General features: G+C 44.1%; 1 protein-coding gene across 3 annotated transcripts; it reads right to left on the reverse strand.

The window, feature by feature from the left end:
- Window positions 1–15,893: 15,893 nt before the first annotated feature.
- RLF (RLF zinc finger) lies at window positions 15,894–116,428 on the reverse strand. Of its 3 annotated transcripts, XM_038377486.2 has the most exons (9): window positions 116,425–116,428; window positions 103,720–103,727; window positions 100,570–100,574; window positions 93,639–93,720; window positions 88,048–88,180; window positions 77,567–77,769; window positions 64,513–64,649; window positions 29,159–29,300; window positions 15,894–21,072 (listed from the first exon to the last, which is right to left on the reverse strand). In XM_038377486.2, coding segments are annotated over exons 3-9 (5,460 nt in total). In that variant the 5' UTR covers window positions 100,572–100,574; window positions 103,720–103,727; window positions 116,425–116,428; the 3' UTR covers window positions 15,894–16,311. The 3 variants fall into 3 exon arrangements, with proteins under 3 accessions (XP_038233414.2, XP_043362172.1, XP_043362171.1); XM_043506237.1 differs by lacking the exons at window positions 64,513–64,649; window positions 88,048–88,180; window positions 93,639–93,720; ... (1 more) ...; window positions 103,720–103,727; window positions 116,425–116,428 and having other exon boundaries at window positions 77,567–77,689; XM_043506236.1 differs by lacking the exons at window positions 64,513–64,649; window positions 77,567–77,769; window positions 88,048–88,180; ... (2 more) ...; window positions 103,720–103,727; window positions 116,425–116,428 and adding an exon at window positions 30,398–31,506.
- Window positions 116,429–126,505: the final 10,077 nt, after the last annotated feature.

Genomic DNA, 126,505 nt, shown 5'->3' on the forward strand with positions numbered 1-126,505 from the left:
TTTCTGGGCTTCTCCACATAAAAAGGGAGCAAGGCTACTGGTCCCGGGGCCATGCCTCTCACAAGGCGATCCTCTCAAAGGAAAGGAGATATCTCTCTATGTCATCATCGGCTGTCATCTTCGGTAGACAACTGCAGCCCTCCATCCTCGCAGCCCTCCATCGTCGCAACCCTTCAGTTTTTGCAGTGAGGGCTTTCAACTGGTCTACCACCTCCTGCAAGAGGGCTCAATCTTAGGAGGCCTGTCCTAGCAATAATTTGTTAGTCTCTTGTTGTAGCCACATGGATTCTTGTTGCGCCATCACCTGGAGTTGGGTGGCCTTCTGCTGGGCTGTAGTGGCTTGTATCAGTGCTTTTATTACATCTTCCATCATGGTGAGGATACTCAACCCAGTGCACTTTAAAACAAAACAAAACAAAACAACTCTCCCCTTCTTCCACCAAGTCAATCGGTTCCCACCCCCATCACCAGTAGAGCTCAGTGGGCTCAGTTCAGCCTCCTGCCTGGACCGAGTCCTGCTTCCCCTCTCAAGGGGAGCTCTGTAGAGCACAGGGGGAGAGGGGAACCCGGGCCCACCCTCTACTCTGTGTTCCGCCCCAGGGACCCTAATGGTAGCAGCTGTTGGTGGCTTTCCCTTCACCACTGACACCTCTTTGATTCCCTGGGCCACTTCTCCATGGTGCCCTTTTCCCAGCTTCACCATTACCTCAAGATTCAGCAATGCTTCTGCTCCAGCTCAAGAGAGAGAGAACTGGAAAGGAGAGCTTTATGAGTGGGACCTTCATTGGTTCCAGCTGTCTCCATTAGCCTAACAGCCTTAACTGACACTTCGCCAGTGAATTAGTGTCAGGTGCTGGCATTAGCCTAACAACCATAACTGGTTAATTGGCGTCAGGTGTCTTGATTGGCCTGGAGTAGCATTTGGCTATCCAGGAAACAGGGACCTGCTCATTCTGAGGCTGAAATACCTGCCTTCCACTACTCTCTTATATCCTTCTGGTCTGAATCCATCACATAATAAGTAATTTTTATATGGGAAGTTCATTTTCTTTTTAATATAAAGTTTCCATACATTAACACCAAACAAGAAATATAAAGCGAATATTGCTCTGCCATATTGCTTCTGACTAGCAAGTAGATGAGCCAAGCAGGATTCAATTTAACGGCCTTGCATCAAGTCAGTTTCCATTGTTGGTAACAAATAGGCGTCACAGTTAGGTATTGATGTAATTTGTTTATTTAAACAATATACATGACTCCTGTTGTGCTTGCACAAAGATAGACTCAGTTGAACAAAGGCAACTCTATCACCCTTCACTCAGGAGGCAGAAGAGCAGCAAATGCACCACAAAAATGACCATACTGGGTCAGACCAATGGTCCATCCAGCTCAGTATCCTATCGTCCAACAGCGATCAGTGCCAGATGCTTCAGAGGGTGTGAACAGATCAGGGCATTTATCTGGTGATGCATCCTGTCATCCAGGCCCAACGTCTGTCAGTCAGAGGTTTAAGGACTCTCAAAGCAGGGAGTTGTGTCCATGCCTGCCTTGGCTAGTACCTATTGGTGAACCTATCTTCCAGGAACTTATCTAATTCTTTTTTGAACCCCATTATACTTTTGGCCTTCACAACATCCCGTGGCAACGAGTTCCATAGGTTGACTGTGCAATGTGTGAAGAAGTGCCTATTAATTTCATTGGGTGATCCCCAACTTCCTTATTCATTTCCCCCCACACCATTCATAACTTTATAGACCCCCCCCTTCAATCATCTTTTCTAAGCTGAACGGTCCCCATGTTTATAATCTCACCTTCCATGCCTCGTACTTTTCCCCAATTCTAATATCTTTTTTGAGACAGGGCAACCAGAACTGCAGGCACTATTCAAGATGTGGGTGTACCATAGAGCTAGAAAGATGTATTATGATAGTTGTTGTCATTTTATCCATCCTTTTACACACTGCCCTCTCCTGATGTATTGCTGCTTATCCACTCCATCGCCATATGAAACATCAACCTTAAGTTTTATTTTTATTTCCACCACAGCAGGCACAAACTTCTTACCTTCAAAGCCCTTCACATGTCCCTGCCCTTGCTATCATCTTATTACAAGGTTGGCACGTGACTGTTCTGCCAATCATGCAGCCTTAAATACCCAAGTCTTTGCTTCTCCCACACGTACTTCTGTGTTTCCTCACAAACCACTCCTCAGGGTGGGGAAAGGTAAGAAGTACAGTAACTCCTCAGTTAAAGTTGTCCCAGTTAACAATGATTTGTTGTTGATCAATTAGAGAACATGCTCATTTAAAGTTGCGCAATACTCCCGTATAAGGTTGTTTGGCAACTGTCTGCTTTGTCCACTGCTTGCAGAAAGAGCATCCCATTGGAGCTGCTGGTGGGGGCTTGGAACCAGGGTGGGCCGGCAGCCCCACTATCAGCTCCCCACTCAAGTTTCCTGTGCTGCAGCTGCCCAGCAGGTTATCAATGGCCAGGCAGTTCCGCTGTCCCTCCCTCAACTGCTGTGGGCTGCTCCTGCCCTCTGCCTTGGAGTTGCTCCCAGGAGCCTCCTGCTTGCTGTGAAAAGGGGGGGAGAAGAGGGGTGCCAATGTCAGGGTGTCCCTCTCCCCCCTACTCCTGCCCCCCATCTCACAGAATGGGCAGAGGACACGACAGGGCTCAGGACCATGGGAACATGGTGGCTGCAGCTGCTGTCTCAACTTGCTGATCTACTTAAAAAGGCAATGTACTTAGAGTGCGGTCAGCATACTTAAAGGGGCAATGCGCATTTCTCTCCTCTCTCTCACACACACCATGGGTGTGTCTGTCTCTCTCTGCCATGCTGTCTCCCCTCCCTCCATTCCTGCAGCCTTGTAGCGTACGAGGCTACATTAACACGTTAACACTACACACAGGGACATCATCTTCTTAAAGAGCTCCAATTACTACAAGGTGAATAACTACTCCCCCTTCAAGTGCTTGTCACAATGTGTGGTGCACCTCAGGTAACTCACAAGCAGTACCCCTCCCCCACCCCCCCGAGACAGTGGGTGTTTGGACCCTTGTTCCACTAATGGTTGAAGTGGCAGCTTCCAGTAGGAAGGCAGCTGAACCAGCAATCTGTGTCAAAATAGTGCTTTGCGAAGGTGTATACTGAGCCCCATGTAGCCATTCTGCAGATGTCTGTGACAGGGACATCCATGAATGAGGCTACTGGTTCTCTCGTCGAGTGTGCATTCAAGTGCTCTCAAGAGGGATCTTATTCATCTTATAACACAGCATTAAGCAGCCTCAGGTCCATTTTGACAGCCTCTGAGTAGAAATGGCCTCAGCCTTTTTTGCAAAGTAGTCAAACAGAACTTCCACCATCCCTTAGTCTTCTGCAGGTAAAAGGCCAGGGCCCCAAGCACATCCAAAGGTGCGTAAACTCAGCCTGCCTGCAAATGTGCAACTTAGCATAGAACACAGGTTAATATGCAAGTTCAATACCACTTTAGAAATCAATCTTGGGTGTAACCTCATAGATACTTTGTCCTCGTGGGACATGCTAGAGGGGATCTTCCATAGGCATCCCAGCTAACATGATCAGAGCCAGAAATGCCAACAGCATGGAAAAATGCCAGCAGGGAGTATGACAACTGTTCAAATGGCACCCCCTCGGGCAATAAGACCAAATTTAGGTTCCAAGCTGGCACAGAGAAGCCAAAAGAGGCACTGTAAACACTTGTGTGATCTGTCTTGGACCACAAGTGGTGCAAAGGAATTGAGATGGCAGTGGTCCAGCACAACTACTTACATAGTGTGCATGGAGCATGAGGAGAGCAGGGGTATTGGCCCACAGTGAGCGGATGCTCCCAGGAAGAATTCTTCGGTCTCAGGTGCATGCACAACTTGAAATACAGTATACCTAGGGACAAGCACTTGAACAACAACATTTAAAAAAAAACAAAAAACAACACCGTACAGAGACAGTCATTTTATTATAGGAAAAAAACCAAACTATCAATCCCATGCGTGCTTTGGGTATATGACAGGTGCATTTTTCATCCTTTTGCATTCAATCACTCAATAGCTGCAGCAACAGCCAATGAATGCACACTCTGGAGTGGAGTGTTGCTATTAGAGTAACAATCTTCTTTGTTAAAAAGCCCCTTTAAAAGCCAGTGATGGGATTTACACAACCATATTCTTAGACTATGAAAAGAAGTTCCCACTAAAAATGAAAGCGACAGTGCAGAAAAGACTATCTTTTTCCGTAACTGGTGTTCTTCCACGCGTGTTGCTCATGTCCATTCAACTTAGGTGTGTGTGTTTGCCACATGCACGAGTGCCGGAAGTTTTTCCCTCAGCAGTATCCGTAGGGGACTGGCTCTGGCACCCCTTGGAGTGGCGAGCGTATGCTGCAGCATATAGGGCGCCACCAGCCCCCTCCACCCTCAGTTTCTTCTTGCCAGAAACTCAGCCAGTGGGGAAGGAGGGTGGGTTGTGGAATGGACATGAGCAACATCTCGAAGAACATCAGTTATGGAAAAAGGGAACTGTCTTTTCTTCTTTGAGTGATTGCTCATGTCCATTCAACTTAGGTGATTCCCAGCAGTACCCCTGGAGGCGGGTAAGGAGTTCACAGAGATGTAGATTGCAACACAGCTCTGCCAAACCCAGCATCATCCCTGGCCTGCTGTGTGATGGCATAGTGGGCCATGAACGTGTGTACTGAGGACCATGTCACAGCTTTACAGATGTCCTGGATAGGAATGTGTGCCAGGAAGGCCGCTGAGGATGCCTGCGCTCTAGTTGAGTGGGCTATGATGATCAGTGGCAGAGGGACTCCCACTAACTCATACCAGATCCAAATGCAAGAAGTGATCCCATTAGAAATCCTGTGTGTGGACACTGGGAAGCCCTTCATCCTATTGGCTGTAGAGAGGAAAAGCTGAGTCAACTTACAGAAAAGTTTTGTCCGATCTAGGCAGAAAGCCAGAGCCCTTCTTATGTCCAAAGTGTGAAGACGCCTTTCTTCATTAGTCTCATGGGGCAGAAGACCGGAAAAAAGATGTCCTGGCTCATGGAAAAAGTGGACACCACCTTGGGAAGGAAAGCAGGATGGGGCTGGAGCTGGACCATGTCCTTATAGAAAACCATGTATGGTGATTCTGATGTCAGGGCTTGCAGCTCGGAGACTCGCCTTGCCAACATCACTGCCACCAGCAAAGCTACCTTCCAAGATAGGGAGCATGTGGCCAAAGGCTCAAATGGTGGACTCGTAAGCCTGGACAGAACCAAGTTGGGAGCCCACTCAGGGGTCAGGGACTGGACTTGAGGGAAGACCCCCTCAGGCCTCCAAGGAACCTAACCATCATGTCACGGGAGAATACAATCTTCCCCTGGATTGGTGGATGAAAGGCCAAAATGGCCACCAGGTGCACCCTGATAGAGGAGTGTGCCAGGCCCTGGTTCCTTAAATGAAGCAGGTAGTCCAAGATTGACTGCACCAAAGAATGTGAAGGAGAGATGCCCCGTTCGGCCGCCCAGCGGGAGAACCTTGTCCACTTTGTCAGGTAGGTCTGCCTAGTCGAGGGCTTTCTACTCTTGAGGGGACCTTCTGGACCCCCTCCGAACAGGCCTGTTCCTCAGGGTCCAGCCACACAACATCCATGCTGTGAGGTGGAAGGATATGAGGTTGGGGTACAAGAGTTGGCCGTGATCCTGACAGCAGGTCTGGTTGGTTTGGCAGGGGCCACGGAGGGATCACTGACAAACTTGATAGCATCCTGAATCAGTGCTGGCGAGACCATGCTGGGGCAATCATGATAATCTGCGCCTTGTCCCTCTTGATTTTCGCTAGGACCTTGCTGATGAGCGGAATCAGAGGGAATGCATACATCAGGCCTCCTGCCCATGGCAGGAGGAAGGCATCAGAAACGGAGCCCTTGCCCAGACCCCATCTGGAGCAAAATCTGTGGCACCTCCTGTTCCGCCTGGTGGCGAACAAATCCACTTGGGGAGTTCCCCACCTCTGGAAGATTGTGCCGGCTACCTGCAGGTAGAGCACCCACTCATGATGAGAGAAGAAGTCCCTGCTCAGGTGATCTGCTAGTGTGTTCCTGGCACCTGGAAGGTGACACACTTCCAGATGGATTCCATGGTCGATGAAGTCCCAGAGATGGTCCCAGAGACAGAAGTCCCAAGTGCCTCTTGGCGAAGGGTCAAGGGTCGCACTCCACCTTGCCTGTTGATGTAGAACATCAAGCCTGTATTGTCCGTGAGGATTCTGATCACTCTGCACCTCCCTGAGCTCTTTGACATTTATTTGTAGGGTCAACTCCTCTGTAGACCACATACCTTGGGTCTGGAGGGTGTCGAGATGCGCCCCCCAAGCCAAAGCATTGAAAACCGAGTGAGGAGTGCTGATGAAGGGAATTCCTTCCAGGACTTCCCAGGTAAATACCATTACGGGGATGATGATGGCCTGGATTAAGTTTAGAAGTGTGTGCAACAAGAGTGATGTCATGGTGGGAGTCTGCTATAGACCACCGGACCAGGGGGATGAGGTGGATGAGGCTTTCTTCCGGCAACTCACGGAAGCTACTAGATCGCATGCCCTGATTCTCATGGGTGACTTTAATTTTCCTGATATCTGCTGGGAGAGCAATACAGCGGTGCATAGACAATCCAGGAAGTTTTTGGAAAGCGTAGGGGACAATTTCCTGGTGCAAGTGCTAGGGGAGCCAACTAGGGGGAGCGCTTTTCTTGACCTGCTGCTCACAAACCGGGTAGAATTAGTGGGGGAAGCAAAAGTGGATGGGAATCTGGGAGGCAGTGACCATGAGTTGGTTGAGTTCAGGATCCTGACGCAGGGAAGAAAGGTAAGCAGCAGGATACGGACCCTGGACTTCAGGAAAGCAGACTTTGACTCCCTCAGGGAACAGATGGCCAGGATCCCCTGGGGGACTAACATGAAAGGGAAGGGAGTCCAGGAGAGCTGGCTGTATTTCAAGGAATCCCTGTTGAGGTTACAGGGACAAACCATCCCGATGAGTCGAAAGAATAGTAAATATGGCAGGCGACCAGCTTGGCTTAATGGTGAAATCCTAGCGGATCTTAAACATAAAAAAGAAGCTTACAAGAAGTGGAAGGTTGGACATATGACCAGGGAAGAGTATAAAAATGTTGCTCGGGCATGTAGGAAAGATATCAGGAGGGCCAAATCGCACCTGGAGCTGCAGCTAGCAAGAGATGTCAAGAGTAACAAGAAGGGTTTCTTCAGGTATGTTGGCAACAAGAAGAAAGCCAAGGAAAGTGTGGGCCCCTTACTGAATGAGGGAGGCAAGCTAGTGACAGAGGATGTGGAAAAAGCTAATGTACTCAATGCTTTTTTTGCCTCTGTTTTCACTAACAAGGTCAGCTCCCAGACTGCTGTGCTGGGCAACACAAAACGGGGAAGAGATGGCCAGCCCTCTGTAGAGATAGAGGTGGTTAGGGACTATTTAGAAAAGCTGGACGTGCACAAGTCCATGGGGCCGGACGAATTGCATCCGAGAGTGCTGAAGGAATTGGCGGCTGTGATTGCAGAGCCCTTGGCCATTATCTTTGAAAACTCGTGGCGAACGGGGGAAGTCCCGGATGACTGGAAAAAGGCTAATGTAGTGCCCATCTTTAAAAAAGGGAAGAAGGAGGATCCTGGGAACTACAGGCCGGTCAGCCTCACCTCAGTCCCTGGAAAAATCATGGAGCAGGTCCTCAAAGAATCAATCCTGAAGCACTTAGAGGAGAGGAAAGTGATCAGGAACAGTCAGCATGGATTCACCAAGGGAAGGTCATGCCTGACTAATCTAATCGCCTTTTATGATGAGATTACTGGTTCTGTGGATGAAGGGAAAGCAGTGGATGTATTGTTTCTTGACTTTAGCAAAGCTTTTGACACGGTCTCCCACAGCATTCTTGTCAGCAAGTTAAGGAAGTATGGGCTGGATGAATGCACTATAAGGTGGGTAGAAAGCTGGCTAGATTGTCGGGCTCAACGGGTAGTGATCAATGGCTCCATGTCTAGTTGGCAGCCGGTGTCAAGTGGAGTGCCCCAGGGGTCGGTCCTGGGGCCCGTTTTGTTCAATATCTTCATAAATGACCTGGAGGATGGTGTGGATTGCACTCTCAGCAAATTTGCGGATGATACTAAACTGGGAGGAGTGGTAGATACGCTGGAGGGGAGGGATAGGATACAGAAGGACCTAGACAAATTGGAGGATTGGGCCAAAAGAAATCTAATGAGGTTCAATAAGGATAAATGCAGGGTCCTGCACTTAGGATGGAAGAATCCAATGCACCGCTACAGACTAGGGACCGAATGGCTCGGCAGCAGTTCTGCGGAAAAGGACCTAGGGGTGACAGTGGACGAGAAGCTGGATATGAGTCAGCAGTGTGCCCTTGTTGCCAAGAAGGCCAATGGCATTTTGGGATGTATAAGTAGGGGCATAGCGAGCAGATCGAGGGACGTGATCGTTCCCCTCTATTCGACACTGGTGAGGCCTCATCTGGAGTACTGTGTCCAGTTTTGGGCCCCACACTACAGGAAGGATGTGGATAAATTGGAAAGAGTACAGCGAAGGGCAACAAAAATGATTAGGGGTCTAGAGCACATGACTTATGAGGAGAGGCTGAGGGAGCTGGGATTGTTTAGTCTGCAGAAGAGAAGAATGAGGGGGGATTTGATAGCTGCTTTCAACTACCTGAAAGGGGGTTTCAAAGAGGATGGCTCTAGACTGTTCTCAATGGTAGCAGATGACAGAACGAGGAGTAATGGTCTCAAGTTGCAATGGGGGAGGTTTAGATTGGATATTAGGAAAAACTTTTTCACTAAGAGGGTGGTGAAACACTGGAATGCGTTACCTAGGGAGGTGGTAGAATCTCCTTCCTTAGAGGTTTTTAAGGTCAGGCTTGACAAAGCCCTGGCTGGGATGATTTAACTGGGACTTGGTCCTGCTTTGAGCAGGGGGTTGGACTAGATGACCTTCTGGGGTCCCTTCCAACCCTGATATTCTATGATTCTATGATTCTCTTGGTGGTCCCTGGACTGGGAGTAGACCATCACCAGCCATTGCTGCAGGGGTCGCATCCAGAGCCTGGCGTAGCACACCACATATGTACATGCTACTATGTGATCTAGAAAACACAGACAAACCCTGACTGTGGCCAGGGCGAAATGCGGAGACTTCCGCCATGAGGTCCATCAGTGCCCTGAATCTCTCCAGTGGCAGGAATTACTTGGCGCAGGTCGAGTCGAGCACTGCTCCGATTGACTCTATCCACTAACGTGGATTTTGTGTGATTCACAAACAGGCCAAGGCGACAGCACGTGGCTAGCAGCACCGCAATGTCCCCTTGAACCTGGAGTTGCCCTTGACAAGCCAGTTGACAAGGTACAGGTAGATGTAGATACCCCGAGGTCTGAAGTAAGCTGCCACCACCGATGTGCACTTGGTAAATACTTGCAGTGCTGTTGCTAGGCCAAATGGAAGGACCGCAAACTGATAGCGGTCAGGACCTACAGTGAACCAGAGGAAGTGTGTGTCCCTTGAAGATGGTGATGTGGAAGTACACACCTTTCAGATTGAGGGCGGCGTACCAATCTCCTGGATCCAGGGAAGGGATGATGGAAGCCAGGGAGACCATGCTGAGCTTCAGTTTTGCTAGGCAGTGGTTCAAGCCCTGCAGGTCTAATATGGGCCGCAAACCACCCTTGGCTTTAGGGATTAAAAAGTATCGGGAATAGAACCCCTTGTTTCTGTACTCCACAGGAACTACCTCCACCACACCCAGCTGTAGTAGACCCTCTGCCTCCTGTACAAGAAGATTCTTGTGAGATGGGTCTCTGAAGAGGGATAAGGGGGGGGCAGAAAGTAACAGAAGGGTGTAACCCTGCGCCACTGTATTGAGGACCCATCAATCTGATGTTATAGATACCCATGCAAGCAGAAAGGAAGAAAGGTGGCTGGCAAACAGAGGGAAGAAAGGATCCAGGGACCAGTCTTGTAGATCATCCTCAGGCATACTCTCAAAACAGGCGCTTTCCTGTTTGCTTACTGTGAGTCAAGCCTGCCTGGGATGTAGACAGGGGTTGGTGGCCAGGGCGCCTCTTGTAGCCCCTGGATCTTTTGTGGGAAAGCTCCTGGTGAGGGTGGCTCCCCTGGCTCTGAGGCTGCTGCGGCTTAAACCGCTTGCGGGCAGAGCCAGGGACATACAGGCCCAGTGTTTTTAGGGTCATACAGGAATCTTTCAGGTCATGGAGCTTAATGTCCGTGGGTCCAGCATAATGGCCTGCCCGTCAAAAAGGAGGTCTTGCATTGACTGCTAAGCTTCCAAAGACAGACCAGAGAGGAGCAGCCACGAAGCCCCACGCAATGAGATGGCCAATGCAATGGTACAGGCAGCAGTGTCCGCAGCACCCGATGCTGCTTGGAGAGCTGCTCTGGCAGCAGTCAAGCCCTCATCCAGGATTACCCAGAACTTCTTCCTAGAAGCCTCAGGAAGGGCGCTCTTGAACTTGGTCATGGCCTGCCACATAAGGCCTGATGGTTGGCCACCTGCAACTGTAGACTGGAGGACGAATAACCTTCAGGCCCAAACAAAGCTAGTCTCCTTGAGTATTTATTCTTATAGATAGCTTCTGGTTGACCATCTCTCCCTGTGGTTGACTGCTTGTACCACTAGGGAACTGGGAGAAGGGTGGGTATAAAGGTACTCATGGCCCTTGGATGGCACAAAGTACTTGCACTCCACCCCCTTGGAGATGGGAGGCAAGGAGGAAAGGGTTTGCCACAGGGCATTTGTAATTTTAGCAACCCCCTCATGAAGGGGCAAAGCTACCCTGGCCGGGGCCACGGGGCAGAAAATGTTAAAGAGGAAGTCTGCAGATTCCTCTGCCTCCTGCACCTGGAGGCCCAGGTTGGTGGAAACCCTCTTTAACAGCTCCTGATGCGCTTTAAAATCATCCTGAGGCACCGGTGGAGGGGACCCCACTATGGCTTTGTTTGATGACAATGAAGAGGAAGCCGGCACTAAAGGGTCCTCTGCAACCATAGGTGGTCTGGCAGCTTGCTCGCCCACTTCCTCCTGTGCCTGCAGCCAAGGCCTCTTGGGCTGGAGAGGGGTGGGAGAGACAGTAGCCCATCCCTCCGAAGCTCTGGATACCGAACAGAGACGGCCTGAGTGAACCCCTATGGGTACCACTGTGATGGCCATAGAGTCTGAGGCCATGGGCCCGGCTGTGGTGCCACTGACTTAGTCTGCACAGGAGGTGCCTGAGCCTGTCCCACCACTAGGTAACCTTGCTCCGAACCTGAGCCCAACTGGGCTCAGGTGCCTGAGCTCTGTCCCGATCGGTACTGGTCACCTCGAAGTTGGCTGAGCTCAATGAGCATCTGGATCAGGACCTCATCGTTCAGTGGCGCTCGGCAGATCTGCGATAGTCCCGGGCCAGTGATCTATGCCTCAAGCTTAACGAGCAGTACCGGGATGTGGTGCAGGATCAGAAACTAGAGCAGGCTTGGCGTCATGAAGTAGCCACTGCACATGGTGACCCCACCTTAAGGATTGATGATGGTCCAGGGAATGGTACCATTGGTCTCTCAACCTGTCCCTGGAATGGTACTGGTGCCACGGAGATTCTGGGTACTGACTCCGAAAATTCTGCGGGGGGGGGCACGTACCTCCAGAGGTCTGTGCCTGGCTACTGGAGAGCCACGCCTTGAGCCTCTCTGCCCTTGTCCTATTGTAGACCAGATGGGGCTATGAAGCTTCTGCCTATCACGGTCAGAAGCGTGTCGGCTGTGAGAGGGCAACCATTGCTGGGATGTCCCTGTGACGGGGAGCGCTGCCGGAAAGATGGAGACTGTGGTGGTCCCAGCGCAGGTTTACCCTCGAACCCTGCGGGGGCCAGAGTGGGCAGCATCGGGAGGGACATCTTGTGCCACTTGGAGGGCCTCTGTCATGAATGGCACCCTGAGTGGATGAGGATCTCTGCTGCTATCCGGGGTAGCTGTCAGGGAATGGGCTGGGCCACACTGCTCAACCTGAGCTGAGGCCCAGGATCCCTGAAGGGGTGAAGAAGTACCCGAGACCAGGCCTTGGTTCACTCCAGACTTTTCCTTTCCCTTGCGGGAAGCTGGAGTCCTTCCTCACCCCATCTTCCTGGGCTTCTTGGCTGGAGCCATGGAAGGAGATTGGTGTTGGCTTGTAGATCGTACCAACGGGGCGCTGCGCACCGAGGTCATGGTGCTCAGAGTCAAATCGGAGCACTGCTCCGGCATTGGAGTAAGGGCAGACTCCATAAGGAGCACCTTCAAATGAGTGTCACACTCCTCCTTCATCCTGGGCTTGAAGGACTTGCAGATTTTGCACTTATCACTAATGTGATCTTTGCCCAAGAACCATAAACAACTATTATGTGACTCGCTAATGGGCATGGGCCTTTTACAGTGATCGCTTGACCCATCCTGAGGTGAAGTCCTACTAAGTCTCTAACTTAACAAATAGGTTGAATTAAACAAAAGGGAATCTATATACAGTAATATTTGCAAGAGGCAAATGAGTTCAAATGAATGAAAAGCAACAGCTCTAGTCGAAGCAGCACCAGTTCCATGCACCGTCATTGGCAGCAAGAAGGAACTGAGGGTGGAGGAGGCCGGTGGTGCCCTATATTCCATGGCATACACACGCCACTCCGCGGGGCCAGAGATGGTCCCCTGCAGATACTGCTGAGGGAAAAACTTCCGGCACCAGTGCATGTGGCAAGCACACACACCTAAGTTGAATGGACATGAGCAATCACTCAGAGAAATTAGAATACATTTTTCTACTTTGAATACAGTTGCTTATTACTTACTTTAAACTTCTTTCTCAAGCTTTTGTATTTTAAATACAACCTTAATTTTTTTTCTAGTATGTTCACTTTTTTAGAATCATGGTCCATGAGACCCCACTTCCACATTATTTTTGTCAGAACTCACTGTCAGAATTTTTAAAAGTAAAAATCGTGGCTCTGACCTTCCATTCATGGGGGTGGGGAAGTGAGGGACTAGCTCCCAAGTCCTGCTGCCATCTCCGCTGTTTGGATGCAAACAGAATTAGCACCTCTCAACCTCACACACTCTGATTATATGATCTTAGTTAGAACTGCAATATTGACTTGTTTGAAGCCATTTCGTTTCTTTCAGCATGGAAGTATCAGAAGGGAACGCACATTCACTAGGGAAAGTTTTCATTATGTTTTTCTCTAACTTGTCCATGATGTTTGTGATGTCACTAATTCATAAAACAAAGTAGCATGAACTGTTAAGGTCACAGGTTGTATCCCAAGACAACCCTCAAAGAATAAAAGATAGAAAAAGGTGCAGTTTAAATTATTAGAACATAAAACCTTCCATGCTAACACGATGGTCCTTCTTCCTCATGCTCCCAGTTCCAGGAGTTGGAACAATTAGTTTTAAATTCTCTTTAAAGCTAGATTTGGAATACAGCATACTACTGATTATCCCAATAGCACAGGAGAACATGGATTTTAGTCTGATAACTGCAAGTTCGGATAATTGAGAGGGCAAGAGACATTCAGCAGTGGGGTGGCCTCCCCTGTGGCCGGGAGCTCCTCCTCCTTGCAGTCTTGGCCAGGGGGCTCTGCTCTGCCCCCCTCACTCACATGACAGCAGTGCTGCAGAGGGCTCCCTGATCCCTGAAGGTGCAGGCTACTGCCCTGGCTGGGAAGAGCAGAGACCCAGGGCAGGATTCTGCTGTACCCTGTCAAGACTGCAGCCTTTCCCCTACATCCTGCTTCTGCAGGGATAGGGTGTCACCAGCCTGGCAGGAATGGAAGTAGCCCTCTGTAGCTCTGCTCACTCACTCCTATGACAGCAGATTGTAGAGACTCCCTGTACTGCTGCAGGAGCCATTCAGCTGCAGAGTAGCCTCCCCGATGACCAGGGGTCTGTCCTGCTCCTCCTTGCAGTCTTAGCCCAGAATCTTTGCTCTATTATTTGAACATTCGTATTAGCTGAATCCCTTCCTTGTCCCCCAGGATGAGATACATGCAGAGGTTCAGATAATAGTGTTTTGGGTAAACAGAAGTATACTGTACTGAACACCTCATTTTAGTGTTTCACTAGCAATACAACAGAAGTGCCCGGCTTACTAAAAATGAACTCACTTTCTCCTCTAGCTCCCATATACCTGCAGAGGCCCTTATTATCTTGTCCTCCCCAGCCATGTTTCCCTCACCCATTTACCTTAATAACAAAGTAATTTTCTGCATGCATGGGCTTGTTGATACACATTGCACTTTTAATTTAAAATAGATTTAAAACATGATTTGTTATTCCAGTGTAAACATCAAGATGGATTCTTATCAGTTTAAAAACTGGTTATATTGGCTTAGAGTGCATTGGCTAATTAACAGGGGCAATCTAGGCAGATGTAAGGCAAGTTTAAATGACTCCGGATGTCCACCAAAAAAGCTGGACTTCTAACTGAAATGACTTAAAATATCACGTTTAGTAAAACCAGTGTAGCTTTTTGTGTAGACCAGCACAATTCAGAGATAAGGCCCCAGATGTGAACTGTTGGGAATTGGTGCCCAGCTATGATAATAAATATCCAACCAGCTAATCAAAATGCAGCTTTGAACAGCCACTCAGCATTTTTTCTCTCTCATTAATTAAACCAATCTATTATCTGTCCCTATCTATTTATAACAGTCTTTATTCTCTCAATTACTTTGCCTAGCACCTACTCTACTTCCCTGCAGACCATTTTTTTTTTTTTTTTGAAAGCCTCATGTGACATAGTTCTTGTTTGGGTGTCTTTTCCAAACAGTTTTTTTGCTTAAGCCTCAGATTTCTGAAAATTTCATCTTGGAATTAACCACTTGTTTCTTGAGTTCTTTTGTCAAAGAAATTGTAAATTTGATAAATCTACTAGATTTCACTTTGAATTTGAATTCTAATTCCTCATGCCGCAGTACTATCTGGGTTTCATTCCCTTCAGTGAGCAGTCTTGAGGTGTAAAATGGGGCTATAGTTCATACTATTGTTGATTAACAACTTCATTTGCTGGTGATCTCATTTTCTTATACTCAGATGTTTGGACAATTTCAACCCTGTCAGGCAGAAACAGATCTAATGTGGCTTATCACTATTGTTCAACGTAAGAACTTTTGTGAATCTTCTGGCTAAGCTGTATTCATTACCCACAAGATCACTAGAGAAGTTAGAATCCCTCCACATATTGTTTCTTGTGGCCAAAGTAGTTGGAAAGCTGGTCAATGAATTCCTCCAGTCATGGTATATGTAGCTTTTAAAAATTATTTCTTGTGTTCTTACCTTATGTATATAAACATCCCCCTTTAAAAACAAAACGAAGCAAAAAAAAAAAAAGCTCAATGGTTTTCTATTTGACAGTACCATCCCCCCATTTCCTATATCTATATATAGAACCTTATAGAATTACAGTAATAAAGATTATGCCATCAGGTTTCAGTTATGTTCACTAAGTGACAAATTCTATCATATTTTAAAAACAGTATTTGTTTGGTGCAAAAATCTGAAAATGGCCAGTGTTATCCCATTTTAAAATTTATGTGTTCTTAGGCTGTATGCTCTTCTCTTAGTCCTAACATTTTAATGCTTTCAGAAGAGAATTAATGAATTTTTTTTAATCTATGTATTTTAATAGCAAAATGTACAAAATCATTTGTTTTAGGTTTTTGAACTATTTGCAGTAACTTCATATGTAACACCACTACCAATGCATGTAATAAACAATGGCCCTTAATTCACTTACCACAAACAAACAAACCAAATTAAAACTCCTGTAATAAAAAACTATGAAGATTTACTGTAGAGTAAATCAAATACGGGTGAAAAATTGTAGTTTATTGAAACTCATAACTCAAAAAATATAAGATGCTGTAGTGTACAATATGTTACACAACGCACCCTTAGGTGCACATTCAAGTCAAGTAAGAACTCCATCTTTCCCCAAACCCTGGTACCCTAGTATTTGTTTCATATACAATCATGCACACTTACTTTGCAAGAGGAAGCCCCCAGTATTCTGAGGTGTTAATTAGCACCAAAAACAGCACATTTCATTTAAAAAAAATGAAACTGGGGAGCTAAATTAACTTAGCTAATACTTTTTGACAGACACATTCATGGAATTAAACAGCCTAATCTAACCTAAACAGTGTGTGTACTGTACCAGTTTCTGTTATAGTTTGCAATTCTCCCCATATAGCAGTAGTGGAGAAGCAGTTTCTAAACAAACTACTTATGTACTTCCTACACAAAGTTCATCTGACTTTTTTGTTGGAAATAAGCCTATAAGGGGTGCGGAAAATCTGGATCTTTCAAGGACAACTACTGGTCGTAAGTAATGAAGTTGTTTTAAGGCAAGGTCTCCACAGTCTGTTAGTGCCTTGTCCAATATGGCCCTCAAGTTTTCTAAAGAAGGGACAGATGTCGACTCAGTTGATAATAAAGGCTGTATTTCTGTTAACTGCCCATGCACTGCAGGACCATGATTTTGGGGTATGTTTACTTCTGTGTTTTCACACACAAAGTTGTCTACTATCACACTCCTTTGTAAGTCTCTATCTTTTTGTAAGACACCACCTATTTGAAATTGTTCTGGGGACTCCCATTCATCATCATCATCATCATCTTTTTCCTCACTTTCCTGAATAAATTTTAGAAATGAAGATTCAAATCCCATTGGTTTATATGTCTTTAAATCAAATGGTCTGGACAAAGAATGCTTCTGAAACTTGTTTCTTGTGGGGTTGAGTGAATTTTTTTTAGCATTCTGATTGCTGTGTTGCCAGCCTTCTGTCTCTTTCTCCTTTGGTAACTGCAAAGGTAAACTGTTAAAATAAGAACTGTTTTCTCTACTTTCAGGTAAACCTTCAGTTTTACACAAAGGCTCTGTTATACTACATTCTTCAAAACAACTGGTTTTTGAACTATGGTTATATTTTAAAGTGCCTGAATACAAAAAAGCACCCGTGTCAAAAACCACACTATTTGCTGCACTCCTATTTTGATTTTCATTGCCGATATCTTGATGATCATAAGAAGTGTTTGGTACACAATGTTTTCCATTTTCATGCAGGTTGTCTGTGTGCATTGTATTTTCCTTTTTAAACTCTCTGGGTTCCTCTTTATTTAACAATAGTTCTGTTTCTGAAGAGGGTTCCTTTTTAACCATTGTACCACTTTTAACACAAACTACCAGTTTCTCAGTCTGTTGTTCTATATAAATATTGGTCATCTGATGTGTGCGTTTATAATGCCTCACAATACTGCTTTCCAATTTTACTACAGACAGACACCCTTGAACCATGCAAGGGTACTGAGTCTGGTTAGATTTCTCTCTGCACATTTTCAGGGCTTCCTCCTTTGTTTTAAAATGAATCAAATGTTTTTCTTTATTTTTGCCAATTTTCTTAGATTTTTCTTTTATCTGCTTCTCATTCTCATTCATATCATACTGATCTTTCAAACAGTCTTGTTCATTTTTATCATTAAGCAGATTATCCTGCTCCTTTTTATGTTTTCCAAGGAGACTACCATAATATTCACTATGGCGGAAATATACATGTTGAGAGTAATGGCTGTAATTTGTGAAAATCCTATCACAGCCATTAAGGTCACAATGAATTTCAAAGTCTTTGTTTAGTTCTTCTTCATTAGCATGCTGTTCTATCAAGTGATGCTTTAGCTTGTTAAAAGTATGAAATACAGCAGGGCATTGAGGCTGGTTACATCGAAATCTTGCAGATTCCATTTCAGAAAGCACTTTTTGATCCTCTAACTGATCAAGGTTATGAAAGTCACTGCAATGCTTAGCAAGAGCCTTAGAACATAAAAAACGTTTACTACATTCTTTGTATTTGCATGCAAATATTTTTTTACATTTGACAAGTTCCCTTTTTGTTCTTGCTTTGTCTTTTTCTAAACAGAGCTGCTCTTTGTTATACTGATGTACAGTTCTATAGTGACGAATCAAGCCTTTCTGATTGGTAAAGGCAGAGTTGCAACTTTTATGAATACAATGGAATGGTTTGTGGTACTTATGCAATATATAACATAAATTTCCTTTGGCAACTGTTCTTTTACTTCCTCTCCCCTCTCTTGCTTCCAATTCTTCTCTGTGGCTGTTTAGTGAGGATATTTTAGAGGGTTTTCCAGTTACATTACTATCTGTGTCTTCACTGGACTCCAAATCAGTTTCAGAACTACACTCTTCCTTCTTCGGGTGACACAGCTGCTCAGCAGATTGCTCAGTTTGTTCAGTATGCTCTTCATCTCTATTAGTACAGAAACCAGGCATTGAAACTGCATTATTTTTTAGCTTGCCCTCTGCACATGCACCTATGTGCTCACATTTTTCATTAGCAAACAGCTTGTGAGTTATCTTCTCAATGCCAATTTGATGTTTGTTTCTATAATGAATTCTAAGGTGTGTTTTTCTTGTAAATGATCTTTGACAAATATGGCATTTAAATGGTGAATACCGATGTTGAAACATATTTAACTGAAGAACTTTTTCCTTGGAATAATTATGTTTTTTAACATAATGCATTAAGAGAGCTTCTCTGGTCACAAACTCATATTTACAGCCTTGACGTTCACAGAAAAATGGTTTAGCTGCCAGTTGAGTGAGATACTGTGTAGGTAAGGTGTCTTGTTGCTCTTGAAAATGAAGTTCTGAGGTAGTTTCATTGACAACTGATTGAGGACACTTGGCATCATTTGATGGATATAACTGTAATGACCCTAAAAAAGGCTTGTGTGTTAAAGTGGAAGAATTTGCAGTAAAGTTAGACTTTAAACTTAAATGTTTCAAGCCCAACAGAAGTTCCAACATGGCATCTTCAGTATTTGGCACCTTAGAACCTTCATAAAAGGAAGTTTCTGGGGAAGAACAAATTTCTTCCTTGAGACAATTTTTCCCTTTAGAATCTGTATTACAATACAGACTTTCTGGAGAGTCAGTATTTGTATCCGAATTATGCCTAAGATCTGCACTAAGATCTCCAGTAGTTTTGCCGTTTTGACTATCATTGATTAGATTAAAAATATCTTTAGCTTTGATCCCCATCTTTTTATGTTTGAAATGGTATGGATGAACCCTTCGAAGATGTTTTTGCATACCTCTGGCATTTTTGTATGTTGAACTACATCCTTCAAAACCACAGGTAATTTTTTTCCCATCAAAACAAACTGCCACATGGGAGCATTGCTGTTTTAAACCAGAAGGGTGAAAGACTCCCTGTTGGGATATTAGGCTACCAGGAATTGTTTGATTCTGAGTTATTGTTTCTATCAAAGGGGATGCCTGCTTTTTGGTTACTACAGTAGAGGTTCTGTGGCTCCCAAAATAAACACTACAGTTGCTTTCACTATCAGTTTCGTCATTGTCAGAGACAGCTTCTTCCTTAATCTGTAGGATTTCTTGAGAACTTGTTGAGCCCACAGACAAAGTAAGATTTTCATATGGACTGAAATTATCTGCTTGATCAACCAGTTGAGACTCAGGAAGATAACTGTATCTGTCTTTTGAAATAGGCTCTTCAAGTTTAACTGATGTCTCCACTTCTCCATTTGATATTGCAATATTATGCATTGCAAGGTGATTCTGAAATTCTGTTTTTGAATAATAGAACTTTTTGCAACCAAGAAAGTTACATGTGTATGATGCATCCCTAAAATGCTGAGCTTCATGGTGGTAAAGCTGCCCCAAGTCACTGAAAACTATGTTGCAGCCATTTAATTCACACTTATAACGTAGATCTTCATGCATTTGTTTGTGATTTAATAATTCATTAACAGACCCAAATCTAGCATAACAATCCATAGACACACACATGTAAGGCTGAGGACCACAATGCACTCGTTCGTGCTCCTGCAGATGAAAGGATGTCATGAAGTGACGTCGGCAAAAAGCACACTTCTCTCTTCTGTTTTTCATATCCAAGTAGTGTTTTGCATTTTCATCATTGTTTTGATGTTCAGCCTTTAGATGTACACTTAAATATTTAAATTGCTTAAATACTCTAGAGCAGTCTGTGCCAGGACATGGATATATGTCTCTGTCTTGCAGATGGTAATTTTCTAATTGGCTAAATGTGACATATTCATGTCCGTCACTTTTGTTTTTTTCAGATGGTTGTAGTTGCTGCTGCTTTTCCTCTGGTGATGTAGAAGGGTTTCTGGATGTACTGGTCTTTTGTGGTGATCTCTCTTTTTTCAACAGTATTTTCTTTTTTGGTCTACATGTTCTACTAGATGGCATTTTAACATGCTCCATTACATGTGGTACAAAAAATTCCTTTCTCTTGAACTTTTTTGTACACACTGGGCATGTATAAATACCATCTTCCATATGCATCTTAGAATGATGTAGTATTCTAGCCTCTATACATTCCCTTTTGCATAACACACAGAAGAATTTGTATTGGAGCCATCTCTGGTATCTTTCAGAAGATCCGATTGGCTTTTTCACTCTTGTTTTCTCCTTATGTTGACTTGTTGCCTCTTTTCCTCCTTCGTAGTATTTATGTTCTTTAGTCTCGTCACAATCACTCAAAAGAGTTTCTAACAAGTCAGTTTCATTGACTGACATATCATTACAACTTCCATCATCTTCAGAATCAGAAGCGTCTTTCCCTAAGAGTTTAAGACAATTCCGTTTTAAAGTCTTCCAGTCCCAAAATTCAGGATCAAATGGCCAATACGCTTTTAAAGCTAACAGAAGCTCACAACGGAGTGAGTTTGGAACCAGTGCATTTTCTTCATCAAATTTCTGATCTGGTTGCAAATGCAATTCTTCCAGCACATTGTATCCATCCAAACTTGGCTCAAGCAAGAACTCAGTGAGCTGACATGCTCTTCTAACTTCAAGATCCACTGGTAAAAGGCATGCAATTGTTTTACATACAGATATCTTCATTTCATCATTTCCATTTGATCTGATCTGAAGCGCTCTCACACATAACAAAATAGACACCGCAAGACCTGCTTCTTCTGCCTATGTGGAAAAATACAAACAAAAGTTATTTTTCATTTTTTTGATAGATGCATTCTTCCTTGAATCACACATTGGAACAACTGTATCTACATCTTGAAGTCTGCCTACAGCTAGAAGTGATGTTTAGAATAGCTATAATAAAACTCTTAGCAAAACAGGCAATTTGGCAGAAGAAAAAATTCCAAATGGAGAAATTTGGGAGAACAAAGACAGTGGTACATTGCACACTAAATTCTACAAAATCAAAAATTAAATATTGAAAAGAACTATTAGGCACTTTTAAAATAAATACTGATGGGTTTTCAAGTATAATCTTGTATGTTGTGCTCTTATAAATTCTAACTTACTTAGCTGTTGAGCTTCTACCATTTCTCTTGGCAAACTCTCTCGCTGGCTCCCACCTCCACTGTTGTTTTCTTTTAATAATCTAATTTTCCTTTGGCGAATTTTATTCCATCATTCTTAGTAATACACAACGATTCCCCTTTGTCCTTAGAATTCATTCTAATATTTGTAAAATTGTAGTTTGGTCAAATTATATACATTTCTTTTATTTTCTCTCCTTATAAGTTAACTCCTTAATCATTTTAGTTGGTTTTCTTTGAATTTCCTCCAAGTATTTTTCAAGCTTTGTCAACTACCTACACCCCCGGACAAGTAACTGGGATCCACTTCTCCTGTGGATAGTGGTGATTTCTTTTTTTTTTTTTGGGGGGGGGGGGATATCAGAGGATAATAGACACCTGAAGTTCACCCTCCATTCCATATGGTATTATGTTGTGACAAAGTTCCTTCCCTACCTTGGTGGGTCTTGCGCTTATTGGTGGATTTACTTGCCTTGGAGCTTCACAGCAGCCTTCAGCTTGGCCGATTTTCTGAATTCACAGTCCAGGTTGATGACTCCTGTTTCTGACCAGGAGTTGGGAGGATTTGGGGGGAACCCGGGCCCGATCTCTACTCTGGGTTCCTGCCCAGGGCCCTGTGGAATGCAGCTGTCTAGAGTGCCTCCTGGAACAGCTGTATGACAGCTGCAACTCCCTGGGCTACTTCCCTATGGTCTCCTCCCAACACCTTCTTTATCCTCACCATAGGACCTTTCTCCTGGTGTCTGTTAATACTTGTACACCTCAGTCCTCCAACAGTCTGCGTTGTCACTCTCAGCTCCTCACACACACACACACACACACACACCACAAACTGAAGTGAGCTCCTTTTTAAAACCCAGGTGCCCTGATTAGCCTGCCTTAATTGATTCTAGCAGCTTCTTGATCAGCTATAGGCTGATTAGAACACCTATCTTAATTGTCTCCAGAAGGTTCCTGATTCTTCTGGAACCTTCCCTGTTACCTTACCCAGGGAAAAGGGACCTACTTAGCCTGGGGCTAATATATCTGCCTTCTATTACTCTCCTATAGCCATCTGGCCCAACCCTGTCACAATGTATAGTCCCATATGCAAAGTCAATTTTGTTTGGCTATACAGCAAAGAATCATTTTACTAACTCTCCCCAAAATCTGTAATCAGGCTGGCTCTGTGAACCAGAGTTTGATCCTGGTACACAGAAACTGGTAATGTTGGTGCCCTTCCACCCCCCAATTCCTTTTAAGAGAGACATTGAGGAGTGGTGATCTACTAAGATCAGCGGGCATCCTCTGACTACATCAGTATAAACTTTTAAGAAAGACTGCAGTCCATCCCAAGTCCTTTCATGGCTTACATCCTCCAGTCTGTGAATCACTTGTTTGTTTTTCCTCTCAAGAGGATGCACTCCCTTAATACTCAAATTAACAGTCACAGAGTTCAACGCCAGCAGGAACCATTAGATCATTTCATCTGACCTCCAGCATGTTATAGCCCATTACATTTTACCCAGTTACTCCTATATTAAGCCCAATAAATTGCACTGGGCTAAAACATAACTTGTGTTTGACTGCAGCATGTTTTCCAGAAAGGCATCCAGTCTTGATCTGAAGACATCAGAGATGGAGAATCCACCACTTCCCTTGGTAGTTACTTCCATTGGATAATCACCTCACTGTTAAAATATGTGCCTCTTTTCCAATGCGAATGTGTCTGGCTTCAGCTTCCAGTCATTGATTCTTGTTATGCCCTTCTCCACTAGATTAAAGAGCCCTTTAGTAGCTGGTGTTTTCTACCCATTACAATGCTTGTACACTGTAGTCAAGTCATTTCAATTTCCTTTTTGATAAGCTGAACAGACTGAGCTCTAAGTCTCATACTGTAAGGCATTTTCTTCAGCCCTTGAATAGTTTTTGTCTGCAACCTCTCCAAGTATTCAACATCCTTTTTAAAATGGGGGTCTCACCAATGCCAGATACAGAAATAAAATAATGGCCCTAACTCTTACTCTTGTTTATATATCTAAGGGCCATATTAACCCTTTTTTCCACTGACTCACAACAGGCGCTCTTGATGAGTGCCTTGTCTACTTTGACCCCCTAAATCCTTTTCGTTGTCACTGCTTTCCAGGATACATTCCCCTTCTCTGTAGGTATGACCTACGTTCCTTGTTACTAGATGCGTAACTTTGCATTTGGATGTGTTAAAACCCGCTTGACTAGGCCTAGTTTACCAAGTGATCCAGCTGGCTGTGTGTGACTGCTCAGTCCTCGTCATCATTATTTACCATTACACCAAACTGTCATCTGTATCAGAAGTGATTTCATATTTACTTCCAGTTCACCAGTGAAATTGTTGAATAGCATTGTGCCTACTACTGATCCCTTCAAACCCCAACTATAAACACTCCACTGATTACTTGAGATGTCAACCAGTTCATAATCCAAATAATGTGTGCTTTACTGATAGTGTACAGTGCTAACTTTTTAATCAGAATATTCTGCAGTACTAACTCAAATGCCTTACCAAAGTCTAAATATATTACACATATGCAGTTACCTTTATCAACCAAACTAGTAATCTCCCCAAAGAATGAAATCAGCTTTGACAAGATTCGCTCCCCCCTTCCGCCATAAAACCATGTTTACTGGTATTATCCTATTTTTTAATTCTTTATTAACTGAATCCCATATCAGCTTTTTCCATTATTTTATCCAGGACTTATAGCAGGTTAACTGGTCTATAGTTACACAGGTCATCCCGCTTGCCCTTCTTGAATAATGGCACAACATTAGCACTCCTCCAGTCTTCTGGAATTTCCTCAGTAATCCAAGATTTATTAAAAATGTGTTTAGTTACAGGTTACCTAGTGCTTTGTTTAATTAAGGATAACAGAAAAATGAATGCAAACGTACATTTAGTTGTAGGTGTAGATGTAGGAAATAGTTTCCTGGTGTGGTAGGCCAATTAAATACAAAGAGCAGCCTCTGGGGTCGTAGGTCTCATAGCTGGGATGTAGCATTTCCCTTGCCTTCTTTAAGGTGACTAGGTGTGGCACAGTTCATAGGGCAAAGGGTTTGTAGGTAAGAACTAAGCACCCTTCTTGTAAATAAGGCATTGACCTCCCTCTCCCATCAAAGGGGCAGACCTTGATTTGCAGGGATTCCCAAGCACTTTTATGAGGCTTGGTGGTAATTCCTGGGTAGCGGCATACTAAGGATCTTGGCCTTGGAATGAAGGCTCACATCAGGTGTGATTAAATGGGTTGGTTATGCCCTGGAATTTTTGAGAGGGTTTTCATATAAGCCAATAGGAAAGAGGATCTGGAACAGCCCCTCACAAGCCATCTTCCCTCTTAGCTGTTGTCGGGGTAGGTGGTGTCTGAGGTTATTTTGTTAGTTTCTAAGGTGCCACAAGTACTCTTTTTTTTTTTTGCGAATACAGACTAACACGGCTGCTACTCTGAAACCTGTTATTTTGTTGGAATTACCGTTCCTAATTGTGCTTTTGAATAAAGTTGTGGCCATTTAGCCAAAAATTCCAGGTATCTGCATCTTCACTGGCCCATTTCTCTTTGCAAATAATAATTATGCTAGTAATCACAGTTGTTTCTCAGATAAACATGTGGCAAACAGCCGTAAAACGGTATTTTTTTATGACCGTGGCTGATGTTTGTCTGTCCTTTATGTAGCAGTGAAAATATTTTCTATTTTTGCTGTGACACCCACAAATGTTAGCAAATCAATATCTTCTGAGCAATTAATGTACTTTAAAATATTGTTAAAAATGTAGTGAGAATGTGTAAACAATTTATCTGTATGCAGATTTTAAAATTTGGTACATTTCCAGTTCAACAAAGACAAAAATAGAAAACAATGTTTCGATAAACTGACATAAGAATGTGTTTTAGGTACAAAGTACTTAACTGCACTTATTGTAAATATGGTAACTAAATAAATATCTAACTAAGATGTATTAAAGCAAAATACTGATAGCAAGTAACTGATAATGTTAATGATGTGATTTAATTCTATTGTTGTATCGCAGTATTGTTGTAGCCATGCTGATCTCAGAATATTAGCGAGACATGGTGGATGAGGTAATGTATTTTATTGGACCAACTTCTGTTGGTGAGAGAGACCAGCTTTTTAGCTTACAGAGAGAGTCTGGAAGAAGCTTGAAAGCATGTCTCTCACCAACAGAAGTTGGTTCAATAAAAGATATTACCTCACCCACCTTCTCTCTAATTCTAAGCACATACAAACACACTTGTACATATATACACACACATATATATGTATGCTAAAATATTTAAATGGTTCTTGTGTCATACTTGATCTCTATACTATTTCCTACAAAACCTTATTAGAAGATTATTAACGTCTTGACGCAAAGTCAAGAACTCAAAAGTTGGGAAATATCCAGATGAAGACTGCCTGTGTGAAATTCATTCTCCCCGATTTGTGTCTAACTACATGATCATATTCTATTTTTTCCCCCCATGAGGACCCTATAATGCTCAGTGAATGAGGCAGCTGTTCATTATTTCTTTTCAAACACAAACCAATCTGTGGCCTTATTTGCTGCCTATTCAAACCCTGCAATGAAAAAGGAATTTTTAGATTTCTTCATGGACTTTTCTGCACTGCACTTACCCTCTGTATTATCTGAGCCTCCACAAACGTTAATTTACCTTCACAACACACCTGCTAACCCTTGACTACACTGGAAAGTTTTTGCTATAAACTAAGGTGTGAATTTAAAGACTGCTATAGTTATACCAGTATCAACCCTCGCATGGCCACTCCTATCCTAATATGGAGTGGCTTTTTTCAGCTTAGTTTAAACCACTTCCCAAGCGATATAAACTAATTTAATTTTTTTTAAAGCCTCTCTTATACTGAAATAGGAGTGTCTACAAAGGTGGCTATATCATTACATCTGGTAAAACTTTTCCAGGCAGATAAGACTTCAGATACAGAAATATTAGTCCCATTTTACAGCTGAGGAACTCAATAAAAGAGACAGAGACCAAAATTTATGGAATGGTCCATGAATTTTGGGTGCTCAACTTGAGACACCTACCCTTATTCTGAGGTGCCAAGTACCTCCAGCTCCCACTGTCTTCAGTAGGAGCGCTGAATGTTCATCTATTCTGAAAATCAGACTCTCTGGTATCTCAAGCTGGGCACCAAGAAAATGAGGCATACGCTATTAGCAGTCACATCTGAAAATTCTTGTGTAAGTTACTTGCTTAGTAAAACAAAGGAAGTCTGTGGCAATTCCAAGAATAGAATACAGTACCCTTATGTCCCAGACCAGTACCTTAACCACGAGACCATCCATTTTCCTCTTGCAACCCACTGCCTTTTTCATTACACATCGTATGAAGTTAATGAGGCAGGGTCCTTGAGACAACAATCTCAACACTATACATCCCTGTCTTATTCCCTGAGTACATCCTGTGCACTGAATAAAGCAGGGTTCAGTGTAAAAAAATAGTATGTAACCATGTAATTAAAGACTAATATAATGCATAGATAGATAAGTGAGCAGAATGAAGGTTGTACAGGCTATACACAGGCCCCTAACTGTGGCATTTCTTAACTTCTGAGTACTTCCCTTTGCAACCTTTATTGTGTCTTTTTGTATGGAATGTCCTAGTTTTATTTAAATGAATAAACCACCAACCACATACTTTACCATGATTTGAACCTAGAGCCTCCACATTAACGTCAAGCCTCTACCACTTAAGATGGAAGAGTAACTATTAGTTACTAGTGTTTAGGAGGCTGTTATCCTCTATCTGCACCAGTTGTTTCCTGTGGATTGTACAAGTGTTTTCTAGACAGCTACAGGAATTGGTATTCCTAACTCTGGGAAAGGAATGTGGTCTATCAGTTAGGGCAGAGAACAGAGAGAGGACTCCTGGGTGCACGTTGTTTGTTAATGATGTATTATATTTACATAGTACTTATAGAACTGTGGTTCTCTAAGGTGGCCATTACAGAAAATGGAGACAAGCCATAGCATATTCATTCAGAGAAGTGTTGTGGTTAAGTAGATGAAGCTTGGGTGTGCCATATCAGAGACCTCAGTTTTATTCTTAGCTCTGTCAGAAGATATCTTGTGCAACCCTTCAGATTGTCACTTTCCCCTCGTTTGTAAAATGATGGGAATGATACTTCCCTTCCTCCTCTTAGGCCTACTCAATAGGTTGTGATGTGCACAGAATTTACTTTAGTCAGAAGAAGAGATAAGGCTAAAATTTATGGTCTCCTGGCTCCCGGCAAGTGCACACTTAGGCCACAGGATATCTCAATGAGGAAAAGCAGCAGCACTTTTGTGTGTCCCATTTTGAGCTCTAGCTCTGTGCTAGATATCCACATGATACAGGAAACTCAGTGGAATCTGGTACACACAGTGAGTTGGAACATTCAGAAAATTAAGATACATGTATCTAGTTCTACTTTGCATGTGCAAACGATTGCTTTTCAGGATCTAAATCAATGAAAACTGGATGGCACATCTCTAACCTCAGGACAACCCTCAGACCTAATTTCAATTTTCTACTCCAATATACAAAGATGTTAGAGCAATTCAAAAAATGGTCAGAAAATGTTACCTTTAGCAATCAGCCTATTTTTTGTACCCGTGTCCTCAAAAATGTTTAATTTATTCTTTGCTAATTCCTTCCCTCACAAAAGATCCAGTCTGAGGCAAAGAACAAGCATGGAAAATTTCAGTCCAAACAGCTGAAATATGTCAAAAGTTATAAGCATTTGGAAACAAAGGATTATAATAGAAAGTATTAAGATACCTTAACTATAGGCATAACTATTGCTTTGCCTATTAATAGTGTCCCACCATATTTGTCACCTTTAAACTATACAATTCCAATCTTCCATCTCCCCTCATACAGAAATCTTCCCGGGCCTGTAAATTTTTTGTTGCCCATCTCTAGCATCCTTCTATTACTTTTTACAGTTATAGTGAAGGGAGGGGGGATTTACAATTAATTTAGAACCCAGCAAAATACATAGCTCAAATGCATTACCTTGCATTTATCATCCGTGAAATCCATCTGCCATCATGCTGCCTGGCTTTAACTCAAAGCCTGTCTGAAATTCCTCAGTCTTCTTTAATCTTGACTAACCTAAATGACTCGTCTGCAAATTTTACCACCTCATTGTTTACCACCTTTTCCAACTCTTTATTGCAGTATAAATCAGTATACAGTATACATCTTGGGCCCATGCCATTAAGCTTTTGGGAAAAAAGGGAACAATGCTCATTTTAAAAATTATATTATTACAACTATACTTCAAAGCAGAGCTGCATTTTAAGATTAGTGAGTATGGCACTGTGGTGTATTTGCTCTTGTTTGAAGAAATGTTAGTTGAGCAATCTATGAGAAATGTGCCCAGGTACTACATTGATAGGTGCATTACAAATGTATGTAATAATTATAAAGTATGATTATGACTTTGGTTGGAATTATGTTTTTTAAAAATTTTCAGTTATTCAATTTGTTAGTCTCTAAGGTGCCACAAGTCCTCCTTTTCTTTTTGCGGATACAGACTAACATGGCTGCTACTCTGAAACCTGTCAAATATTATTGTTATAGCAAAGCAACGAATTAAATTATGTTCTATGGTGCAATTTGTACATGGACGCAATAATAAAATGAAATTAACTGCAGCAGACTGCAACATAAATTACTTACTTCAGATTGTATGACTCTAATAAGGAAGAATAAGTGTTGTAGCGTTTTAGCTATTATGCCAAACTGCCGACATCTCTCCAAAAAAGAATCTAAAGAAGGATCAATTCTTCTTTGCAACTTGCTCCAGAATAGAGTCAGCTCCCTGTGAAAAAGAGTTCAAAGCAGATTGCAAACATAATGCAAAGTGAGGAAACTCTGAGATTTGTCTAAAATCTGCACAATGTAGCTTTAAGGGTTAATACAATATTAACTATTAGGGAAAAATCCATATTGCCTGATATTAATCAGGCCCCTTCCTCTTAAACAGCTAACATAAGGTTAGTACTGTTAAGGTTACTCTTACTAAACAGAAACCAGAACAAAACCTATGAGCTTGCTATTCTCTCTTCAAGCATGAAAGACAGTGGGTTCTTTAAAGATAGTTTGCTCTCCCAAAGCACCTTCCCAGATGCATGCTCCAATCATTAGGCTACAGAGTTATTCTCATGCGTGTGCACTCTCTCTAGCCCAAATGACTCAGAAAGCATGCACAAGCATGAGAATGACTCTGTAGCCTAGTGGTTAGAGGACATGGGAGACCCAGGATCCAGTCCCCCTGCTCTGATGACTAATTATTTATGTAAAGTAGAACAGCTTCAACTGGAGAAACAGAGGGAACCTCACATCAGAATATTCTATATCCCAGCTGTTAGGGCAGTCACCTGAGAGGTGGCAGATCTTCATTCAAATTCCTTCTCCCCTCAGGTGGAGAAGGGACTTGAATTGGGGGTCTCCCACATCCTAGGTAAGCGCCAAGTTAAAAGTTATGAGGGAGGTCCTCCTCCTCCTCCACCCCATTTGTGTGAACTCACCTGAGGGCTCAATCCTGTACCTGACCTTTGAGAATACCTATTGGATCAAGCCCCACACGCAACTAAGGTGTTCAGCCACCCTGGTTTCTGAATCGCTCTGGGACTCAGGCAGAAGATAAGTATTTGGATTTGAAAGAACTTTTACTGCAAAACTTTAGGCACCTAGTGAATTTAGGAGCCTACAGTGTTTAGTTGGTTGGGAAGTGCAGTGATGCCAAACACCAGGATGTAGGCACCTAACACCTTTTGTGTATTCAGGCCTATATTGTTTGCTCCAGCTGACATTAGGTATCCTGGATCCGGGCAGGGCCAGGAAAGACTTGTTTCAATTCTGAAGCCCGCTTCAGAGGGCTAAACTAAAGAAACCTGTGCCAAAATCAGTGCTCACCACCACATCCACAGCAAGGGGCCTGTCAGAGGAGAGTTCTTCAGTGTTGATGGACCTTCAGTGCTGGAAAACAGCCTCATGCTTCCTCCATCAATGAAAAGATCTTAAAGAATCTTTGCCATGTTGGCTCCTTGGAAGTGGTTGATTCATTTGATCCCTCCCCAGCCTTTGACGCCAAGCCTTCTTCAGACACCAGGAGGCCTCCTCTTTCCCCTGACCCGAAGCATAAAGCCAAGAGCACGTTTCGAGTTCCCCCAGCACTGAATGTGTTTATTCCCAGAAAGCAGCAGCAGCACCCATTCAGGGACACAGGAAGCTATGTTGCTGATCCAGATTCACCCCGTCAGCCCATTTTTGTGCCACTGGATATCCCCAGATGTCAGCTTTGAGACTAAAACCATTCCCTGTACCAGTGCCGTCTTGTTTCAAATCAGCTCCATTCAAATTCTTCCCGGAACCAGACAAGGAGGATTCTTCTTCTGGGTCTTAGTTATGTACAGTTGGCTTGCCACCATACGAGGTGGCTTATGGAACAGGAATTCTCTCATTTCCATGGGATCTGCTTCCTCTACAGTCTCTCTCAGGTTTGTTGTGGGAGATTACAACATGCACTAATGTAATTGGGCTGACATCCCCTTGGATGATGGATGCCCTAGAGAGCCTTCAAATTGTAAATACAGAAAGGCCAAGTCTATTTTTTTGCCCATCAGACTCTCCCAGACCTGCATCTCCTCTTTTTACAGTTTCTCTAATCCTTATGGAGCTACCAAATCCACCTGGATCACTGGGTAATAGTAAAGACTAGCTGCCATGGAATGTTGACATGAAACCAGGTAAGGAGGGTGCTTTTGGTCATACAGATAGTCAGCTTCTGAGGAGCTTCATCCTAAGAGAGAATGGGTGCATTTATCTTCCACATCTGCAACAGTTAATCTCAAGCAGTTTGAGCAACTTCTTAGCAAGATGGCTGGAGCTCTGAACCTGGAAGCTATGTCAATATTAGAGAACACCACTTTTTGTTGTTGTTGTTTTTTGGGATAGGTAGCATTGTATCCATGTTGGTCCCAGGATATTAGAGAGACAAGGTGGGTAAGATCTTTTATATTTTATTGGACCAGCATCTGCTGACAACAGAGACATTGTTTCAAGCTTACACAGAGCTCAAAAGTGTTTCTCGCATCAAAAGTTGGTCCAATAAAAAGATATTACCTCATTCACTCTCTCTCTCTTTTTTAAAATAGCTTCAGATCAAGAGAGTGGTGAAGTCATCTTGCCAGTGAATGAGGGTGTCCTAGAGCTTGCTAGAGACAATGCCTAACTCCATACCTTTCACACCTCTACCCTGATATAACGTGGTCCTCCGGAAACAAAAAAATCTCATCGCATTATAGGTGAGACCACGTTATATTCAACTTGCTTTAGCCCCCCATTCTTTGTTCCCTGACTGCCCCCTTCAGACACCCCCGACCCGAATCACCCCCAGGACCTCACCCCCTACCCAACCCTCCTGCTCCCTGTCCCCTGACTGCTCCGACCCCAACCACACCCCCCGCCACCCTAACAGGTGCTCACCGGTAGCAGCGGGAAGCCGAGCAACACAACTCTAGCCTGCTCCGCTTTGCCACCTCCCAGCCGTGGCGCTCCACTTCCTGCTGCTGATGAGCGTGGGGAGGTTGGGGAAAAGACGCCTCGGCACATACCTGTGGTGGGAAGCAGAGCGCTGCGGCTTGGAGCTGGCGGAGTGGAGCGGGCTGGGGCCGGGCTGCTCCGCTTCCGCTGCTGCCGGTGAGTGCAGGGGGATCCCTTCCCCACAAGTCCCCTCCCCCGAGCAACACAGCTGGGGCCAGAGAAGCGGAGCAGGCTGCTCCCAGCCCCCCGCTAATCCCCCGGGCCACTCTGGGACTGCAGGGCCCCAAAAGTGCCCTCCCACAGCTCCTGCCTCCCAGACCCTGGGGGTGGGGAGGAGCCCCTAACCACCCCCGAGACCCTCTGCCCCTTATCCAACCCCTTGGACCCGGCCCGGTCCCCTTAACACGCTGCTCAGAGCAGCGTGTCGGAGCTTTACCACGTTGTATGTGAATCCGCGTTGTATCGGGGTAGAGGTATATCTCCAAGAAAGATAGGCTGTAGTAAGCACTTCAATATTTTAGGGTACTTTTTCACCACCCTATTCTGAAATTCAGCTGTGCTGCCAAGTAGTCCTTGCATTCTGTACTTTTTGATAAAGGGAAGACTCTGAACACAGTTAGCCAGAAGATCATTTTGGGGACACATTAGGTATCTGAACATCCAATTATCAAGCTAAAATGGCATGTAATCACTACAACCTCTGGGAAAAAATACCAGTCATTACTTTTGTATCTCCATTAGGAGAAAAAGACTACTTATTTAGTTATTATTGTGTGTGTATGTGTGTGGTGACGCATGTACTCAAAGCAGCTTTTGAAAGGTCAGTGGCTCAGGCACGTAACTCCAACACTACTGTTGGCTTTGCTAATTAGGGATAATGTGTGGATTCACAGGGTTATGCAGAAGAATTTACTTTTAATGGGATGGGTCTGTTCACCTCAGACTGACAATATGCTGGAGAAACCGAAAGGCACTAAATAAGGAGCTTGTTGTTTTGGGACTGTTAAAATCACCTCAAAATAAGAAATGTTGACTTCATTTCAGATTCCAGCAGAAATACTTGTTGTTCTACTATTCTTAGTGTCAAATTTAGCCCTCAGCTATGCCTCCTGCCCAACATTCTGCTGGTCCACTAAATTCAATATTTTGGTCAAGCTAAAAATGTGATGGTACATGTAAGCACCTAGAACCAGTTATGTTCTCCTTTACTTCCTCACCTTCTGTTCTGGGCAGTTTCTCTCAATACCTTGTGGAGTTACAGGGAGTCCTTCGACTTATGACACAATTCGTTCCTCAGAATGGCATTGTAAGTCTAAACCACTTTTCCCATAGGAATCAATGATATGAAGAGGAGATTGGCTCCTGAACCAAAGTTTGATACACTATTTTCAAAATAACCCAGGTTTGTGTACTAAATGAATTACAGATGACTAATTATTTATTTGGTAAACAGCATTCAAATCAACATAAAAATCACATATGCTTTGACTTTCCAGAACTTTTTGAAGGGCTCTTGGCTGGGGGCTTCTCTGAAATCTAGGCTGCAGGTTTCTCTGGAGTCTTCTCTGCCATCTTAAACAGAGTGTCCAAGAAAGTTTGGACAGATGTTCTCTTCTCCTTGTAAATTTCTCTGCAGCATCTATACATGTTGGATATGTCCCTACTCACAGATGCACTGGGGCATGGCAGCTTCCAAATGTTGAAATGCCTCAACCAACACTTTTGTTGTCAAAACTTTACAGGCAGGAGTCTCAGCAGTGGGTGCATCTTCTTCCTCTGCCACCTTCTGCTTTTCCAATTCAGTGAGGTCCTCATTAGTTAATTCCTCACAATGTGATGCCAGCAACTCATCAACATCCTCTGGTGCAACATCTAAGTTGAGTTCTTTGCCCATCTCAACAACTACTTGGCTCACCTCTTCAACAGTGCCTGTGAATCCTTGGAAATCAGACACAAAGTCAGGACACAATTTTTTCCAAACACCATTCAAATTGGATTGTTTCACCTCATTCCATGCCTCACCAACGTTCTTAACTGCATGGTAAACGTTGAAGCCCTTCCAGAATTTCTTCAGAGTTGGTTCACCTTCCTTCTCAGTTGCCCTGATAGCCTGAGCAATTGTACTCCTGACATAGTAGGCCTTGAAGGATGCAATTACCCTCTGATCCATGGGTTGCAACAATGAGGTGGTGTTTGGGGGCAGAAACACCACTTTGATGTCAGGATGCACGTCATCAAGTGTGGTTGGATGACCAGGAGCATTGTCAAGGATTAACAGCACTCTAAATGCAAGATTGTTGTTGCTGCAATAGCTCCCGACACTTGACACAAAATGATGATTAAACCAATTCTCAAAAATGTTCTTATTGACTCATGCCTTAGGATTGGATTTCCATATCACTGGGAGAAATGCCTTGGAATATCCCTTGAAAGCCCTGGGTTTTTCCGACCGGTAAACAAGCAAGGGTTTGAGTTTAAAGTCACCTTCAGCATTTGCACTGAGCAAAAGAGTGAGCCTTTCCTTAGCAGCTTTGAACCCTGGCATGGATTTCTCCTCTTTGCCTATGTAGGTTCTTGGTGGCATTTTTTTTTTTCCCCAAAAGAGAGCAGTTTGTCAACATTAAAAACTTGACAAGCACAATAGCCACCCTCCTCAATGATTTTAGCCAATGTGTCAGGAAAAGCACGAGCTGCCTCCTCATCAGCACTGGCAGCTTTGCCTGAGACCCTGATGTTGTGCAAATTGGCCCTGGATTTAAAACACATAAACCAGCCCCTGCTTGCATTAAAGGGCTCATGAGTAGAACTCTCCCACTGTTGTTTTTTTAAGCTTTTCATAAAGACTCCTAGCCTTTTCCTGAATTATGCCTAAACTCACAGGAGCAACACACTGCTTAGTTATCACAGTTGACTGCACAGGAGCCAAACCCTTGACATGTTCCTGAATTCTGACCTTGTCTTTCAGGATGGTCATGAAAATTGTTCAGGGGATATCCAAAACTCTGCTGATTTCAGTTGCTGTCTCCGGTTTTCCAGATCTCTTAGTGACGTCCATTTTTGTTTCCATAGTAATTGTTCTGTGCTTCTTAGAAGAAGAATCACCACCTGCACCAGATTTATGCTTTTCTGCCATTTAAAAAAAAAAAAAAAAAAAGAACCACAAAGAACAGCAACAGGGCGTCTTAAGTCAGGCTGAGCAGAAAGGCATGATGGGCAGAATGCCAGCAACTCAGTTGCTCAGAATGCCAGCAACATACTATGCAGAATTGGGCTTGCTTTTTACAGAGTTGCTTGTAAATAACTTTGTGGTTGCGTTATAATGAATGGAGCTGGAAGGGGTCCCTTGTATTCACTTGTCTGATTGGCTTCCACGGCCAGGGTAGCTTGTTGCCCGGTAACCTTGCCGCTTGTTTTTGATTGGCTGAACCCAGGGCCGGGAGCCAATCAGAAAACTTGAACAATGAAATCAGTGATTGGCCGAAGCTCAGCATGTGATGTGTGCTGTTCTCCCTGCCGGCTTTCACTGTAAGGGCGAAACAAGTGTCGTAGGGGCAAAAAGAGCAGTCAATTGAAAAGCGTCATATGTGGCATCCAACACAAGTTGGGCATTGCAAGTCCAAGGACTCCCTTTGTTTGTTGGGTATAAACAGTCATTGAATAGTTACACAATGCATTTTCACCCCCACTTCATGCTACTTCTCAACCTACTTCACTCATCTTTCAGGGATCAGTCTCACAAAACAGTAATGAAGATGAAGAAAACTCTTGTTGACAGTGGGAACAACAGAAAAGGATCCAGAAGAGCAGTGAGAGAAGGGTTTCTACCCTAGATACTTCTTCATTCCAAAGAGAGACTGTAGACTTTGCCCAGTCAGAACTCAAGAAACAGTAGATTATCAAGAAGTTCAAAATTTTGAGTAACTGCCCATTCTTCCACCATTTTCTCAGTTTCCAAACAGAACCGGTTCGGGGCTGTCAAACTGAAGAATGCCTATTTCCTCGTCAGCATCAAGTGGTTCCATTAAAGATCTTGGATTATACTAGCAATACAAGTTCCTAGCTTTCAGTCTCTGCTCAGCACCCAAATTCTTCAAGTGTGTAATTGTGGATGACACTCGTATGAGATAAAGAATTTATGTTCATCAGTAGTTAGATAACTCTCTGATTCAATACTTGTCTTAGTCTTTGGACATTTTGGAAAAAACGTACAACTTATTTCAGAATGCAGGCCTTTTCATTAACTGGAAGAAGCGAAATCCAAAGGATTTTGTTCCTTTTAGCTATTTTGGACTCTGTTCACACAAAAGCTTTCTTGCCAGAGACAAGATATTTGAAACTGCATCAAGCCATAGGGACCTGAAGGTCAACTTGAGTAAGTTAGTAACATTTTGTCTCAGAGATCAAGGGCTGATGACTTAACTATCTGCACATTTGAGAATAAGGCCTTTAGATAACTGCCTGGCTCAAAACTACAGGCTAAATGAGAACGAGTGTAGCTCCAAATGTACCCTGGTCATTTCAAATTATGGCAGCAATGTCCAAATGTTCTAGGAGTGGAATTATTCACAACTCCATCACCAGATGCATTAACAGTTTTAGATGTCTCTAACTTGGGTTGGGGAGCTCACTGTCAGGACCTCAGGATTCAGCGATGGTGGAACATACTGGAGGTGAAGCTTATATATTCTATATGTGAGTGTTGCGGCTTCTGCATACCTGATGTCAGCTGCCCTAGCAGGGAATGCAGCTTTCTGATTCAGCCAACCATGATGATGTTCATAAAGAAAGACCACAGCCTCGGTTCGGTGGCAAAGGCGCTTGGCCCCATAAGAGCTACTGGTACACTAACACATGTATGCCCATGACAACGGTATAGGTTCAGTCAGGACACCAAATTTTGTCCCCAATGCTAGCAAAAACATGCCCCTCCTATGGCTTTTTCTTTTATACACTGCTGCAAACAAGTTAGGTATTAACTTCATATGTTTTTCGTTAGTATTATGTACCTTTTATTTATTAGTTCGAACAAAACAACTGCATCCATTATTTTATTTCCTCCTTATTTTATGAGGAATCTGCATCTTTGTACCACCTTCTAGAAATGACTTTACGCAGTAATTTGAAAACTCTGGGTATTTCAGTACTGTCTGTGGTGTGACACTCCATATTCTTCATAGAAATATTGTTATGATATGAATATGACCCAAGATGTATTTTTTTGCAAGATGGGTCTTGTAAGGTATTAGTGGAAAGGTTATAATTTACTGAATGTGATTATCCATTTGTATGCATATATCATTTCTGTATCTGAAGTTAGGAATATTGACTATGTAATAATTACAACTGTGTGTGTACTTGGGGGGGAACGCCTACCAGACAGTGAGCATTCATCCTACATAAGCCATTAAGGAGAAAAATAGAACTTTGAAAATGCTAATCTCACTCCTTCCTGAGAAGTTTACTGGGATGCTGCACTGACACCACAAGAGATCAGGTGATAATATCACCTGATGCAAAATACTATCTTCGATACTGCTGGTACTTTTCCACTGGAAACAAAGGCTTCCTGGCTTATGTAAATTCTATTAAAGGCTGGGGGGGCAAGGCCATCAGGACTCTTCTCTCCCTTCACTGCCTTCCCACCCAAGAAGTGAGACTGCTAAAAGTACCTGAAGAGACAAAGGAACTAAGCTGAGGGAAAGGAAAGGGCTGAGTCCAGACTGAGACAGAGGAATCTAGTCTGTAAAGAGAAATAACTGGAAATCTAAGCTACAGAAACTCTGCATCCTGCCCAACTCAACATTTAGGGTGAGAAATTACATTTTGTAACCTATTTCTTAAGTGAATCAAACTTAGTTTGCGTGTTTTGTTTTATTTGCTTAGTAATCTGCTTTATTCTGTTTGCTATCCCTTATAATCACTTAAAATTTGCCTTTTATAGTTAATAAACTTATTTCTTGTTTATACCATAACCCTGTTTGTGCAATTTTTAACTGGGTAGGAAAGAAGTTGTCCATATCTCACTGCACATTGAGGGAGAGGGTGAATTTTTATGAGCTCGTGCTGCACACATCTTTCTATACAGCGCAAGACAATATCATCTTGGGTGTACTTTCCAGAGGGAAGCTGCACTTGATTGTTGGGCAATTTCCTACCTGAACTTTCCCATAGAGAGCTGTTTGCAGCCTCTGTGTGATTCTACAGCTGGTGCTCCCTACGTGTGTGTGTTTTGCTGCCTGAGGTCAGAGAGCCTAATTCAGCAAAACAGGGAGAGGGAGCCCAGGCTAATGCAGCAGGCAGGCTCAGTGAAATCCCAGTACATCAGGTGGTATCCCAGAAGGGGGGTCCAACCCATCACACTATCCTTTCAAAAATGTTCTTAATGTTAGCTAATACATGGTGCGTTGCTATTTTCCCAAGGCCAGGCATACTCTGGTTCACAGCCTTACTGTCACTTATACTTACGGCCCCAACAAAGTCTACATTATATACTAGAATAACTTGTCAAAAGTGGATCTCCAAACCTTTCTCCTGCAAATATGAATCATTAGGTCTAGGTCACCACAGAAATAAACCCACAATGTACTACATCAACAAGCAGGGAGGAGCTCACTTCAGACAAACTCTGCAGGAAACTGTTACATAACTTGCGTATAGAACAAATCTAGCCCATGACTATTCATTTATCTGCCCAAGGGTTGCTCTTTCATGCTCCAGACCCACATTAATGGTCCCTGAAAAAAAATCAAGGTAAACTGGATATTTTGGACGGTGACCTTGTGGCAAACGGTACCCAAGGTTCTGCTCTCAGGTGGGAATGACTGTCTCTAGAACTTTTCTTATACATTGGAGCAGGGTGACGTTCTAAGCTTTCTCAGACAACTCTCCTGATTTCCACATATCTAGAAGACAAGACAGGGCTAGAGTCATCTTAGTGGCTCCAACACGAGCCAGACTGATCTGCTGGATATAGCTCAAATCTTCTCTCCATCCACTGCTTTCTCCAAAACTGCTAACTCAAGACAATGGCAAGATCCAATATCTCAACCCAGAATATGATAGTATGGATTGTGGGACTTTAACTGTGTAAGATTTAAAAGTTTTGTTCAAGTGCAGGAGACATTACAGCAGTCCAGAAAGTCATTCACTCTACAATGTTATTCTCACAAGTGGAAGAAATTCTGCATTTGGGTGGCAATAATTTTGGAGAATCCCTGCACCTAAAGTCTGTGTCTGAGAACAAAGAGGCTTTTGAAGAGTTAATGTTCTAGTTAAGTATTTTTTCACTAAAGACTTATAAGTCTCTCTATGGAATTTGTATCTGGTGCTCATTAAACTGATAGAGGAACCATCTTATCCTCCTGAAAGGTGCTAATTATTTCAGGTATCCTTAAAAAAAACGCACATTTTAAATAGTGAGGGTAAATTAAACATTGGAAAATCTCACATATGGATGTGGTGGATTCTCCATCACTTGAAGTTTTTATATCTCAGAAGACTGGATATCTTTCTAAAAGATATATTATAGCTCAAACAGATGTAACAGGTTTGAAGCAGAAGCCATGAGATAAAAGTCTAAGTACACTACTGCCTTCTGCACCTTTGATCAAATATTTCTCATAGCAGCGTCCTTGCAGTCCACACATGTATATTAGTCAGTCTAGTGTTCCTAGCTGTTATATGGCATTGCATAGGTGGACCACCTACCTTCTCGACTGTAAAGCCCCATGGCAGAGAACGCTGAAGCAAACGGGAAGGACTCCAGGTAGTAGAGCACCCATAGGGGGACATATCTTGAAGAACCACAGTTACTTTGCAGGGTAAGTAACCATTTCTTCTTCGAGTGGTGTCCCTGTGGGGGTTCCACTCTAGGCGATTATAGAGCAGTGCCCTCTAAGGTGGAGAGGGGCTTTGGAGTTGATTCCAGTATGGAGGAAAATACAGCCAATCCAAACACAGTATCAGAGGCAGAGTCGTGAGTCATTGCATACTGATAAGTAAACATATGTATAGATGCCCAAAATAGTGGCTTTAGAGATTTCGATAACTGGCACGTTTTTGAGGAAGGCGGTAAAGGAAAAATAGACCTTGCAGAATGACCACACATAATCTAAAGTGGTTGAATGTTGCAAGACTGGTAATAAAAAGAGTTAATGCAGCCTGATATCCACTTGAAAAATCTCCGATTAGAGATTGCTGACCCTTTTGATCTATTGCTAGTGAGATGAAAAACTTGTCAGTCTATCTGACAGGTTTTTTTCTGTCTAGATAGAAAGCCAGGGTTCTCCTGACATCCAGGGCGTCCTGGCAATGAAGATGCAGTTTGGGGTGGAAGACAGGCAAGTGAATGGGTTGTCTGAGATGGAACTTGGAAGAAACCTTAGGTGAGAATTTGAGGTGGGGCCACAGCATGACCCTGTCCTTAAAAAATGCGGTGTGTGGGGGGGGTATGCCATCAGGGCCCCCATTTCTCCTACACACTGCACTGATGTGATGGCTATCAGATATGCCATCTTCACAGACGAATGGAGCGGTGAGCAGGTAGTCAAAGGTTCAAAAGGTGGTCTTGTGAGGCAGATGGAGAGTCTGCCAAGAATGACCTTGAGTGGATCATTGCAAACTATGTGGCTCTGGTAAGAAGGATAAAAGAGTTTGGCGCACAAGTGGTATTCTCGTCCATCCTCCCCGTCGAAGGAAAAAGCCCGAGCAGGGACCATTGAATAATGTAAGTAAATGCATGGCTACACAAGTGGTGTTAGCAAGAAGGCTTTTGGCTTCTTTGACAATGAGCTGATGTTCCTGAAAAGAAGATTACTGTACTGGGATGGGCTCCATTGTCTGGCTAACTTGATAAGGAGAGCTTTAAACTAGGCCCTATGGGGGATGGTGACAAACATCCAGCCAATGCGCATCCAGATCAAGTAATGACGACAAGATAAGTTCATGGAGAATACATTCATCAATCAATGCCCAGGATGGGCAGGATGCAAAGTCATGCTCTGAAGTGTCCCTAGCCTGTTTACCAGAAGCTGTGAATGGGTGATAGGGGATAGATCACTTGATTACCCAAGTGCTGTGGGAGCTCGTGGGAGGGGTAACCTGGGGGGTATCATGGGTGCTCATGGGGGGAGGGAAGCAGCCCAGGGGACACCACAGGTGCTCATGGGGGAGCAACCCAGGACTGGGTGGCAGGCTCTATACCAGTCTCCTTGGAAGCAGCAACATGTACCTCCCTCATCTTCTAGTTCCACACGCTGCCTCTGCCTGCAGGCACTGCCCCCACAGGCCACAGTTCCCAGCCAATGGGAGCCGCAGAGCTGGCACTTGAGGCAGCGCGCGGAGATAGGAGCTGAGGGAGGGACATGTCGCTTCTGGGGCAGCATGCGGAGATAAGCACTGCCCAGAGCCCTCACCCCTTCTTACACCCAAACTCCTGCTGCTGGGGGGGGGAAGGGGGCAAGACTACCCAGCAGCAGCCAAAGCAACTGGCCCAGGGGCCAAGTGAGCCAGCCACACCAGACACTGCAGAAGTCATGTAGGTCCTGGAAAGCCACGGAATCCGTGACTTCAAACTCGCAGCCTTACTCATGGTATAGGAAAAAAAATATGAATTAGTTAGCATTACAGAGATTTGGTGGGACAATTCCCATGTTTGGAGTACCAGCACTGAGGGATACAGCTTGTTCTGAAAGGATAGGTATGGGAAAAAAGGAGGCGGTGTTGCACTGTACGTCAAGAGGTACAGCAGAACTTCAAAGATACGAACTCCAGAGTTACAGACTGACCAGTCAACTAGACACCATATGAAACCAGAAGTAACCAATCACGCAGAAGCAGAGGACTCCCCCCCCCCAAAAGGAAATATTGTACTGTGCCTGTATTATATCTTAAAGGTAGGAACATCTGGGCTGCCTGTCCCCATCCCCACCCTCACTCGCGGGGCAGTCACTTACAGCTACAGTAAGAGGTGAAGACACTGGGACTGCCAGCCCAAGGCAGCTGGAGCCAGCAGAGCAGGAGCAATGCTGGGGTCTGCACTGCTTTCACCTCCCTCCCCCTGGAGGGGGACCATGCTGTTTTCATCTCTCCCCGACCTCGAGGGGGATGCGCTGTTTACACCCCCCCCACATCCCCCGACGGGAGGGAGACAAGTTTGAAAGAAGCTGTCTGCTGGAGCTGAGGAGGGAGCTCAGGGGCTGCTGAAACCTAGCTTGGAGTGTCAGCTGCTGGATCTGGTGTCCAAACTGTGCTTTGTTCAGAGTTACGAACAACCTCCATTCCTGAGGTGTCCGTAATTCAGAGGTTCTACTGTACCTTGCTCCGAGGTACAAGGGGAAGTGAGCAACAGACCTACTAAGAGTTTCTGGATGTGGATAAAAAGGGGAAAAAAAGGAAGTGATGTTATGGTGGGGGTTTAATAGAGACCACCAAATCAGAAAGAGGAAGTGGATGAGGCATTCTATAAGCAGGTATCAAGATTAGCTAATACACAAGCTAGTAATGGGAAATTGTAACTTCCCCAATATCTGTTGGAAGATTATTACAGCAAAAAATAGTATGTCCTGCAAATTCTTACCATATGTAGAGGACAACTTTCTGATTCAGAAAGTTGAGGAAACAACAAGGCTATCATCCATTTTTTATATGGTTTTGACCAATAGGGATGTATTAGTTGTGAACATGAAGGTGGTGAGGAACTGCTCATGATCTGATACAATTCAAGATCCTATGGAAAGGAGAACATGAGAACACCAAAACAAGGATACTGGACTTCAACTGACTCAGAGAAAGAGCAGGCAAGGTCCCATGGAAAGAGTTCAAGAGGGCTGTTCCTAAACTATGTAATACTAGTGGCTCCATATCAAGCTATTCTGGTGCAGAGAAAAAGATGAGACACAGGAGGCCAATGTGGCTGCACAAGGAGCTTTTTAGCTATCTAAAAACTAAAAGGGATACATACAGAATATGGAGGAATTTTATAGACAAGGAGTTCTTCAAATATGTTAGACAAAAAAGAAAGATCAAGGACGGTGTGGGTCTGCTGCTCAATGGAGAAGAGCTGGTAATGGAAGACAATATCAAAGCAGAATATCAGAGTAAGTAAAAGACATGTCAGAGACCTTCTGACCAATTTGAATGAATTCAAATCAGCAGGGCTCTATGCTATTCATGTGACAGAACTGAAGGAATTAAATGAAGAAATCTCAGAGCCATTGGCAATAATATTTACAAATTCATGGACAGCAGGAGAGGTCCCAGGAAGGTTTGGGTTGGGCATTAGGAAAAGCTTCCTAACTGTCAGGATGGTTAAGTATTGGCATAAATTGCCTAGGGAGGTTGCAGAATCTCCATCATTGGAAATTTTTAAGAGCAGGTTGGACAAACACCTGTCAGGAATGGTCTAGATAATACTTAGTCCTGCCATAAGTGCAGGGAACTGGACTCTCAAGGTCCCTTCCAGTCCTATGATTCTATGATTAGAGAAGAGCTAAACATGCCCATCTTTAAAAAGGAGTAGCTGGGGAATTATAGTCAAGTCAGCCCGATTTCAATACCTGGGAAGTACTAAACCAATTAATAAAACATTCAAATTGCACATACTTGGAGGATGAAGAGGTAACCACGTAGCAGGCAGCATTGATTTACTAAGAATCAATCACGCCAAACCAGTCTGATTTTGTTCTTTGACAGGATAACTGGTTTGATGTATGAGGGAGTATGGACGACAAAATATACCTGAATTTCAGCAAGGCTTTTGACACAGTCCCACATGACATTCTAATCGGTAAGCTGGAGAAATGCAGGCTTGGCCAAACTACCCTTAAGTGAATACATAACTGGTTAAACAACCACAAAGAAAGAATAACTATTAATGGAATGTTTCAGAGTAGCAGCCGTGTTAGTCTGTATTTGCAAAATGAAAAGGAGTACTTGTGGCACTTGAGAGTAACAAATGCCACTGAATGCATCCGATGAAGTGAGCTGTAGCTCACGAAAGCTTATGCGCTAGTAAATTTGTTAGTCTCTAAGGTGCCACAAGTACTCCTTTTCTTTTTATTAATGGAATGATATCGGATTGGAGGGAGGTCTCAAGTGGCGAATCCACAGGGATCTGTTCTGGTATTGTTTCACATCTTTATTAATGACCTCAATGTAGGAATAAAAAGCATACTGATCAAGTTTACAGATTACACAAAACTAGGGGGTTGCCAACATCTTGGAAAAGAGAACTAAATTCAGAGGGACCTTGATAAATTGGAGGACTAGGCTATAGACAACAAAACGAAATTCAACAGAGACAAATGTAAGGCGCTATACTTAGGGAAGAAAAACCAAATGCACAAATACAAAATGCTGGATAACTGGCTTAGCAGTAGCCCTGCTGAGAAGGATCTGGGAGTTATGGTGCATCATAACTTCAAAATGAGTCAGCAATGTGATGCTGTTGCAAAAAAAAAAAAATCAAACAATTTTAGGCTGCATTAACAGAGGCATAGCATGCAAGTCACAGGAGAAAAGGAGTACTTGTGGCACCTTAGAGACTAAAATTTATTTGAGCATTAGCTTTCGTGAGCTACAGCTCACTTCATCGGATGCATTTGGTGGAAAATACAGTGGGGAGATTTATATACACACATAGAGAACATGAAACAATGGGTTTTATCATACACACTGTAAGGAGAGTGATATGATGTCCATCTGTTTGCATTTGGAGAGGAAGATGATGTCTGTCTGTATCTGTCCGAGTTTTTTCATGAAGTTGACAGATTTCCACTCTATACGGCTAAATTCAGTGCCTTGCATAATGACAGGTTTCAGAGTAGCAGCCGTGTTAGTCTGTATTCGCAAAAAGAAAAGGAGTACTTGTGGCACCTTAGAGACTAACCAATTTATTTGAGCATAAGCTTTCGTGAGCTACAGCTACTTCATCGGATGCATCCCACTGTATTTTCCATCAAATGCATCCGATGAAGTGAGCTGTAGCTCACAAAAGCTTATGCTCAAATAAATTTGTTAGTCTCTAAGGTGCCACAAGTACTCCTTTTCTTTTTGCGAATACAGACTAACACGGCTGCTGCTCTGAAAAAAGTCACAGGAGGTGATAGTACTGCTCTGCTCTATTGGAAAAGGGAAAATATAGTGCCCATATTTAAAAAAGAGAAGAGAAACTGGGGAACTACAGACGGGTCAGCCTCACTTCAGTCCCTTGCAAATTCATGGAGCAGGTCCTCAAGGAATCCATTTTGGAGCACGTGGAGGAGAGGAAGGTGATAAGGAACAGTCAACAACCTGATTGCCTTCTATGGTGAGATAACTGGCTCTATGGATATGGGAAAAGTGGTGGATGTGATATATCTTGACTTTAACAAAGCTTTTGATATGGTCTCCCACAGTATTCCCTCCACCAAGTTAAAGAAGTATGGATTGAATGAATGGACTATAAGGTGGATAGAAAGCTGGCTAGATTGTCAGGCTCAACAGGTAGCAATCAACAGCTCAATGTCTAGTTGGCAGCCGGTATCAAGCTGAGTGCTCCAGGGGTCGGTCCTGGGGCCAGTTTTGTTCAACATCTTTATTAATGATCTTGATGGTGGAATGAATTGCACCCTCAGCAAATTTGCAGACGACACTAAGCTCAGGGGAGAGGAAGATAAGCTGGAGGGTAGGGATAGGGTCCAGAGTGACCTAGACAAATTGGAGAATTGGGCCAAAAGAAATCTGATAAGGTTCAACAAGGCCAAGTGCAGAATCCTGCATTTAGGAAGGAAGAATCCCATGAGCAGCTACAAGCTGGGGACCAATTGGCTAAATGGCAGTTCTGCAGAAAAGGACCTTGGGATTACACTGAACGAGAAGCTGGATATGAGTCAGCAATGTGCTCTTGTTGCCAAGAAGGCCAACGGAATATTGGGCAGCATTAGTAGGAGCATTGCCAGCAGATCGAGGGAAGTGATTATTTCCCTCTATTTGGCACTGGTGAGGCCACATCTGGAGTACTGTGTCCAGTTTTGGTCCCCCCATTACAGAAAGGATGTGGACAAATTTGAGAGAGTCCAGCAGATGGCAACGAAAATGATTAGGGGGCTGGGGCACATGACTTACGAGGAGAGGCTGAGGGAACTGGGGTTATTTAGTCTGCAGAAGAGAAGAGTGAGGGGGGATTTGATAACAGTCTTCAATTACCTGAAGGGGGGGTTCCAAAGAGGATGGAGCTAGGCTGTTCTCAGTGGTGGCAAATGACGAACAAGCAGGAATGGTCTCAAGTGGCAATCAGGGAGGTTCTCGGTTGGATATTAGGAAACACTATTTCACTAAGAGGGTGGTGAAGTACTGGAATGGGTTACCTAGTGAGGTGGTGGAATATCCATCCTTAGAGGTTTTTAAGGCCTGGCTTGACAAAGCCTTGGCTGGGATGATTTAGTTGGTGCTGGTCCTGCTTTGAGCAGGGGATTGGACTAGATGAGCTCCTGAGGTCTCTTCCAAACCTAATATTCTATGATTCTATGTTCAGTGCTGGTTAGGCCTCCACTGGAATACTTTTTCTAATTTTGGTCACCAATGTATAGAAAGGATGTAAAGGAACTGGAAAGGATCCACAGGCGAGCAATAAAGATGATCAAAGGAATGGAATGCAAGCCATCTGAGCAAAGGCTGAAGGAACTGAGTACATTTAGTTTGAAGAAGAGGAGATTAAGGGGGAGAAATAATAGTCTTCAAAATACTTAAAAGGCTGCCATAAAAAAAGACAGAGAAAAGTTATTCTCTTTTGCCAAAGAAGGCAGGATACGAGGCAATAGGTTCAAACTACAGAATAGCCGATTTAAATTAAATCTCAGGAAAAACTTCTTAACTGTAAGACCAGTAGGACAATGGAAGAGACTGCCTAGGGAGGTTGTGGAAGCTCCTTCACTGGAGATTTTCAAAAAGAGGCTGAATAGCCAGCTGTCTTGGATGACTGAGACACTACAAATCCTGCATCTTGGCGGGGGTTAAAATAGATGACACTTGCAGTCCTTTCTAACTCTATGATTCTATGATTTAAAGACCAGACTGAGGTCCCGTACAGCTTGAATGGATCACTGCAGACTATGTGGCTCTGGGAAGAAGGATAAAGGAGTTTGAGGCAGAAGTGGTGTTCTCGTCCATCCTCCCTGTGGAACGAAAAGACCCGGGTAGAGACCGTCGAATTGTGGAAGTCAACAAATGGCTACGCAGGTGGTGTCGGAGAGAAGGCTTTGGATTCTTTGACCATGGGATGGTGTTCCAAAAAGGATGAGTGCTAGGCAGAAACGGGCTCCACCTAACGAAGAGAGGGAAGAGCATCTTTGCAAGCAGGCTGACTAACCTAGTGAGGAGGGCTTTAAACCAGGTTCACCGGGGGAAGGAGACCAAAGCCCTGAGGTAAGTGAGGACATGGGATACTGGGAGGAAGCACAAGCAGGAGAGCACAAGAGGGGAGGGCTCCTGCCTCATATTGAGAAAGCAGAACAATCAGCGAGTTATCTTAAGTGCCTATACACAAATGCAAGAAGGCTGGGAAAGAAGCAGGAAGGACTGGAAGTCCTGGCACAGTCAAGAAATTATGATGTGACTGGAATAACAGAGACTTGGGGGGATAACTCACATGACTGGAATACTGTCATGGATGGATATAAACTGTTCAGGAAGGACAGGCAGGGCAGAAAACGTGGGGGAGTTGCATTGTATGTAAGAGAGCAGTATGACTGCTCAGAGCTCCAGTATGAAACTGCAGAAAAACCTGAGCGTCTCTGGATTAAGTTTAGAAGTGTGAGCAAGAAGGGTGAGGTTGTGGTGGGAGTCTGCTACAGACTACCAGACAGGGAGATGAGGTGGACGAGGCTTTCTTCTGGCAACTAACGGAATTTACTAAATTGCAGGCCTGATTCCCATGGGAGACTTCAATCACCCTGATATCTGCTGGGAGAGGAATACAGCAGTGCACAGACAATCCAGGAAGTTTTTGGAAAGCGTAGGGGACAATTTCCTGGTGCAAGTGCTGGAGGAACCAACTAGGGGCAGAGCTCTTCTTGACCTGCTGCTCACAAACAGGGAAGAATTAGTAGGGGAAGTAAAAGTGGAGGGGAACCTGGGAGGTAGTGACCATGAGATGGTCGAGTTCAGGATTCTGACAAAAGGAAGAAAGGAAAGCAGCAGAATATGGACCCTGGACTTCAGAAAAGCAGACTTTGACTCCCGCAGGGAACTGATGGGCAGGATCCCTGGGAGAATAACATGAAGGGGAAAGGAGTCCAGGAGAGCTGGCTGTATTTTAAAGAATCCTTATTGAGGTTTTCGGAACAAACCATCCTGATGTGTAGAAAGAATAGTAAATATAGCAGGCGACCAGCTTGGCTTAACAGTGAAATCCTTGCTGATCTTAAACACAAAAAAGAAGCTTACAAGAAGTGGAAAATTGGACAAATGACCAGGGAGGAGTATAAAAATATTGCTCAGGCGTTTAGGAGTGAAATCAGGAAGGCCAAATCACACTTGGAGTTGCAGCCAGCAAGAGATGTTAAGAGTAACAAGAAGGGTTTCTTCAGGTATGTTAGCAACAAGAAGAAAGTCAAGGAAAGTGTGGGTCTCTTACTGAATGAGGGATTTCAGAGTAGCAGCCGTGTTAGTCTGTATTTGCAAAAAGAAAAGGAGTACTTGTAGCACCTTAGAGAATAAAATTTATTTGAGCATTAGCTTTCATGAGCTACAGCTCACTTCATCGGATGCATTCAGTGGAATGAGGGAGGCAACTTAGTGACAGAGGATGTGGAAAAAGCTAATGTACTCAGTGCTTTTTTTGCCTCTGTCTTCACGAACAAGGTCAGCTCCCAGACTGCTGCACTGGGCAGCACAACATGGGGAGGATGTGACCAGCCCCGAGTGGAGAAAGAAGCGGTTCGGGACTATTTAGAAAAGCTGGACAAGCACAAGTCCATGGGGCCAGATGCGCTGCATCTGAGAGTGCTAAAGGAGTTGGTGGATGTGATTGCAGAGCCATTGGCCATTATCTTTGAAAACTCATGGTGATCGGGGGAGGTCCCAAATGACTGGAAAAAGGCTAATGTAGTATCCATCTTTAAAAAAGGGAAGGAGGAGGATCCAGGGAACTACAGGCCAGTCAGCCTCACCTCAATCCCTGGAAAAATCATGAAGCAGGTCCTCAAGAAATCAATTCTGAAGCACTTAGAGGAGAGGAAACAGTATGCATGGATTCACCAAGGGCAAGTCAAGTCATGCCTGACTAATCTAATTGCCTTCTATGACGAGATAACTGGCTCTGTGGATGAGTGGAAAGCAGTGGACATGTTATTCCTTCACTTTAGCAAAGCTTTTGATATTGTCTTTTACAATATTCTTGCCAGCAAATTAAAGGAGTATGGGCTAGATGAATGAACTATAAGGTGGATAGAAAGCTGGCTAGATCGTTGGGCTCAATGGGTAGTGGATCAATGGCTCCATGTCTAGTTGGCAGCAAGTATCAAGCGGAGTGCCCCAAAGGTTGGTCCTGGGGCCGGTTTTGTTCAATGTCTTTATTAATGATCTGGAGGATGATGTGGACTGCACCATCCGCAAGTTTGCAGATGACACTAAACTAGGAGGAGTGGTAGATATGCTGGAGGGTAGGGATAAGATACAGAGGGACCTAGACAAATTAGAGGATTGGGCCAAAAGAAATCTGATGAGGTTCAACAAGGACAAATGCAGAGGGTTACAGTAGACGAGAAGCTGGGTAGGAGTCAACAGCGTGCCCTTGTTGCCAAGAAGGCTAAAGGCATTTTGAGATGTATAAGTAGGGGCACTGCCAGCATATCGAGGGGCGTGATTGTTCCCCTCTATTCGACATTGGTGAGGCCTCATCTGGAGTACTGTGTCCAGTTTTGGGCCCCACACTACAAGAAGGATGTGGAAAAATTGAAAAGCGTCCAGCAGAGGGCAACAAAAATGATTAGGGGACTGGAACAAATAACTTATGAGGAGAGGCTGGGGGAACTGGAATTGTTTAGTCTGCAGAAGAGAAGGATGAGGGGAGATTTGATAGCTGCTTTCAATTATCTGAAAGGGGGTTCCAAAGAGGATGGATCTAGACTGTTCTCTGTGGTAGCAGATGACAGAACAAGGACTAATGGTCTCAAGTTGCAGTGAGGGAAGTTTAGGTTGGACATTAGGAAAAACTTTTTCACTAGGAGGGTGGTGAAGCACCTGAATGTGTTACCTAGGCAGGTGGTGGTGGTGGAATCTCCTTTCTTTGAGATTTTTAAGGTCAGGCTTGACAAAGCCTGGCTGGGATGATTTAGTTGGGGATTGGTCCTGCTTTGAGCAGGGGGTTGGACTAGATGACCTGCTGAGGTCCCCTCCAACCCTGATATTCTATGATTCTATGGTGTAGGACATAGGACCAGCAGATAGAGGTTACCCAGTCTGCTCAGGAATCTCAGTGTGGTTGAATAGGTAAAGATGGAATAACCCTCTATTGGGGAGGGTGGCTGCCAGGTTGACTATTATTGAGCTCATCGACAGACCCAAGGTTTTCAGAGTTAGTGTATATTCCAATATATCCGAAGTGATATGGTCATTAGTAGAATCTCTCTGTGATCACATCAGCTAGCAAACTGCATCCATTTTTGAGAATACATGTAGTGAACGGACCGTTTCCTGCGCTGTAATAGCACTCTTTTTATGTCTTCTCATCAGGCTCTCTCTAATCCCATGAGCCATCAACCAACCATGCTTTAAAGGTGGAGCATTGTGAGACTAGGATGAAAAATCCTATCACCTCCCATGATTTGAAAGCTATGCCTCTGTTAATGCAACCTCAAATTCCATTTGCCTTTTTTTTTTTTTCCCCCAACAGCATCACATTGCTGACTCATGTCGAGGTTGTGATCCACCACAACTCCCAGATCCTTCTCAGCCAGGCTACTGCCAAGCCATTTATCCCCCATTTTGTATTTGTGCATTTGTTTTTTCTTCCCTAAGCTTAGCACCTTACATTTGTCTTTGTTGAATTTCATTTTGTTGGGAGAGAAGGTGGGGAAAGGTGTGCAGAGTAATTACAGAGCAAACAGACAGCTGTATCAGGTAAAGAAACCACATTTGCCCGGACCAGGTCAGAACTCTTAGAATGACTCTTGCTCCGTCTTCCTTTATTCTTAGCATAACTTTGGTTATTAGGGGAGTCCGCAGGAATATATATAGTAGAGCTGATGACCACTGACGGATACCCTAAGGAATGGTGACTGAGATAGCCCCTCAAGCAGAAGTAGGTGCATTTCTTGTTTGACTCTGAAGTGAATAAGTCTGAGGGATGCCCAGTGATGGAACGTGTTGTGTAAGGTGAAAAGGAGTACTTGTATCCGATGAAGTGAGCTGTAGCTCACGAAAGCTTATGCTCAAATAAATTTGTTAGTCTCTAAGGCGCCACAAGTACTCCTTTTCTTTTTGTGAATACAGACTAACACAGCTGCTGCTCTGAAACCTGTTGTGTAATGTGTTGAAGTTCATTTCCCACTCGTAGTCTTAGAAGAAGTGTCTGCTGAGTGCATCTGCAGTCACTTTCTGAATCTCTGAGAGATAGGTCACTGTGATGGTCATTTCGTTGCATATGCACCAGTTCCAAAGCCTGAACACCTCGGTGCAAAGGGAGTGGGATTTTGCTCCTCCTTGGAAATTAATGTAAAACATCCATGATATATTGTCCATCATGATCTTTGTGTGTTTGTCCCTAATTAGTGGTAGGAATTGGAGACAGGGTATCTGACTACTTGGATTTCTAGCAGACTGACGTGTAGCATCACCTCTTGTGACATCCACTTGCCCTGGATCGTTAAAGTTTCTACATACACTCCCCATCCTAGCAGAAAGAGGTCTGTTGCTATAATGACCATAGGGGGAGGACATGCAACATGTGCACATGTTGTGATGGTCTTTCCACCAGTCGAGGGATTGTTTTATGAAGGCAGGTATGGAAAGAAGCATATTTAGACTGTCTGATGAGTGACCAGACCATTCTTAGCCACCCTTAAAGGCAGTGCATTTGAAGTCTGGCATGTTCTGTAACAAAGTTGGTGGCTGCCATAGAATCATAGGACTGGAAGGGACCTTGAGAGGTCATCTAGTCTGGTCCCCTGCACTCATGGTAGGACTAAGTATTATCTAGACTAGACCATTCCTGACAGGTGTTTGTCTAACCTGCTCTTAAAAATATCCAATCATGAAGATTCCACAACCTCCCTAGGCAATTTATTCCAGTGCTTAACCACTCTGACAGTTATGAAGTTTTTCCTAATGTTCAACCTAAACCTCCCTTGCTGCAATTTAAGCCCATTGCTTCTTGTCTATCCTCAGAGGTTAAGAAAAACAATTTTTCTCCCTCCAACTTTTAACAACCTTTTATGTACTTGAAAACTTATGTCCCCTCTCAGTTGTCTCTTTTCCAGACTAAAGAAACCCAATTTTCTCAATCTTCTCTGATAGGTCAGGTTTTCTAGACCTTTAATCTTATTTGTTGCTCTGCTATGGACTCTCGCCATTTGTCCACATCTTTCCTGAAATGTGGTGCCCAGAACTGGACACAATACTCCACCTGAGGCCTAATCAATTCAGAGTAGAGCAGAATTATTACTTCTCGTGTCTTCCTTACAATGCTCCTGCTAATACATCCCAGAAGAATGTTGGCTTTTTTTGCAACAGCGTTACCCTGTTGACTCATATTTAGCTTGTGGTCCACTATGACCCCCAGATCCCTTTCCGCAGTACTCATTCTCAGGCAGTCATTTCCCATTTTGTGTGTGTAACTAACTGTTCCTTCGTAAATGGAGTACTTTGCATTTGACCTTACTGAATTTCATTGTTTTTACTTCAGCCCATTTCTCCAGTTTGTCTAGTTCATTTTGAATTTTAATCCTATCCTCCAAAGCACTTGCAACCCCTCCCAGCTAGGTATTGTCTGCAAACTTTCTAAGTGTACTCTCTATGCCATTATCTAAATCATTGGTGAAAATATTGAACAGAACCAGACCCAGAACTGATCCCTGTGGGACCTGACTTGTTATGTCCTTCCAGCATGACTGTGAACCACTGATAACTACTCTCTTGGAACAGTTTTCCAACCAATTTTGCACCCACCTTATAGTAGCTCCATCTAGGTTGCAGTTCCCTCATTTGTTTATGAGAAGGTCAGGCAAGGCAGTATCAAAAGCTTTACTAAAAAGTCAAGATAGACCACGTCCACCACTTCCCCTCTGTCCACAAGGCTTTTTACCCTGTCAAAGAAAGCTATTAGGTTGGTTTGACAGGATTTGTTCCTGACAAATCCATGCTGACTGTTACTTATCACCTTATTATTGCCTAGATGTTTGCAAATTGATTGCTTCATTATTTGCTCCATTATCTTTCCGGGTTAGAAGTTAAGCTGACTGGTCTAATTCCCTGGGTAGTCCTTATTTCCCTTTTTATAGATGGGCACTATATTTGCCCTTTTCCAGTCTTTTGGAATCTCTCCATTCTTCTATGACTTTTCAAAGATAATTGCTAATGGCTCAGAAATCTCCTCAGTCAGCTCCTTGTGTATTCTAGGGTGCATTTCATCAGGCCCTGGTGACTTGAAGACATCTGAATTTGTCTAAGTAATTTTTAACTTGTTCTTTCCCTATTTTAGCCTCTTCTGATCCTACCTCATTTTCACTATGTTAGATGTCCAATCACTGCCAAACTTCTTGGTGAAAACCGAAACAAAGAAATTAAGCACCTCTGTCATTTCCACATTTTGTGTTATTGTTTTTCTCTCTTCATTGAGAAACAGTCCTACCCTGGCCTTGGTCTTCCTCTTGCTTCTAATATATTTGTAGAATGTTTTCTTGTTACCCTTTATGTCTCTAGCTAGTTTGATATCGTTTTGTGCCTTGGCCTTTCTAATTTTGTCCGTACATACTTGTGTTATTTGTTTATATTCATCCTTTGTAATATGACCGAGTTTCCACTTTTTGTAGAAAGAAAAGGAGTACTTGTGGCACCTTAGAGACTAACAAATTTATTAGAACATAAGCTTTCGTGAGCTACAGCTCACTTCATCGGATACATCCGATGAAGTGAGCTGTAGCTCACGAAAGCTTATGCTCTAATAAATTTGTTAGTCTCTAAGGTGCCACAAGTACTCCTTTTCTTTTTGTCAATATAGACTAACAGCTGCTACTCTGAAACCTGTCACATTTTGTAGGACTCTTTTTTGATTTTTAGATCATTGAAGATCTCCTGCTTAAACCAGGGTGGTCTCTTGCCACACTTCCTATCTTTCTTACTCAGTGGGATAGTTTGCTCTTGTGCCCTTAATAATGTCTCTTTGAAAAACTGCCAACTGTCTTCAATTGTTTTTCGCCTTAGACTTGCTTCCCATTGGATTTTAACTACCAACTCCGCGAGTTTGCTAAAGTCTGCCTTCTTGAAATCCATTATCTTTATTTTGCTTTCTCCCTCCTACCATTCTTTAGAAACATGAACGCTATCATTTCATGATCACTTTCACCCAAGCTGCCTTCCACTTTCAAATTCTCAACCAGTTCTTCCCTATTTCTCAAAATGAAATCTGGAACAGCGTCTCCTCTAGTAGCTTTCTCCTCCTTCTGTAATAAAAAATGGTCTCAATACATTCCAAGAACTTGTTGGATAATCTGTGCCTTGCTCTGTTGTTTTCCCAACAGATGACTGAGTAGCTGAAGTCCCCCATCACCACCAAGTCCTGTGCTTTGGATGATTTTGAAAGTTGTTTAAAAAAAGCCTCATCCACTTTTTCTTCCCGGTTAGGTGGTCTGTAGTAGACCCTACCATGACATCACTCTTGTTTTTTACCCCTTTTATCCCTACCTAGAGACTTTCAACAAGTCTGTCTCCTATTTCCATCTCAACCTCCGTCCAAATGTATACTATAATATATAAGGCAACAGTTCCTCCCTTTTCCCCCAGCCTGTCCATCCTGAGCAAGCTGTACCCTTCTATATCAATATTCCAGTCATGCATATTATCCCAACAGATCTCTGTGATGCCAGCTATGTCACAGTTGTGTTTATTTATTCCCCATAATTCTTGCATTAGTATACAGACATCTAAGATACTGATTTGATTCCCCCACCCCCAGTTCTATCTTGTCTCTGATTTATCCCTGCTATAACAGCCCAAGCTCCCCCCAAATTCTGAACCTTCTCCCAGGTCTCCATGTTCTTGCTTACCTGTGGGCTTTGGTCACCTGCCCCCTTTGAGCCTAGTTTAAATCCCTCCTTACTAGGTTAGATAGTTTGTCTTCAAAGATGCCCTTCCCTTTCCTCAATTAGCAGTCCTCCTTCCTGGAGCAGCATCCCATTGTCAAGGAAGCTGAAGCCCTCCTGGTGACACCATCTTTGCAGCTAGACATTCACCTCCAGGATGCATCAGTCTCTGCCCGAGCCCCTACCCTTGATTGGAAAGATCAAAGAGACCATCATCTGAGCTCCCAACTCCTTCACCCTTACTCCCAGAGCCCTGTTGTCACTTTTGATCTGCTGAGGATCATACCTCGCAGTATCATTAGTGCCCACATGGATGAGTAGCATGAGGTAGTAGTCAGAGGGCCGGATGATCCTTGACAATCCCTCCATAATGTGCCACAGATGGGCCCCTGACAGGCAGCATACCTCCTGGGATGCCATGTCAGGGCGACAGATGGGTGCCTCCGTCCCCCTCAGAAGCGAGTCACCACCACCACTACCCTATGTTTACTCCGGGGAGCGGTGGCTGCGATTCTCCCAGCCTTCGGGGTATATGGCTTCTCTTCCTTCACCTTTGAGGGTGATTTCTCATCGCTCATTGCCAGGGTGGGTGGAGTACTGTCTGCTGCCAGAAATTACCAGCTGCCAGCGTCCTCCCTGTGACTGAGCCATATCATCCTTCCCGGGTGACGTGACAGCAATCCTCTGTAGCTGGATAGCTTCCTCAGCCTTGGATGTCTCCATATGAATTCTCTCAAGGAATTCCTCATGGGCACTGATGATCCTCAGCCTAGCCACCTCCTCCTGTAGCTCTCCCACCTGCTTCCTGAGAGATTCCACCAGCAGGCACCTTTCACACTGGATGGTCCCTCCAACCTGGCTTTCCGTGAGCAGGTAATGCAGGCCACAGTCTCTGCAAATTCACACCAGGATCTGGATAGACGCATCCATGGTTAGGTTGTCTGTCTGGACACAGGAGGAGGACAAATGAGCAGCATTGGCACTGGCAATGCAGACCTTCCTAACAATAGCGACATTATTGCAACTCCCTCCTACAAACTCCCCTGTTGGCGGTCCCGTTTGCTAGCTCCACTTGGTCGCTTAACCTCTGGCTCTTAAGGCCTTCTTTCTTAGGTCAGCCGTACCCCCTCGTTAATCACATAGAGGGAGGGCGATCGCAAGGCTGACTGAGGCTTGCCCCAGTAATTGAATGCAACTCCTGACTGTGATTTGGGGGCTGAGCTGAATTCTGTTTACTATGTTGGAAAGAGCCACAAACCTGTGCAGGGGAAAGTAGGCGCTTGTTGTCACTGATTCAAGATTAAAAGAACCCATCTGAAGAAGTGGTGTTTTTTTACCCATGAAAGTTTATGCCCAAATAAATCTGTTAGTCTTTAAGGTGCCACCGGACTCCTTGTTGTTTTTGCGGATACAGACTAACACGGCTACCCCCTGATACTTAATTCAAGATGGTCCCTCTGAACACAAGTTTTGCACAGGGGTCAAAGTGGATTTTTGTATGTTCAGTTGTAGGTCCAATCTGAGGAATAGGTCTATAGCATCGGAAGGTACCCAAGACATCAGTTCCAGGGAGTGGCCTTTCAGCAACCAGTTGTCAAGGTAAGGGAATACTAAGATACCTTTTCTGCAGACCATCAAAAAGACTGTTAGGGCAGATGATAAGCTGAAAGGGAACACTCAGTATTTAAAGTGGTCCTGGCCAACAATGAAATGGAGGAATTGTTTGTGGGATGGATGTACAGCAATGTGGAAATACGCATCTTGAAGGTTGAGGGCTGAGAACCAATGGAATTATTGCTGCAAGTATCACCATTTTGAATTTCTGTGCCTTCACACAGGTGTCGAGTAGCCTCAAGTGAAGGCTGGGTCTCCAACCTCTACTCTTTTTGGTATCGGGAAGTACCTCGAATAAAAACCCTTCCCTCTGTGCTGCATTCTATAGCTCCCAAATGTAAGAGTGTGTATTTCTTGATGAAGCACGTTTTCGTGAGAGAGTTCCCTGAAGAGGGACGGGAAAGAGGGGTTAATTGGTGGAAGTGAAGTAAAGTGGATGGTGTAACCTGTGGAGATAATCTCCAAAACCCACTTGTCACTAATGACCGACTCCCAGGCTTGCCTGAAGCAGTGACAGTGGTCGCCGAAAGGAGGAAAACTGGTAAATCAGTGCAGCTGAAGAGGATGAGGATGGCAGGTCAAACCCTCGACCAACCCATCAAAATTGCTGCTTGGAGATGGATAGGTGCGATAGGAGGATAGGAGGCTGAGAAGAAGATGGTGTCCTTCTCTGAAATCTCTGTCTTCTGGGAGATAAGGAATTGGAGGAGGTGGGATCTCTGGTCTGTTTCACACTTGCTGAGTTTTCTCTTGTAGGTCAGAGTTTAGATATCAAGAAAACACAAGGTCACTCTAGAGACTTTCAATGTTTGCAGAGACTCGTCTGTGCTATTTGCGAGCAACTTTGACCCATCCTCTACTGTACTCAGAGAAGGTCCTCTACTGTATTCTGGACCTCCTTTGGGAATCCAGAGAGCTAAAGCCAGGAGGCTCTCATCATCTCTGCTTCAGCAACTGAACAGGCAGCAGTATCAGTGGCATCAAGGGAGGCTTGTAGGGCTGTCCTGGCAAGTAGTTGGCCCTCCCCAACAACTGCCTGGAGCTCTTCCCTGTTTTCTGTCAGTAGATCTTCAAACAAGGCCAGCTTGGTGTAGTTCACATGGTTGTACTTTGATGGCAAAGCCTGATAACTGGCAATTCTAAATTGTAGGGAGGCCAAGGAGTAAGAGACTTTCTTCCTAGTTGATCCAGGCACTTGTTGCCTTTGTTGTGAGGTGTGGATTTAGCATGGTGCTGTCTACCACGTTCATTCACTGCACCCACTACCAAGGAATTAGGTGAGGGATGGGAAAATAGAAATTCTCAATACTTCGCTAGGATTTAATACTTATCTGCTCTTTTGCATGTAGGCAGAATAGAAGCTGGGGTGTGCCACATGATCTTTGTTGGATTTACAAGAACCTCAGAGTGAAAAATGTTGAGGAGCTTACAATAAGGCTCTGTAATTTCCTTGAGGAGAATTTATAGGGAGTCTGCGACTCTCTTGACCAGGTCCTGGAAATGTTTAAAATCATCCACCAGGAGATTACTCTTGGGAAAATTCTGTGCCAAAAAATTAAAAATTCTGCAAAATTCTGCATATTTTATTTGTCAAAACAACACAATATCATCATGCTAGTTTCAATTATTTTGGTAATTTATTTCAAAATCATCTGTCAGCAGGTATGTCTGTAACAATACAGAGCACAAAAAAAAAGATTCTGGTTAATTTTTTTTGGACAAACAGATTCCTTACTAGGCATATTAATTCAGAACTTTGTGCATTTCATTTAAACTATAACACAGAACTGTATTTCCTGCACCTATCAAAAGCAGTGCAAAAGCTTGAGGGGAGTCAGGGTAACAGAGGAGCTGAGGGAGAGGGAAGGAGCTAAGGAGTGAACCTAGAGGGTGCTGGGTGTAAGGCTTTTTGGGGGGGGGGGGGTATTGTTAGGGTGTTGGGAAGCCTCCCCCATGCAGACCCTGGCTGACCCCAAGCCTCTTGCTTCAGTCAGGCATGTCTGCCCGTCCCCACACCTCTCATCCCCATGCATCTCTGCAGCCCCACTTCCCCAACCCAATACTCAACTCTATCACCCCACTAGCTTCTGAGCCCATGCTCCAGTGTGTGTTCCCCCCGCACTAGCCATTTTAAACCCCAGTCTGTGACCCCCAGCAGCCCTGTGTGCTCCACTCTATCATAACCTGGCTTCACGGGCAGGGTGCTGTGATGAACCGCTACTCCTGGGGGAATTCTGCAGCACTGGGCACAGAATTTTCTATTTTCCCACATAAAATACATTTTGCCTAAGAAGTGCTGCAGTTCTACCTTTTTCCCATCAGAGGCTGCTGTAGCACTTGAACAGCCAGCCTGAACGTAGCTGGCTGTTCTGGCACCACAGACGCCTCTGGTAGGCAAAAGGCGGAACTGCAGCTCTTAAGCAAAATGTTTTTTTTTCGGGAAAATACAAAATTATGTGAGAGATGAATTCTGCACGTCCGCAGATGTGCAGAATTCCCCCAGGAGTAGAAGATGAAGAGATGTTGCCATAGGGGAAATCCCTTCATCAGCTCTAGCCTCCCTTGTCTTGAAGCATCCAGTCTCTGGAGGGAGTAGGTGAAGCTGGTTGCTCCTCTCTATGGTGGTGGGCACTTTATGTTCTGGATATTATTGGCAATAAGCTGCCCAGGGAGGAGGTGCATACGTTATAGGAGGTAGCACCCATGAGTGCTCATACCAGCAAGGGGTTGGTGGTAATCGTGGGCCACAAACAGTTGATCCTTCAGAGGAGGGTTCTGGGAAGGGACCTCCGTAGGAGAGCCCAGAACTGACACTTGAATCCTCTTCCTCACGTTCTCTCAGGAAAGATGGGGCACCTGGAGACATCCAAGGCAAAAGGTGATTGGTACAAAGGATGAAGCCTGCACTGAGGGAGTTATGGCTAAGGCGGCTAAGGGTTCCACAGGCTTTGGGCGCTTAGAGGGAAGCCTAGTTGCTGATAGCACAAAAATGTGGTTGGAGTCCAAGTGGGCTTCTTTGGTACCGAGGAAGCATAGGAAGAGTTCTTCTTGCTGCCTTGATCTGATAAGGTTATTAATGGTCTCTCCTGGCTTGTGGCTTTCCTGCCTTGTGGTCTAACCACACCCTGGGTACCTTAGGAAGAGGGAGCTTCAACAACAACTGATTGAGGAGCCAGTGGTGCCAGGTTACCTGAGGAAACTGATGTTCTTGGCTTTTTAGAAGTAGGATCTCTACCAGGTGAAACCAGAGAACGTTCTTTTGAGGGCTTATGAGAGGAGTCCTGTCTCTTCCTCTTAGATGCCACGGAACTGTAGAGCTCTGAGGGAGCAGACTTGCAGGAGGACTGACATACAGGGAGGGTCCCTTTGGCCTGGGTCAGAGGCCAGATGTAGAGTGCTCTCCATCATGAGGAGGTGAAGCTTTATCTCTCCATTTTTTTCTAGCTCTTGATTTCAGTGGAAGAGAAAAGTTGCAATTCTGACCAACGTGCAATTCCACAAGGCAACAGAAACTGTGTGAGTATCTGTTACTGACCAGGATCACCTCCCAGCAAGACAAACAGCGCTTAAAGCCAGGAGAACTAGGCATTACACAGTAAGAAGCAATAGTAAATAATATCTAATAAGTAATAAGTAAAAAAGTAATAAGCCACCAGGACCAGATGGTATTCACCAAAGAGTTCTGAAGGAACTCAATGTGAAATTGCAGGACTACTAACTGTAGTCTGTAATCTATCATTCAAATCAGCTTCTGTACCAAACAACAGGAGGAAGCTAATGTGACGCCAATTTTTAAAATGGCTCTAGAGGTGACCCCAGCAATTACAGGCTGGTAAGCTGGACTTCAGTATTGGGCAAACTGGCTGAAACTACAGTAAAGAACAAAATTATCAGACACATAGATTAACAGGATTTGTTGGGGAATACTCAACATGGTTTTTGTAAAGGGAAATCATGCCTCACCAATCTACTAGAATTCTTTGAGGGGGTCAACAAGCACGTGGACAAGGGGAATCCAGTGGCTATAGTGTATTCAGATTTTCAGAAAGCTTTTGACAAAGTCCCTCACCAAAGGCTCTTAACCAAAGTAAGTTGTGGGATAAGAGGGAAGGTTCTCTCATGGATTGGTAACTGGTTAAAAGACAGGAAACAAATGCTAGGAAATAAATGGTCAGTTTTCAGAATGGAGAGAGGTAAATAGTGATGTCCCCCAGGGGTCTGTTCTGGGACCAGTCCTATTTAACATATTCATAAATGATCTGGAAAAAGGGGTAAATAGTGAGGTGGCAAAATTTGTAGATGATATAAAACTACTCAAGACAGTTAAGTCCCAGGAAGACTGCGCAGAGCTACAAATGGATCTCTCAAAACTGGGTGACTGGGCAACAGAATGGCAGATGAAATTCAATGTTGATAAATGCCAAGTAATGCACAATGGAAAACATAATCCCAACTATATATATACAATGATGGGGTCTAAATTAGCTGTTACCACTCAAGAAAGAGATATTGGAGTCACTGCGGATAATTCTCTGAAAACATCCACTCAATGTGCAGCAGCAATCAAAAAAGCAAACAGAATGTTGGGAATCATTAAGAAAGGAATAGATAGTAAGACAGAAAATATCATATTGCCTCTATATAAATCCATGGTATGCCCCCATCTTGAATGCTGCTTATAGATGTGGTTGCCCCATCTCAGAAAAGATATATTGGAATTGGAAAAGGTTCAGGAAAGGGCAACAAAAATGATTAGGGGTATGGAACGGCTGCTGTATGAGGAGAGATTAATTAAACTGGGACTTTTCAGCTTGAAAAAGAGATGACTAAGGGGGGATATGATAGAGGTCTGTAAAATCATGACTGGTGTGGAGAAAGTAAATAAGGAAGTGTTATTTACTCCTTCTCATAACAAAAGAACTACGGGCCACCAAATGAAATTACTAGACAGTAGGTTTAAACAAACAAAAGGAAGTATTTTTTCACCCAATGCAGAGTCAACCTGTGGAACTCCTTGCCAGAGGATGTTATGAAGGTCAAGACTATAACAGGGTTTAAAAAAAGAAGTAGATAAATTCATGGAAGATAGGTCCATCAGTGGCTATTAGCCAGGATGGGCAAGGATGGTGTCCCTAGCCTCTGTTTGCTAGAAGCTGGGAATGAGTGACAGGGAATGGATCAGTTGATGATTACCTATTCTGTTCATTCCCTCTGGGGCACTTGGCATAGGCCACTGTTGGAAGACAGGCTGCTGGGCTGGATGGACCTTTGGTCTGACCCAGTATGGCCATTCTTATGTAGAGAAAATGAAAAGATGCCCAATGCAGAATTTTGCAGAAATTAATGTGCTCTCAGAATTTCTTCCCCCATCCACAGAAATGGGTTGCAGAGATACTGGCCACCACTAGGGGCTGCTGAACCCGGTAGAGCCCAGCTCACAAATAGAAGACAAGTCCGGGGGAGGGAACTGCAGGGTTCCCAGCACGCCCTGAAGGAAGGAGGAAGTGGTGTGCAGGAAACTCCATTCAAGCCTAGGACCCAGCATCAGGTTATTTCTCCCTCTGGATCCCAGGGCTCTGGGAGGAAGAGGGTGTGAGTGGCTGGGCTGGGGTGGGGGAGCGGCATGGCTGGGTTCTGGGGAAAGGGGGTGAGAGTGTCTGGTGGCCCTGCAGCTTGCGTCTGGGAGGGAAAGTGGTTGAGTGACTGGCCCCCTAGCTGGGCTCTAGGGGGAGAGGAGGCCGAGAAACAAACCGGGTTGTTGTAGGGGTTTCTTTCATTCTATTCCTGGGGGAAATTTTGTGTGTGTGTGTGTGTGTGTGTGTAAATAAAATTACCAAAATAATTGAAACTGGTATAATTATAGAGTGTTATTTTGACAAATAAAATGTGCAGAATTTTGCAATATTGTGTACAAAATTTTTATTTTTTGACGCAGAATTCTCCCAGGAGTAAGCTTTAATCTATAGAAAACTAACGCTAACACTACCATTACTATCATTATGAGAGAAAAATAGAGTTAAGGAAATCTCAACAGGACAACTGCGAGAGCTCCATCTCAGGCTGAGGCAGCTGAGAAGCAACTGAGAGCAGTTCACTGGTGCAATGTTATATGAAACAGCTGGGGGCACGAGACTGACTAACATGCATGCGTAGGCCGAACAGACACTACTATGAGATATCTCCAATCAAAGGCACACGGGGCACTAGAGCACCTAGAATGGAGCACCCAGAAGGATACTACTCAAAGAAAGAACTACAAGCTGTTATGGCTGACTCCACAATCCTCACTCCCATATTGTTATTCCGCATGGTTATCAGACATCTCTACCCCAATTCCTTCTTATAGTCGTTTTGGGATTTTACTGTAACCAGACCATTATTGCTCAGATCCTCATTCACATCAAGGCTCTGCCAATGTGCTATTAGCTAGAGAGATGTAAAGTATTTAAGAAAAATAGACTGTTTGAATGAATATGAGAACCACTTTAAGAAAATCCCAGCACTTCCTGTCATCTATCCAAACAGATCAGACTTTGAACAGAGATATGCTACACCTTAGCCAAGGTTTCTGGACCACAGCTATGGTTTTATTCAGCAAGAGTCTGAGCAGCTTCTCTGCACTGCTTCTGCCCCATTCCCATTGAGTTATGTAAGGGTGCACTTCCACCTGAAATAGACATGCAGATCTGATGTTTGGATTGGGAGAGTATTTTTGAATCACTGTTCAGTTAAGAACGCCTAGTCCCAGCACTCTGGGGATTGTAATGCTTTCCAAATTTTCATCAATGGGAATGTAAAGAGGTCACCTGAAAGAAAAAGAGGTTTCTTACAATAACTGAGTTCTTCAGGGGTATTGCCCCTGCACATTCCCTCTACCCAACCCACTTTCACTTGTTCCCTAAAGACGTATCTATCTACCTTTTGCTCTGTGGTTCAATGAAAGAAACTGAAGTACTTGAGTTACATGCCTCTTATAACCTTGGTCCCTAAATGTTCAGTGCCAAGACCACGTACCTGTGCAGCTTATCCAATATTTCTGTGATCCTAAGATGCTGGTCATGAATCCCAATAGTATGAATGTGCGGAAGCAACAATCCCAAGAACTCCAGTTAGTTACCCATAGATAACCTCTTTTTCACAGAACATATATTTTTATGAACTGCACCAATTTAATTCTTGTTAGTGGCTCAGCTACTTGCCTTTTTATTGCCTCTAGAATTCTCAAATGAATGTGATCAAATTCTGGAGATTTAATTTCTCAAGAGGTACCATTATCTCTTTTTCGATACCTATCTGACAATGCTTCACCCTAACAGATTAAAAAAAGTGTGATTTCAGATAGGTCACTTTATCTTTCCTTAACACAATGATGAACAGTTTGCATATACTGTAGAAAAGCTAATTTAACATCCGGTTTTAGTCTAGTCATCACCTTCTATATTTTTTATATGAAAAAGTAGCATTTAAAATTCATGGTAAACTGTTTGTTGCACTTTTCATAAACCATACATGAGAAGAAAAAAATATATATATATTTATACATACATATATATATATATATGTATGTATGTGTGTGTGTGTGTGTGTGTTACTTACCAAGAGCAATACACGGTTGCAGTTTGAAGTTGCTGGGTAAGGTATGTTGTACAAAGAATAAACGCAGTGTTATCTTGCCCCTCAGATTCCAAATTACATATGATCTCTAGTACTTCTTTGCAATCCACTTTTGCAATCTAACAAAAACAATGTTATCATGTCAAAAAGAACAATGTAGAGTTTCTTCAGGGATTTTTTTTTTTGCAAAATCTTCTAAATGATGCAAGTTAACAGACTGTATTTAACATTAGTTAATTTTTCTACTTGCAAATATTCCTAGTTTCTTTTAGACATGTGAAATTCAAGGTTTAGGGAAAACCAGGAATAACTACTCCTGGAGTAAGCCAGTCTCATAACCTCTTTCTTCCTCTCTTAGACTCATAGACTAAGGTCAAAAGGGATCATTATGATTGTCTAGTCTAACCTCCTGCACAATGCAGGCCAAAAAAATCTTACCCACCCACTCCTGTAACAAACCTCTAACCTATGTCTGAGCTACTGAAGTCCTCAAATCGTAGTTTAAAGACTTTGAGGTGCAGAGAATCCTCCAGCAAGTGACCCGTGCCCCAGGTTGCAGAGGAAGGCGAAAAACCTCCAGGGCCTCTGACAATCTGCCCTGGAGGAAAATTTCTTCCCAACCCCAAATATGGCAATCAGCTAAACCCTGAGCATGTGGGCAAGACTCACCAGCCAGACACCCAGGAAAGAATTCTCTGTAGTAACTCAGATCCCACACCATCTAACATCCCATCCAGGTCATATCTACCGCTAATAGTTGAACATCAATTAATTGCCAAAATTAGGCTATCCCATCATATCATCCCTTCCATAAATTTATCAAGCTTAGTCTTGAAGCCACACGTGTGTTTTGTCCCCACTGCTTCCCTTGGAAGGCTGTTCCAGAATTTTACTCCTCTGATGGTTAAAAACCTTTGTCTAATTTCAAGTATAAACTTCCTTTATATCCATTTGTTCTTGTGTCCACATTGGTACTGAGCTTAAATAATTCTTCTCCCTCCGTGGTATTTATCCCTCCAATATATTTATAGAAAGCAATCATATCTCCCCTCAGCCTTCCTTTGGTTAGGCTAAACCAGCCAAGCTCTTTGCGTCTCCTTTCATAAGACAGGTTTTCCATTCCTCGGATCATCCTAGTAGCCCTTCTCGGTACCTGTTCCAGTTTGAATCATCTTTCTTAAACATGGGACACCAGAACTGCACACAATATTCCATATGAGGTCTCACCAGTGCCTTGTATAATGGTACTAACACCTCCTTATGTCTACTGGAAATACCTCACCTGATGCATCCCAAAACCGCATTAGCTTTTTTAATGGCCATGTTTTATGTTCTTTTATGTTCTCCAATAGTCCTCTGTTTATCCTTCCTCTTATTTCCTGATATTTTAATTCTCTTTAATAGATTTTGGCAAGATGCCCTTTGTTGCGCTACTGCCAATGGGTTTAAGCTAAAGTACCACTTCAGTTGTGCACCAGATATGCCAAACCCACAGGAAAAAAAATACAAAAATTGGGCTTGTTTTTGGCTTAATTGGCTTGTGAGTGGCTTGTTCGCTAGTTTTTGGCTTATAGCTTGTTGCTCTTTTTTTTTTTTTTTTTTTTTTTTTAAGATCGGTTCCCGGCAAGCAGGGGCAAGAAAGGGAGAGAGTGTCAGGGGTGCACAGTGGGCCTACAACAGTCCCAGTCTGCATGCTGGGGGGATCTAGTCACAAAGAGTGTTGGGGTTCTTAGGGACTGGCTTGTTTTTGCCTTGTTTTGAAATGGAATTTGCTTGATTTTTGGCTTATTGTGAAAGTCGGGGTGCTTATTTACCGTGTGAAAGTTGGCAACTGTGTTGTGTACATTTCTTTAATTTTACTGTGTACCGGGATTAGATTAAAAAAAACAATACCACCCTATTTAAGAGCTATCAACAATCTAGGTAGTCAGATGTTTCAAATGTTTAAAAATGAGCACTAGTGAAATAGCTTCAATACTGCCTATTAATCACCAATATTAGCCTTCTGCCACAAACATTACAGAATCATAGAAATGCAGGACTGGAGGGGACATGGAGAGGTCATCTAGTCCTGTCCCCTGCAGTCAAGGCAGGACTCCGTAATAACTAGATCTTTCCTGACAAGTGTTTATCTAATCTGTTCTTAAATAACTCCAATGATAGAGATTCCACAACCTCCCTAAGCAATTTGTTCCACTGCTTAACTACCTTGATAGTTAGGGATTTTTTCTGATGTCCAACCTAAACTTCTTTCACTGCAATTTAAGACCATTGCATCTTGTTTTATCCTCAGAGGTTAACGCGAACAATTTTTCTCCCTCTTCCTTGTAACAATCTTTTATGTACTTGAAAAATGTTATGTCCCCCCTCAGACTTCTATTTGCCAGACTAAAGAAACGCAGGTTTTTCAATCTTTCCTCATAGGTCATGTTTCCCAGACCTTTAATCATTTTTGTTGCTCTTCTCCTACTTTTCCACCTCTTTTCTGAAATGTGGCACTCAGAAGTGGATACAATACTCCAGTTGAGGCTTTATCAGTGCAGAGTAGAACGGAAAAATAACTTCTTGTGCCCTGCTTACAACACTCCTGTGGATACTTCCCAGAATGAAGTCTACTTTTTCCCCCACCCCCCAACACTGTTACACTTTGACTCATTCAGCTTGTGATCTCATTACTGATCTGGATGATGGAATGGATTGCACCCTCAGCAAGTTTGCGGATGACACTAAGATGGGTGGAAGAGGTAGATACGCTGCAGGGTAGGGATAGGGTCCAGAGTGACCCAGACAAATTGGAGGATTGAGCCAAAAGAAATCGGATGAGGTTCAACGAGGACAAGTGCAGAGTCCTGCACTTAGGAAGGAAGAATCCCATGCACTGCTACAGGCTGGGGACCGACTGGCTAAGCAGCAGTTCTGCAGAAAAGGACCTTGGGATTACAGTGGACGAGAAGCTGGATGAGTCAATAGTGTGCCCTTGTTGCCAAGAAGGCAAATGGCATATTGGGCTGCATTAGTAGGAGCATTGCCAGGAGATCAAGGGAAGTGATTATTCCCCTCTAGATGTGGCCTCACCAGTGCCAAATAGAGTACTCTGCCCAGTTTTGGGCCCCCCACTACAGAAAGGATGTGCATCAATTGGAGAGAGTCCAGTGGAGGGCAATGGAAATTATTAGGGGGCTAGGGCACATGATTTACGAGGAGAGGCTGAGGGAAATGGGGTTATTTAGTCTGCAGAAGAGAAGAGTGAGGGGGGGATTTGATAACAGCCTTCAACTACCTGAAGGGGGTTCCAAAGAGGATGGAGTTAGGCTGTTCTCAGTGGTAGCAGATGACAGAACAAGGAGTGATGATCTCACGTTGCAGTGGGGGAGGTCTAGGCTGGATATTAGGAAAAACTATTTCACTAGGAAGGTGGTGAAGCACTGGAATGGGTTACCTAAGGAGGTGGTGGAATCTCCATCCTTAGAGGTTTTTAAGGCACTGTTTGACAAAGCCCTGGCTGGGATGATTTAGTTGGAGTTGGTCCTGCTTGGAGCAGGGGGGTTGGACTAGATGAGTTCCTGAGGTCTCTTCCAACCCTAATCTTCTATGATTCTATAATCCACTATATTGCCCAGATCCCTTTTCACAGTGATTTCCCATTTTGTATGTGTGCAATTGACTGTCCTTCCTGAGTGGAGTACTTTGCATTAGTCCTTATTGAATTTCACCCTATTTGCTTCAGATGATTTCTCCAGTTTGTCCAGATCATTCTGAATTGTAATCCTATCCTCCAAAGCATTTGCAACTGCTCCCCACTTGATAGCGTCTGTAAACTTTATAAATGTACTCCCTATGCCATTATCTAAATCTGTGATGAAGATACTGACCAGAACTGAACGCAGCTCCAATCCCTGTGGGATCCCACTCAATATACCCCTTCCAGCTTGACTGTGAACCATTATGAAGATGAATGGGGTAATTTAGGGCTATTTTTTCTCTGCAGACTTGGAAAGACATAACCACTTGGTTCAAATTACAGGATTTCTTCATAACCATAAGGACTAGCAACTTAAGAAGTGACTAAAACTTAACTGTGGGATTCCATTTTTTTGTATCACAATGAAACTGCACACTATTAGCAAAGATATTCTTCCCAATCACCAGTACTGCAAAGTCAACCCAAATTTTGTGAATCAATGCTGCATTCTTTCTACCTTGTGAGTAATCACTAGAAATAAACATTCTCTGGAATAAATTATGCCCTCTGACATCTTTGAAAAACACAGTTGTGCAGGTGTCCATGACAGGAACAATTCAATTGATAACTGAAGATGGAACAGAATCCAGCTCCATCTCTCTAGCAGTAAAGTTTTTATTTGTCACTAAAGTAAAAAATACACACCAACAAATCAGTAAGGGATCATTTTTACTACAAAGTAGTGCTGGTATGGTATACCTCCAAATATCTCTTCAGTCTGACCCACAATTATTAACCCAACTTAATAATTGCTTAATTTAGTGATTTGAGCGTGAGACTTAATACATGCAAGGATTTGTGGAACTGTTTGTACAGAACACTGTAGAACAAACAATATACCACAAACAACCTACCACAATCCTAACTCTGCCCCAGTAGAAATGCCAGCCTGCTAGCACACCCTTCCCCCAACATGAGCAATTTACATTTTCAAAAACTTGCAGTCTCAACTGGATGAGAATTACAGTGGTGACTGTGATCATTTGTATTAACAGGGAAGCAGTTATTGAATTAGATATTCACATATAACTTCTAATGCAAGATGCTTTTTGTTTCCATTCTGACCCAAATTCTCTCTCTCTTGCAGGCACTTTATTCCACTCAGGGCTTTAAAAAAAAAAAAAAAAAAAAAGTACTTGTGGCACCTTAGAGACTAACAAATTTATTTGAGCGTAAACTTTCGTGAGCTACAGCTCACTTCATCGGACGCTTGCAGTGGAAAATACAGTGGGGAGATTTTATATACACAGAGAACGTGAAACAATGGGTGTTACCATACACACTGTAACGAGAGTGATCAGGTAAGGTGAGCTATTACCAGCAGGAGAGAGGGGGGAAAAAAAAGAACAAAAACAAAAAAAAACAAAAACAAACACCTTTTTTAGTGATAATCAAGGTGGGCCATTTCCAGCAGTTGACAAGAAACAGTGAGGAACGGGGGGGTGGGAGGGGGAATAAATATGGGGAAATCGTTTTACTTTGTGTAATGACACATCCACTCCCAGTCTTTAGTCAAGCCTAATTTAATGGTGTCCAGTTACATGGAAGTAAGGATCTTCCTGAAAGTAGTAGTACATTATAAAGTTTACACCAGGAGTGTTTCCCAAAGTAGGGGGAGCTAGAAGGACTAGGCAACAGTATATGGAAGATGTACAAATTAATACAGGCAAGCTTTTAACAACAAATGGAAGGAGTGAAAAAGGAGGTTAAATTCCTTCTCCTCCCCTCCACCCCCCTCCGAGTTCAGGGAGCACTGCCCTGTGATTTGGCTCAACTGTTGCTCCTTCCAGGGCTTCCTCAGGAGGACAGACCCATAAGGAACACAATGAGAATGGGAAGGGGATTGAAGGAAGAGACAACTGTCTTGTGGTTAAAGCAGCTGAGTACCATCTTGGAGAACTGGATTCTATCCCTGCCTGTGCCATAGATTTGCTATGTGATGCTGATGCAACCAAAGCCTTGTCGACACTACAAATTCTTTCCTGGTATATTTATCTCAAAAGAGCCCCCAATGTAGATTAAGTATTTGTCAATAGGAATTTTTCAGCCTGGATCGTACCACCAACTCTGCAAATATTATCTATGCTGACAGAAGCTATGTCTACACCGGGGTTTTTGCAGTCATAGCTATGTCAGCAAGGGGTGTGTGTGTTTTTTTCACACCCCTGACCGTCATAGCTATGCCAACATATCTTTGTAGTATAGACCAGGCTCAAACTTTTCACAGGGGGTCATTAATGGTCCCTCTCACTATCAGGATGGCCGAGTTGAGACTGGGGGTCTGATTTATGTAAATGGTGAATGCGTGCGCACGCACGCACACACACACCTGCAACTGAAGTCAATGGAAACTGTGCTTTATATGTTCAACGTACTATCAATAGGAAAAAGTAGACTTAAGGTTGCTTGATGGTATATTGTCCCCTTACAAAGCACTGAGTTGAGGGGGAAAATAAATCAAGTAAGCAAGCAATCTTTTGATAACCAGGAAATACAGAGTTAAGACTAAAAGAAAAGGAGTACTTGTGGCATCTTAGAGACTAACAAATTTAACGAAAATATATAAAATATAACAAAAGCTTATGCTCAAATAAACATGTTAGTCTCTAAGGTGCCACAAGTACTTTTCTTTTTGCGGATACAGACTAACACGGCTGCTACTCTGAAACCAGAGTTAAGACTGGCCATGCAAAATTAACTCTCCTCTTCTTCAGCAGTGCCCCAATATGCTCTAACACCAGACATACCTTTACCTTGCCAGCCCCAGTTATTGAAATGTACAAGGAAGAGCCTCCTTTTACAACCCATTCATTCTCATCCACAGGATTCCATCTAACACTATTAAAGGTCAAACAACAAAAAAGGTTGCATACATCACCTTCCCTCTACCCTCTTTGAGAAATGCCTCAGTTTCCACATAGCACATTCTCACAGTGGCCTTTGGCACAGTAAGATTCAGGAGGTTCCAGATCCTGGCATAAACTCTCACACTTAGCCCACTCCCAGGAAAGCAGGGCTTTGGAGCGGAGCCTGAAGCAGCTCTGGAGCAGTGGAGTTGCAGGTTTTTGCCTGGAGCTGGAGCGGAGCCGGAGCACAGCTCCAAAGCCCTGCAGGAAAGAATATTAAGCATGTACAATTTAAGAACCACTTCACAGTCTTTTACAACTCCCTTACACTCATTACACAACTCCCTTACAATCTCACTTTCACTTAACTAGCATTAAACAATTAGAATACTTTCATATTCCACCTCACTGCTGACAATATCCTTTACCGTAACAGCACTGTGCCCTGCTATTGACATAACCTACAAAATTCTGAATAGAAATAATTGTATACTGCAGGTACACGTTTACTGCTTCCCTTTCCTCACGCAAATGAGGGTGGAAAACATAGATCGCATATAAATCACAGCCCTGTCTCACACCTCAGAGTAATCTACACATCCTCCTACCAGAAACACACCTTTACCAAACAGGCTCAACTACTGCCTGCACCATTTAGTGTACACTTAAACATACTGACTGCAGCTGGAGTATCCAAACAATTACCATTGGCTACTGCCACCTCCAGGGGATCAGAGGGAAGGTGGCAAGGGCATCCTTTACCCCTCTTCTCCTTTTTGTCCTTTAATGGTGTTAGATGAAATCTATGGGTCAGAGTGAATGGGTTGTAAGAGAAGGTGAAGAGCTTGCCCATTTCAGCAACTGTGGAGTCAGCAGAGTAAAGGTATGCATGGTTGGCCACATAACATTAACTGGGCATTTCCTAGTTTTCAGAAGCTTGAGATTTGCTCAACTATGTTTTGCAAGGAGACGACATATCAAACCACCTTAACTCTACATTAATGTAGGTTTTTTTGCCCATTTCCCTATTTTTTTTTTTAACAGGAAAAAGATACATTGTTGTAGGAGTTAGTAGTCATTTAAGGCATTTGTAAGCATCATGCCTGTAATTAACATACCTGAGCCAATCATCCTCTCCACTCCCCCATCCCCAGCTGCACCCCATCAGCCCTGCTTCAGCACATCTCCCAAGCCATGCCCATAGCCCATTTAATGCATTTCCCCTTCCAACCCTGGCTACCTCCCCATTACCGTACTGATGCCTCCCCACCACAAGCAGGGAAGACATCTCCCTGAAGCCCTCACCCCCTGGTATACAAACATTTCCATCACCATTAATTCCCCCTTTTGTAACACAACTCATTGTGTTGCCAACTTCACATAGCAGAAAGTCATCAGAGAAACCCTGAAAAGTCACTAGATGTTGCTATGTAACCTACATGAGGGAACGTTTCAGACAGAGGCAATAAGAAATGTCCATCTCATATGAGGGGAATCTCTCTCCTCTCAATGAGCCAGGGGCACCCAGGGCTACGTCCAAGTGAGGGAGTCTCTCCCCGGGGCCAGGGAGAGTGTGTGGGGGGTGGGGGGGCAGGGTCCATGACAGGGAGTCCCGGGGAGTGGGGGTGGGAGGAATGGGAAGGCAATACTCACTGGAATACCACAGTACCCGTGAGGCGCCAGTTCTCCCAGGGTTTGGGAGGCAGTGGCTGAAACTCCATCTCCGCTGTGCACACCTGACCAAGCTGCCCTCATCCAGACTCCTCCCTCCCAACCTGATCATAGCCTTGCCAAGCCTCATGGGTAGAGCCAAACTGTTCATCAGCTGGTGTGTGCGGCGACTCCAGGACAGGATATGTCTGCAGAACAACGACTCTGGATGCTGCTGCACAGGCCTCCCCTAGCTTGGCAGGTTTGCGGTCTCCAGTCTGGACACCATCTCCTTCTCTTCCTCCCCCTGCCACCACTCCCCAGGGCTGAGGGCTGCCAGCAAGATCGTTTAGTAAGAAAAGCGTGGAATGGATTTTATTATGATTTTCTGACTATACAAACTGGCGACTTCTTTCTCTGAATATCACTGTAATCGGCAGTGAAAGTCATTAGATTTGTGGCTGGTTGCTTTGAACTTACTTCCTTGCTAGGGAAACCAAAAAGTCACTAAATCAAGTGACAAAAATTGCTACTTTGGCAACAATGGTGGCTTGGGTGCACTGGCAGAGCTGAAGGGTGTCAAGCCTCCTTACTTGAGCCAACAACCTCTCTCGCCTCCCCTACCACTTATCCCCATTTATCTTCCTTCCCATAACCCCTTCCACTCTCCCACCTGCTCCCCCACTCCTCCTCCTCTCCCAGGAAGCATTCACATATCTAACCCCCTGCCAAATATTTTGATTACATTCCCTCACAAAAGAAACTGCCACCCATGACTCAAATTTTAGCATCTCCAGCCACTCAATTTAAAACTCGTTTTGTTTCAAGTGGGGGTTTGTGATTTACTTATCCTAAATTATGTTAATTGAATGGTAACTTCATAGCAAACACAAGGTGGTCTGTGATTAATTCAATGATCAGTACCTCTCTGTTTAACAGCAAGAGGCAGCAGAAGAAAACTTATGGGGGGGAAGGAGGGGGGAGACCTGTAATTCGGGAACTCCTCAGTCAAATGACCCCAAATATGGATCACTAATGCTAACCTGTGGCCTCATGAAGGGCACCAAATTTCAAAACAGTCAGATTAACCATTAGGATTTTAGAGCATTTACAAGAGTAGAGCTTTAAAGCATCTAAAATGGCAGAAATGGAAACCCTCTAGTTATGTTTCTGTATTGGCACAGCCACATTAAGAAAACATGCATTCTCAGTTTGGGTCCCCCAAAGATTTAGTGATTGCCATGCACTACCTTGGATAAAACTCAGACAGACCCACATCACATCAATAGTTTGATTTTTAGCTCTCCACAAAAACCCTAAATGGCTTTCCCCCCAGGCTTCTCTGGAATCCCTGGCTCAAATGACTCAAAATTTGGGCCACATAAATAACCTTACCCTGCACCCTTCTGAGGCGCACCAAATTTCAAAGAAATCCAACTTACCATGTGGATTTTAGAGAACTTAGTCACAAGCAACCTTAATTCTGGCATTTCCCGAGTGCTTGTCTATGCAACCTTAATGTTCTTTTAACAGTTTTTGAGGTGTAATTTCCTAGATTTTTAAAAATGCAAACCAAAAAACATACGTGATATTTTGTGGCATCCAACAGATACCCACATGGGTCATCAGCTGGACTGGAACCTTTGGATCCATCAAACATACCTCCATCATCTGAAATACTGGAGTAACTGACAGAAGTTGTAGGCTATCCTCTACGTGAGCCAGCATGAGAGAGGAATGGGACACTTTGCCTGTGAGTTTCACAGGAATTTACTAACAGTAGTCTAATGGAGGAATGGTGAGACTCAGGAATATTGTGATCCATTCCAGGCTCTTGAGGAGTGTTCTCAAGTGGGCACAGTCCCATTCCCCTCAAGTGTGACCCCTCTTGCCTCCTCCCCTCTTACTTGGTTGTCTCAAACTTGTCTCATCCCCTCTGTGGCTCCTTGTCCCAGTCTTATCCCCAGTCTCCACTGCTCAAGCTTCGCTGGTCCCAGTCTGCTTTTCCCATCCCATCCCAGTCTCTCCCCATCAATCCTGGCTTCCAGTTGCCCAACCCCACCCATGTTTGCAGTCCCCATTGGCTCCCAGTCCCAATCTACCTCCCACAAGCTCCTCAAACTTCAGTCCCTGCTACCCCATGGCTTCTTGTCCCAATCTCTTTGCCCAATTGCAACCTGGCCATCACCTCAAGTGGAGACATGTCTCTCTCCCTCTTGATTGGATTTTTTTCCAGGCTGCACTTTCTTGCCTACACTGAGAATTCCCCAGTAGGTCAGACTGCCTAAGCAGGCTTGCTTTGTTTTCTCCTCAGAGGCTATAAACAGTGTAATTGCCCATAGGTAAAAATTACCACACTGCCCTTTCTAAGCAAGCACATTTATTCTTAAAGTGAAATCATTACAAAAAAAACATTAAAACGATTTAAAAAAACACTACACATGTTAATAAGCTTATCTGAGATCATCCCAATTCCAACAAGGGCTCTGACAGGTGATCTGTTCTTCAAACTCTATCAAGAGGTTTTTTTTGTGGTCACAAGTTCATAGCAGCTGCTAGCTTAGAACAAACATCCCAATGAATAGGTCAAGTTCTTCCAATGCTTCCCCCAAAGGAGTGGGATTTCTCTTAGACAGAATGTCCTGTCCATTTGGTGGATCAGAAAGTAGGCCCTCAGTCCATTTAAACTCAGGCTATTAAAGAGGATTTCCCAATAGTCTGTTGGTTCTCTGGATACTCCAGTTTGAACAAGTACATCCAAGCCTCTCCAGGTATTGGTTGCTCTCTGGAGTATTACAACCTGAATGAATTTGCCTAGTCATCCTCCCCTGTTCTTAGCTCCTGAGGGATGTGGTTCCCCCCCGCCATGGAATTAGTTACTGAATTAAGTTTATTGTGGTCCAGGGATTGTAAGATTTGTCCGGAATATTGCAGGAAATTACCAAATCTGTTACACCAGTCTCCCCACCACCCCCAGTCTCCTTGTCTCAATCTAATGCTCCACTAAAGGTTGGGCTCTTACCCACTCTGCATGTAAATCAAATGGTTCCTTCTTTCGTGCTGCCTGGGCCCAACAAGGAGTGTGGCTGCATGTGTCATTGGCAGAACAGAACGGGGGCGGGGGGTGGGTGGGAAGGCTGCCTGTCTTAGTTCAGGTGCTTGAATTTGAACCATGCATGGCCCCACAATAGTCTCAGTTGCAGCAGCAGGGAAAGTCCTGCTCAACCTCAGGTTGCAGCATGCCCACAGCAGATGGGATCTTTGGGGAATTTAGTGGCATGTAAAATTACTACATCTTTCAAAGGCTTATAACTTTGCCAAACTTCGACAGATTTTCACAGAGATTGTAGAATGCACATCCTTGAGACAAAGTTCAAATCCCTGCTCCAAAGTATGGAGGCTCTAGAGTTTGTCAAAGAAGAAACTGACAATTGTGGGGTTTTTTGTTTTGTTTTTTTTTATATAAACACAGACAAAACATTTTTTCCCTAACCCAGTTCTCAGAAATAGCTGAAATTCTTGGCTGAAATTTTCCAAAAATATTCAGAGCATGAGGGAGACACATGGCATGGAAATTTCAACCTAAATAGTTAAAAGTTTAGCAAAATTATAAGCAACTGAACAGGATCTAAAAATGAGACTTGTCAGGCAAACTTAGTCGACTATGCTACCAGCCCTGCCTATAATACTTGTGGGACAAGTGTGCCCAAGAAATAGAGAGCAAGAGAGCCTCCTGAGCAGTTTTGGAAAGAAGGCATATAAGTAGCTGTACATGTATGCACAACATCTTTCTAAATAAGCATCTGAAGAAACCACATCCCCTGCTCCTGCTAATACCAGTTCTTTGCATCACTCTTCGCCACCTTGGCTCATCATCTTGATTCAAAGTAATTGGCTCTGTGCAGCTCAGCTGTCCAGTTAACTCCCAGGCAAAGTACTGTGACTATGTTTAACAGATTTGCTAACATACAAAACACCATATTTTCAAATAATGTGTTTGCTCTTAATTTTTTCCCCCTGAACTGAGCAAAGAGACCTTAATTAGGGCCTATTCCCTTGCAGCTGGGAAGTGCAAACATCTGAGTTATTCAGCCATATTTCATTTTAAACAATGGCAAGTCCTGCTCACTCTCTCTCCTTCTCCCACCCCCCAAAAAATATTGCTTAAGAGATTTTGCTCAAACTCCCCCCCACCACAAAGTCTCATTCAAGTTGACACCAAGCATTTAAGATTTCAGCCCAACCAGTGAATTCAATAAAAAACAACAAGTGGGGTTATAGTGGCAACAGTTTTCCAACCTTGATTACAATGTTCACTATTAGCACAGTTGTTACTACACTGAAAAAGAAAAAGATGTTTTAATCAAAGTAGTTGGAATGGGTCATAAAGGTTCAGGCCAGTAGACACTAGCGGAGTTTGCAAATGGCTCCCCAGCCCTCCTTTTCTACATTAGTTTTCACTCTGTTAAAACAGTCATTTTATTCCTTTGCATCAGAAGAGTACAGAGTCACAGTGCATAGGGCAGCTGAAGGGAAGACTTTAGATTTATACTTGAGGCATACGAGGATCTAGCACACTCCAACCTTTTTGCATGATGTATAAGCCCACATTAATAGACTGTATATAATGCATATGTGTATCTGTAGCAATAACATTAAATGCACTTTCATACTACTGCCTGAAGTCTTTATATTTTAGTTTTTCTTTAAAAACTCTATAACCTTAGCATTAGCCAAATTGATTTAGAAATGCACTTGATAGAAACTTCACACATTAATAGGAGATATGATTACTAACCTCTTTAATAGAGTCTTCATTAGGCAGCATAGAGCACAAACATGTGATGTAGGCTTGGAGAAAAGATGATACATTTGAAATTTCTGGAGAATCTACACACAATTTTGACAAGAAAGTAGCTTGTGGAATGCAGTTTGACTTCATCAGGTGTTTTACTCGCATCTGCAGAAAGGAAGGCCCTTCTCGTGTAACCAATTTATTGACTAGGAAAAGAAAAAAACCTTTGAGAATACACCAAATTTACAATTGGCACTTAGTTGTCTCATTGCATTCACACCATTTTGATTTTGTAAGAAACATGCTGAGGTCTGGTCAATGTTTAGATAAGAGATATGAAACCCTTGTTGCAATAGAAATGGACAGTAATGAATAAGCAGTGGTGTTCTTTCATACAAATTAGCACACTAGAAGTGCACCTGTGTAGCAATAAGGGAATGCTATGCTACAAAAGTAGTGCTAGTATATTAGTAAGGGATGATACCCTCTTTGGCTCAATAGACACATCACAGCACAGCATTAGGAGACACGGACAGCAATGGCACTACTCAGATCTTAAAGTACTTTTCATACGATTAGAAATATTAAATTTGATCAGGATAACCAGGGTAAAAATCTAGTAATTGAATTTTGTCTACCTACACTTTTTCCTGTACTTTAAGTTGGTTAAGTTTAATATATTTTATTTCTACAGCATCTATCTATGACGAGAAAATTAAGTATCTCAAACAATACACTAAACACTTCATGTTCAGCCAAAATAAAAGCATGCTTTATGAAATGCGTCTAAAATCTAGTTATATCACTACCAAAAAATTACAAAATATAGAAGTCCTTTTCTGACATTAATTCTGTGGAAGAAAAAAAGAGAAAGAAAGAACTACTTGACTTCAAACAGGAATTAATTCATAGAAGTTCTATGGCCTGTGTTACGCAGGAAGTAAACTGGATGATTACAAGTTTCAGAGTAGCAGCCGTGTTAGTCTGTATTTGCAAAAAAGAAAAGGAGTACTTGTGGCACCTTAGAGACTAACAAATTTATTTGAGCATAAGCTTTCGTGAGCTACAGTATCCGATGCATCTGATGAAGTGAGCAGTAGCTCACGAAAGCTTATGCTCAAATAAATATGTTAGTCTCTAGGAGGATTACAGTGGTCCCTTCTGACCTTCTGCTCTATGAATCTATGAGAAGTATTCTAAATGCACAGGTGTCTTGTATTCACATTCGAGCCCAACCCAATTTTAAAAATCCCAAACCAACATGGCCTCAGTGGCACAGGCAGGGTCTCAGGCTAGCCACCTGAGTACTATCCCACACAACACCTGGGTGCATAATTGGGTGGCTAGCCTGAGCCCTGGCCTGCATCACTGCAGCCATACTGCTATTTTTAGTGTGCTTGCTCAAGCGAAGCTTGCATGTCTGTCTATCCACGTTCCCAGCTGCAGGGCAGACACACCCATTGGTGCCTGAGCTAAGATTCCCTAAAAAGGGGGTTGTCTTCAATCCATTTGTGACCATTTATGTTCCACGAATGATACTAATACCCACTGTTTGCATTGCTGAGTTCTTCCCGAATGGGTGACAAACTCATAATGCTCCCAACATATATTACTGTTTGGCAGAAGGGCGATACTTATTAGGCACCTAAAAGATCTGATGTTCAAAGATGTCAAGCAGATAAAGCTCTCATTAACTTCAATAAGATTTGTTGGCATTCAGCACTTCTGAAAATCACGTCACTTATTTAAATGCCTACCTATGGATTTAGAGCCTCCACTTTAGATATCCAAGTTTGAACACTGTGGCCAAGATCTACATCTGCAGTACTGACCAATTACCTTTCTTCAGCTGCTAGTCTTCCACATGAAGGACCTTGAGAAGAATGGCCTATTGCATTACTTGGCCCATGGGCCAAATGCTTGATACCACTGTGCTAAAGAAAGCACTCCAAGAAATTGTAGAAAAGAAGGTAGGAAGTGTAGCTGAGCAGAGGCAATACATATTAAAGTCTCCAGGTACTAGTAAGCAACACTTTTTTCTCCTTTGAGACTTGCATCTGCATACCACCTGTCTTGGGAATGCAGAAAGAAGTAACTGATTACAAGAAGACAGAAAAGAAGGGCTTCAATTAAACTGAGATTCCACTCTCGCTCATACCATGCATCATATCATGGTGTCAAATACAAAATAGTGCTGTGGAAGAGTAAGAATGAACCTTGCCTACCCTAGAGAACTAAAGTGATGAGAGCACTAGTATGATCACCCCGCTCCGGCTCAGAAAGGGTTAAAAGCCAGCCCTTGGAGAGGACTGGTGCTGAGAGCCAATCAGGAAGAGGCAGGAGGCAGCTAATCAGAGCTGGCCAAGCCAGTATAAAAGAGAGCAGACCAGAAGGGGTACCTTCAGCCTTGGAGAGAGATGGACCTGGCTGTCTGAAAGAGCAAAGGGTACCTTGGACAATGCAGTGCTGGGGCAGGACAGGAAGAGCTGGAGAAGCTCCAGCCTGGCAAACCCCCAGGCAGAAGCCTCGCTGTCAGGGCTGGAGGAGGTACTAGGGCTGTGGGGAAGCAGCAAGGGAAGGAAGATGCACCCGGTCCAACCCCCCTGGCCAATGATGAGTGGCCACTTCAAACTGCAGTTTGCCCCTGAGGGAAGGGGCTAGATGAAGATTGGCAGTGGGTCACTGAGGTGAGGTGGGATTAGGGGATTGGGGTTCCCTGGACAGGGGAGGACCCCAAATGTGTGGCGGCACTGCTGCAGGGCAGTACCCAGAAGAAGGGGCACTGTGGGCCGGTGAGGGACATGGAGCCTGAAGTACAGTGGTGGAGATTGACCAGGAAGCAGGTACAGGTAGGGAGACACCGGCCAGCAGGCGGTGTTCCAGGGTAAGTGTGAGGTAATTCCCAAACTGACCATCAGGAGGTGCCGTGGCGGTGAGTGCCCGCCCTGCTACATACCCACAGCGCAACAGCTTGTCCACGCTAGTCGTTTCAAGTGCACGTCCGTAGCAGTTTTGCTTAGCACCCCTATTTGCACTCAACTAGCATTGCTGTTGTGCTGCCTCTGTGTACCTGTCTCACAGCAATTTCTTCTGGGAGATTTCAGAAGCCTTCTGGGCCTTTTAGAGGTCCAGGAGAAAACTGGAAGACATGAAACTACCATAGTCCCCTACTCCCAGCTCCATTTTGTTTTTTCCCTCAAAATGGAAGCTAACTATGAATGCTCAATTCTTTTGCGGCAAGGAAGGTTTCAGCTAAAGCTAAGGAAAAGCAGTCTTGAGAGAAGAGAGGGCATTCCAACAGTACCTGCAGACTGAGTTCATAATGCATAAAGACACAATTCTGTCAGAGTCTGTGACTTCTCCTGGGGCAGGGTTGGAGCAGCTGGCCAGTGGCCAGCCCTGAGGCTGCCGGAGCAGCAGGTAGGGTAGGGGTTGCCAGAACAGCTGACTGGCACAGTGAGAGGGGCTGGAGTAGCAGTAGTTAGCCCCACTACAGGAGCAGCAGCGGGGCTGAAGCAGTTGCAGCCACCCAAACCCCTAGGGTATTTTTAGTGAAAGTCAGGGACAGGTCACTGATTTCCATGGTTTTTGTTTATTGCCAGTGACCTGACTTTTACTAAAAATAAGGTGACACAGAATCTTAACCTTAATAATGCAACACTCATCCACCTCCCCCTTCACTGCCTCTGCACACAGGTGTGTGCTGCACTTGCAGATAAGATGCTGCAGATGGAGTATCACTCCTGTGTATAAACCGCAGGGCCCAACCTAGCTGAGGCCTTTATGTGCCTCACATTTGAACACAGAATTCTTCCCTGGTCTTGCAGGGAGCTGAAGTGCTGGAGGAAGGCTGTTACGAAGCTCAACTGCTATTGTCCTAACTGATGCCATAGCATCAGGCAGGAAGTTCAGGCTCAAGAGAAGGGGGAAAATACTGGGCCAAATCATCAGTCAATTTTATTTCTACCTTCTTACTCTGAACTTTTCCAGCTGAAACTGTATCCCCCATTTGCTCCTCCCTCTCATTTCAGAAGTCCACCTGCATGATTTCCTTGTCATCACTCCGAAGAGGTCCTGTTTTGCCACCCATTGCTCAAAATGCCCATCCTCTCTGTGATGATTTGTGGAATCTGCCTACACAACTTATAAACTCTGTTTAATACTGGGGACTCTTTGCATGTACCTGACAGGCTGCAGGCTCCCTATTGGACATGGGATTCTTTATCTTATCTGTTGACTTTTTACCCCATGATGGACTAAAATGGTACATGACAATAGAGGGTTGTTAAATCAGGATAGTCCTCTATTGAACTACAAACATCCTAGACAACAGACTAGCTTCTACCCTGTAGAATTGGTTTGTCAGGAAAAGGCTCCCTGGCAATAAAGCCACCTGGTAAGACACTAGCTCATCATTGAGGCTGATCAGGAGAGGACAGAGGAGAGTGCAAAGTTACAAAGAAATGGAGTGGTTTTATTCAAGAGTGTTTTTTGGCCGTTTTTTTCCATCAGTATAAGAATCATAGAATATCAGGGTTGGAAAGGACCTCAAAAGGTCATCTAGTCCAAACCCCTACTCAAAGCAGGACCAATCCCCAACTAAATCATCCCAGCCAGGGCTTTGTCAAACCTGACCTTGAAAAGATCAAAGGAAAGAGATTCCACCACCTCCCTAGGTAACGCATTCCAGTGCTTCACCAGTCTCCTAGTGAAAAAGATTTTCCTAACATCCAACCCAAACCTCCCCTACTGCAACTTGAGACCATTACTCCTTGTTCTGTTACCTGCTAACACTGAGAATAGTCTACATCCATCCTCTTTGGAACCCCCTCTCAAGTAGTTGAAAGCAGCTATCAAATCCCCGCTCATTCTTCTCTTCTACAGACTAAATCCCAGTTCGCTCAGCCTCTCCTCATAAGTCATGCGATCCAGCCCCCTAGTCATTTTTGTTGCCCTCCTCTGGACTCTTTCCAATTTTTCCACATCCTTCTTGTAGCGTGGGGCCCAAAACTGGACACAATACTCAAGATGACGCCTCACCAATGTCGAATAGAGGGGAACAATCACGTCCCTCGATCTGCTGGCAATGCCCCTACCTATACAGCCCAAAATACTGTTAGCCTTCTTGGCAACAAGGGCACACTATTGACTCATATCCAGCTTTGTGTCCACTGTAACCCCCTAGGTCCTTTTCTGCAGAACTGCTGCCTCGCCATTTGGTCCCTAGTCGTTGCAGTGCATGGGATTCTTCCGTCCTAAGTGCAGGACTCTGCACTTGTCCTTGTTGAACCTCAAATTTCTTTTGGCCCAATCCTCTAATTTTGTCTAGGTCCCTCTGTACCCTATCCCTACCCTCCAGCATATCTACCACTCCTCCCAGTTTAGTGTCATCTGCAAACTTGCAGAGGGTGCAATCCATCCCATCATCCAGATCATTAATAAAGATATTGAACAAAACCAGCCCCAGGATCGACCCTTGGCGTACACCGCTTGATACCAGCTGCCAACTAGACATGGAGCCATTGATCACTACCCATTGAGCCTGATGATCTAGCCTGCTTTCTATCCACCGTATAGTCCATTCATCCAGCCCATACTACTTTAACTTGCTGGCAAGAATACTGTGGGAGACCGTATCAAAAGCTTTGCTAAAGTCAAGGAATAACACATTCACTGCTATCCCTTCATCCACAAAACCCATTCTCTCGTCATAGAAGGCAATTAGGTTAGTCAGGCATGACTTGCCCTTCGTGAATCCATGCTGACTGTTCCTGATCACTTTCCTCTCCTCTAAGTGCTTCAGAATTGATTCCTTGAGGACACGCTCCATGATTTTTTCAGGGACTGAGGTGAAGATGACTGGCCTGTAGTTCCCCAGATCCTCCTCCTTCCCTTTTTTAAAGATGGGCACTACATTTGCCTTTTTTCCAGTCTTCCCGGATCTCCCCCAATCGCCATGAGTTTTCAAAGATAATGACCGAACGCTCTGCAATCACATCCGCCAACTCCTTTAGCACCCTCGGATGCAGTGCATTCTGTCCCATGGACTTGTGCTCATCCAGCTTTTCTAAACAGTCCCGAACCACTTCTTTCTCCACAAAAGGCTGGTCACGTCCTCCCCATGCTGTGCTGCCCAGTCTGGGAGCTGACCTTGTTCATGAAGACAGAGGCTAAAAAAGCACTGAGTATATTAGCTTTTTCCACATCCTCTGTCACTAGGTTGCCTCCCTCATTCAGTATGGGGCCCACACTTTCCTTGACTTTCTTCTTGTTGCTAACATACCTGAAGAAACCCTTCTTGTTACTCTTAACATCTCTTGCTAGCTGCAACTCCAGGTGTGATTTGGTCTTCCTGATTTCACTCCTAAATGCCTGAGCAATATTTTTGTACTCTTCCATGGTCATTTGTCCAATCTTCCACTTCTTGAAAGCTTCTTTTCTGTGTTTAAGATCAGCAAGGATTTCACTGTTAAGCTAAGCTGGTCGCCTGCCATATTTACTATTCTTTCTACACATTGGGATGGTTTGTTCCTGCAACCTCAGTAAGGATTCTTTCAAATACAGCCAGCTCTCCTGGACTCCATTCCCCCTCATGTTATTCTCCCGGGGATCCTACCCATCAGTTCCTTGCGGGAGTCAAAAGTCTGCTTTTCTGAAGTCCAGGGTCTGTATTCTGCAGCTCTCCTTTCTTCCTTTTTTCAGAATCCTGAACTCGACCATCTCCTGGTCACTGCCTCACAGATTCCCATCCACTTTTGCTTTCCCTACTAATTCTTCCCTGTTTGTGAGCAATCATCTAAATATGGGTAGATTATGACCCCTTGCTTGCGCAGGTGGACCATCACCACTGCTAGAATTTTGGAAAATACTCAAGGGGGTCATGGGGAGGCCAAAGGGTAGTACTATGTACTGGAAGTGGCCCTTTTGCCCCAGTACAAAATCAGAGGAATTGCCTTTGTGCTGGGTGTAAGGGGACGTGAATATATGCATCTTGCAGGTCGAGTGCTGCAAGCCAATCCCCTCGCTCCAGTGCAGAAATTGTTGCCGCTAAAGTAACCATCCTGAAACGCTGTGTTTTGACAAATTTGTTTAGTTTCCCGAGGAAGAGAATGGGTCTCCATCCCCCAGACTTCTTTTGTGTTAAAAAATAACGGAAACAGAAGCTTTTCTCTCTTTGTTGTACTGACACTGGTTCTACCAAGCCTAGTTGCAGGAGCTATTCTATTTCCTATCTCAAGAGTGATTGGTGAGAGGGATCCCTGAAGAGGGACGGGAGGATGGAGAGGAACTGGATGGATGGAGTAGCCGGTCCTGATGATCTCCAATAAACATTCGTTGGCAGTGATAGTACGCCAGAATGAGTAGAATGGTACCAGACAGTCTGTAAATGAATGGTTGGTGGAACATGGAGTTAGCAACCAAGCCCTCGACCAAACCCTCAAATTTGGTGTTTGGAGGCCAGTTGCTGTGAAGTGGAGGGCTGCAAAGAATTTGATCTTCATTTGGGTGGTCTTTGCCAACATCTTTGAGGATCATACTGTCTCTGGTTCTGTGTGTACGGAGCCTAGGATGTTGTGATGTATAGTACCTGCCCTGTTTGTGTTTTGGTGAAGGTATATAGATGCCTAGAGATCTAAGAGTGGCTCGAGTCCTTTAAGGAGTGAAGTGACTCATCAGTCTTGCAGACAAACAGCTTCAAACCCTTAAAAGTAAGGTCCTCTACTGTAGATTGCACCTCCCTTGTTAACCCTGACAGGTGCAGCCAGGAGGCCCGGTGCATTACTATGGCAGTTGCAATGGTCCTCGCCGCCATGTCAGGGGAATCCAATGATGCCTGAGAGGCTGTTTGAGCTATAAGGTGGCCTTCAGAAATGAATGATGTAAACTCCTCTCTCTTTTCCTCTGGTATAAGTTCAATAAAGTCTGCTAATTTCTAATATGTCGTGTGGTCATATTTTGCCAAGAGAGCTTCATAATTGGCAATTCTAAATTGTAATGTTGCTGATGAGTAGGCCTTGCGGCTGAGTAAATCCAGCCTTTTCCACTCCTTATCATAAGGTGTGGACCTGGAATAATGTTACCTGCCTCTTTTATTAACAGCATCCACCACAGGAGAATTTTGTTGGTGGTGGGAAATATAAAAATTCTAGCCCCTTGAAGGGACAATACTTTTTGTCCACCCTCTTACACATAGGTGGGATTGTGGTGGGGGTTTTCCAAATGATTGTGGCAGGCTCTATAATGGCCTCGTTTATGGGGAAGGCAATCTTGGAAGATGTCCATGTGCGGAGTACGTCCAAGAAACTGTGCTAAGATTTGGTAACCTCTTCAAGAGGGATTTGAAGTGTGTCAGCTATTCTTTTAAACAGTTCCTGAAACTGTTTGAAATCGTCTCTGGTAGTAGGGAGCGGAGGCATGGTGGTCTCGTCAGGTGAGAAAGACAAGTTGGTTGCAGGAATAGTCTCCTGGTCTAACTCCTGCTCTGTTTCCTCAAAAGTCTATTCCCGGGAGATGTCAGGTGGTGTTACTGGCTTTGGTGAGGAGTGTCTAGAAATTTCCCTGTTGCTTGGTGGCTTGGGAAAATTTTGCCCGTATGCTGCCCACGGGTCCCAGACTGACCATTGTGGTGGGAAAGGCACAGGTTGGGGTCCCCATACCACCTTTGTATGACTGGTCTGGGATAGTGTCTAGAGAGCTCTTGTGGCTCAGATCCGATACTGGTCTGCAGGGTCAAGGAATGTTGAGATGAAGAAAGTTTCCCCTCCTCATCCTCCTGGATCCTCATCACTGGAGGTGGGGAGGGTTCAGATGCAGCTGGTGGTGTGCGTGGTGCTGAAAGCACAGATACAGTATCTGTACCAAGAAGAGGGGACGCAGGTTCCAGGCTCACTGTCAGGCCCTTAGGTGCAAGGAACTGCTGTATTCTCAGCAGAGGAGGAGGAGGCACTTGCATTTGTTGCAGTGCTGAGAATTGTTGAGGTACCAGGAAGTAGTGCAACACTGTGAGGATAGGTGCCGATGTTGACTGCACCAAGTACTTAGGAGGCTTTGGTGACGATGCATCAGTGATGTGCAGCAGAGAGAGAGAGAGAGAGAGAGAGAGAGAGAGAGATGGCGCCAGTGACTTAGAAACTGCAGAGGCACTCGGTATGGAGGATTGTTGTTGTTGCTTCCAGTGCTGTAGTGGAAAGGGCACTTTTCTCTGCCTTCCTTTTTGGAACCTGCCCACTTAGGTTCTGTAGCATTAGTCCCTGCTGATTTGAAGGTACTTTGCCGCAGCAGAGTCAGTACCTATGCAGTAGAGCGAGCCTGGGAACGCTTCTTTTTAGATGTGGGTTTGATAGGAGTGGAAGCTCTCCTCTTTGCAGGTATTTTAGAAGATGGGTCCCTCCCACACGAAACTGAGGAGGAGGAACTGTCAGAAGCTGCCTTCGGTAATTGGTCACCAGCAGAAGTTTGCGTTCCTGGGCATGAGGCAGGCTTAAATTTGAGGTCCCTTGCTTTCCTTGTGCAGGTCTTTAGATTATGACAATGTGCTTCCCCCAGGCACCTGACGCATTGTGAGTGTCCATCAGAGATAGGAATTGTCTCATGCAGGAGATACAAGGTTTAAACCCAGGAGATCCTGGCATTTCAAAGGGAATACCCTATGGCAGGGTGAAATTATAAAGAAGGAATTATTTTATTTTAATACAGGGAGAAGAAAAATAGAAAGTCCTAATCAACTAATCTAACTATTATATACAAAAACTGCTAACAAGGACGCCTGAGGTAAAGCAAGTGAAGACACTGCCGGAGCTCTGACTTGGACAAAGGGCAGTTGAAAAGGAACAGAGAGAGAGAGAGAGAGAGAGAGAGAAAGGAAACACGGCTGCATGGCACTTATCAGCTACGATGACAGGTGCGAGACAGGGAGAGCGCACGTGCAGCCCAGCCAGGTATTGCAGTCGAAATTCTCAGACTAGAGGCACAGAGCACTCAATCACCTAAAGTGAAGCACCCACAGGAACATCACTCGAAGAAGAACTTATTTTTATCCTTCACAAGTAACCTTTAAAATTCTCTTCCCATCCTCAACGCATGCATTGGTCAGAAGTGGCAAAGAGTTATGCAAGTCAATCTACTGAAAAATTTTGGGGAAGGAAAGAAAATTCCATATTGGCAGGAAAAGAATGAAACAATACTCTAGCAGATTATTTTTTTAAATGGTGGTTCTTTCAAGATGCTCAAATTTACAATATTAGAAATGGCCTGGGGCTGAAATGTATTATTAAAGATGATTAACGGACAGAGTGCCAGTGAGAGAGTTTCACAATAAATGCAGTTTATCGCATGGCTAGCATCATACAGCTCCAACTGAAATACTGCCAAGTTCTGTAACAATGAGCAGTTCAAATCAGTATTGACAGGTACCTGACCTCAACCAAAGGGTACCAACAGTTTATTGAACTCCATATGTTATAAATCAGAATGTCAGTTCTTACCTTCTTCTGTTTCTACTGGTTGCTGTGATAGAATTTTAAGAAGAACTGGATTTTTCCACACGCCTTCCCTAGTAATGTCAACCAATATTTGGAGATTATTATTCCCAAATTCCAGTAAAGCATCATGTGAATCCTATAAAAGAAAACAAACGAACAAAAACACAAACCCAAAATCCATTAAGAGAATTTTAAATAAGATTAAATATTTAATCTAACTTCAGAAAGACAAACAACCAACTATACTCTTGACGTTATACCACCAGAAAATGGGTTTAACACCTTTCAATTACATTATGGTCATTCTTGAATGCTTCATTTCTATTGTGCTGTGTTGGGACATTACAATGTTGCTCGTAAGCAAGCTGGCCCTAAATTCTGCAGCTAGGTCTTCAGGTTTCTGCAGCACTCTAGCAGCTTCAGTTAGAGGTTTTTATTGAATTAAATTAAAAAAACATGTCCCTACAGTGGACCCTAAATTATTTATTTTTATATTAAATATGTTTACACCGTTTCTTCATTTTCTGTGTGCCTCAAATTTTCCTAGTTTCAACACAACTGAACAGAAGTTGTCAGAGGAGAAGATGGAGGTTTTGACAGAGGATTAGGGATAGTTGGGGCTTTAGTACCACATAAAATGTGGGGTGTGGTTTGAGAATTGTAGGATTAGGACATTAACTTGACCATTTTATGAGAAACAATGCAGATGGCTCAAACTGTCATCTTTCAGAGTTAACACTCCATTGAGATGAGTAGGGCTGGTTCACAACCTCAGAGAGAATGGCTATTTACCTTGTAGTAATTGTGGTTCTTTGATATGTTGAAGACACTGTAGATCCCACTGTAGGAGTGCATGTGCCTTGTGCACAGGAGATTCATGCACTCAACTTTCTCATGCTCACATGCGAGAGCATAAAGGGCACAAGATCATAACCTTCCCTCAGTTCCCTCCCAATTCAAAGCTCGTGTTAGTTGAGGACTCCTAAAGCATGGACAGAGGTGGGATTATGAGATTCACAGATTACAACACTGAAGCAGCATAGTTATTATAGAATAAGTAACCACCCTCTTTGTTGGTGTGGATCACCCCCATGATAGGTGACTAGCATGCAGTACCACTTCTGGATGGTGGGATGGATGAGGCATATCAGCTGCATCAGTCAAACAGGGATCATAGTACTACTCTCCAAAACCTGGCGTCTGTTCTGGCAACTAAGTCCAATGCATAATGTTTGACAAAAAGTCAGTGGGTTGCTCCATGTCGTTGCCTTGCAATGCAAATTGGAGATCTCTGAAGCAGGTGGAGGATGTCCCTTGAGCTCTAGTAGAGTAAGTCTTGATGTTCGGTGGGAGAGGTACGCAGCCAACTGGTAACAATGAGATACATTGCATTAGCTAGTTAGATATTCTTTGTGATGTGATGGCACGGCCTTTGGAACTGCCACGGCTATAGCCAGAAATAACTCAGGGCGAAAATCTGAACAGTTTGGGTCTGTCGCTGTAGTAAAGACACACCAGATGTTCCCCCAGGATTAAAAACTTTTATCCAGGTGAAGAGTGGGGTTTTGGGAAGAAGACAGGCAGGTTAACTATTCACACAAAATTCTGAGACCACCTGAGGGGCCATCTTAGGGGGAGGTTTCATGTGGGGAGGGTCAGCCATAAGAGCTTGGCACTCACTCTCTCCTGGCCAAAGTGATATCATCTAGGAACACCAGGAAGGTACTGGAAGACAGGCTGGAGTACTTCAGAGGCAGCAAATACTGAAGGATCTTCAGTACCCAAGCCTGCACAGAATCCACACTATGCTGAGCCACCCATATTGAGAACCTCTTCCATTTAGACAAATAAGTCCTTCTGGTGGATAGTCATCCACTGCATTAAGATCTCCTGGACTTGCCTATAGCAATCCCCATCCATGGTACTTAACCAGCCAACACCCTGGATGTTACTCCATTAAAATTTGAAGTCCCTGTATCTAACTGTGGTGCTGTGAAACCAAACCAAACTTCTGTCGGGAACTAAAATCAATGAAGGTAATTACTGCAAATTCCAGATCAGGTAAACAACTCCAGAGAAGTTTGGGTCAGTTACATATAGTGGTTTAGACCATGTTCAAGAGGCCAAGGAGACAAAGAAGGGCGTCTTGTACAACAGGTTGGCATGAACTGACTTATGAACCTCATTTTGATTTAAAAATTGATGTGACTGTAGCAGGGTAAAACTCTGCCCAGAAGAGTTTGAAGAACTGGATCTTGCCAAGGTCTCTACGTGGAAGATAAGGGACACCAACTAAACTTAGCAGGCATATCAAAACAATATAATTTAATGGTGTTTTACCTGTAATGCTTTTGTCCTAAAATAAATGTATATTATGCTTTGTGAAAGCTGGCTGGTCACTAGTAGACACTGTCATCGTCCCTTCAGCAATCTGCTGGGATACACAGCAAATTTCAGGGGGACTGCAAGCCTAAATTCCCAGTCTGGAGGAAGAGGAATTTGGATCCCTGCCCACAGAAAGGTGACAGCTGGAGGCCTAAGATCTAAAGGGGGATTTTTAGGTCTCGGGGGCAGAGATGCCATTAACCTCACAACTACAATCAGAGCTTTGAGAATGATTGTGGCCTTGTCCCTTTTGATTTTGGAAGTCGCCCTAGGGATCAGGCAAATGTGTGGAAGGGCATGAAGAAAGCCTGGTTTCCACAGCAAAAGGAAGGTGTGTGTTAACGACCCCAGGCTCATGCCCCCGCTGGAACAAACATTTCGGCATAGGAAGCTATTCCCCCACACCCAATGATGGAATATTGGCTCTGTGATGGATCTGTGCAGGAAGGACTCATGATAGGGCCTGATGAAATACATCCTAGAATATTCAAGGAGCTGACTGAGGAGATTTCGGAGCCATCTGCAATTATGTTTGAAAACTCATGGAAGATGGGAAAGATTCCAGAAGACTGGAAGAGGGCAAATATAGTGCCAATCATAAAAAAGGGAATAAGGACAACCTGGAAAATTATAGACCAGTCATCTTAACTTCAGTATCTGGAAAGATAATGGAGCAAATAATTAAACAATCAATTTGCAAATACCTAGAAGATAATGTGATAAGTAACAGATTGGATTTGTCAAAAACAAATCACATCAAACCAACCTAATAGCTTTCTTTGAAAGAACAACAAGCCTTGTGGATTTTGGGAAGGGGATGTGGGGGAGAGAAGCAGTAGATGTGATATATCTTGACTTTAAGTAAGGCTTTTGACACTGTCTCACCTGACTGTCTCATAAACAAGCTAGGGAAATGCAATCTAGACGGAGCTACTATAAGGTAGGTGCATAACTGATTGGAAAAACCATTCCCAGAGAGTAGTCATCAATGGTTCACAATCAAGCTGAAAAGACATATTGAGTGGGGTCCCACAGGGATTGGTCCTGGGTCTGATTCTGTTCAATATCTTCCATCAGTTTAGGTACTAGTATAGAGCAGTGGTGCACAAATATTTCCAGTCACACCCCTCTTATCATTCATGGAATTTGTCACACCTTCCATTCCTTGAAGTAGTCCCCTTCTATGTTGCTGCTGGCGGCAGCGCTGCCTTCAGAGCTGGGTGGCTGGAGAACAGCTGCTGCAGGCCGGGGCATTGCCACCCTTACTTCTGCACTGCTGCTGGTAGCAGTGCTGCCTTCAGAGCTGGGTGGCTGGAGAGCGGCAGTTGCTGGCCAGGGTGTTCATGTTGTTTGTAGCATGAGAGGACTTTTTTTAATCCTGCTCCAGTCCCGCCCCAAAATATCCACTCTATTTTTATCCCGCTCCCACTATTATGGCTGAGGGTCCTGCGGGACCAATGGAATCCTAGTTTCTTCCCACCCCCCTAGAGAACCTTTTGTGCCCCCCTCAGGAGGGCACACCCCTCAGTTTGTGCACCACTGGCATTGAGAGTACACTTACAAAGTTTGCAGATGATATCAAGATGAGAGAGGTTGCAAGTGCTTTGGAGGATAGGATTAAAATTCAAAATGATTTGGACAAACTGGAGAAATTGTCTGAAGTAAATAGGATGAAATTCAATACGGACAAATGCAAAGTACTTAAAAAAAAATTTTTTAAAAATTGGATCTTGTGCTTATGAGATGCATGTGTCCCTACAGAACAACCCATGCTGCCACATACTCGAAGGCTATCTGCAGACTCAGGCACACAGTACTACATCATGACAGGTTTCAGAATAGCAGCTGTGTGTTAGTCTATATCTGCAAAAAGAAAAGGAGGACTTGTGGCACCTTAGAGACTAACACATTTATTTGAGCATAAGCTTTTGTGAGCCACAGCTCACTTCATCGGATGCATCTGATGAAGTGAGCTGTAGCTCACAAAAGCTTATGCTCAAATAAATGTGTTAGTCTCTAAGGTGCCACAAGTCTTCCTTTTCTTTTTGCGAGTACTACATCAGTTCACATTTTTAAGCTTTGTCTTGCAATCTATCAACCTATTAACCTTAAACATGGAGGAGCTACATTCTCAACCTAAAGTACAACTTTTCTATTCTGCAGTTTACAAGAAATATTGGGAAACCTTCTTCTCAGACCATGAAATCCTTCAATCTATTTTTCAGCAAGCAGGTAAGTTACGTCCCTTTAGTGACAAGAGTACACAAGTTAGACGCCTGCTGCCCATTAATCCGAAATGTAGTTAGTTTTGCTTTTCTATAATTTTGCATTTCTTCTAGACTGCACAAGAAACCACTCTGTTGTTCTCAGCACTAGTGATCAGTGTTGTTATGCACTTTTAACATTGCAAGGGAACATTTAGCATCTTCTCACTAACGCCCACTACTCAACATTTGTAAATAAAGCATTTATTCTCAGTAGGTTTTGTGTAAAGCCCTGTTTTACAAAATGGCCTTAGAATACTTGAAGCAAAATAAGTTTTGTTATTCACCTGGTAAATCCTAGCTGTCACATAACCCAATCCCACTCACTCCATCCAAACCAATGTTGCTGAAATCACTTGCATCTTGGAATTCCTCCACTGACTTCCCCAGTTCTGTCTTAACTCCCACACATACAAGGCCATGTACAACTATGCCCAAGCCTGCATCTTGAACTTTGTCTCTTACTGCATTTCCACACCCCAAGCCAATGATGCCAGCCTTGTAGTTTACTTCACGCACTTCAGTCTATGCCTTTTTCCATGACGTCCACATGCGTAAGGCTACATTTGCCATTCCCGCTCTCCATGCCACCACCCTCTCATTCAAGTCCAGCCTATAAACTCACTTATTGTTATACATACACAAATTCATATATTCTAAGGCCAGAAGGGACCACTGTGATCTTCTAATCTGACCTCCTGTATTACATAGGCCACAGGACTTCCTTGAATTAATTCCTGTTTAAAATAGAGCTTATCTTTTAGAAATCCATCCAACCTTGATTTAACAGTTTCTAGTGATGGAGATTCCACCACAACCTTTAGTAATTTGTTGCAATAGTTAATTATCCTAACTTAAAAAATTGTGGTTTATTTGCAGTCTGAATTTGACTTACTTCAATTTCCAACCACTGGATCTTGTTACAACTTAGTGAAACACACTTACCTGTATAGACTGATTGAATCCTAACCATACTTCACATGGTAATTCACTTTCAGGCACAGAAAGCAGTAGTTCAAAACAACTCCTGTAACAAAAGAGCTGTATAAGTTAGATAGCTAAAACACTGCTGTAGCAGCATTAGGAAGTGGCAGGTCTTGTTTTATTCCCAGACATGAAACTACATTAAGATGCAGCCATGGTTGAGAGCATGTCTTAGTAGCTTAAGGATTAAAAACAAAAACGGTTACAGAGATGTATCACAAAACCAGGTATTATAACCCCAGGAAATTCAGAGTTAAGATTAAATTTATAAGAAATCCAAACTATGTTAAAGGTAAGAAATGCACAGTTAAGACATCCAAACAACCGTAACTCTGTCCTATAGTGACCTCATGAAATAACCATACCATGACTGAGGGATTTTAGCGTTTGTCATCCCAGACTTCATTAAACTGATTTTTAAGAGTCACATTAAATTTAATATCCCCCCCTTGTGACATTACTAAAGGTCAAAATTAAGGTCAAGTTACCAGCATACAGCATGAGCCTTAATATCACTTAATTAAAGTGCTTTGAGTGAGAGTTTGCCACACAATATAATGAAATTTAAAACAAAGCATCTCTGGAAGAAGCATGTTTGAGCTGGGCGGGGAGAATGATCAGGAGGCTGGCTGATAGCCCATCTCCCCATTCCTGCCATAACAGTCTAGAAGCATACTCTAGCCTCCAGTGATGTTCCAAAGCTCTGAGCTGTGGGGAATAATGGAGCTGGGGTGTGAAAGAGGTGTAGTCAAAGGAGAGAGCCTGAGACATGAGGCCTGGTAGAAGAGGCCTGAACTAAAGTGGTAGTCAGGCCCTGCTAATATAAAGCTAAGTTAGCAAAAGTCAGGGTGTGAGCAGAAGTCAGGGCCTGCCTGCGCGCAAGTTCACAGAAACTGCTAAGAACAGGCTGGTATTGCAAAAAACACTCATATTCCTAAGACATGCTAGGCACCGAACACTCATGTAAACACATTCAATAAGGATGGTATCAGAACACCCTGATACCCATATGGTACAAACACACTTCTCAAAAACAACAGGAACACACTCACCTCTCTTAGAGATAAGATCAGGATGACAGCGTGATGGATAGAAATGTTTTGATCAAATCAACGTGCACAAGATAAAGGGTGGTAACTAACCACATCAGAGGGGAAATACATAATTTGTCTGTACTGGTGTATAAATAGGGGTCTCAGAGAAAGTGTCTTTTGCCAGCCGAGGCGGGAATTGAAAGTCCCACCATTTACTGAGCTGGTCCATTATTACAGGCATACATGTTGTAGTGGCCCTGTCGAGTCTACGGGATACTAGGACCGTGCTTCGTCAACGATAGACGTGGTCGGGTGCCTTTGCTACTGAAACAGTTCTGTGGTTTTATTGGGCAGTTTGATAGAGGTCTGCTGTGTCGGCTATCTGCGCATAGCTGTGGCAGCATATTGAAAGCGCGCGCGCGCGCGCGCACGCACGCACGCACGCACACACACACACACACACACACACACACACACACACACACACACACACACACACACACACACACACACACACACACACACACACACACACACACACACACACACACAGCGCCAACGACCAACTACAAGAGGTTGTACCAGAGGTGATAATGGAGTTTCCCGGTCATGGGCTCACCAGCCAATTAGGTAAACTGTCTGTTGCGCCACTCTTCATGCAGCCTCACAGAGAAGCCTTCTCCCCTTCCACTCGGTGTCCTCTGACATGTATGTGTGTTTATTGGGCTCTGCAATTCTCTGAGGAACTGCTCTCAGCAGGTAAATGGATTATTGACTTTACAAGGCCCATGATGCTCACACAAATACTGCCTGGGCAAAGGAGAGTCACTTCCTCCTCCAGACTTGTGGTTAGTATTCGGTCACCTGCATGGAGAACAAGGAAGGCCCCAACACATTCTATGTAGGGCAAGATGCGGGGGAGTAGAGTTAGACAAGAGTGTGGCAGAGGGAGGTAAGTGGGACCATCCAGAAATGGTTACTGTCTGGGGAAAAGGTTCTCTTGTCTACAGCAGTACTGCAGCAACTGAGTTCTGCATGACAGGTTTCCCTTGTTGACAAGCTGGGTCTTTAGCACAGGGGGCAGTTTGCTGCACACGGCCCTGTCTTTACAGTGACAAAAGGCAAGAGCACAGCCAGGCTGCAGGTAATACCAAAGCACACAGCCCTGCTCTAGAACAAAACAAAACTTCTCCTTGCGTCCAGGCTCCCTGTTAATCACAAAGCAAGGCAGTCCACTCAGCATGGATCAGCAGTTCCTGTATTACAGGACTGCTGCAGGTGTAGATGCAACCCCTCTCCAATCTACCGCCATGGGAGGCAAATACTTGCCCTGCCCCCCCCGGAGATTCTTCCAAGTACAAATTCCTTCCACAGGTAGTGCCTGTTTGATGAGCCTCCTGCAGCATTTCAAACCAGCAGTTCACCGTCAGAGATCCACAAGTGGACTGCCAGCAGGGGAAGCTGACTGCTTTTGGAGTAAGTGCCCCTTCATCCCCTGCATTCAAAGGTAGGAAGAAGAATAGAGCGATGCTGTCTCAAGAACAGCTCTACACTGCAGAAAGCTTACCTGAACTTAGGGAACCATGGGCAGTTCACTAACTGGAGCTGCTGCAAGAAGAGACTCCAGAAAGAATGGAGTCAGAGTGTACACTGAGGGTCAGGGAAAGAGCTGTGTTGACACTTAATATAGGCCAAGAAAGATTTGTAAGGCTTTCCTAGGAACAAGACTCCTATGATGCTTTGCAATTAAGATGAAACTAAATTTAGAGAACAGAATTTTACTGAGCAGTAACCCTTAGCATAATTTTCAAAAATGTTGGAGATGTTTTTGCAATGTACTAAAAGAAAAATATAAAATGAATTGCAATGGCACAGGGAACCTCCAAAATAGCCTGAAGAAGCGTGTATCAAAAAGACAAAATAGATGAGGACCAGAATGATACCTAATAAAGGTGACAACGATATAACTGTCCCAAACTCATAGGGGAAGTAAGACCATCAGCAGTCTAGCCACAAACTGTCAGTGAATTATAGGAGAGGTATTCCTCAACTGTTGGTAACTGTATGCCTCTGGTATGTGCCGTCTTTACTGTTAATCAATAAATCCAATCAAAGCCTATTTATCCAAGGTTTGTTATTACTGAACTAATATAATATAATCAAAGTTAAATATGTTATCACTAATTTGGCTATTGATCAAATACAAATTGATAATTATTGACAATTGATAGATGGTCAGAGTTGTGCCAAAAGATCAGGAGAACAGTCAGTAGCATGGGCAGTTGCTGGAGACCATGCTCCTGAAACAACTTCAGCACCAGTCTTCCTGTCATCCCATTAATGACTCCCCATTCATTGGAAAAAGAAGATCACCAATCTAAAGCCTCTAAAAAGGTGTTCGAACTACACAGATAGCAGTAAGACCCTCTATATCTACATTGGGGCAAAGTGTGTTGAGAAAGTTAAGACACAAAGAAATTTCAGCTACATGGCCAGAAGAAAATATTTTGCTCAAAGCTATGTCAGAAGACCTAGCTAGCATGAATTCCATTCCGGGCATTGTTCAGTTGACCCTGTAGTATCTTGACTGCATGGACAGTAGAGGATGAAGAGCAGATTTCAGCTTTGAAGAATCAATCCTCAGCTGCACAAGACAATGAGATCAAAGCAAATGTTGGTGGATCTACAAAACAGATCTCAGTGCTGCAACCCAATCCCGAGGACGTGGAGAGTTAAGGCAGCTGAATTCCTTCAGTGCACACTGCAGCAGATCCTAGAGCTGCCTAACAAAGGCAATACAGGTCACTGGCATCACTGACCAGGAAAGGGGCCAGACTCCCAGTGAAATTCCTATTCACTGCTGCTACTTAGATTAGGGGAAAAAGAGTCACAATGATCATCAGTCTCAACACCTGCATAACATAAGTCAAAAAAAGTCAGAAAATGATTCCTGCATCAAGCCCATAACTTCTGTTAAGCTAGTACATTTTAGAAAGACATCAATTTTTAATTTACAGTGATGGAGATCCCCTTGGTAAATTGCTCCCATGGTTATTTACTCATGTTAAAAAAAACTGTGTCTTGTTTCCTGTTTGAATTGGTCTAACTTGAACTTTCAGCCGCTGGATCATATAATGCCTTTGCCCACCAGGTTAAATAGCTATCAGAAACCTTCTCACCATGTAGGTACGGATAGGCTGTGATCAAGAATCTTTGATAAATAGACTGCGCTTCTTAAGCACGTCAGTGTAAAAACAGGTTTTCCAGACAAATCATTTCTGTATCTCTTCTCTGAATCTTTTGTCAACTTTATGCGTTTATTGGAATACTGTGTCTAGTTCCTGTGATGGTCTTATCAATACCATCTCCCTACCTACATTGTTGTTTATTAGTAAGGCTACGTTTTAGTCACGGGCATTTTTAGTAAAAATGTCATGGACAGGTCACAGGCAGTAAACAAAAATTCACAGCCTGTGACCTGTCCATGTCTTTTTACTATATATACCCCTAACTAAAACTTGGGCGAGGATGCTCGGGGGGGGGGGGGGGGGGGAACAACACCTGAGACCCTGCTGTTGCTAGGGAGGGAGGTGGGGGAAGAGAAGGGTTGGCGGGGCTGGCAAGTTCCCTACCCGGCTTCACGTATCCCAAAAACAGAGTGGCGAGGGTGCTCCGTGCACTGCTCCCACCACAAGTACCGGCTTTGCACCTCCCATTGACTGGGAACTGCAGCCAATGGGAGCTGCAGGGGCAGGGCGTGCAGACACAGGCAACACCCAGAGCCCCCTGGCCCCTCAATCTAGGAGCTGCAGGGCCATGACAGTGGGAGCCAGGGAACTCCCCACCCCAAGGTAAGTATCCCCTCCCCCCATACTTCCTAACCCCTTCCCCCTAGCCCCCCTCTCACATACTCAAACTGCTGCTGCTGGCCTGGGGCTGCCCAGCTCAGTCAGCCTGAGCCAGCACTGGCCACTGCAGAAGTCATGGAAAGAACAATGGCATTTGATGACTGTCCATTAACAATTACATTGATGTTAGCCCGTTTCCAATACATTTCATATATGTTATATTAATTTTGATATCAGAATGTCATGCAATCTACAATGTTTGACTGAAAACCAGTAGGATCAACACATTTACAATTTCATGAAAAAGTGGTATCAAATTTGTCTGACAGACCTGTTTTCAATTAAATCATGTTAACTGACAGTAACAATGCTACCATCTTTCAGTTTTGTAACAGCCATCCCATTACTTTTGCTGGGTATTGGTCTTACATGCTTATAACATAAGAACAGCCATACTGAGTCAGACCAAAGGTCCATCTAGCCCAGTATCCTGTCTTCCGACAGTGACCAACGCCAGATGCCCCAGAGGGAATGAACAGAATAGGTAATCATCAAGTGATCCATCCCCTCTTGCCCATTTCCAGCTTCTGGTAAACAGAAGCTAGACACACCATCCCTGCCGATCCTGGCCAATAGCCTCCATGAACTTATCTAGTTCTTTTTTGAACCCCGTTATAGTCTTGGCCTTCACAACACCCTCTGGCAAGAAGTTCCACAGGTTGACTGTGTAGTGTGTGAAAAAATACTTCCTTTTGTTTGTTTTAAACCTGCTGCCTATTAATTTAATTTGGTGGCCCCTAGGTCTTGTGTTATGAGAAGAAGTAAACAATTCTATCATAAAAAAAAAAAAAAAAAAAGGATAGTAGTGGCACCTTAGAGACTAACAAATTTATTTGAGCATAAGCTTTCGTGAGCTACAGCTCACTTCATCGGATGCACTAGTACTCCTTTTCTTTTTGCGAATACAGACTAACACGGCTGCTACTCTGAAACAATTCTATCATATTCCCCCTTAGTCTTTTTTCCAAGCTTAAAAGTCCCAGTCTTATTAACCTCTGCTCATACGGTAGACGTTCCATACCCCTAATCATTTTTGCTGCCCTTTTCTGAACCTTTTCCAATGCCAACATCTTTTTTGACATGCGGCGACCACATCAGAACACAGTATTCAAGATGTGGGCATACCATAGATTTATATAGAGGCAATATGATATTTTCTGTCTTATTATCTATCCCTTTCTTAATTATTCCCAACATTCTGTTAGCTTTTCCGACTGCTGCTGCACATTGAATGGATGTCTTCAGAAAACTATCCATAATGACTCCAAGATCCCTTTCTTGAGCGGTAACAGCTAATTTAGACCTCATCGTTTTATATGTATAGTTGGGATGATGTTTTCCAATGTGCATTACTTTGCATTTATCAACATTGAATTTCATCTGCCATTCTGTTGCCCAGTCACCCAGTTTTGAGAGATCCTTTTGTAGTTCCTCGCAGTCTGCCTGGAACTTAACTATCTTGAACAGTTTTGTATCGTCTGCAAATTTTGCCACCTCATTGTTTACTCCTTTTTCCAAATCATTTATGAATATGTTGAATAGGACTGTTTGCAGTACAGACCCCTGGGGGACACCACTTTTTATCTCTCTCCATTCTGAAAACTGATCATTTATCCCTAACCTTTGTTTCCTATCTTTTAGCCAGTTACCAATCCATGAGAGGATATTCCCTCTTATCCCATGACAGCTTACTTTGCTTTGGTGAGAGACCTTGCTAAAGGCTTTCTGAAAATTTAAGTACACTATATCCACTGGATTCCCCTTGTCCAAATGCTTGTTGACCCCCTCAAAAAAATTCTAGTGGATTGGTGAGGCATGATTTCCCTTCACAAAAACCAAGTTGACTCTTCCCCAACAAATTATGTTCATCTAGGTGTCTGACAATTTTGTTCTTTACTATAATTTCAACCAGGGATCACCTCTGGATCTATTTTTAAAAACTGGCATCACATTACCTATGCTCCAGTCATTTGGTACAGAAGTGGATTTTAATGATAGGTTACAAACTACAGTTAAACGTGAAATTGCCGAACTACTGAATTCCTTCAGAACTCTTGGGTCATTATATCTGGTCCTGGTGACTTATTACTGTTTAGTTTATCAATTTGTTCCAAAACCTCCTCTAATGACACCTCAATCTGGGACACTTCCTCAGATTTGTCATCTAAAAAGAATGTCTCATGTTGGGAATCTCCCTCACATCCTCAGTCGTAAAGACCGATGCAAAGAATTCATTTAGTTTCTCTGCAAAGGCCTTATCGTCCTTGAGTGCTCCTTTAGCATCTGGATTGTCCAGTGGCCCCACTTGTTGTTTAGCAGGCTTCTTGCTTCTGATGTACCTATCCTTGCAACAAAACCCGTTGCCAACTCCGTCCACATATCTATTCAAGGACACCATCATAGGACCTAATCACATCAGCCACACTATCAGAGGCTCATTCACCTGAACATCTACCAATGTGATATATGCCATCATGTGACAGCAATGCCCCTCTGACATGTACATTGGCCAAACTGAACGCAAAAGAATAAATGGACACAAATCAGACGTCAAGAATTATAACATTCAAAAACTAGTCTGACAACACTTCAACCTAAAAGTTGCAATTATTCAACAAAAAAAAACTTCACAAACAGACTCCAATGAGAAACTGCAGAACTGGAATTAATTTGCAAACTGGACACCATGAAATTAAGCTTAAGAAAGACTGGGAGTGGATGAGTCTTTACACAAATTAAAAACTATTTCCCCATGCTAATTTTCCCCCTACTGTTACTCACACCTTCTTGTCAACTGTTTGAAATGGGCCATCCTGATTATCACTACAAAAGTTTTTTTTCCCCCTCCTGCTGATAGGAGCCCACCTTAATCGATGAGTCTCAGAATTGGTATGGCAACACTAATTTTTTCATGTTCTCTGTATATATATCTTCCTACTGTATTTTCCACTGCATGCATCTGATGAAGTGGGCTTCAGCCCACGAAAGCTTATGCTCAGATAAATGTGTTAGTCTTTAAGGTGCCACAAGTAGTCTCTATCAGCAAAAAGAATGAGGAGTAACACAGCTACCACTCTTAAACCTGTCGTCCTTACTAGGACATAGAGAATCTCCATTAATAGCTCCTCCCCAAGGGATGTCTCTGTCCAAACCTCATGCTCCTCCACACCTGTCTGGTTTCCCCCAGCCGTTAGTTTAAAAACTGCTCTACAACCTTTTTAATTTTAAATGCCAGCAATCTGGTTCCCTTTTGGTTTAGGTGGAGCCCATCCTTCCTGTATAGGCTCCCCCTTTCCGAAAAGTTTCCCCAGTTCCTAACTAATCTAAACTCCTCCTCCCTACACCATCGTCTCATTCACGCATTGAGACCCCACAGTTCATAGAATCATAGAATCATAGAATATCAGGGTTGGAAGGGACCCCAGAAGGTCATCTAATCCAACCCCCTGCTCAAAGCAGGACCAAGTCCCAGTTAAATCATCCTAGCCAGGGCTTTGTCAAGCCTGACCTTAAAAACCTCTAAGGAAGGAGATTCTACCACCTCCCTAGGTAACGCATTCCAGTGTTTCACCACCCTCTTAGTGAAAAATTTTTTCCTAATATCCAATCTAAACCTCCCCCATTGCAACTTGAGACCATTACTCCTCGTTCTGTCATCTGCTACCATTGAGAACAGTCTAGAGCCATCCTCTTTGAAACCCCCTTTCAGGTAGTTGAAAGCAGCTATCAAATCCCCCCTCATTCTTCTCTTCTGCAGACTAAACAATCCCAGCTCCCTCAGCCTCTCCTCATAAGTCATGTGCTCTAGACCCCTAATCATTTTTGTTGCCCTTCGCTGTACTCTTTCCAATTTATCCACATCCTTCTTGTAGTGTGGGGCCCAAAACTGGACACAGTACTCCAGATGAGGCCTCACCAGTGTCGAATAGAGGGGAACGATCACGTCCCTCGATCTGCTCGCTATGCCCCTACTTATACATCCCAAAATGCCATTGGCCTTCTTGGCAACAAGGGCACACTGCTGACTCATATCCAGCTTCTCGTCCACTGTCACCCCTAGGTCCTTTTCCGCAGAACTGCTGCCGAGCCATTCGGTCCCTAGTCTGTAGCGGTGCATTGGATTCTTCCATCCTAAGTGCAGGACCCTGCACTTATCCTTATTGAACCTCATTAGATTTCTTTTGGCCCAATCTTCCAATTTGTCTAGGTCCTTCTGTATCCTATCCCTCCCCTCCAGCGTATCTACCACTCCTCCCAGTTTAGTATCATCCGCAAATTTGCTGAGAGTGCAATCCACACCATCCTCCAGATCATTTATGAAGATATTGAACAAAACGGGCCCCAGGACCGACCCCTGAGGCACTCCACTTGACACCGGCTGCCAACTAGACATGGAGCCATTGATCACTACCCGTTGAGCCCGACAATCTAGCCAGCTTTCTACCCACCTTATAGTGCATTCATCCAGCCCATACTTCCTTAACTTGCTGACAAGAATGCTGTGGGAGACCATGTCAAAAGCTTTGCTAAAGTCAAGAAACAATACATCCACTGCTTTCCCTTCATCCACAGAACCAGTAATCTCATCATAAAAGGCGATTAGATTAGTCAGGCATGACCTTCCCTTGGTGAATCCATGCTGACTGTTCCTGATCACTTTCCTCTCCTCTAAGTGCTTCAGGATTGATTCTTTGAGGACCTGCTCCATGATTTTTCCAGGGACTGAGGTGAGGCTGACCGGCCTGTAGTTCCCAGGATCCTCCTTCTTCCCTTTTTAAAGATGGGCACTACATTAGCCTTTTTCCAGTCATCCGGGACTTCCCCCGTTCGCCACGAGTTTTCAAAGATAATGGCCAAGGGCTCTGCAATCACAGCCGCCAATTCCTTCAGCACTCTCGGATGCAATTCGTCCGGCCCCATGGACTTGTGCACGTCCAGCTTTTCTAAATAGTCCCTAACCACCTCTATCTCTACAGAGGGCTGGCCATCTCTTCCCCATTTTGTGTTGCCCAGCACAGCAGTCTGGGAGCTGACCTTGTTAGTGAAAACAGAAGCAAAAAAAGCATTGAGTACATTAGCTTTTTCCACATCCTCTGTCACTAGCTTGCCTCCCTCATTCAGTAAGGGGCCCACACTTTCCTTGGCTTTCTTCTTGTTGCCAACATACCTGAAGAAACCCTTCTTGTTACTCTTGACATCTCTTGCTAGCTGCAGCTCCAGGTGCGATTTGGCCCTCCGGATATCTTTCCTACATGCCCGAGCAATATTTTATACTCTTCCCTGGTCATATGTCCAACCTTCCACTTCTTGTAAGCTTCTTTTTTATGTTTAAGATCCGCTAAGATTTCACCATTAAGCCAAGCTGGTCGCCTGCCATATTTACTATTCTTTCGACTCATCGGGATGGTTTGTCCCTGTAACCTCAACAGGGATTCCTTGAAATACAGCCAGCTCTCCTGGACTCCCTTCCCTTTCATGTTAGTCCCCCAGGGGATCCTGGCCATCTGTTCCCTGAGGGAGTCAAGTCTGCTTTCCTGAAGTCCAGGGTCCGTATCCTGCTGCTTACCTTTCTTCCCTGCGTCAGGATCCTGAACTCAACCAACTCATGGTCACTGCCTCCCAGATTCCCATCCACTTTTGCTTCCCCCACTAATTCTACCCGGTTGTGAGCAGCAGGTCAAGAAAAGCGCTCCCCCTAGTTGGCTCCCCTAGCACTTGCACCAGGAAATTGTCCCCTACGCTTTCCAAAAACTTCCTGGATTGTCTATGCACCGCTGTATTGCTCTCCAGCAGATATCAGGAAAATTAAAGTCACCCATGAGAATCAGGGCATGCGATCTAGTAGCTTCCGTGAGTTGCCGGAAGAAAGCCTCATCCACCTCATCCCCCTGGTCCGGTGGTCTATAGCAGACTCCCACCATGACATCACTCTTGTTGCACACACTTCTAAACTTAATCCAGAGACACTCAGGTTTTTCCACAGTTTCGTACCGGAGCTCTGAGCAGTCATACTGCTCCCTTACATACAGTGCTACTCCCCCACCTTTTCTGCCCTGCCTGTCCTTCCTGAACAGTTTATAACCATCCATGACTGTACTCCAGTCATGTGAGTTATCCCACCAAGTCTCTGTTATTCCAATCACGCCAGTTCTGCCTGGCTTACTGCTTCCAGCCTTATGAAACTTCCCCACTATTCCAGTGTTTATTCAAAATTAACATCAGTAACACGAGGATCTCCTCCACAAGCTTTTACAAATCCTGCCTGCAAGTTATCCAGACTTACCGATTTAAGTAGACACTGTTTAACATCCTTCTTAGATACTACTGGAACAGAAAATGTTTCACCATAATTGTGTGATATAACTACTTCAACTTCTTTCCAAATACTGAAATAATTAATACCTACAGTCTTGTCTGCATCATTATTCCTTTACCATCTCCATCCAGTAATAGACCTATAGCATTGTTAGTTTTTTGTTCCTTTAAAAAAAGTTCCTTATTACCTTTGACACTATCGACTATGGATTATTTTTCTCAATAACTTTAGCTTCCGTTAGCAATCACATTTCTTAGCTCTAATTCATATCCACTGCTGTCAACTTCTCTTTCTCCCACTCCCAAATTGGTTAGATATTGTCTTTTATTTTTTCTTGCTGCTTTCACTTAATCCCTAAAACAAGATCTTCTGCTCTGCAAAGCTTGAGTTGGGAGAGCCCAACTGAGGGACCTAGTCCAGAAAAATCACACTTCATGTATCTACAGCAAGAAAAGTTGTGGAGAAGCACCATATCCCAAGAAGTCAAGAACCTATCGAAAATTATATTTTTCCTTTCCATTTTCCTCCTGGCCCTCTACTGCCTTTGACATGGCGGCCATTTGACCAGCTTTGTCTTGTTTTGAGAAGATGCACAGACATGTCTAAGAGGGATTCCTGAAACACCAGATGCCCTTGTTCCAAGAATGCAGACCCTTCTCCAGATGCTGTTGTTATGACCACCTGCTCCTCATATTAATCCTTGATGCTGAAGCAACAGAACTTGGTTGTCCACAAATTACATTCCAAAACAGATCTGTTCCTGTTAGCCAATACACTTGGTACCAGCATCAATATAGATTTCTCTATGATATACCTGTCCTGGATTAGCAGTTACCTTCATTAGAAAATCGCTATCACATGGTGTTTTGTTACCTCACTACCCAAACCCCTGTTCCCCTCCTACTTCCAAGCATACTGAGCTCCTGATGAAAAGCAGGCAAGTTACTCAACCCATCATCCACAACAACTAAATGTAATCATATCCCTGCCATCAGGGAGTCTGAGCAGAACCTGCACTCCTTGCAGCTCAAGAATACCTATTTCCTTTACTTTTATGAATAACTATATTCTGCTCAGCCCTGTCCACTCACCCAGGTGCTTTTTGAAGTCATTTGGTCTCACTACACCTTCAGGCAACAGAGAATGGCCAGAAACCCATTCAGCTTGGCAGACGTGTGAGGAACAATCCTTTAATGAGAAACTAGAAGGGCATGTTTTAACTCTCACCCTTAGCTTAATATAGCGGAAGCCCAGACAAATGTCCCTGTTGCCACCCAATACCATTGATCAATACCAACTATAAGATAATCACTAATATTTTTGTCGAGCGAGAAGAAATTCTCCAACAATTATCAATAAAAATTAAGTCACTTACCAGTAACTGGAGGTTCTTTAAGATGTATGGTCTCTATTGTATTCCACATGCATATGCCATGTGCCTGGAGCTGAAGCTTTTTAAAGCAGTATTGTTCGGCGGTCCGTGCACATCCCAACATTGCCTCGTGGTTTCGTTTTCGTTGAGGCAATAAAGGGCAGGGCTGCCTGCCGGTGTCTCCAGTTCCTTCTCCACTGCAGACTTATTAAATCTGCAGCAGAGGGGAAGAAGAGTGGGTTTAGAATACAGAGAGACCACACATCTCAAAGAACCTCCAGTTACAGGTAAGTAACCTCATTCTTCGAGTGATGGTCCCTATTGTATTCCACTGAGAATGATTAACAAGCAGTACCTATGTAGCAGGAGGGTGCGAGGAGAATGACGGGATTGTGGAACAGAGGACTGCTCTTCTGAATGAGGCGTCCATTGTGGAATCATGCACTAGAGCAGTGGTCACCATCCTATGGCATGTGTGCCGAAAGCAGCATGCGAGCTGATTTTCAGTGGCACTCTGCTGCCGGTCTGGGGTCCTGGCCGCCGGTCCCACTCCGCCCGCTGCTGGTCTGGGGTCCCAGCCTCCGGCTCAGGACTCCGCTCCTGGCCTCAGCCTGGCACTCTGCAGCCGCCCCCAGCTGTAGCCCACTAGCCCCAGCCTGGGGCAGTGAGGAGTGCAGACAGGGACAAGAGGGGGCACAGCTCAGCACCCCCACCTTAAAAATTATTCCAGTGCCACTGGGATATTTTTAAGTCCTGATTTGCTGCTTAGACCACGTGAAACAGCGCACTGCATTTGTCTGTTGCGATTCCACCCCCCCCCCCGTGAGTTATGGGGTACATTTGACAAAATGCCAGCTCCCAAGAAAGCAAAGTTACATGTGTGCTCATTTCAGCCTTCTTGGACAGACACATTTGGATTTATTCAAAAGAAGGACCGTGCTGTTTGTGCTTTCTGTTGTGAAAGTGTTGTTTGTCACACATCAAGTGTTCGACAACATTCTGAAACTAAGTAAGAGAAAACCTTTCTTGACGAAGCAGACAAAACTGAAGCAATCAAAAATAGAGTAGCAGGATACGAGAAGCAAAGCAGTGTTTTTAAATGTTTACGTGTAAGTAAAAATCAAGCTACAGAAGGAAGTTACAAGGTTGCACAGTGCACTGCAAAAACCGGAAAGCCATTGAAGGTTTTTTGTTCAATGATTTGCCAAATAAAGATACGATCGTATCTAGAATAAAATAACTGTCTCTGCCAGAACAGTTGAGAGACGCATAAGCAAAATGGCAGAAAACATTAATGAAACGCAGACGGCTGCATTAAAGGACACAGCAGTGTTTAGTGTTGCAGTTGATGAGAGCGTGGATATAAATGACATTCCACATTTGGCAGTTGTTGCATGATATTGTGCTTCCGATGAAATCCAAGAGGAACTTTGTTGCATAAAACCTCTGCATGGCAAAACAAAGGGGGAAGATATAGTGGAAAGTCTTGTAAACCATTTTGTAGAACCAGGAGTTGACATCAAAAAATATTATGTGCGACAACAGATGGTGCTCCTGCCATGGTCGGAAACAGAAGGGATTTGTAAAGTTACTTGAAAAATCAAATTGGCCACCTGACAGTCAAATTTCACTGTATCATCCATCAAAAAAACCTGTATGCTAAAATTTCTAATTCAGAGCTTAATAATGTGATGAATACAGTGGTGCAAATTGTGAATGTCCTTGTTGCTCGATCTGCTTCATAGACAGTGCTTATAACGACATCCCACTTCACAGCAACATTCGGTGGCTAAGTCGTGGCAAGGTTTTGGTGCACTTTGTAAACTGTTTTGATGCAATCAAGGCCTTTTTGTCTGAAAAAGCTCAAAAAACTACTCCAAACTGGATGATAACAAATGGCTGTATAAGCTCATGGGTGTTTCTAACTGACATCACCACTCACCTAAACGAACTCAACCTCTGTCTCCAGGCTCTGGATTTTTATGAAACCTGGAAGGCATTTGTTGTAAAACTAGCAGTTTTTCTCTGGATATTTGAACTTCGACTTTCTGCTACTTCCAACACATAAAAGAGCTATCAATATGTTACACTGTTAGTGTTGATGAGATTGGAATGTACATGCAAGAACTGGAATCAGAATTTTGACAGATTTCAAGATTTCCAGCGATTTGGCCCAATGCTTTCTTTTCTAATTAAACCTGAAAAGTTCAATGAAAGCGACTTGGATTTGTCTGTATTTAGGTGGATGGGTGCTGAAGATTCTGAAATGCAGCTCATTCAGTTAAAAAGCTCAGAATTATGGGCATCAAAGTTTGGAGATCTGCGGAATGCACTTGAAGCTACCAAGAGAGATTATGGGGCTTCTATTCTGACCTGCTCGATGTCCCTGCCAGTGAAATTTAACTGTTTGAAGAAAAATGCGTTTGCAATGCTTTCAGCATTTGGATCCACATACCTGTGTGAACAGGTATTTTCACACATGAAATCTGTCCTCTGGCCCTCTCAGAGCTGGTTAACAACTGATCACTCAGAAGCCTGTGTGCAGCTTAAAGTATCCAAATACGTGCTAGTCATTGGAAAACTCAGCAAGGAAAAGCAAGGGCAAGGATCACACTAAACTGATAAGATCTGCATTTTAATTTAATTTTACATGAAGCTTCTTAAACATTTTAAAAACCTTATTCACTTTACATACAATAGTTTAGTTATATAATACAGACAGAAAGAGACCTAATAAAAAGGTTAAAATGGAGTACTGGCACGTGTAACCTTAAATTAAATAAATGAAGACTTGGCACACCACTTCTGAAAGATTGCCAACCCCTGCACTACAACATAGTGTGAGGAAAAGGTGTGCATAGAATTTCACGTGGCTGCCTTGCATATGTCTGCGAGGGGCACCTTGTAGAGTACAGCTGTGGTTGATGCTTGCATTCTTGTGGAGCGGGTGAAAATACCGTCGGGGGGGAGGGTGAGGAGGGGATCATCCCAATAATTGGTAGCAGCGCATAATGCACCCTGGGACTCATTTAGAGATTCTCTGAGTCGAAATGGCTTGGCCTTTAATTCTCTCCGCTATGGCTATGGATAGCCCAGGAGGAAGGGCTTTGTCCATTCTAGATAAAAGGCCAAGGCCATGTGAAAATCTAGTGAGTGAAGTCATCCTTCCTCATTAGAGGCATGAGGCTTGGGGAAGATGGTAGGTAGATGTATGGACTGATTAACACAGAACGTGGAAACCACCTTTGGTAGGAACTTAGTGTGCAGCTGTAATGAGACCGTACCTCTATGAAAGGTGAGGCAGGGGGAGCCATCACGGCTCCCAGTCCAACATCCTCCTTGCTGACATAACGGCAACAAGGAAAGCGACTTTCATGGAGAGTAGTGATAGAGAGTAAGAGGCTAGAGGTTTGAAGGGAGCGTTCATCTATGAGATGAGGATTAGCTGAGGTCCGACTTGGGATTGATGGGTTGGTTATTTCTGTAGAAGGATCTTCCAGAATCGTATAGGCAAGGAGTAGGTAAAAATCAAATAGCATCCACTGGAGGGTGGAAGGCACTGATGGCAGATGCATGCACTTTAATGGAGCTGAGAGCAAATCCCAAATTCTTCAGATAGAGGAAATAGTCTAAGACAGCTGTTCTCAAACTTTAGCAATCTCCATTTTGATTTTAAAAATTTGCAGACCCCCAAGCCCCCTGGCTCAGCCCCAGGCCCCGCCCCCACTCCACCCCTTCCCCCGAAGCCCCAACTTCACCATCACTCCACCCTGCCCCTCCTCTTCCCCACTTCACCCCAACGCATGCCCCCCTCTTGTGCCATTAACCTCTGCATCCCCCTCCTAGATCCACATGGGAAACCTGACCTGGATGCACTGACAGAGCAGCTGGCATTGCTGCTCGCTCCCCCACTGAGGGCTGCAAGGTGGGGAGCAAAGAGAGACATCAGGGCTTCCTGCATTCAGGTCACTTTCCCTGCCTGGGCTGCGTAAGGAGAGGGGGGAGAGCAGCAGCTCCTGATGCTCGCCTCACAGCACAGCACAGATGGGGAAAGTGACCTGGATGCAGGAAGCCCTGGTGTCCGGGCTGGGGGGAGTGGGAGGAGAGAGAGAGAGAGAGAAGTGTGTGACAGAGTGCGCGCGTGCGCTCAGGGTCAGGCACCTGAAAGCCTGTTCAAACACAAGCAGCTGCTGCCAGACCCAGAGAGGCAGCAGCATGCACAGATTCCCCATCCCATCACCCCGCTCAGTGGAGACCGGGTCCACAGATGGGGGGGAAGGGGAAGGGGACAGGAACACCCTGACATCAGCCCTCTCCCCATCCCACACAGCAGACAGGAGGACAGTCCCAGTCCAGAGTGGACCAAGGTTCCGGGGAGGAACAGGAGCAGTGGTGGCTGCACACGGCAGCGGAGCAACGGGGAGGAGGAGCACCCCTGCTCCGGAGAAGTCACCTGACTCAGCTTTTCATCCAACTGCACCCCCCCTGCAGCTTGGATCCCTCCCCCTCTCTCCAGACACTGCTGCTCTGCCTGCCTGCTGCCCACGAACCTCCTGGAGTATCCTCAGATCCCATTTTGAGAAATGCTGGTCTAAGAGCACTGGGATACCCACAGTTTCAGGGGCAAGGCCTTGTTATTCAGCTCAGGAAATTAAACGTGTCCATTTGGTGCGATACCAGCGTCTCATAGAGTCTTTTCTGTTGTTGGAAAGTCAGTCAGTCTCACGCTGCTAGCAAGCATGCTTGCACTAGTGGAAGCGTCCACCCAAAAATGTCAGTTGAAGCTTGTGTGGATTGGGGTATCAGAGTCTGCCGTTGCGTTAAGTCAGTAGGTCCAGAAATGTTCAAAGCATTAGTGGAGGGTGCTTCCACACGTAGAGAAGAAGAGAAAACCAGAATTGGTGAGGCCAGAAGGGGGAGATCAAGATGGCCGTTGCTCTCTCTGGCCTACCTTTGTGGATGACCAGTGGTAGGAAAGGTTGGCGGGGAGGGGGGAAGAGAAGAAAAATAGTTTGTCCAGCCTGACTAATCAATGACCAGAATGTTGCCTTGTAAATGAGCTCCAAATCCTCCCCTTGAGCAATAATGCATGTATTTGGTGTTTGTGTGGGATGTGAAAAAGTCCCTTACCAGGGTCCCCCATCAACCAAAAATCTCCGCCATTATAGTAAAAACAACAAGGAGTCCTTGTGGCACCTTAGAGACTAACATTCATTTGGGCATAAACTTTCGTGGGCCAAAACCCACTTCATCAGAAGCATGGAGTGAAAAATACAGCAAGCAGTATATATTGTAGCAGAGCTCCGACCTGGTCCCCGTGGATCCCGTGCTTCCAGGCAGTTTATGCTAGTCTCAGAGGCTCACTGTGACCTTCCATGTAGCCCTTCTCTCTCTAGGGCCAGGGTTACGGTCTACTGAGCCCTTTTCATCATAAGCCAGCAAGGAGGTTGGTGAGAGAATTCCCACAGTCTCTGTTGTCTCTACAGGCTTATTCCAGAACAGTTTAGCCTCCCGTCCTGACAAGAGGCTGTCTTCCCTGCTCAGGAGGTGTTTCTATAATGGCAGGTTGGGGGGAACCCAGGACCGCCCTCTACTCCGGGTTCCGACCCAGGGACCCTAATGGCAGCAACTGTTGGCAGCCGACCTTTCAGTGCCAGAGTTGCTACATTTGCCAGGGCCACTTCCCCCACAGCTCCCCCGTTTCTCTCTTGATGCCTTCTTCACCCTTACCTGAGGGCTCCCTTTCCAGTGGTTTGAGTGTGTCTTCATTACCCAGCCCTTCAGCCGCACTTCCTCTCCTCCGGCTCCCTGGCTCTCCTCGGCCTGACTGGAGTGAGCCCTTTTATAGTATCAGAGGGGCCTTAATTAGTCAGGTGTTCTCAACAGCCCCTGCTCTGGTCAGTCAGGGAACAGAAAACTGCTTATCCAATGGCCAGTATATCTGCCTTCTACTACTCTGCTGTACCCAACTGGCCTGAGTCTATCACAATATATATATACACACAGCACATGAAAAGAAGGAAACTGCCTTACCACGTGGGAGGGTCAGTGCTAACGAGGCCAATTCAATTAAGGTGCAATTGGCCTATTCTCAACAGTTGACACTTTTCAACTGACTGCCCATTTTGCCCCTACGATGCTTGTTTCACCCTTACGATGCTCGATTTGCATAAAGTTTGCTTGAAATCACTTCCTAGTTGCTTTATACTGGTATGGAGCTGGAAGGAGTCACTTCAAGGTGGCAGAGTAGCTTGTTGCTGGGTAGGGCTGCTACTTTTTTCTGACTGGCTCCCGGCCCCGGACTCAGCACATGTGATGTTCTCCCTGGCTTTCTGAGCCTGTGCTGCCAACATTCTGAGCAGCATATGTGAGTTTATATGTTTATTTGAATGCTGTTTACAAAACACAGTGTACAGTAAATACATTGATGTTGCAACATTAGTAATTTAATTAGTTTAGTACAAAAATCTGGGTTATTATGGTGAAAATAGCGTATCAAGTCTTGGTTCAGGAACCAATCCCCCCTTCATACCATTCATTCCTATGGGAAAAGCAGTTTCGCCTTCCAACATTTCGCCTTACAACGCAATTCTGAGGAAGAAAATGTGTCATAAGTCCAAGGACTCCCTGTACTAGTGGGGCAGTGTAAGTCCAAATAGGAGAACCCTGCATTTGAAATGTTGAGGTACCACCTTGAACCTCATAAACCTTCTGTGAGTCAGGTGCATGTCAATATGGAAGTAGGCATCTTGCATATTGAGAGCCATAAACCACATGCTTTTTTCTAGAGAGGGAATGATTGCCACAAGTGGGACCATGCAGAATCTGGGATTGGAAATTGAACAATTGAGACAGAGGCGATCCAAGATTGATCTCCATATCCTCCTTTCTTCTTGGGTACTAAGAAAGTAGCTCAAATAGAACTCCATCTTGAAAGGGTACAGGGACTGGTTCCATGGCTTGACTGGTTCCATGGCTTCTCTCCTCAAAATGGAGTCCACCTCTAATTGGAGTATGTTGTTGTGGGAGTGCTCTCTGTGCATGGATCATGGTGGAGGATGCATCACTGTAAACTCTATGGCATAGTCATTATGGATAACATCTAGGACTCACCTGTACATTGTTATAGCTCTCCATGCTTGCATAAAGAGTCTGAAGCAGCCCCGAAAGTGGTAGTCAGTAGGGGCACTGGTATATGGAACGGTTGATGGCTCTCCAGTTACACTCAGAAATACTGTTTACATGACAATTGGATGTATTGCATGGATAACTGAGCGGTTGATGCAGATGGAAGGGTCCTGTGTACCTTCTGAGGAGGCTTGCAGGTATGATGGTGGTATAGTTTTGTGGCCCTGTAGCATTGTGATGGTGGTGGCCAATAAAACTCTCTTTGGTGCTGGTGTGTAAGAGCCCAAAGATCTTAATGTAGCTCTAGAGTCCTTCAGGGAGTGTAGGGATTCATCCATCTTCTGGTCGAAGTGTTCTGCACTTCCCTGGGGAAACCTGAGTATAAATAGGACTTCCTCCTCATGATGATTCCTGTTGCCAGAACATGTGAGGTTGTATCCGCTGAGTCCACTGTGGTCTGAAGCATGGACCCGACAAGCAACTTGCCTTCCTGTAAAACTGCCTGGAATTCATTGCAGTCTTGCAGAATTAACTTGTTGGCAAACTCAACCATTCGTCCATAGTTGATAAAGTCATACCTGGCCATCAAAGCTAAGTAGCTGGAGACATGGAATTGGAGTCTGGTCATGAGGTCCAGTCTCTTGCCCTCCCTGTCTGTCAGGGTGGAGCACAGATGTTGTTGCTTGGACTGCTCTGATGCTGCCTAGATGACTACTGAGTGGGGTGGAGGATGAGAGAATAGAAATCATGACCCCTTTGGGGGTGGGGGGGACATAGTACCTCTTCTCAGCCCTTTTGGGGATGATGCGACTGAGTGGCACACAGTACGAAGGATGGCATCATTGATTAGTAGGGCCACCCTTGCCAGTACCAATGTCTGAAGGATGTCAAGTAACTGGTGTTGACTGTCCTGTACTACTTCTAATGGGATCTCAAGAGCACTGACTAGTCTCCACAGCAGTTCCTGGAATTGGCGATAGTTGTCTGGCGGAGAGGAAGAGATTGATGAGATGGCCACGTCAGGAGAAGATGAGGGAAGCCTCTCCGAATCCATTGGTACTGTTGGGACCAGGGTGATCAGTGCAGCATCTAACGCTATTTCTGAGCGTCTACCTGACGAGGGTTGTGGTGGCAACGCAAGCGAGTCCTCCCAAAACAAGAAGGACCATTCAGAAGATTATTACTCTGGCCACGAGCTCCAGTATGGCCAACACCGTTGATCCTGCTATTGTTGAGCATGTGACTAGGGGACCAGATACAGCTCTGAAGGTAAGGCAAGGTGGGGAATTGCCTCGGTGCAGTTGGAACCTTGCAGTAGTCATGCTTCTGGAACAGGAGCGGTGGGTCGCATTGGACACACGTAGCCTCCAAATCAGAGGTGTCAGACATCCACAAATGACGGTGCCATTGGAGCCACTGGAACTGAGGGTGGCAGAAACATAGCAGAAGCAGCAGCCCTCCAAGCGAAACGGGTTTGTGGAAATCCCAGTCATCCCTATGCACACAGCTCATGGGGATCCGCAATGCTTCCGACTCTTCTTGGAATGAGCGGTATCCAGTCTGCTAGCAGGTCTGGGACCAGTAGAGGCAACTGTCTGTGAACCGATGCTTCTTGAAACACCAGTAGAGCTGAAGTAGGTGGCGTACCACTTTCCATGATTGGACCAATGGATCCTGAAATCGGTGCGGCCTTTTCTCGCACTTGTGGCCCTTGGAACTCATGGGATCCTCTGTGGCCAGAACTTGTGGACCGTGCCAAGTCCTTCTTGGACTTGGAAGACTTACTGCCATGCTTATGCGCATACTTCCTTGGCTCATGGTTAGGCCCCACTGCGGGGTTCTTAGCACTGCTACCAGGGGAGCCTGACAGAGGCTCCACAGAAGAGTAACACTCTTTGTCTGCTCAGACAGATATACTGGGGGATTCCCGTGTTCCCTCTAATTTTTTACGTCCATGTGAGGAATGAATTTTGTTATTTGCACCAATATGGAGGGGATATGTGGCGGGGGTGGGGCCGAGGTGTTCAGAGTGCGGGAGAGGGCTCAAGGCTGGAGGTGTGGGCTCCAGCTAAGGATGCGGGCTCTGGGGCGGAGCTGGAGATAAGGGGCTCTGTGGTGCAGGCCACCCCAGGGCTGCGGCAGGGAGAACGGACTCCCCCACCCCGCACCCTCGCAGCTCCAGCTGGGCTGGGCGAGGGGTGCCTCTCCCCAGGCTGCAGCAGCTCCGGTAGGGCTGGACTGAGCTGAGGGAAGGGGCACCTCTTCCTGCCTGGGTGGCCCTTGATAGCCTGCTGTGGAGCCGCACAGCTTAGAGGGAATTTAGGTTCCCTCCCCCCATCAGGATCTGATGCGAGTCCCATGGCAGCCTCTATGAGGTGCTTCTTGAGGAAGATAGCCTGGTTTTCTTGCGTATGGGCAGGGAAGGAGAGGCAGATACCACACCTGGATGCAAGGTGGGATTCCCCCAAGCAGTACAAACAGCACTGGTGCTAGTCACTGATGGAAAATAAGCCAGGGCAGGAAGCATAGGTTTTGAACTCCAGCATCTTCAGGATAATCCATTAATCAGGCCCGAATATTGGTGGAGGGGGAAGGAATGTTTGGCAGGGGAGACAGCTTCAGCGTTTTCAAGTCCTTAATCCTATACAAACAACTTGTGACTAGAAAATTTAGAGCAAAATAAACAATAAAACCTGAACTATGAACACGAATAAAAACAATTTTTCTAACAGTTTTGGAAAATACATCACAAAAAGAAGGTCAGGCAGTAGGTAATTCATGAATTGGCTTGCAGCTCTCGATTTTTATGTCAAACCTATGGCCTAATATTTGACAAAGAGAGTATAATCAAAGGATGCTTTATTTTCATTTGAGGTTTGAACACACTCACCGAGACTGTGAAGATCATAGAATCATAGAATCATAGAATATCAGGGTTGGAAGGGACCCCAGAAGGTCATCTAGTCCAACCCCCTGCTCAAAGCAGGACCAAGTCCCAGTTAAATCATCCCAGCCAGGGCTTTGTCAAGCCTGACCTTAAAAACCTCTAAGGAAGGAGATTCTACCACCTCCCTAGGTAACGCATTCCAGTGTTTCACCACCCTCTTAGTGAAAAAGTTTTTCCTAATATCCAATCTAAACCTCCCCCATTGCAACTTGAGACCATTACTCCTCGTTCTGTCATCTGCTACCATTGAGAACAGTCTAGAGCCATCCTCTTTGAAACCCCCTTTCAGGTAGTTGAAAGCAGCTATCAAATCCCCCCTCATTCTTCTCTTCTGCAGACTAAACAATCCCAGCTCCCTCAGCCTCTCCTCATAAGTCATGTGCTCTAGATCCCTAATCATTTTCGTTGCCCTTCGTTGTACTCTTTCCAATTTATCCACATCCTTCCTGTAGTGTGGGGCGCAAAACTGGACACAGTACTCCAGATGAGGCCTCACCAGTGTCGAATAGAGGGGAACGATCACGTCCCTCGATCTGCTCGCTATGCCCCTACTTATACATCCCAAAATGCCATTGGCCTTCTTGGCAACAAGGGCACACTGCTGACTCATATCCAGCTTCTCGTCCACTGTCACCCCTAGGTCCTTTTCCGCAGAACTGCTGCCGAGCCATTCGGTCCCTAGTCTGTAGCGGTGCATTGGATTCTTCCATCCTAAGTGCAGGACCCTGCACTTATCCTTATTGAACCTCATTAGATTTCTTTTGGCCCAATCCTCCAATTTGTCTAGGTCCTTCTGTATCCTATCCCTCCCCTCCAGCGTATCTACCACTCCTCCCAGTTTAGTATCATCCGCAAATTTGCTGAGAGTGCAATCCACACCATCCTCCAGATCATTTATGAAGATATTGAACAAAACGGGCCCCAGGACCGACCCCTGGGGCACTCCACTTGACACCGGCTGCCAACTAGACATGGAGCCATTGATCACTACCCGTTGAGCCCGACAATCTAGCCAGCTTTCTACCCACCTTATAGTGCATTCATCCAGCCCATACTTCCTTAACTTGCTGACAAGAATGCTGTGAGAGACCGTGTCAAAAGCTTTGCTAAAGTCAAGAAACAATACATCCACTGCTTTCCCTTCATCCACAGAACCAGTAATCTCATCATAAAAGGCGATTAGATTAGTCAGGCATGACCTTCCCTTGGTGAATCCATGCTGACTGTTCCTGATCACTTTCCTCTCCTCTAAGTGCTTCAGGATTGATTCTTTGAGGACCTGCTCCATGATTTTTCCAGGGACTGAGGTGAGGCTGACCGGCCTGTAGTTCCCAGGATCCTCCTTCTTCCCTTTTTTAAAGATGGGCACTACATTAGCCTTTTTCCAGTCATCCGGGACTTCCCCCGTTCGCCACGAGTTTTCAAAGATAATGGCCAAGGGCTCTGCAATCACAGCCGCCAATTCCTTCAGCACTCTCGGATGCAATTCGTCCGGCCCCATGGACTTGTGCACGTCCAGCTTTTCTAAATAGTCCCTAACCACCTCTATCTCTACAGAGGGCTGGCCATCTCTTCCCCATTTTGTGTTGCCCAGCACAGCAGTCTGGGAGCTGACCTTGTTAGTGAAAACAGAAGCAAAAAAAGCATTGAGTACATTAGCTTTTTCCACATCCTCTGTCACTAGCTTGCCTCCCTCATTCAGTAAGGGGCCCACACTTTCCTTGGCTTTCTTCTTGTTGCCAACATACCTGAAGAAACCCTTCTTGTTACTCTTGACATCTCTTGCTAGCTGCAGCTCCAGGTGCGATTTGGCCCTCCTGATATCTTTCCTACATGCCCGAGCAATATTTTTATACTCTTCCCTGGTCATATGTCCAACCTTCCACTTCTTGTAAGCTTCTTTTTTATGTTTAAGATCCGCTAGGATTTCACCATTAAGCCAAGCTGGTCGCCTGCCATATTTACTATTCTTTCGACTCATCGGGATGGTTTGTCCCTGTAACCTCAACAGGGATTCCTTGAAATACAGCCAGCACTCCTGGACTCCCTTCCCTTTCATGTTAGTCCCCCAGGGGATCCTGGCCATCTGTTCCCTGAGGGAGTCAAAGTCTGCTTTCCTGAAGTCCAGGGTCCGTATCCTGCTGCTTACCTTTCTTCCCTGCGTCAGGATCCTGAACTCAACCCACTCATGGTCACTGCCTCCCAGATTCCCATCCACTTTTGCTTCCCCCACTAATTCTACCCGGTTTGTGAGCAGCAGGTCAAGAAAAGCGCTCCCCCTAGTTGGCTCCCCTAGCACTTGCACCAGGAAATTGTCCCCTACGCTTTCCAAAAACTTCCTGGATTGTCTATGCACCGCTGTATTGCTCTCCCAGCAGATATCAGGAAAATTAAAGTCACCCATGAGAATCAGGGCATGCGATCTAGTAGCTTCCGTGAGTTGCCGGAAGAAAGCCTCATCCACCTCATCCCCCTGGTCCGGTGGTCTATAGCAGACTCCCACCATGACATCACTCTTGTTGCACACACTTCTAAACTTAATCCAGAGACACTCAGGTTTTTCCACAGTTTCGTACCGGAGCTCTGAGCAGTCATACTGCTCCCTTACATACAGTGCTACTCCCCCACCTTTTCTGCCCTGCCTGTCCTTCCTGAACAGTTTATAACCATCCATGACTGTACTCCAGTCATGTGAGTTATCCCACCAAGTCTCTGTTATTCCAATCACGTCATAATTCCTTGACATCACCAGGACCTCCAGTTCTCCCTGCTTGTTTCCAAGGCTTTGTGCATTTGTATATAAGCACTTGAGATAACCTGTTGATCGCCCCTCATTCCCAGTATGAGGCAGGAGCCCTCCCCTCTCAGACATTCCTGCCTGTGCTTCCTCCCGGTATCCCGCTTTCCCACTTACCTCAGGGCTTTGGTCTCCTTCCCCCGGTGAACCTAGTTTAAAGCCCTCCTCACTAGGTTAGCCAGCCTGCTGGCAAAGATGTTCTTCCCTCTCTTCGTAAGATGGAGCCCGTCTCTGCCCAGCACTCCTCCTTCATGGAACACCATCCCATGGTCAAAGAATCCAAAGCCTTCTCTCCGACACCACCTGCGTAGCCATTCGTTGACCTCCACGATTCGACGGTCCCTACCCAGGCCTTTTCCTTCCACGGGGAGGATGGACGAGAACACCACTTGCGCCTCCAACTCCTTTATCCTTCTTCCCAGAGCCACGTAGTCCGCAGTGATCCGCTCAAGGTCATTCTTGGCAGTATGAATGATGACAAGATGACTTGTTACTGTTAATATTTTCTCCTCTAGCCATAATAAAAGATGAGGAAGACAGCAAATAAAATTGTTTGTGTAACCTGAACATGGGACCAGGAGACTCTTTTATAAGGCTGTAAGAGACTCCACTATCTTGCCACACCAACACTTTCATCAGTGGAACATTTCTCTCCTGTTTCTTGATCTGTTGTACATGATCAGTTTGAGTCACAGGCTCTTCTTCCTCCTCTAGTAGCGTATCAGGCACTAGGATGGAAAAATGCTCTCTATGGAAAGGTGACTAGGTGAAGACCAATATGGCCAAGCCACCAAATGCAGCACATGCCAATCCTGCCAGCTACCAAACTCTGGCAATGTGTCATTTCCTGTGGGGTGAGATAACTTTAGACTGCGTTCTGAGGCACAAAAGTCTTGATTAAAACAGCTAATAGACCTCCGTAGCTCTGACCCAATCCAATCTTGGTTCAGATAGAGAAATTATTGGAGAAGTGACCAATGACAATATCTGAAGAACAGAACGAGGAGATGGCAGAACCTAATGGCGTCTTCAGTGGTGGAAAAAAGGTATTTGAAGAGCTCCCTTCTAAGAGAGAGATGGGAAGATTTATCTTATTTCTAAGCATATTTTTAGATTTTTATCTATTTAAATTTTCAGTTACAGGAAATTATGGATTATCAGACAATTATTTAATGACAGGCACAGCTTTAAAAAGTTAAAGCTTCATAACCATTGAAACTCCAACTGTCAACACTATATGTGAAAACATACAAATCAAACTTTAGTAAGTTCTGAAGCAGATTTTTCTTACTTTGCCTATCAGTACATTTTGGTTATCACTGGAAATATTTTTCATGGTTTGAGTATACAGTGAAATCAACATTTATAGACGATTACTGACCACAATTAATCCCTTCAAGCCTACTTATGTTGCATTACTTAAACCTCAGATTTAATAGGTCTATCTGCCAAGGCCTCCTGTAAAATAAAGGGCTTGAAGTCTATTTAGTCTTTCCATGCTAAAAAATGCCTATTGCATCATGATACCCAATTACTTTTTTTTTTTAATGTTACTGTTTATTACAAATGGAAAGAGCGCTTCAAGTTGATTTGTCCTCGTCAGCAAAAAAAGAAGCAGTTCAGTGATACTGATTATCAGCTTTATTACGCCAAAAGAGTTGTAATGAGGCACTGGTTAAGATGTCAGCATCCAGCCAGAAATTAATGGAATCCATCCACAAATGGTATGCACAGTTACTTGACACACATTACATAACAATGAATTACAATCCCAAAGTAATTTTTTTTTTTAATTCTTGCTTAAAAATGATGAAGACCAAAATAAATGCATCAATGGGAAGACACCTAGCTGCTGAATCTTTGGAGGACCTGGTTAAACACAACACTCAGCGGCACCTTACATGCTGGAAGTGCTCTCAAACTAAATTTGGCAAGGTTGGAGAGGAAGTACATTGAGTATCAGGAAAATGCTGAAAATGCCGGGATAAGTGCCAGTAGGGGGCAAAACTTGCTTTGTACTAGGTCCCATAGCATATGTGTTTCGAGAAGAATACCTGCTTCCTCTGTGGTAAGCCCACAGCTATCCATTAAGCACATTTTCAACACAGGAGAAGCTACATTACAGAGAACGTTGCATGGAAAGTAAAGTTAAGTAGGTGCATTGACCCAAAAGACACCCATGCATACGACATTGTGCATTACATCAAGTGCTACACCGAGAATGTATAAAACCAAAAGGTAAAAGCAAAAGAAAAATACCAATTTTACAACTGCAAACTGTGCAAATCAGTTGAAGTTCATAAATTGCCTTAAAGATGGGACAGCAATGTGGTGGCAATGGCCAATGCAGAAGCCAAGTACAGAAAAATATCTGTTTTGAATGGGATTGAGGAGGATCAAATGCTCAGCAGAAAGGCTCTGAAAGCACTTATTGAAGATGAACTGTAGGATATGGGCATAGGTTTTAAGCAATCCCATCCTCAGGAACAAATCACAGTGCATTGACTTAAAAGCTGCAAAAGATATGACACTATCAAAAGTGGAAAAAAGCACCAATGTCAACAGTAATATGACTGTTTGAAGCTGCGAAGTTTTTAAGGAAAAGCATTTTGTCTCGCAGTATGTGGGTGCCAAACCTGAAACAATAATACCACATGACCTGTACTACTTCTTCAAGCAGTGCATCCATGGTTGCAGTGACTTCAGCACCAGGAATTATGATAAGCAAGTGGAATACAAGCCTGCCAACTTGACACAATGCCGCATGTACTAATGCTTGAATGAAAGTCAGGCTTCCAATACATATATGACAACTGTGTGGCATGTGTGAGATCTACCACAAGTGGCTGTTGGTTTAACAATTCATTCTAAAGCCTGCAGCAAATTCCATAGTATTTACTCCTCAACGGACTTCAAAGTACTCAACCAGGAGACTGCAGTTGCAAATGAGGTTCTTCACCCCATGGAACTGAATGAAGGGTTGTACATTTCCTCAGATCTCACCAAGGGTAAGTTTATATTTTGTGCTGCCAATAACTTAGACTTCCTTGAACATACAACAGATAGCAAAGGTACCCTTCATGTTACTGTTGTGGTTTCAGGAGCATATTAACAGGGACCAGTCCCAACCTTGAGTGCTGACTGGACCAGCAAAGAACCATTCCCTGAAGGAGCTTCCTAACTCACTTTCCTACCAAGGTCCAAAAGTTCTGAGCCAAGAAGTGCAGCGTTCAAAGCAGCAGCATTTAAATTGATTATAATAGAGCTTTTTACATTCACTAATCTTGACCTCGCTTGGTTACTATGCAAAAGTGTGATGCATTCTAGAGGCAAAAAAAAATCACTGAGAATGGCTTCAGTTAAAGAGAAAGAAGACATTTCCTCAAATGATCTGTATACCCAGAACATACCATACCACACCATTTCAGGAGAAAGGTACATTTCAACATGGTCATCCTTTATGTCAGCATTACACAAGGTGCCAGAGTAAATGATCCTTGTATGCATCATGGCAATCAGACCTGCTAGCCCTACTGGTTGCTCAGTTCATTTAATTTTCCTTATGTATCTGAAACGCATGCACAAATACAAATTAACCACATACACCTCTACCCCGATATAACGTGACCCGATATAACACGAATTCGGATATAATGCAGTAAAGCAGAGCTCTGGGGGTGAGAGGGGGCTGCGTGCTCGAGTGGATCAAAGCAAATTCAATATAACATGGTTTCACCTATAACGCGTTAAGATTTTTTGTCCCGAGGACAGCGTTGTATCGGGGTAGAGGTGTACTACCTTTCAAGAAAAATGCTCCAACAAGTGAATTGCTCGAAGAATTTCATCATTGCATGGCATAATGAAGCTGCCACCTCACACTGTTCAGTGGAGTTTCTTCTTAGTTTCACTGAGAAGGCTGACACTAAAATTATCTTGCATGCTACCAACGTAACAGGGAGGTGCTAACTCTGGATTTTTGCACAAGACAGATGCTCTAGTGCTCTCAGAGATGCTACAAATGCCTTCCCCAAGATTCCATTTTTCTGCCTGATTCTGAGGAACAGAATCACTAAGTCCCTCACAGTTTGGTCCCATCACTTGGCCTGTTAAAAGCAACCATACTGCCAGGTTTCCACGCCCCTTCAGGATGTTACATTACTGTAAGGCTGACTGGAAAGATCAAATTATCTTACTGGAAGCCATTTGATTCAGCCTCCGAAGAGCCCTCCTCACTCTGAAGATGCTTGGAAAAAGCTGAGACAGTCACTGATGAGGTCATAAATGCACTGGAGGCATTCATATGCAAAGTTTAAAATTTGAAGACCAACATTACAACACTTGCAGAGCTACGCTGGTGGATGTTTTTCAAGAAGCAGACAACTGAAAAAATATGCCAATATAGGGTGAATTTATACTTGCCATTAAAAGGGAAAATTATCAAGCAACAGAACACATCAGGTATGATTAAGCACATCCAAAACTACCCTCCCCTATAAGGCATGAATAGGTTTCGGAGGATGGACTTATCACACCAGTTATATGTGAAATACCACATGGTCCCAAATCAATCCTTCAACTAATCAAATGCTTTTGTACAAAGACCAGATGCTCACTACCCTGCAAATGTCTGGCGAGCAGCCTGCCTTGTACGGAGAGTACAAGTGCAGCGTGGATGAGGCTCAGTGTGACTGTGTATCTAGCAGTGGTGACCTACATGGCAATGACACTGATTATGACTCTGATGAATAAGTATTTTCAGTTCTACATGTCATGGACAACTTCCCTAGGATTAGCCAAGATCAATGTGTTTTTTTTCCCTAATGTAAGCAAGGTATACTGGTATTAAATTTCCTAGAACTTATATCTACCTAATTGTTCTAGGCTTGTCATGTTTGGTATCATTGTTTTAGTGGGACAAAGGGCTTTCAAATTATACCAAACTCAGTACAACGTCGTCGGAAATGGGTTATCAACATTTCCACCAACTGCAAGACGTGGAGCTGGTGAGAAGGGGATTAGGGGATCAGCGAGCATGTCCCCTCTCCCATGCAGCAGAGGGTGACACCATTGAAATTATGATTATGTAGATTTTTGTGAATCAGATGACACCCCCACTTGTCTTTCATTCATTAAACTTGCCCATAAAATGAGATTTTACTACATTATACGTCTAGACTGAATAAGATCCAATGGCTAAAAGTTGACAGACAAATTCAGATGAAATAAGATGTACATTTTTAACAGGTTTCAGAGTAGCAGCCGTGTTAGTCTGTATTCGCAAAAAGAAAAAGGATTACTTGTGGCACCTTAGAGACTAACAAATTTATTAGAGCATAAGCTTTCGTGAGCTACAGCTCACTTCATTGGATGCATTTGGTGGAAAAAACAGAGGGGAGATTGATATACACACACAGAGAACATGAAACAATGGGTTTATCATACACACTGTAAGGAGAGTGATCACTTAAAATAAGCCATCACCAGCAGCGGGGGGGGGGGGGGGGTCACGGCTAACCTGGTGGCTGAACTTTGTGACTTTGTCCTCACCCATAACTATTTCACATTTGGGGACAATGTATGCCTTCAAATCAGCGGTACTGTGATGGGTACCCGCATGGGCCCACAATATGCCAACATTTTTATGGCTGACTTAGAACAACGCTTCCTCAGCTCTCGTCCCCTAATGCCCCTACTCTACTTGCGCTACATTGATGACATCTTCATCATCTGGACCCATGGAAAAGAAGCCCTTGAAGAATTCCACCATGATTTCAACAATTTCCATCCCACCATCAACCTCAGCCTGGACCAGTCCACACAAGAGATCCACTTCCTGGACACTACGGTGCTAATAAGCGATGGTCACATAAACACCACCCTATATTGGAAACCTACTGACCGCTATTCCTACCTACATGCCTCTAGCTTTCATCCAGATCATACTACACGATCCATTGTCTACAGCCAAGCTCTACGATATAACCGCATTTGCTCCAACCCCTCAGACAGAGACAAACACCTACAAGATCTCTATCATGCATTCCTACAACTACAATACCCACCTGCTGAAGTGAAGAAACAGATTGACAGAGCCAGAAGAGTACCCAGAAGTCACCTACTACAGGACAGGCCCAACAAAGAAAATAACAGAACGCCACTAGCCATCACCTTCAGCCCCCAACTAAAACCTTTCCAACGTATCATCAAGGATCTACAACCTATCCTGAAGGACGACCCATCACTCTCACAGATCTTGGAAGACAGGCCAGTCCTTGCTTACAGACAACCCCCCAATCTGAAGCATATACTCACCAGCAACCACACACCACACAACAGAACCACTAACCCAGGAACCTATCCTTGCAACAAAGCCCGTTGCCAACTCTATCCACATATCTATTCAGGGGACACCATCAGAGGGCCTAATCACATCAGCCACACTATCAGAGGCTCATTCACCTGCGCATCTACCAATGTGATATATGCCACCATGTGCCAGCAATGCCCCTCTGCCATGTACATTGGTCAAACTTTTACTCTACGTAAAAGAATGAATGGACACAAATCAGACATCAAGAATTATAACATTCAAAAACCAGTTGGAGAACACTTCAATCTCTCTGGTCACTCGATTACAGACCTAAGAGTGGCTATCCTTCAACAAAAAAGCTTCAAAAACAGACGCCAACGAGAGACTGCTGAATTGGAATTAATTTGCAAACTAGACACAATTAACTTAGGCTTGAAGAGAGACTGGGAATGGATGAGTCATTACGCAAAGTAAAACTATTTCCCCATGTTATTTCTCCCCCCCACCCCACCCCCCACCGTTCCTCAGATATTCTTGTTAACTGCTGGAAATAGCCTACCTTGCTTGTCACCATGAAAGGTTTTCCTCCTCCCCCCCCCCCGCTGCTGGTGATGGCTTATCTTAAGTGATCACTCTCCTTACAGTGTGTATGATAAACCCATTGTTTCATGTTCTCTGTGTGTGTATATATCAATCTCCCCTCTGTTTTTTCCACCAAATGCATCCGATGAAGTGAGCTGTAGCTCACGAAAGCTTATGCTCTAATAAATTTGTTAGTCTCTAAGGTGCCACAAGTACTCTTTTTCTTTTTACATTTTTAACAGTGAGGGTAAATTAACTTTTGGAATAACTTACCAGTGGTTGCGGTGGATTCTCAATTATTAGAAATCTTTCAATAAAGATTCGTTGTTCAAGAAGATATGCTCTAATTCTAACAGGAGTTATTTCAGTGAAGATCTAGGGCCTATGTTACACAGGTCAGACTAGTGGATCACAGTAGTCCATTCTGGCCTCAA

This window comes from Dermochelys coriacea, chromosome 19 (genome assembly GCF_009764565.3).
Source record: "Dermochelys coriacea isolate rDerCor1 chromosome 19, rDerCor1.pri.v4, whole genome shotgun sequence".
In the NCBI taxonomy this organism is placed as follows: Eukaryota; Metazoa; Chordata; order Testudines; family Dermochelyidae; genus Dermochelys; species Dermochelys coriacea.

Bases quoted from the DNA above. Each gene is read 5' to 3' on its own strand.
- RLF (XM_038377486.2), bottom strand. The intron at 29,301-64,512 runs GTAAGTAACACA...TCTTTTTCACAG, and splicing joins GCAACCGTGTATTGCTCTTG to GGAGCTGACTCTATTCTGGA. The intron at 21,073-29,158 runs GTAAGTAATTTA...TTTTCCACATAG, and splicing joins TTAGAGTCATACAATCTGAA to GCAGAAGAAGCAGGTCTTGC.